The sequence below is a fragment of the Lepidochelys kempii genome, chromosome 1 (assembly GCF_965140265.1).
Source record: "Lepidochelys kempii isolate rLepKem1 chromosome 1, rLepKem1.hap2, whole genome shotgun sequence".
Classification (NCBI taxonomy): domain Eukaryota; kingdom Metazoa; phylum Chordata; order Testudines; family Cheloniidae; genus Lepidochelys; species Lepidochelys kempii.
This window is the reverse complement of record NC_133256.1, coordinates 348801734-348940039: the sequence shown is the minus strand read 5'-3', so window position 1 is coordinate 348940039 and position 138306 is coordinate 348801734. Positions and strand designations below refer to the sequence as shown.

Sequence of the window (138306 nt, the reverse complement as noted above, 5' to 3'; positions counted from 1 at the left end):
TTCCCACGGATCCCGGAAGTGCTGTGCCGGGTACATCCACAGTCTGGTTTCCCTGGTGGGTGGCTTTTAGCACAAACCAGGCAACAGCTAACACGAATTGTTACATCTTTTTTACAATCGGGCCACCCGGCTGCCTCAGTCAGTCCCTGCTAAGTGGCATCAGCACTTCAGTGGGCCCCCGATGGTACGTCACTCACCAGTCGCAACATTTCCTTTTGAAGAGGCCGAGGAGGAATTCAAAGCAGGCCGGGATGCTGCAGTAATTCGGACAGTGCGGGTGCTGAGAGCCATTGAACCCAACTGTCTAATGGAAACCACTTCAGGCCGGGGGTAGGGCAGCACCCCTAGTTCCAGCACCTATCAGAGCGGGCAAGCTCAATCATCCCCTTCGCAGAGCACCAAGGAGCGATTTGCCATTGAACTGGTTTAGCGCCCGGGGCATCGCTTTCTGGCTAAGAGCAGATCCCTGTGGAGCAGCGTCTTGGAATGTTATTAAAGCAAAGTGCTGGAGGGGGAACAGCGAGGACCGGATGAGCAGGGGCCAGGACCCGCACTGGCCACAGCTTCATCCCCCCTGCGCTGTTTTCTTGCTGGCTTCCCCATGTCCGGAGTGAGCTTTTACCTTACCCACAGGGTCCGCTGACTTGCCTCATTGATTTGTTGGTTCCCAGGCATAGGAAAAAAGGGCTCAATAACATCAAGGCTCGTGAGCTGCAGGCAAAATAAATTCATGCTCCGCCAAGCGAGACACTCATTGAGAGTCTGAACGTATCTGGACGGATCACACCTGCCGGCACTTGCCCTTTGTCCCAGAGTGGGAATGCCTCTGTTACAGCAGCCTGAGGGCCCTCTTTGGTGATAGGACGACCCATCAGCATATGCTGCCAGCCCCTCAGGGTGCAGCCCTGCAGAATTTAACTGATGTACTGCACATGGGAGAAAAGGTTAGGGCCCCTTTCCCAGGGCACTCGCGCGTGGAGAGACGCTGTAGCACCCTTGATTTTACCACACAAAGGACACTTGAAGGGATATGAACAGTGAACTGGTTTATTCGTCCCAACCCCACCTAAAACGTGTCGAGGCCATGAACCAGGCAGTTCGTCTTTTCAGCGCCATTCAGTATCCTGGATGCACGGCCAACAGGTTTTCTCTCTCATGACCGTCTTGAGTCCACGCAGCTGAAACGGCTGCGTCCCTGGTTCCTACAAACAATCCAAAAAGTTTTGTCTCGTCTGGGGTGCCAAAACCTGGTGCTTGTGTTAAAGCTGTATACGCTGCTGGGGGCGGGGACGTTCCTACTCAACCTTCTGCTGCAGAGACGTGCAGCAATTGCCTCGGCAGGGGTGAAACCCTGACAGAAGCTCGTCCCGCCCAGTGGTGAGCGCAGTGCTGGGTCTGAACCAGGGAGGGGCCGCTCCAAAATCACTTCACTCTTTTGTCTGTCTGCAGCTTGCTGGCTGGGTTGCAGGGGTAGTCCCAGGGCTTGCACACAGGGGTTCCAATACTTTTTGAGGGCTTTCCTGGTCAGCAGCGTGCACCAGAATATCACCCCCAGATTGGCCAACGTTTTCGTAACAGGTTTAACCGTAAGCCATTAGCCGGATTTGTTTTCAAGCTCGGGCTTTTCAGTCTATTATTCAGTTACTTCGTTTTAATACTATTACTCTTCTTCATTTACGCACCACCACCATGTAGGGTTTCACTCCCTAACAACATTTACTTTACAACAAAAGGAGGACTTGTGGCACCTTTCGAAAGCTTATGCTTAAATAAATTGGTTAGTCTCTAAGGTGCCACAAGTCCTCCTTTTCTTTTTGCGAATACCGACTAACACGGCTGTTACTCTGAAACCTTACTTTACAACACAATTCATCATAACTTTTGGAAAGATTTACACTGGTTAAGCACCATTTCTTAAATGCACGGATCTTTTTTTGGTGCGGGGTTGGTTTCTGCTTCCGAAGCACACAGCCTCCCGAAAAAGAAGATTTTAATTCAGTAGCATGCTTTGTTTACCTTTCTTTTACCCCTTTTACATATACATTGCACCGTCCAGGGGGAAGTGCACGTTCCTTCCAGAGTTTAACTCCCACTTTCTTTGCTATCACATTATATCAGCTACATCAATTTTCACATGAAGTGCAACTTTATTTTGAGCTTGCAGAGTTTCCACGGACCCTTATCAAAGTGGCTGTCTGATTGCTCAGGGCCACCTCAAGGCTCTGTGTTCCTGACATTACTTCTCTTGTATACCTTGCCCTGGCCCTTGCTCCAGAGGGGTGCTGTCTTTGGAGTTTTTCATTCCTCTTCTGCAGCTTTTTTAGCTGCTGTTTTACTACGGAAAGAGGATCCAGGGTCTCTCCCCACTCTCCTGGTCCTGGCTGACTCTGCCACAGCCACGATCACGTGCTCTTGTCCTTAGTTAAAAAGACGTTGAACTGTATAAAAGCAAAGGTTTACATGCTAAATAATAAACCCTTCGAACACTGGCTACCTGGGCTTGGCAAAAACTGTCTGTCAATTCTGCAGCTTTGAATGAAAGATTTGGATAGATTTTAGGGGATTTTTTTTTTAAAGTCAGTTTATTTCACACATACATTTTACCTTTTCTTTTTAAATAGCTGGGGGGTTCTAAAATTAAATCCTGAGGCTTCTTGCTGCGCTGTAAACAGTTTATTACAAGAAACCAAATAAATATTTTTAACTTGCTTGGCTTCGCCTGGCCAGCGGAGCCTCTGAACCTTCCTCTTTCCTAAAAATGGTTTGATGCTCCGGACTTTTCCCCTTTGTAAACTGCGAGTTAGGAGCTGAGGACGTACTGCAGTTGCTCACATTTCTAACCTGACATTTTATTTTGATATTTAAACTTCGAATAAGTTTTTCCACAGGCAGGAGAACTCTTCTGGCCTGGGCACTGGTAATTGCTATATCCTAGCAATGTTTTGTTTTACTGCCACTTTTCCTCCCTTCTCTGTCTCAGCTGTCTGAGACATCAGTGAGACGATTGCGGGCTCCAGTGCTGCAATGGGTTAGCGTACAGTACTTGCGTCAGCAGTGTGCCCTCGTTGCCAAGAAGGCCAACGGCAGATTGGGCTGTATTAGTAGGAGCGTTGCCAGCAGATCGAGGGAAGTGATTATTCCCCTCTGTTCAGCACTGGTGAGGCCACACCTGGAGTACTGTGTCCGGTTTTGGCCCCCCACTACAGAAGGAATGTGGACAACTACCTGAGAGGTGGTTCCAAAGAGGATGGATCTAGACTGTTCTCAGTGGTAGCAGATGACAGAACAAGGAGTAATGGTCTCAAGTTGCAGTGGGGGAGGTTTAGATTGGATATTAGGAAAAACTTTTTCCCTAGGAGGGTGGTGAAACACTGGAATGCGTTACCTAGGGAGGTGGTGGAATCTCCTTCCTTAGAAGTTTTTAAGGTCAGGCTTGACAAAGCCCTGGCTGGGATGCTTTAGTTGGGGATCGGTCCTGCTTTGAGCAGGGGGTTGGACTAGATGACCTCCTGAGGTCCCTTCCAACCCTGATATTCTATGATTCTATGATTCAAATTGGAGAGAGTCCAGCAGAAGGCAACGAAAATTATTAGGGCCTGGGGCACATGACTTCCGAGGAGAGGCTCAGGGAACTTGGTTTATTTAGTCTGCAGAAGAGAAGAGTAAAGGGGGGGATTTGATAGCAGCCTTCAACTACCTGAAGGGGGGGTTCCAAAGAGGATGGAGCTCGGCTGTTCTCAGTGGTGGCAGATGACAGAACAAGGTGCAATGGTCTCAAGTTGCAGTGAGGGAGGTCTAGGTTGGATATTAGGAAACACTATTTCACTAGGAGGGTGGTGAAGCACTGGAATGGGTTCCCTAGGCGAGTGGTGGAATCTCCATTTTTAGAGGTTTTTAAGGCCCGGCTTGACACAGCCCTGGCTGGGATGATTTAGTTGGGGATTGGTCCTGCTTTGAGCAGGGGGTTGGACGAGATGACCTCCTGAGGTCTCTTCCAACCCTAATCTTCTATGATTCTATGATTGTTACACTGAGATTTGTCTTGTTCTGACAGGCAGGATTTCTTTTGTAACTTACTAGATGGTTTCCCCTTTTTTCTTACAATCTGTTCTTTGAGCTGATCAACGCCCCTCGCATTGTTCTTAATAATTTGCCTCCACAACTGTACCCAGGTTACATCCCCACTGGTACATTGGGAAGCAGTCCAACCTCATAGAAATCCCTCTGTCCTTTTCAGTGATTTTGACTAAATCATCCATAGTCAAAGGAAATTGTCCCTCTGCCTGCAGCAGCCATTTACAATTGATTATTCACAGAGCATTTCTTAGGGCAAAGAGTCCATGCTCCTTCGGACTGGCTGTAAAGGCTCCTGGGGACAAAAGCAGAGTGGTGGTGATCTTGCCACCTAACCTCCTGTCTGCATGATGTGACGACCAGAGTTCCACCGAGCGTGACCGTCCTCGAGCTGTACTGCCATAACTGGGTTTCAATACTAAACCAAGCTTTTAACCCGTTAGCACCCTCATGATGACTTCTTCCAGTTTTTTAACACGTCTACAACCTCTGACTGGTTACTTCCCTCTGAACTCTGAGGTGTGAATTTGTGTGGAAGCTACTTTGAACTCGGTGTGCTCTTTCTTTAAAACACTTATCTCCCAAAGTGACACATTCATCCGCTGATCTCTCTCCGCGGCCCTGAGCTCAGTTTTGTGCTTTTTGCACTCATCCTTCAAGGTGGTGCCCTTTGCCTGCAAAGCTTTAGCCACCAAGTGCAGCCCCTGTAACACCGCTGCAGAAGGCTGGGCTTTCTTTGCCTGCATGGTTTAAGAAGGCAGTGTTCATATTTGTCTTCCTGGTCACCCACGGGTCTTATTCTTTAAAAGTTCAGTGGCGCTCAACAGCCCTCTGCCGAGCTTTGCCAAGAAGCTTTCCACACAGGTATCCAAAGTACCTTCCATCTCCCTTTTGCTATTGATTTTCTAGTTAGGAGAGAAATTATCGTAACTCTGGAGGGCAGGGCTCTACGGCAGACATGGGCAAACTACGGCCCGCAGGACCATCCTGCCCGGCCCCTGAGCTCCCGGTCCCTCCCCCGCTGGCCCCCCTCCCCCGCAGCTATGCTGCCATGCGGGCAGTGCTCTGGGCGGGGGGCTGCGTGCTCATGCAGGGCACCGCGGTAGCATGTCTGGCTCTGGCCGAGCGGCGGGGCTGCCAGACATGCTGCTCTGAGCGGCATGGTAAGGGAGTGCGGGGGTTGGATAAGGGGCAGGGAGTCCCAGGGGGCAGTCAGGGGACAGGGAGCAGAGGTCGGTCGGATGGGGTGGAGGTTCTGGTGCGGGGATGCGGTCAGGGGACGAGGAATGGGAGGGATGGATAAGCGTGGGAGTCCCAGGGGGCCTGTCAGGGGGCGGGGGTGTGGATAGGGGTTGGGGCAGTCAGGGGATGGGGGGTTGGATAGGGGGTGGGGTCCCGGGGGAGTGGTTAGGATTAGGGGATCTCGGGAGGGGGCAGTCAGGGGACAAGGAGTAGGGGGGGTTGGATGGGTCGGAGGTTCTGAGGGGGGCAGTTAGGGGGCGGGAAGTGGGAGGGTGTGGATAGGGGCGGGGCCAGGCTGTTTGGGGAGGCATAGCCTTCCCTACCCAGCCCTCCATACAGTTTTGCACCCCAATGTGGCCCTCAGGCCAAAAAGTTTGCCCACCCCTGCTCTACGCCTTCAGTCTGGGGGTTTAGAGCAACTGAAATTAATGCCAGTGGGCGTCCCTTCGTGGGTCCCCAGAACACTGGTATAATTTAGGCAGGGTACTACCACAATACTAATGTAACCAGAAAGTCCTTGATTAAACCCAAAGGCCAAATGGTATTTATACAATTGCTCCACACTCGTCTGACAGTCTAAGACTCAGCCATCACTACGCCCAGTACAGTAACAAAGTGTTCACAAGCAGTGTTCAGTATACTTACAAACAGGCCAGGCTTGGGGATGACCGTCTCATCCTGCCGTGCCCCGGCATCATCAGGTCGGGTCTGACAAAGCACCTTCACATTCACAGTTCTCTTTATACACCTCAGCTACCTTGCTAGCTTGAGCAAAATCCCAGTTTGAAGCAGTTCAGGCTTGCTCCTTCCCTTCTGCCAAGGCCTTCCTTTCTTATCTTCTCCCCCAACCCACTACCCTTACCAGGAGAACCATGGGAAGGTTTTCGCTTGTTTCTTTTAAGACAGTTTCCCTTTGTCTTATTACTGCAGCTTTTCACTTGAGCAGTTCCTTTTGACCCAAACTTCTTTCCCACACTATAAACAATATTACTTATTATTCTCATGACCTTATTTTATGTGTTGATTGGGGCTTTTCCCGTACTAGCCACAAACCATAAAGCAGATATTATTTTCTTAACCAAACTTAAGCTGACTTTAATTAACTGTCCCTACAGGCAGAGACCAGGAGAGGCTGAGATGTCAGCAATATCTGAGGCGTCTGCGATGGCAGGAACTGATTAGGTGAGACCTGCCCGGGTGATCCCCACAGGTGACCCATGCTGCAGAGGAACGTGAAAACCCCCAAAGTCCCTGCCATGCTGACTTGGGAGAAATTCCCTCCTGACCCCAAATCTGGGGCGAAGTTAGACTATCAGTATGTAAGCAAGACCCACCAGCCAGATATCTAAGACAGAGGATGCTCTGCACCACCTCACAACACTGGTCTATCCCCGCCAGTACCCCATCTCTCACTGTGGCCAACCTCTGATGCTTCACAGGAAGGCAACCTGCCACTCCCCACCCCACAATTACAACTGCATAATATCGAGGGGGCAATTCCTTCCTGACCACTGGAGGCAACCACCTGAAGCCTAAAGAATGAGATTTAGACATTGCCATCATACACAGCTGCGAGTGGTATGCGCACATTGAGGGCTAGGGGGGCCACCCACCTAATGGTTGGTAACTGGACCCCCCAGGCCCCGCCCCCTGCTCTACCTCTTCCCCCAAGGCTCCGCCCCCGGCTCTGCCCCTTCCTCCCCAGCTCAGGGCTTGTCAAATGGCACTGGGACGCACAAGCCGGAACCAGGACTGTCTGGGTGAACATCGGAAGGGTGGCAACCCTATTAGGAGGGCAATCCTGGCAACCCCATTCTCTCCATGGCCTGTGAGGGAAGGGGATGACCAGGGGGATTCACAGAGTCACAGATTCCCAGGCTGGACGGGACATCCGTGCCCATCCAGGCTTACCCACAACACGCACAAACAGCTGAATTTCTGCCAGAGGCTGGATTAAAGCCTATCTTTCCGGAAGGTCTCTAACCTCATTGTAAAGGCCACCACCACCCCAGTGAATGGTTCCAACATCTAACCGCTCCCACTGCCAAGAAACGGCTGCACCTTCCTGCACGGCTGAGTTGGTCTCATTCCGGCTTCCAGCCGTTGGATCTTGTTCCGTCTTTGTCAGCAAGACTGAAAATCTGCCCAGTTTCAGCTCTCCTGTCCGTGTGTCAGATGCAGCAATCAAGCCACCGCATGACACTTCTCTTTGATCAGCTGCATCTGTTGAGCGCCTTTTAACCTCACCTGGGGCAGCTTGTTTTCCAGCCCCAGGATCATTTGTGTGTCCTGCCCCCTTTGAATTCTCTGCAGTATTTCCTTGCAGTGGGGACCGTGGAACATTGAAACAGAGAAGGAAAATGTCCTTAGCCCTGGCTTTGGCATCCCCTCCCACCTGAATTCCACCTTTCCACAAGCATCATTTTGATCGCGCTGAATTTCACACCGCCACTTTAAACATTTATACAGAGAGAATGAATGGGTTGTTCAGCACTAAGGAAGCACAGGGCCAGATTCTTTCCTGATGTCACCCTGGGGGGGTTCGGGCTTGACACCAGGGCCCTGCACATTTGACTGGCTGGTTATCTGGCTGGTGTTTGTGTCTGCGATACCTGGTTCAGGTTGTTTGCAATCAACACCATGTTTCACAACTCACATTCCTGCTACCTGCTCTGTTCCCTTCTCAGCCAGCGCTGGACAGGGAGCTTGGACGGGGAGCAGGTCTGAACTGTGCACTGCAGAGGAGGGTTATCAGTTGTGGTGTGTGGTGCCCAGCTTCGTTTAGACAAAGGAATAGTTATGCAAGAGCCCAGGCAGGAGTCCTGGTAGGCGAGCAGAATCCAGCTTGGCCGGGGGAACTCTCATCCACAACGAAACACTGTCATTCCCAATGGGGAGAATGGAGCCCTGTCACCAAAGGGTTTGACTTTATAAAGGCAGAGGAAGTAAATCTCCCCTCCTCCTGGATAGACATGCATGACCCAGCACATACTGCTGTACCCCACATGTGATCTAGCACTGTGATCGAGGGCTTTTCCTGTCACGTTCGTAGGCTGGTAACACAAAACCCATAAATACCAGAGCCAGAGGATCCAGGTCGGGGAGGGGGACTAGCACCCCACCATGGAAATATTGTGGGGGATCCATCCCCACATAAACTCATGCACACGGCTCGGGGGGGGGGGGGGGAGCAGAGGTAAGAGCGGGACCTGGCAGGGCTGGGGTAGCGGCAGCTGCACCTGGGATCGGGCCGTGGACCCGGCAGGAAATACCAGGACCCCCCATTCCAGCCTGGGGCCACCCCCCCTTCCCCCACACTGCTCCCACTCCTATCCCTCCACCCCACCTCCCCCCTCACAGCAACCTTCCGCCTCCCAATAATCATCATCTCATTTGAGTCATGCCAGGCCCGCAGTGGCCTGCTTGAGGAAGAAGTTCGCTGCCTTCTCTGGCCCTGTAGCTTTGTACTTAGGTAGCTTATGACTGGGAGTGGTCTCCCTTGAGACAGCTGGAGAATGGGATCTTTCCCAGAGACACTAGCCAGCAGCACCCCGCTCTGAGTCTGCTTTGGCAATTCAGAGAGAACCCAGCCGGAACCATAGGGCAGGAGCCAGGCTAGTCTGGCCCTAAGCTTAGCCATAGGGTAAGGCAGCAGTATGCAGAAGGCTGCAGAGAGCTTCTTCCCCTCTGCCAGCTCAGAGCATCTCAGTTGTGGTGCCACGTTCCAGCATTTGTGCACAGCCAGGCCTCTTTTTCCTATAGTCCAGGCCGGCTCTGTGAATCCATGGGTCAGCTCTCAATTAGCCTCTGGGGATGAGCTAAACCCTTAATCCAGACTGGAGTGGTTGTTCTTTGTGAAAAGGCCACTCATTAACAGTAAAACAAAACACACGCCTCTCTTCATGCCAATTCCAGCCCTTCCTGGCTCCTCCGGCCTGCAGACATACTCGGAGACCTCCAGCTAATCTCACCTGCAGTCAGTGTTTATAGTGCCTGCCCACCGCCGTGGTGTTTTGAGCGCCTCACCGAAATGACAGGAAGGCAATAAACAGACTAAGATAGAGCTAAGAAGATACTGCAAAAAAGTATTTGCAAACATTTGCCTGAATTAAAACAACCCATCAGGTCCTGTGGTGTCTGTTGCCTGCTTCGATTCCCTATTTACACTTGAAAGGACTCTGTGGGTTTGGGAAACATCCAACCTCGGAGCAAAACCAATAACATGTGATCTAGCTGACCCATCACATAGTGTGAGATGTTACACTCATTTTGCAATAGCAAATAGTTTGGTGAAATACTTTTGCACTAACCGTTCACTGGGCAATTGCATATAACAAGCCCATCTGTTAGAACCAAAGTCTTCTCTGTAGATTATCCATGAGCAAAGTGCTACAATCATCTACTAAATTGTTCCCCATGAATAATCCAAACACAGCTGATGTTTGCCTTTCTCACTGTTTTCCACATGCACATCTATGTAATTGCATTGTAAATAGTAACGTGTTTGCTCATGAGGGGATCCTGTAGGCAACAACCCTAAGAAATTATTTCAGCTAGAGAAATAAGGCAGCAAACACTCTGAACGGTGTCAAGAGTGCTTAGCACTCCGTTTCTAAGAACTACACTGCAGCTAACCCCACAGCATTTCTCCAAGATCTAACTGCGGATACAATCATTGAGAAAGAACGTGTAACCCTATCGACTACAGCGCCACTTGGTGCCTCCCCATAATATGACAAGAATGTCTTGTCTCTCTTTTTGAATGTTCAGGTACAGCGACTCCCGGGGAAGGGATGTTTCTTCCTCGCTGTATGATGTGTACGTCATCAGTCAACCTCAGTGATTCCCCGGTGAGCTCCTCTGAGGCCAGCCCCTTTGCGAATTGTCAGCTGGGTGGTTCCCAAACTAACAGCGCCCAGGAGCGCCCATACGCTGTCACACCAGCAGCACAATATGGTTCTCCCCTCTCCGGGACTGAGTCGGGATGGATTCCTCCTGGGTCGCGGCAGTGAGCTCGCAGGCAGGCCCATGGGACGGAGACCATGTGCTGCATTGTGGTTTAGCAGATAAGAGCTCTGGCGGGATCGGAGCTGCACAGGATGCCCTGACCTGGGAGCCGCAGAAATAAACACACGGTTTACAAAGGGCCTTTCAGAGCCTGCCACTGTCTTGCTGGTAGTAGCATTAGTGGGCGGGCCTGGGTGGGCAGCCCCAGGGTTGGAGACCATAGGGGACTGACTGGGGAAACGAAGGTTATTCCCCTTTCTCCCCACACTGACCCTAGCCCCCCGAACAGGGTTGCTTCCTCCCCCTGTGGCTGCCTCACTCCCTTCCCACTCAGCACGGCTTTGCTATGCTCGGTGGCACCCTGGGCTCCTGCCGGATGCAGCGTGGAACTGCCCAAGTTCTTTCAGAGCCCGACAGCCAAGCAGAGCCCGAGCTTGGGGCCATCCAGCGCTAGCTGTGGTGTGCGGTGCATAGGGCAACCTGAACCGACCCAAAAGACCAGCAGGAGAGAGAGGGCCAGGGTAGAAGGAGGAGGGCAGAGCAAGAGAGGCAGCGCCCTGTCTATACTAGGCCCACGGTCTCTCGTTCCAGGACCCCAGTAACTCCTGCTGGCTCCTGGAGGGCGAGAGAGAGGGCTCAAGGGCTTTGAAACCTGCTTTGGGACCAGCTGAGGCTAATGCTGTTTAACCAGTGACTGGCGGCAGCCCGGGTGTGTGTGTGTAACACCAGGGAAAAAGTGGGCTTAGAAACAGATTCAAGCTGATTTGGATCAAGAGCCAGTGGTGGGTGGGGAAGAGACAGACGGGGGCCGGGGGGAGATTCCCCAGATTCGCTCCCAGCTTTCATCAACACAGAACTGTTTAAAAAAAAAAGAGAGACGTTGATTGAGAAGGGTGTGAGTGACTCGGGGAGGGAGGCTGGGTAGCAAAAGACAACACTGCAGGGGCTGCCGGGCTGGGGGCTGTAAATTAGAGCTTGTCCTGTGGTTAAACTCTCCCCCAGTTCCCATTTGGCGGCCCTTTCCCCTGAGGTCACAGTGCCCTCTGCTGACAAGTTCATTCCTTCCCACACGTTCCCTGTGCACATTCATGTTTCCTGTCTCTGGTCGCTGGCTGTTTCAACCCCTGTACAGAGCTGTATGTCTGCCCTGCACCATCCGCATGTACATTGACCCTCACCCCACCTCACCCACCAGCAGCGACTACATATTAGCTCAGTTTTACAAATGGGGAAACTGAGGCACAGATGCATTAAGTCAGTTGCTCAAGGCCACCATGTGTTGGTGTCCAAGCTGGAATTCAGGGCTCCCAGTCCTCTGCTCACACCACTAAACCTTGCTGCCTTCCTGTGCTAAGGCAATGCAAACTGGAAGTGCTGACAGCAGAAGTCCCTGTACTTGCCTTTACCTTGGTGAGTCTAGGTTCAAACCCTGCTAGGCCACAGGTAAAATACATGGCAGGGGCTCACCCAGGCATTCCAGGTGGGCACAAGCCCTCCACCCAGTTTGGCACATGTCAATGACTGGAACAGCAGAGGGCTGCGGGCTGGGATTGAGGAGTATTAGCAGAGCTGAGCATCTGGGAAGTAGCGGGGAGTTGAGGGGGAAGAGAGGGGCGGCTGCAGACAGAAGCCTTGACACAGCTCTGAGTGTGGAGAACCCAGAGCTGGACTAGCAGAAGTGGCTGCGGGTTAGGAATGTGGGGCACAAGCAGATCTGGGAGGGACGGGCCTGGAATAACAAGGGAGGCCAGAGATCAGGACTGAGGGGGCCGCAGCAGAGCTGGCAGGAGGGGGGATCTAGACTGGAATAATCAATGGGGCGACAGCTCAGGAGCTAAAACGTTGACAGAAGGGTTGGGGAAGTCCAGGGTAACGCTCGCCTGCACAGGGGACAGAGCTTCCGTGGGGGCCAGGCTGAGACTGGGGAGCAGACCCCACCGGACTGGAGGAAAGGCCAGTATTAAGCTGCCTGTGCAACCTTATTTCAGCCCCCTCGTGCGTCTCCATTTCAATGCAGTCGTTAATTACGTGATCTTATGGGGTGTTTGCCACAGGACCAGTCTCAGTCAGTTATTCGATATCCCTTTGTATCCTCCACTCAGCAGGAGCCCTAGGCCTTATTTAACCCACACCAGCCAAGCCCTACCCTGAACACCACATTATAGCGTATCTATGGGGCTCGCACCACAGTATCTCCACAAACGTGAATGTATTGATCTTCGCAACACCCCTGGGAGATGAGGGGCTAATTTAATCCTGGCATCGCCTAACTTTTGAGTGCCGGACTTTGCAACCTTAATCTTCGGTAACAGGGTGTTTGGACGCAAGTCCCTAAATTTTTTTTAAAAAGAGACCTTGAAACAGGAGAAATTCCATCATGTGGAACCATATTGACCCGCATCTTGGGTCACCGGCAGGGTGGAATAGTTAGCATAGGAGAGCAGTGTAACTAGTTGCAACAACCTTGCACCCCTCTGCATGTCCTCCTTCTCCTCTATGCCACCTGGGCCCAGCTGTAGGATCACTGAAGCACAGGAGAGACAGTCACCCTGCTCTCAGTTCTGGTACCTGGCCCCCCACAGTGCCCCTTGGCAATTGCAAGGGAAAGTTCTGCTCAGCCCCTGTAGCCCTGGGATGGTGCATGGTCAATTGCTCTGGGAGATGGCCCATGCGCCATCCAGCCACATGTAGGAGTTGTGCGGAGATGGACCAAGCTCCCTGGAGATGGAACCTTCAGAGTATTTAGCTACCAAACACGAACAAGTCTCTAATGAGCATGTGCTCATTGAAATTTACACCTCAGTGACACCAGAGCAATATACCTGGCAAACTTCAAGTCCCTGCTCCAAAGCATGGGAGGTGCTAAGGCTTCTCAACTAAACGGTTGTAAAAAAAAAAAATTAACATGGGCAAAACAATGTCTTTCCCTCTCACCCCAGTCTCAGAAATGGCTGAACTGATTCAGATGAAACTTTAACAAAAAATCCTTTATTACCTAAAATTACCTAGCGTGGGAAATTTCAGCACATTACAGTTTGGAGAAGTTACAAACAACTGAAAAGTGAGTGTTATAAAGGGAAATTGTCAGGCAACCTTATCTCGATAGGCATCACTGCCACCTCTGCATAGAATAGAATAGAGAATAGAATGGGATGGGATGGGATGGGATGGGATGGGAGTGCAGGTCAAAATTATGCTACTCTCAGGCCCAGACCCATAAAGCATTTTCTTGCATAAAGGAAAATATAAGAACGGCCAGACTGGGTCAGACCAAAGGTCCATCAAGCCCAGTATCCTGTCTACCAACAGTGGCCAATGGCAGGTGCCCCAGAGGGAATGAACAGAACAGGGAATCATAAAGTGATCCATTCCCTGTCACCCAATCCCAGCTTCTGTCAAACAATATATAACCAAAGTTAGAAATAACCATCAGAAAAAAACCCTGGGTCAGGAATGGAAGCTGGGCAGCTATGATCACCCACCTTCTCTGTGCAGGCCCCCCCTCTCGCTGGTCTAGACAGAGCTTCAGTTTCTCTCCTGGGCCTATCCATCAGCTTGGGGTTGTAGCTGTAACTGATTGGTTTTCTAGCCTCAGAAGCAGTCTGTGTTGGCTCCATATCGGTTTCATCCCTGCCCCACTGCCCTTTGTCTCAGCTGGGCTGGCTGCCATTTGGAAGGGAAAGTTTATAGTGTCAAACATCCCAAGCATGCCAGCTATCCCCCATCTGGGAAAGCAGGAAGCCTGGGACACAGAAACCCACCGGCAGCAGCTTGTGCTTCGAAAGGCATGTTTCCAATGCTGCATAAAGGCAGATCAACAACAGCAGCCTCGTCTCAAGCCCCATGAGCGCTGGTACCTGCTCACAGCCAGGCATCCCTTGTCCCTGGGCAAGGAACAAAATAACCTGCAGAATGAAAGTTCGGAACAAATAGTTTCCAGCCAGCTCCAGTTTCAGAAACAAAACAATGGTATTCCCTGCTCACGGATAACCAGCTGGGCAGGTAAAGGCATCAAACTCCCAGCAATACTCAGGGCCATGGGTGAACCAGGGGCTCGGGGAAGCTAGCCCCTGGCCCAGCCCACCCCATCCACCTGAGCCCCCCCTCCAAAGCTCAGAGTCGTTCCCCCCTCCCCCCGCAGCTGCCAGCCCCCCTGCAGCCCCGGATCACCCGAGTGCCTCCAGCCTCAGAGTGCCTGGTGGGAAGCACGTGCCTCCGCCCCCCAGCCCTGGAGCACTAGGCAGCATGGCCCCAGCCACCTCCAGTCCCAGCTGCCCCTTCCCCAGCAGGCTTCCCTTCCCGGAAGAGAAGCAGGCTGCCTGGGCTGGGGCTAGCTAGCAGCAGGAGGGGGCCTTGGGGCGCAGGGTGGGCAGGGCTCCATGGGGCTGTTTGGGGAGGCACAGCCTTCCCCGGCCTATGATACGCACTGTCCATGCACAGGGCTAGGCCATTAAAAACCCAGACACCATCCTCTATCCATCGAGTGCTGATAGTCAGATAGACAGATAGCTAGATGGGTGGCTAGGGGGAGAGAGCGGGGTGATTGGCTGGATGCAGAAGCAGAGGGAGGGGAGGGTAGATGGATTAGATAGAAGTTTTGTTTCATGTTGGGCTTTGGAAGGGGAGTTTACCCCAGACGCTTCTGCCCCTTAGCACAGGGCCAAAGATTCAGGGCTGAACTTAGTGCAGGATTGAAAGCCCTGGGGACTGACCCTTTACCCTACGACCACTTGTTCTCCTGAGCTGCCTCTTGAGAGGGCCCTTGTCCAAGGCTTTGTGACAGTCCATAGTCAGCCCGGTATTGTTATTGTTCATATTGTTGCCCCTTTCTGACCTGAGCGGCTAGTCAAAAAGTTTCGGGCCCCTGGGGATGTTCCAGGTGGCAGAGGATGGAATCGGGTATTTTCTTCTATGCGGTTTTGTTTGTTTCCAAAGAATGTACAAAGTGCTGTGGCCCTGAGTCCAGAAGGAAACAGAAAGCAGGAAACAGCTTCTTTTGCTCACAGCACCAAGAGCACTCGTCTCATTCCAGGTTTCTTCCAGCGTCAGCCACTGTGCTTGCAGCTGCTCCTTTACACTCTCTCTCTCTCTCTCTCTGTCTTTCCCAGTTGGATCCGTTCTGCCTTCCCACACGCAGCCCTACCCAGAACAATAAACAGCCAAAAGCTCCTGGGTGTGGTCACACACTCCTTTTCCCACAGCAACGTTCCAGCCAGCTCACGACAGTGCGATCGTAGCGCCCGGCAGGTTGAGCCCAGGACCGAGACCCCACTGCGCTAGGCGCTGTACGCACACAGGGCGAAACGATGGGCCGTGCCCCTATCTGCATGACACAGCCTCACCATCGTCATGTTTCGTGTGGGCATCATGGCAGAGGAGAGCTTTAAGGAGGGCTCTGAAGGTGGCTGCCGAGGTGGCTTTGTGGATGCTTCCAGGGAGCTCTTCCCACACATGAAGGGCAGCGTGGGAGAAAGGACCAAGGAGCTTGTTGGCAAAGTTGACAAGGGGCTGATGGAGGCTGATGCCAGGAGCCGATTGCAGGCAGGTGTCAGATAGTGAATGAGGCCTGAGGAGTTGCACTTGAAAGTCAGTCTGGTGGAACTATCCTGGCTAGGGGTGAATACTACACGTGTGGACACAGTTATACCAGTATAAAGGTGCCTTGTACGGGTACTTTATTACCCTTCCCAGGCAGGAATAGCTCTATTGGCATCAAGTACCCATCTAGTAAAATAAATGCTTCTCCACTAAGGGGCTCCTACTGGTTTAATTACACCAGGAGAGTTAAAGCGATACAACTGCCTCGTGCAGACAAGGCCTGAGAGATGATAAGGGGGATGAGGCTAGGCCACGAAGGGGCTCAAACGTGCAGAGAAGCCACGCAAGAGAAGGGGGAGCCGGGGGAGACATGGCCAAAAGGCAAATGGTCTTTGCAGCGGCATTGAGCCTGGCTGGGAGCAGGGCGGGATGGCATTTGTCAAGGCCAGAGACGGTGAGAGGTCTGGCTGGGTGGATGGCCGGGAAAGGCCGGATCTTAGAGCTATTAGGCAGAAAGCAATGGCAAGATTCAGAGGTCCCCGGCTGGGAGGACCCACAGAGAGGGTGGAGTGCAAGATGACCCCCAGGCTATGGGCTTGTGTGCCAGGCAGGCGGGTGGTGCTGTTTAGAGAATGAGAAAGGACGGAGGAAGGGCATGGGGTGAAAGATTAAGTGCTCTGGGTTAGCCAGGTGGAGCTTGAACTTCCTGAGCTTCCCCCGAAATGTCTGGGTATGTGACCAGGCCTCTAGCTCCGCAGGGCCCGCTCTGCTGGGATGGCCTCTCCCCTTCCCCAGTGCGACCCACTGCCCGGGGCACAGGACAGGCCACTGGTTTGTGCCTCTCAAGGACACAGATACGAGTTCTCTGGATCAGCAACAAGATCCTTCTCCCACCCCCGCCCCTCCTGCAGCTGTCATTCCTTAGCTGTCAAAGGCTCACACATTAATTGCTTTCCCAGAGGCTACTTCCAAGCAATGAGAGTTTGGCCCAGGGCTAGTTAACTGGTGACTCATTGCGCCCTGGGGTCAGCACTTCTTCAGGCAGGTTCTGGCCAGTCCTAGGCCCTCCTTGCATAACTCAGGGGGTTTTATAAACCCAGAGAGACGCCTGCCCTGGCCCCAGAGACTACAGAGCTCCCCTCCTCACACACTCTCCTCCTCCAGGGGCTGCCAGGGTGAGGAGCCGGGATGAAGGTCATACGCTTGGTGAGTAGGGAGAGGCAGACTGGCCTGGGATCTGAATCCTAGAGGCAGCAGAGGAAAAGCCGTGGGGTCACTCCCATCGTGCCCAGCCATCGGCCCCCCCGCCTCCCATCCTCCAGGTCCGGATTTGCCTAGCGTCTATTAGCCAGGGCTAGGCCCTGGCTAGTTTTCAGTGTCCCAAGAGACAAGGCTCCCACTCATTCCATTGGGGACATGACTCACCAGCCAGGCTGGCAGGAAGGTTTTCCTGTGGTTCCCCTGAGATTTTCCTTTGCTGGGTTTGGTCCTACGGCTCCCTCTGGCTCCTCTGTGTACACACCCCACTGTACCTCCCCACCCCCATGCAGAGCTTGCATCTTCCACTGGATCCCCCACATGCAGAGAGACCACTGGATCCTCTGTGTTCAGACCCCACTGGACCCTGCTGGATCCCACACACAGAGATCCTGCTGCTTCTCATCTGATCCCCTATGCACAGACCCTACTGTCTGTGCACAGACCCCGTCATACCCCATCAGGTATCCTGCACACACAGACCCTAAAGGTTCCCAGATGTGTGTGGATGCTCCTAGTCAATCCTATACATATAGATCCTGCCTTCCCCCACTGGCTCCCACATGTACAGATCTGCCAGATCTGCTGTGCTCAGATGCTAAGGAGACGCCCAGGGCTCAGGGTCCAGCCCCTTCTCCTTGATCTCATAGCAGTATCAGGCACACTTGCCCACCTCTCACCCTTACGCTCGGGCCCTACAAGAGTTTGCTAGGAGGATAGGGGGATTCTTGTCCCCACACTCCTCCCCGCCATAGGTCAGGGCAAAATTGAGCCCTAAATAAAACAGTGAGCCCTTTAACCATCAGTAAAAGATAGACACACAGGCCAACGGATTGTTAGGGACCATCAGGAAATGGATAGGTAATAAGACAGAAAATATCATAGCGTCACTAGATAAATCCATGGTCTGCCCACAAATTGAATCGTGCGTGCAAATGTGGTTGCCACATCTCAAAAACGACATCTTGAAATGGGAAAAGGTGCAGAGAAGGGAACAAGCTTCCGAATGAGGGGAGATTAAAAAGACCGGGACTGTTCATCTTGGAAAAGAGACGACACAGGGGGGATAGGATAAAGGGCTGTAAAATCACGACCGGTGTGTGAATAAGGAAGTGTTATTTACCTGTACACAAGAACCAGGGGTCACCTGATGAAATGAATAGGCAGCCAGTTTAAAACAAAAGGAAGCACTTCTTCTTAAAGCACACAGTTAACCTGTGGAACTCATTGACATGGGGTGTTGTGAAGGCTAAACATATAACTGGGTTCAAAAAAGAATTAGATCAATTCCTGGAGAACAGGCCCATTAATGGCTTTTAGCCAAGATGCTCAGGGACACAACCCCATGCTATGGGTGTCTCTAAACCTCTGAATGCCAGAACCTGGGACTGGACAACAGGGGATGGATCACTCAATAATTGCCCATTTCTGTTCATTCCTGCTGACGCATCTAGCACTGATTGCTGTTGGAAGACAGGATACTGGGATAGATGAACCATTGTTCTGATCCAGTATGGCTGTTCTTCTGTTCTTATGACATAAGTAGTGACATCTCTGTACCTTTCCTCAGCATATATTTTTGACAGGTTTCCAACTCCCCTTCCCCCATGATATTGTCTCAATTAGACTTCAGCATTAGACCCTCTTTTTGGTCCAGTGAGTTGGCTGTATGTTTCTGGAAGTCCTTCCTATCATGCCCTCCCTTTCCAGGGCCCCTAGGGTTCCTTTCGAGCCACGTGTGCATTTATGGTGCCATGGGCCCGGTTGGGAAAAAAACGAGATTTAAAAAAAATGTTAATTAATTCATTCTTCTGGAATCATTAAAAGGAAATGACTAAATACATATTTCATGCCTTTCACTCATTTTAGAAAAAATATGCTTTTTATGCCATTACTACAATTCTAAATAAAGCCAAGTAAATAATTGTATGAAAGTGCTAGCAAAATTCTCAATACATATGTGCAAAAGGTTTAACAAAGGAATAAAAGTATCTACCCCCAGACACCCTCTCTATCTATCTATCTATCCCCAGACACCCGCCACATCTATCTAATGCATTTTCCTTTATTTTAGAGAAAAATATGCATTTATATTATTAGTTCAATTCTAAACAGATTAAACACTGGCAAAAAGGGTTAGTAACAGAGGAACAAAGAAGTGTTTATATATAAATACATAATGCCTCATGCATTTTCCTCGTTTTTCGAGAAAATATTCTTTTAAGCAGTTAGTACAATTCTAAATAAATTAAACACCCGCACAGACACAAACACTCACACACCACACTCTCCTTTGTGGCTGCTATTTAAAAAATTAAAGCCGAACTGCAGAGCGCCCTGGTTTAAACTCTCCCAAACTCCTGAGAAAAGCACCATGAGGAAAAAGTTATTTTCTTTGAAATCTTCCTGGCCATTTTGTCATTGTGTTGCTAGATAACACAGGTATCTTAAGTGTGAAGACAGAGAACAGGTGTTAGTTGCTTTTTGAAGGCCAGTAACAAGGCTATGCAGGACCTGCAGGATTGCCCTTCCCCCTCCCAAATTCCTCTCTCTCCACACCAAGCTCTGAAAGGATAAAGACGGCAGTGCTGCCTTTGGCTAATGTTAATGTCTGAAATACCGACACTCTTCCATAGCACAGGTTTCAGAGGAGCAGCCGTGTTAGTCTGTATTCACAAAGAGAAAAGGAAAAGGAGGACATGTGGCACCTTCGAGACTAACAAAAGGCTTTACCAGTTTCGCCACCCTCCAACGTAACACTTTATGTAAGCAGGGGGAATGGGCCTGCTATTGTGGGGAACTTTCCTGGCTTATACGCTAGCCCGGTGAAGTGGGCTAGGGAAAGGATCTGAGTCCTCACTCCCACTTCCTTTACCCAGGGGCCCACCTGACCTCGAGGGCTCCCCTTCCACCCTCCTGTGTGACGGAGTCCTTGTAACCCCGACAAGACTGGGCCCAGGATTCCTGGGGGGGCTCGACCCTCAACTTTGTCGTGGTCACTCAAGGCAGGGGGTAGGGTGTCCCCACTCTGGGGGGCTCTCTCCGCACTGGACATTTCCCTGACCCACTGATCATTACATATAGTTCAAAGCAAATACAACTGATTAAACAGCAAGCAACTTTCAAAATAAGGAAACAGTGGGAAAGGTGAAAGGAAAACCCGTCACCCCGCTCTGTGGCCCGGGGACATCGCACCCAGCGTCTCTGGACTGTCAGGGCAGTTCAGTCTGCTCCTCACAAGTCCCAGGCCCCTGCCCGGGCCATAGCTGTGCTGCAGGGATGCTGCGGGTCGGATCCTTGCTCTGCCGGTTCCCACACGCCCTCGGGCTCTCGGTGGCAGGACCCTTCTTCCCAGCGTCAGGCCCCGTCGGGGTTCTGATCCCCACCTTGGCTGGGGGCGTCTCCCTGCGCTGGCCCCTCTGCCCAGGGTCCCCCACCCACCCTCCCCAGCTGCCCACTGCACCCGGCTCCGGACGGCTCCAGCCCCAGCCCCAGCCCCGGCCCCGGCTCCACTCTGCCTCAGCCTGGGTGCGGCTCTGCCTCCAGCTCCCTGGGCTGCTTCTCTGGCCCCTCTGGATCTGGCCCAGCTCTGCTCCCCAGCTTGCCGTGGGCCCCTGCTGTCTCCTTAGCTCAGCCCCAAGCTGCCTGCCCCAGGCAGTTCCAGCTCACAGCAGGATGGGACCCCCCCGACTCCCTGATTAGCCTGCCCGCCCTGTCAATCAGGCTGACCTAGAGCACTGGCCTCTCCCCATTGGTCCTGGGGACTGTCAGTCTCAGGGTCCTGATTCTCCATCGACCCTTCCCCTTTCTTTTGGTACTGGGAGCCAGCAACCAACCCCCCCCCCCCGCCCCCCAGTGTTAGTAAGGAGAGAACAGTGCCCTTGTATTTAGAAAACGATGCACTCTGGGCACATGTGGACAGCCAGTGCATGCATCACAAGTGCACGCAAATGGAAACTGGACATACGCAGAGGACCATGCGAAGCCCTGCTCAGCAACCGGTGTGTGCTGCCTGCACGTGGTCATATGGGGGTCGATAACAAGTTATTTCAGAGGAATCAAGAATAAAAACCAGGCAATCGCATGACACATGCGTGGAAGCCTGTAGACGTCCCCCTGGGTGCACACAGGCCATGCACAGACAATCCCCCGAAGTGTACACACTCAGACTTGTTTTTCAGCCCTAGTTTATACAACACACACAGAGCCCAACTTAAAGGAACTCCAACTGTGTAAAATTGGTCAATACACCCGGGCAGGAGACAAAATGCAGGCCTAGATGAAACTATTCCTACTCTATGTAAAAGAATTCATAACACTTTTTACTTTTCTGTCCACAGCTGCTGCCCGTTTTGTTAACCTGTAACTCGTTCAGTGTTTAAGGCGCCTGCCTGGAATGTATATTGATAAAACTTGGATTTAATAAATGAAAAAACAATAATGGAGTGTTCAGGAAACCCATATTTTAATATTTGGGAGGCGATGGATACAAACAAAATGTTCAACGCCTCTGAAACGGTTTAATAGTCAGTATTTTTACATTATTCACTTATTTGACCCATTGAGCAAAATACAAAAAAGAAATGAAAAATCCTGAAACGGCCACAAACACCTACATTTTATCTAACTTAGAGACAGGAATTTGGCAGTCAGATAAAACCCAGCTGCAAAATTATCACACTCTGCTCTCCCAGCACCCGGTTGAGCATCTGGTTTCGGGTCTGGCGAGCGCAGGCTGGGCCGAACCCAGTCGTGCCTTCAGAGACGGTAGTCTCCCGGTACTCCAAGGCCTCTGAGGAAACAGTGCTCAGCTGCTGAGGGATTTAAATACAAAACACAAGCCAGGTTTGATTTTAGTTTTTATGCCACACTTTAAAACCTTTACACTTTGTGTCAGGAGGCCTCTTGGGCCTTTACAAAAAATTCACCTCAGGCTGGTCTTGCTCCACAGACCTTTTGGCGGGTGTGGGGCAACCAACTGCTCTAGCAAGTTCAGCAACCATAGCCTGCTCTTCTCACCCCTACCGCGCCTTTTGTGCAGCGCCTTAAACATTCTTACATGCAGCTTCATAGATTCCAAGGCCAGAAGGGACCCTTGGGATCATCTCGTCTGATCTGTATAACACAGGCAAGAGAACATCCCAAAATAACTTACGTGTGCCTCGTCTCTTCCACCCCACTGTTTGAATGACTTGGGGTCTCCTGATTGAGTTTCAGAGCCTCAAACAACAGCGGGGCTGAGGAGCCATCTTCTGGTTCTCTTCCTCTGCCCCATCCTTGCGATTACTTTCATTGTCAGCTACCATGGTCTCATGGCTTGTCTGGCTTGGTGCTGGTGTGCCCTTCTCTGCACCTTTTCCAGTTCTAATATATCTTTTTTGAGATGGGGCAACCAGAACTGCAGGCATTATTCAAGGTGTGGGTGTATTATGGCTTTATATAGTGGCATAATGATATTTTCTGTTTTATTATCTATCCCTTTCCTAATAGTTCCTAACATTCTGTTAGGCTTTTTTACTTCTGCTGCACATTGAGTGGATGTTTTCAGAGAACTATCCATAGTGACTCTAAGATCTCTCTCTTGAGCGGTAACATCTAATTTAGACCCCATCATTTTGTATACATAGTTGGGATTATTTTTTCCAATATGCATTACTTTGCACTTATCAATATTGAATTTCATCTGCTCACTTTGCCTAAGAACATTTGGTGTGGGAACTTGTCAAAGGCTTTATGAAAGTCCAAGTACACTATATCCCCTGGATCCCTCTTGTCCACATGCCTGTTGGCCCCCTCAAAGAATTCTGTTAGATTGGTGAGGTATGATTTCCCTTTACAAAATCCCTGTTTACTCTTTCCCAGCATATTCTGTTCATCTGTGCTTCTGATAATTTTGTTTTTTACTATCATTTCAAGCTCACCAGCCTGTAATTGTGAGGATCACCTCCGGAGCCTTTTTTAAAAACAGGTGTTACATTAGCTATCCTCAAGTCATCTGGGATAGAGGCTGATTTAAGTGATAGGTTACATTTAACAAGTACCAGTTCTGCAATTTCATATTTGAGTTTCATATTTGGTGCAAAATACCTCTGAGCTTTCCGGTTTTCTTCCAATCCTCTCTTACATCATATCCTCTTTCACTTCAGCAAGGCCTTCAATCCCTCCCAAACCCCTCTGCGTTAGGGCTTTAGTCACCACAACGCCTCTGTTTTCAATGATTTCTCAGGTCTATCAGATGCTGTCTTGTGTATTTATCTCTATCAAGTATCTAGATCAGTGGTTCCCAAACTAGTTCCGGCGCTTGTGCAGGAAAAGCCCCTGCTGGGCCGGGCCGGTTTGTTTACCTGCTGCGTCCACAGGTTCGGCCGATCGCGGTTCCCAGTGGCCGTGGTTCGCTGCTCCAAGCCAATGGGGGCTGCGAGAAGTGGCAGCCAGTACGTCCCTCGGCCCACGCCGCTTCCAGCAGCTCCCATTGGCCTGGAGCAGCGAACCGCGGCCACTGGGAGCCCCGATCGGCCGAACCTGTGGACGCGGCAGGTAAACAAACCGGCCCACCAGGGACTTTCCCTGCACAAGTGGCAGGACAAGTTTGGGAACCGCTGCTTTAGGGTCACAGTTTGTGTACAATGTAACGTTTGATATAAGAGCGGGGGAATTATTTCTTGGGACCCCTTCAATGTGATGACAAATACGTAATTTTAAAAATTTAATTGTTCCTTTGCACATACTGATACAATATATCACTGAGCATTTTTCTTGCCAGTTAGAAACGACCAAGCACGGTGTTTTGGCCTGTTATATGTAAGCAGTGTCAGGATGAGCTCCACCCTGACATCTGGTGGTGAGGTGTGGCAAGTTGTGGAAAAGAACTTCAGGGGCCGATCTTATTTGCATAGGCACACCCACCACGCCTAAAATGAGACCATAGCTGCCCAAATGGTCACTTTGGCTGCTGTGGGATCTCCAGTGTTTCTGTTATTGGGGCAGGAAGAATAAATTGTTATTACCCTGATTATGGGAACTGTGCTTGGAACTGTACGTGGCCTTTTGTTATGATGGAGGGATTCACCATCAACTAAGTAGCACTCGCTAGGCAAGGGTCATGGGTTCCAAAACTGTGTGAATGGAGAGAGGCTGGGGACAAGTTTTAATACTTGGTAGCATGGGCTCCTTGGTGAGGGTCTTACATGCTAATTGCACTTCCTCCTCTCTCCACTGTGGAATATCAGAGCTAATTTTGATTTCATTAGAAGTCTAGTTACAGGCTGCTGAGCTCACTTTGGGCTGACAGTGCACCAGCACTGGGGCTTCCCTACTACAAGCTGAATTCACCTAAGCGCTGAAATCACTGAGTGTTGTGTTAAGTAGTGGGGGAGCCTGAAGCTATATTGTGGAGCAGTTTGCGGGATGGCTGGAGTGCCTTGCGGACTGGCTGGTGAAGCAGTTCGATGCGGAGCACTATGTGGATGGCAGGAGCTGCTTGTGGGCTGTGGAGCGGAGCGAAGGAGTTCGTGGGGCGGCTGGCGGAGCGGAGTGCAGCTGAGCGAAGGAGTTCGTGGGGCGGCTGGCGGAGCGGAGCGCAGCGCAGCGCAGCTGAGCAAAGGAGTTCGTGGGGCGGCTGGCGGAGCGGAGTGCCGCTATGGGGCGGTCAGCTTCAGATCATGTAAGGTGCCTCTTACCCCCGTCCCATTTCCACACAGGTTGGGAGGTAAAGCTCAGCAGATAAACTTTCGAACTCTGGGGCTGCCCTGACCAGGGACAGAGACTTTTGGGGCATTGGACTTTTGGGACTTTGGGTGATTTGGGGTTGCTGGACTCAAGAATCAAAGGGGAAAGGGCATGCCCAATTTGCTTGGGGTGGGTTTTTTTTTGCACATGGGTTGTGTTATGAATCCTGTTGGGGGTGTTTCCCCAACATAATGCCACATTGTTTCTCTCTGTTATTAAAAGGCTTTTGCTACACTCAGACTCTGTGCTTGCGAGAGGGGAAGTATCGCCTCTAGGAGGCGCCCAGCAGGGGTGGTATATATTTGTCCCAGGTCACTGGGTGGGGGCTCGAGCCGGTTTGCATTGTGTTATTGGAATGGATCCCCTAGATACTGAACCCGGCCCTTGTTGCTGCCAACTCTGACGGGCAGAAGGGTTACATATATATGCCCAATATGTCCGATGCCCTCGTTAATGTAATTTATTTATTTCTCACTGCTGATCCCCTTGGGAAAACGATTAGAAAGACTGGCAAAAGAAAGGTGGGGAGATAACACCTCAGGAGGCAGGGGAGAGCTTTTATATTACATAGTGCTCACCTGTGCTAAAGTATGCCGACTGACAAACAAAGCATATAACATTTGCTTTGCTTTGCTTTTGCTAAATAAAGGTTCCAGACAGTTGTCAAAGTTTCCCCTAAAAGCCAGGTCTGATGTCTTATCCTTGGCCCTATTTATGAATTATACTTTTTAAAGGTTGGGTTACTCTTTCTCTTGCTGTACGTAGCATGTAAGAAATACTTTCTAAACCATTAATTGGGGTGATTTTTTATTTCATTAGACCTTTGACTAAAAATAAGATGTTTAGTAGAAGGAGATGGAGAGGACACAATTTTAATTACCAGCTATTAGCTTGAGAAAAATAGGGAAGGTGAGGTTGGGGGCACATGTTTCTTCAGATAATCACAAAAAATTCAGAAAAATGGAAGGGTCAAGGGAAGGTGCCAAATGTGGAACCTTTATCTCTGTCCTTCAGGCAGTCGGAAAGCCATGACTTAAAATTAGGGCTGTCAAAGCAATTAAAAAAATTAATCGCGATTAAAAAAATTAATCGTGATTACTCGTGCTGTCAAACAATAATAAAATATCATTTATGTAATAATGATTATTAAATAATAATTTTGGATGTTTTCTACATTTTCAAATATATTGATTTTAATTACAACACAGAGTACAAAGTATACAGTGCTCACTTTATATTTCTTTTTGCTACAAATATTTGCCCTGTAAAAACAAAAGAAATAGTATTTTTCAATTTACCTCATACAAGTACTGTAATACAATCTCTTTATCATGAAAGTTAAACTTACAAATGTAGAATTATGTACAAAAATAACTGCATTCAAAAATAAAACAGTTTAAAACTTTAGAGCCTACGAGTCCACTCAGTCCTACTACTTGTTCAGCCAATCACTAAGACAAACAAGTTTATTTACATTTTCAGGAGATAATGCTGCCCGCTTCTTGTTTACAATGTCATCTGAAAGTGAGAACAGGCATTTTCATGGCACTGTTGTAGCCGGCATCACAAGATATTTATGTGCCAGATGTGCTAAAGATTCATACGTCCCTTCATGCTTCAACCACCATTCCAGAGGACATGCATCCATGCTGCTGATGGGTTCTGCTCAATAACAATTTAAAGCAGAGTGGACTGACGCATGTTCATTTTCATCATCTGAGTAAGCTGCCACCAGCAGAAGCTTGATTTTCTTTTTTTTGTGGTTTGGGTTCTGTAGTTTCCGCGTTGGAGTGTTGCTCTTTTAAGACTTCTGAAAGCATGCTCCACGCCTCATCCCTCTTAGATTTTTGGAAGGCACTTCAGATTCTTAAACCTTGGGTCGAGTGCTGTAGCTATCTTTAGAAATTTCACATTGGTACGTTCTTTGCGTTTTGTCAAATCTGCCGTGAAAATGTTCTTAAAATGAACAACATGTGCTGGGTCATCATCTGAGACTTTAACATGAAATATATGGCAGAATGCGAGTAAAACAGAACAGAGGACATACATTTCTCCCCCAAGGAGTTCAGTCACAAATTTAATTAACACATTATTTTTTTAACGAGCGTCATCAGCATGGAAGCATGTCTACTGGAATAGTGGCCGAAGCATGAAGGGGCATACAAATGTTTAGCATATCTGGCACATAAATACTTTGCAATGCTGGCTACAAAAGTGCCATTCCTGTTCTCCCTTTCAGGTGACATTGTCAATAAGAAGTGGGCAGCATTATCTCCCATAAATGTAAACAAACTTGTTTGTCTTAGCGATTGGCTGAACAAGGAGTAGGACTGAGTGGACTTGTAGGCTCTAAAGTTTTACATTGTTTTGTTTTTGAGGGCAGTTATGTAACAGAAAAAAAATCTATATTTGTAAATTGCACTTTCACGATAAAGAGATTGTATTACAGTACTTGTATGAGGCGAATTGAAAAACACTATTTCTTTTATCATTTCTAAAGTGCAAATATTTGCAAGAAAAATAATAATATAAAGTGAGCACTGTACACTCTGTATCATGTGTTGTAATTGAAATCTATATATTTGAAAATGTAGACAAATGTCCAAAAATATTTAATAAATTTCAATTGGTATTCTACTGTTTAACAGTGTGATTAAAACTGTGATTAATCCCTAAACCACATGGGGTAGCATCAAAGACTTACAGCCCATACTCGATGGGGACCCCATCCTGAAATAAATCTTTCCCGAATGCCCCTTCTGGCCTTCAAACAACCCCCCAACTTTGCCAAGTCATCATTAGAAACAAGCTCCCCACAGACTAGGACCCACCAATGCCAAGTGGCACCAGTCTCTGCCAGAACAACAAATGCAAAACGTGCAGGCAAATCTCCACTGTCATGATAATCAACATCCCCCATAACACACCTTTCAAAATCCATGGGTCCTGCACATGCCTATCACAACATGCAGGGTACTTCATCCAGGAGTGGCGGAAGCCCCTTAAAAATGGGGGGCCCACCATTGCCTGAACTGTGGTCCTGCCCTGCCCCTTCCCCCTGAGGCCCCGCCCCTTCCCCAGGGTTGGATTGAAGTCTTCATTCTGTGCAGTTCATGTAGGCAAAATTTTACTAAAATTATGAGGCCTCTTTACAGTGGAAGCCATTAGGGGCTGATTGCCATTTGGGAGAAGAGGATGATGCGTAAATGGAATAGGGAAATTTGGGGGGAAAGCCTGGTACAGTACCGTAAAAGGCTACGGGGGTCAAAAAAACCTTCTGACTGGTGCAGAAAAATGTGACGCACCCTAAAATTTTATGATGTGTGATTATGCAAAAGGCCGCGTGGTTAAAGACGACTTGCTAATTGGCTCAGGCAGGGGGGTGTGGTTTGTCGCCTGCTCCCAGAGCTGGGAGTTTTCGGTGGGGTAGATTCATAGGTTCATGGAGTTTAAGCTCAGAAGGGACCATTAGACAGGGCGGGCCTTAGGGAAATGGCACCCTGGGTGAACCTGTATTTTGATGCTCTGGCCTCCACTGCCTCCCTGAGCTCCCCACCCATCCCCCTAAGCCTCCATTGCCCCCCACTGATCCCCCCATTGCCCCTGGCCCCCACTGTCTCCCCAGGCTCCCCACCCATTCCCCCATCACCTATGTCCCCTACTGTCTCCTTGGGTTCCCCACTGCCTCCATATCCCTTGACCCCCGCTGCCTCCCCCACATTGCCTCGAGCTCCCTTCCACGGCCTTGCACCCCAGACCCAGCACGCTCCTTCCCTCTTGACCACAACATCCTGGGTGGTCACCCACATTGCCCACCCATAAGGCCGGCCCTGCCATTAGATCATCTAACCTGACCTCCTGCATTTCACAGCCCATTCAAATTCACGCAGTTCCCCCTGTATGGAGCCCAATAGCTTGTGGTTCACTACCGCATAACTTGTGGTGTAGCTAAAGTGGATCTTCCAGAAAGACAGCCAGTCTTGCTCTGAAGACCTCCAAGATGGACAAACCACCCCGCCCCCCCCTTGATAATTTGTGCCAATGCTTAATCCCCCTCACTCACTACGACAAAATGTGCCTTATTTCTAATTTGATTTGGTCTGTCTTCAGCTTCCAGCTGCTGGTTCTTGTTCTGCCTTTCTTAGCTAGAGTACAGACCCCTTTAGTGCCCAGTCGCTTCTCTCTACGAAAGTCCCTATACACTGGAACCAAGAGTCACCTGTCAGCAGCTTGTTGATGAGCTAAACAGATGGTGCTGCTCTTTATGTCTCTTGCTTCAAGGCATTTTCTCCCCCCGCTTTGAGTTGTTTTTGTGGCTCCTTTCTGCATCTTCTTCAGTTTTTCAACATCCTTTTTAAAGTGTGGACCCCAGAAATGAGGATTGTGGAATCAAACATTTTATGTCATGATCACTGGGCCTCTGCAACCACCAACTTCCAGTCCAGTGATTAATTCATCTTTGTCCATCATAATGAGGTCCAAAATATTCACTTTCTGTTGCGTAAATGGCTTTTCTCATCTTTCTCCCGACTCTCCCCATCCCTTTTAAAAACCTTCTTGGCCATCTCTGAAAGGCGGCTGTAGAACAACTAGATCCCGTGCACACGTCATTAATCCTAAAGTTATATTTACCCTTCCGATCAGGAATCCCTTGCAGCCTTTGTGCATGTGTGTAATGTAGTTAGAAATGTTCTAACTGCATACAAATATTTTTTTCTGAAAATTAGAAAAATGCATGATAGATATCATAGAATTATATATAAACATTTCTCCTTTATTCCTCTGTTATTAAGTCTTTTTTGCATATATTTAATTGATTTAGAATTGAGCTAACTGCATAAGAGAATACATACCTTTAAAAATGAGGAAAAGTTATGTATATATGTAACCCTTCTGCCCGTCAGAGTTGGCAGCAACAAGGGCCGGGTTCAGTATCTAGAGGTTCTGTTTCAATAACACAATGCAAAACTGGCTTGAGCCCCGACCCAGTGACCTGGGACAATTACACCCCCTCTTCCCCCCAATCGCCTCTAAGGGGCAATACTTCCCCTCTCGCAAGCACAGAGTCTGAGTGTAGCAAAAGCCTTTTAATAAAGGAGGGAAACAATGAGGCATAATGTTGGGGAAACACCACAAACAGGATTCATAACACCAACCATGAGCAAAAGACCCTCCCCCAAGTAAGTTTGGCAGTGTCCTTTTCCCCTCAGGGTCTTAAGTCCAGCAACCCAATAGTCACCCGCCCCCCAACCCCAGTTTCTGTCCTTGGTCAGTGCAGCCCCCCAGAGTTCAGAAGTTCATCTGCTGAGTTTACCTCCCAGCCCGGGTGGAAGTGGAGGGAGGTGGGGGGCATCTTATATGCTCCGCTGCTCCGGTCAATGGCCAAGTGCCATGCCTCTCCATAGGGCTCTGCTGCAGTCTTCACCACCAGCCGCACCTCTCCGCCAGCCACCCTGCTATCCACGCCACTCTCCACGCCTCTCCGCCAGCCGCCCTGCTATCCACGCCACTCTCCACGCCTCTCCGCCAGCCGCCCTGCTATCCACTCCGCTCTCCACGCCTCTCCGCCAGCCGCCCTGCTATCCACTCCGCTCTCCACGCCTCTCCGCCAGCCGCCCTGCTATCCACTCCGCTCTCCACGCCTCTCCGCCAGCCGCCCTGCTATCCACTCCGCTCTCCACGCCTCTCCGCCAGCCGCCCTGCTATCCACTCCGCTCTCCACGCCTCTCCGCCAGCCGCCCTGCTATCCGCTCTCTGAGCTAGCCAATTGCCACGTCAGCTATCCGCTCCACTCCGCTCTCCATTCTCCACACCTCTCCGCCAGCTGTCCTGCTGTCTATTCCTCTCCACCAGCCGCCCTGCTATCCACTCCACTCTCCCCGAGCTGTCCTGCTGTCCACTCCTCTCTGCCAGCCGCCCACACCGCTCTCACTGTCCTGCTGTCCACTCCTCTCTGCCAGCCGCCCACACCGCTCTCACTGTCCTGCTGTCCACTCCTCTCTGCCAGCCGCCCACACCGCTCTCACTGTCCTGCTGTCCACTCACCAAGTTGTCTTCAGCCCCCCCCCATTTAACACAGCTCTCAGCACCTTCAGCTCTCTGACTTTTAGCTGGTAATAGGGGGAGCCTCAGTGCTGGTGCACCACCAGCCTAAAGTAGGTCCAATGCTCACGCCCAGGTGTTAGTGATTTCAGCTCTGCAGGATAAAACAAGACTCCTAAGGGAGCCAAACGTAGTTCTGTTATTACACCATGGAAGAAGAGAAGGAATTAAAGTAGTGTTCAGAGCCTTCAAAAGGGCCCACACTCCCCAGTACATATACCTAACCCCAACCTGTCTCAATCCACTGGGTTTTGGAACCCATGTCCCTTGTCTAGCGAGTGCTCTTTAGTTGAGGGCAAGTCCCTCCGTCATAAAATGCCAAGTACAGTTCTACTGTCCTTGATTCACATAACCAGGATAACAACGCTTTATTACTCCTGCCCCAATAACAGAGAGACTGGGGATCCCACAGCAGCCAAAGTGACCGTTTGGGCAAGCAGTCCATCACACTAGGCAGGGTGGGTGTGCCCATGCAAACGAGATCAGCCCCTGAAGTCCTTTTCCACAGCTCACCACCAGATGTCAGGGTAAAGCTTATTCTGACTGCTTACATATATATATAACATAACACTTCTCTTTTATTCCTTTGTTATTAAGATTTTTTACATGTATTTATTCTATATAGACTTGTACAATTACGTAATTTGACTAAATTTAGAATTGTACTAACAGCAAAAGTGAGGATAATGCATGAGTACATATATTGATTTTTCTCATATATATATATACTATTACTCTGTTACTAAGCTTTGTTGCATGTATTTAATTTATTTAGACTTGTACTACTGTAGCGGTTGTGTACAATTATTTAATCAACTTGATTTAGATTTGTGCTAATTGCACACAAAGTACATTTTAAACGAAAAAGACGGAAGAAGGACGAGATTTATATTTATTGGTTTGTTTTGAATGATTCCAGTAAGGATACAGTAAAAAAAGTACCCCCCCAAAAAAATCTTGTTTTCCCCCCCAAAATGGCTGAATGGCGCTATAAGTGCACGTGACCAAACCTGCAACCTAGGGGGTCCTTGAAAAATAGACAGGACTTCCAGAGCCATATGGCCATCTCATTGGACAAGAAGGAGAGCACTGGAGTCTGATTGGTGGATTATAATAGCTGGGGGGGGCATGGAAACCTGTCAGACCTATAGGAGGAGGAAAGGTGTAGAGTATCACTACTGACACAGAGCTGGGCATTGGAGCTGGTTGGGAATTTGCCACTGGATCATGACTCCATCAGAAAATGCCGATTTGCTGAAGTCGAACTGTTCCATGGGAATGTGTCAATTGCAACAAAACTTTTGCAGGAAGCAGACGGGTCTGTTGCCTGTGGATGCACTTCCTGGCTCTGCGGAAGCCTGCCTGGTAGTCGGCTGGGGAGTCCGGGCTGCCGGGGTTCCCAGTGCCGGCCAGCCCGGCAGGTAGGCTGCTGCGGAACCAGGTCTCTGAGAGCTTTCAGGCTCACTGACAGGTTCTGTGGAACTGGGAGTCCACTGTGGAACACGGACAGACAGACACATGCACAAACAGAGTGACGGACTAACGGACAGTTGGACATACTGACCCAGCATACAGACAAACATACCACCTGGACATACAGTTTGATCTATTGAGGCAATAGCCCCTGGTAAGGACGACCTGGCCAGGGCCGGGTGGGAGGGGCTGGCAGGGAGGGGAGCAGGTGGGCGCTACCCTCGCTGGTCCCTCATGCCTTCCCTCGCCCCAGGACGCAGACCCCTCTGAAGTTTACCGGCCGGAGGCAGGGGCTGAGCATGGCAAGCTGAAAACAGACTACAGGAATTACACGGTGAGCTCCCGCCGCCCTGTCGTCTGCCACTGGATATCTGGGACCTACCTCATGGGCATGGGGTGTCAATCCCCCATGTCTAGGCAGAGACGGGTCCCGGTGCTAGGCGCTCAGGCTGGAGCCGATCTGCTCTGGCCAACAGGCTGGCGACCCGGTGACTGCAGGAACTGCACTCCCTGCTGGGGCTAGGAGGGGCCAAGGGGGAGGCCAGGGCTGGAATAGCCGGGAGTCCCCTATGGCCAGCGCTCCCGCCCCGCTCCCCACAGCGCCCTCTGCTGGGAGAGACCGGGACCGGAATAGCCGGGAGCGCCTCCCACAGCCAGTGCTCCCGTCCCGCTCCCCATAGCACCCCCTGCTGGGAGTGACCGGGACTGGAATAGCCAGGAGTCCCCTATGGCCAGCGCTCCTGTCCCGCTCCCCATAGCACCCCCTGCTGGGAGAGACCGGGACTGGAATAGCCGGGAGTCCCCTATGGCCAGCGCTCCCGCCCTGCTCCCCACAGCACCCCCTGCTGGGAGAGACCGGGACTGGAATAGCCGGGAGTCCCCTATGGCCAGCGCTCCCGCCCTGCTCCCCACAGCACCCCCTGCTGGGAGAGACCGGGACTGGAATAGCCGGGAGCTCCTCCCACAGCCAGCACTACTGTCCTGCTCCCCATGGCCAGAGATCCATAGCTACCTCCTGTGGAAGAGGCTGGGGCTGGAGTAGCAGGCCTGGGCTCTCATCTGAGTCACGGGTGTGTTGTTCCAGGCCGGGCCGCTGCTAGATCGCGTGTACAACACCTACCTGCTGATGCACACGCACCAGACCGTGGACTTTGTCCGGAAGAAGGTACGTCTCCTGGGGACTCACAGAACCCCACCTGTGCCCCTCCAGCACTGCTGATCCAGCCCCCCGAGATGCTGCAGACAGCCCCTTCCTGAGAGGGGACTATAAATCTCCAGCGGTTGTGTCTAGAAAAGGGTTAGCCACAGCCCGGCTCCCCAGGAGCCCCAGCCCATGGGAGCCCCCTCTGTTTCCCTCCCCAGCCCAACCCAGAGCCCCTTAGGGAACGCTGCTCCCCCGACAGTCCCTGGGAACCCCAGCCAAGGGAGTGAGGCTATTGCAGACATTTCCCCGCCCCATTTCTGGCCCCTAGAGCTGGCAGTGACCCCTGTGCTCACAGCTGGGCCTCACCAGCTCCCCTCTCCCCAGGGTGCAGAGTACGGGGCCTGTGCCCAGCGCCGAATGAGCATCATGGAGGCCTTGGATTTACTGGATAACGTGGTGGATGAATCAGACCCTGACGTGGACTTTCCCAACTCCTACCACGCGTACCAGACCGCCGAGGGCATCCGCCAGGCCCACCCAGACAAAGGTAGGGCCAGCCCCTCTGTGCGCTGGAACTGGGGCAGCTTGGGTGCGGGATCCCAGTTGGGGTCTCCACAGAGCTGGGTAGGTAGGAACCGACCCCCTTCCTTCTCTGGGACGAGAGGCTGCTGCATTAGCGGCTCCTCGTGGGTGCAGCCAAGAAACCAGCGTGGGTTTTTCTGCTGCCAAACAGCCCCGCGTGTGGGCTGCCCCCATCCCAGCCCCAGGCTGACCCCTCTCTGCTCTCTCTGTCACAGACTGGTTCCAGCTGGTCGGGCTGCTGCATGACATGGGCAAAATCCTGGCCCTGGCCGGGGAGCCTCAGGTGAACAGCCGTGGAGGCAGCGTGTGCTCCAGTCGAATGCACTCAGTATGACTGGTTACCCCCGTGTGACCCCTGGGGATCAGCCAGGGGAGGGGGAGTGAGGGGGGCAATGCCCTAAGGTGCTGGGTGCATGTGGGCCACCTGCCAGAGACACAGAGCCCTTTGCGACGGGAGCCAGTGGGGGCCATCCCCCATCCCTGGCCAGCTCCTCAACTGTGTGTTTCCAGAGGGATGGGCCAAGCACCCAGCAAGATTCAGAGGGAAGGGCCGCGTCCGTGGGTCCTATGGAGATCTGGAGCTATTACAGTTAATGCTCACAAATGCAAGGCGATGGGTGAGCTCAAGCTGATATCTGGCTACGAGAGCCCAGGATGGGGCTGGTGCAGGGCAGATTACCCTCCCCGCCAGCTACCCACTGAAGGGACCATGGTTGGAGCCAGGACACTGGGTTAGGTGGCCCTCAGCTCGGCCCTGGCTGGCGAGCCCTTTGTTCCCATGTTCTCTCTGCAGTGGGCTGTGGTGGGTGACACGTTCCCCGTGGGCTGCAGGGTCCAGGAGTCCGTCGTCTTCAGCGACTCCACCTTCCACGACAACCCCGACACAAAAAACCCCCTGTACAAGTGAGTCCCCTCCCGCCGCCAGAGCACCTGTGCCCTGGGGGTCCCTTCCACTAGGAAGTGACCCCTAGGCTCACCGCACCCTACAGGGCAGCCACCCACTGGGACAGCTCTGCCTGACCCCCCGGCCGCCCCTACACCCAGCAGCCTCCCAAGGTCTGCAGGCTGGAGCAGCAGAGCGCTGGGCCTGGGGTGGTGAGAGCAGCTGGGCACTGGGGCGGGTGAGGTGTAATCCCCCTCCAATGGCACAGCTGCAGTCCCGAGTCCCCACTGCGCCCCTCAGGGGCAGGTCTGGGTCCTGCCCCCTTCCCCCCCAATGGGGGGCACGAGGCTGAGTTTCCCCAACAATTAACACACCGAGTCGGCCGGTTGTTACTGCGGCTCATATTCCGCACCCGCCTGCAGGCACCTGGCCTGTGTCTCGGAGCCAGTGCTCGTGCCCTGTAGCCCTGTGGGGCGCTCCCCCAAGGAGAGGGGACGAGGCGGGAGGGCTGAGGCCCTGCCGGGAGCTCCGCTGACCCGCTCTCTCTCTTGCTCAGCTCGCAGTACGGGATCTACCAGCCTCACAGCGGCCTGGCCAACGTGCTTATGTCCTGGGGCCATGACGGTAAGGGCGTGCCTGGCGGGGGGCTCCTGGCTGCGGCCGAGGGCTGGGCCTGGCTCCGGAAGCCCCTTGGAGAACGGAGCTGGGGGTGGGGTGGGGATTTGCTTTCAGGGCCCCTTCAGGGTGAGGGTCAATGCACCAGTGGGAGCAGATCCCTGCTCCTGGAGCTCTCGGCTGCCCTCTCCTCCCGGCTCGCCCTCGTCTCGCTCCTTGGGGGTCCTCCCCTGCCCCTTGTGGTCAGTGTCCCACAGGGCTCCGTTCGCACTATCTCCCTCACCCCTGGGACCACAGCTGCACCCCCCCTTCCCACCTGCAGTTCCCAAACCCACCGCCCTCTCCTGCCCCACTGTCCCACTCCCCACCTCCTGCGCGTCGGGCCCTGCTTCCCTGGCCCTCTTCTCACCTTGCTGCACCCTTGGCCTGTGCAACCCCCGCACGCCAATAGCCACCACCAAAGAGCAGCTGGGTGGCAGAAAAACAAAACGGTGGGTGTGGGGGCGGCTCTCCAGACACATGATCCTCTCCTCTGCCCAGAGCAACCGGGATCTTCCCCCCAGCAGCCCTTCCCCATCCATAGGGGCTTAGGGCACTGTGATGGAATACCCTTGCAAAGCATCTCTCCTGTCGCCCGCTAGCGGCTGGGCCACAGAGGATAGCAGCCTACTGCTGCTGCCAGCTAACAGAGGTGCGCCAGTAGGTAGTGCGTGACTTGTGTATCCCCCATTCACAGCTGGGGAAACAAAGGCACAGACTTGCCCAAGGTCCCATTGCAAATCACTGTCAGAATCAGGAACAGAAGAACCCTGTTCTGCCTTCTCCCACCCCTGCATCCTTCGGGCTGCACCCCTGCACCACTTTGCAGTCTCTTTGGTACTGTCAGCTCCTGCGATGGGTGCTCCGTCCTGACTGATCTGCACAGCGCCTGGCACCGGGGCTAATATTGTCAGATGTGGGCAGTGATCAAGGGTGCCAGCAAGAAGCTCCCAGGGCCTGGTTTTCAGCTGGGGGCCTGGAGCTGTAGGGCTACATGAACTCCTTACAGTAGGTTCATTTCTGGCTGCCACAGCCCACAAGCTCCGAGAAGGGTAGCAGTGTCTTGTGAGCAGACAGGCTGGGACAGGGCACTGGAGCCAGTCTGGGTGCCTGGGCTCATGGGACTAACACTGCTCTTTCTCCCCAGAGTACATGTACAAAGTCATGAAATTCAACCACTTTGCTCTCCCCCAGGAGGTAAGTGGTTTGGGATTTTTGGAGGTTTTTTGGGGGGTGGGGGGCAAAATGGGGGTATGTGGCTGTGAGAACTGGCTCATGCCTGTCCCACAGCTGAGCCAACCCCCCAGGACTGTCTCCTGCTGCCCCCAGGGACAGCATGCTGGGCATTTGCCCCATCGGCTTTCCCCTGCTGTCCAGCTGGGTTATGCTACCCCCTGCAGCAGCAGGAGGTCTTCACAGTCCGGTTCCTCTGCCTCCACCTACTCCTTGATGCCCCATTGGCACAGGGCTGATACCCCCCCCCCCACCCACGCAGGCTCTCAGGATGAGGTACCAAAAGCCTTGGGGACACAAAGGGGAGATTTGGGGATTGGAGAAGGAGCAGCTGCCCCCTGGGCTGGGCTGCATCAGAGTTGGTGGGATGGCTGGGTCCGGGCTGATGCTGGCCCTCTCACCCTTTCTCCTCGTGCAGGCTTTCTACATGATCCGCTTCCACTCCTTCTACCCCTGGCACACGGGCGGGGATTACATGCACCTGTGCAGCAACGAGGACCTGCGCATGCTGGCCTGGGTCAAGGAATTCAAGTGCGTGCCCAGCCCTGGGGAGAGGGGAAGGGGCTGCTGAGCCAGGCCCTGAGGATGGGCATAGCAGCCATGCAATCAAAGGCAGCAAATCTGAAACCGATACTAGGAAATACTCCCCCCCCACACAACACAGAGTACCAGCGAGCTGTGGAACTCTCTGCCACATGAAGTCATCAAGGTCAAAAATTTAAGATTCACCCAGGCCTTGGACATTTTATGTGGCCAATAGGAACACACAGAGTTATTGATGCTAACATGTTTTTGCACCGATATTAAGCTTTTGGGCTTGAGCTGTGCTCCAATTATTAGAGAGCAGGAGGGGACCTAATGTGGGATCCTCCCCCCTCCTCACCTCCTATTACAGAGTGCTTGCACCTTTCTCTTGCACAACTGGTTCCATCCCCTGTTGGAGACAGGATCCAGGACTGGGGGGACCTCAGGGCTGATCCCATCTGGCAGTCACAGGGTTTGAGATCAGGGTGAACAGAGAGAGGCTGGAGTGAGCAGGGAATGGAGGCAGGGCTGTGGCTGGGGAAGGGGGCAGGCTCCCTGGCTGAGGCTGGTCTCTGAGGGTCAGTGTTTGGGGACTGGCTTTGGCTAGGAGGCATATATGGAACGAGTTGCTGCGCCCACAGGGAGCCCTGGAGAGAGCTAGCCCAGTTACAGACATGGGACAGAACTGATCACCTCCATGCTCCACGGGGTGGAGACAGAGAGCAGCATTGGGGTGGATTATCCTTGCCTTCCTGGGATGTTTGCCCTGTTGCTATGGGGCAGGGTGCAGCCAGGTTCCTGGGAGGTGAATGGGGCAGGGACAGCAGAAGGGGAACAGCCTAGTTCAGCCTTTGCTTTCTGCTCCCTGCAGCAAGTTTGATCTCTACACCAAGTGCAAGGATCTGCCCGACGTGATGCAGCTGAAGCCGTATTACCAGTCCCTGATTGACAAGTACTGCCCCGGCCAGCTGTACTGGTGACCCGCTGAGCAAGCACCCACCTGGCCCCGAGACAGCATCCCCACCCAGTCCCCTACCCTCACCCAGCTGGCTGAGCTCAATCCCTGAGCACAACAGGAGCCAGCCTTTAGGGAACAGCCGCCTTCAGGCCTGGCCCTGCATTCTCCCACCGATCAGCCTGCAAGGAGGTCCCCTAGAGCCGCTGGGCTGGGCTGCTGGGGGATCCAGGCACCCCGGGCCGGGGAAGGTACATGCGGGTGGAAGCGGTGAGAGGAGATGGCTCCATTTCTCATTCTGTTCCCCACTCCAGCTTGCGGAGGCCTGGGTACTTTACACAATGCCACATTGGCAAAGAGCAAGCTGCAGCCACCCACTCCCCCCGCCCTGGCCCACCCCCTGCTTAGAGACACCGCTTCCTCCACGAAGCACCCCTCCTTTGCCCCTCACTCTGCCCCTGCACAAACCCACACACTCATTATCAAGTGGCTGAAAGCCCCCGGCGCAGCTCAGTTTCTAGCCCCCTGCAGCCAGGGCGGGGTACGCAGGAGCAGCGCTGCTGTGTCTGATCTCCCCTTCAACCAGGGCGCCGCTGTGCTGGGGGTTGTTTTCAGAGCTCAATAAACAGGTTGTTAGCATACATGGTGCTGGACCTGTCCCATGCACGCTGCAGAGCCCTGCAGAGCTAGCATCACAGCAAAGGGGGTAGGGAGTTAGGGTACTGAGCTGATGCTGGCATGCTGGGGGCACCTGTAACTCATCGCCCCTGGCCTGGCTCTCCTGCTCCTCCTAGGGGGCAGCCGCCACCATTGCCTCAGCATCTCTGCAACCAACTGCCTGCCCCCACCCTTCCTCCTTCGCTACCAACACGCACCCTGGCCTGGCCCCCAAAGCTCCAACACAAACTCAGAGCACCAGGGCCCAGGCTGACCTGCTCCGAGCTGGCTAACAGGCCGCAGCACAGACCCTAGCCTCCTCCTGCCAGCTACTTTCTGCTGCTGCAGTAAAGAGCAGCAGCAGCTCTTCTTGCTGAACCCCTTTGCCTGGGCTTGACTCCTCTTCTCCCCCCGCTTCTGATGGCAGGGACCAGTGCCCTCTTGCCTTTACCATCTACTCAGACCCAGCCCCGCTGGGCTCAGCCCAAGGCCCTCGTGCAGCTTGCCTCAGCACCTGCTCTCCGGGCCTGCACACGCAGCATCTCCTCCTACACCAAGGCTCCTTTGTTCACCCCAGGGATGGTTCACATGGTGGAGAGCTTGGCTTTCTAAGGGGGCAGTGAAGGGCCCATGGCCCCAGGACACAAGCTGGGCCGCTTGAAGCCATGCAAGAGGCTAGAGCTGCAGAGAAAGGCAGCTGGCACTATCAGCAGCCTGCAGGAGATGGTACGGGGAGGATGTAGGCCTGAGAGAACAATAGAAACAGGTCCAAAGGCCAAAGAACACAGAGGCTCTGCGCTGAGTCCCTGACCAAGAAGGGGCAGGAGGGGAGGGTGGCTTTTCATAGCACAGTTGCTGTAGCAGCTGCCTCCCGTGTGGGCTCAGCCTTGGAGCCCAGCAGGGGAAAACATGAGCCGTCTCCAGCACCTCACACTGTTACGCTAGAGGTCAGGCGGCTCTATGGCGAGGATGGACAGGGGAGGGGGGGGGGGGCACGGTGGTGTCATGGAGACAGCTAGGGCAGAAATCCTGGTACCACAGCTTCAGGGGGCAGAGCACACAGGGGCTAGGCCAGATCAGCCTGAGCCAGGCAGCTGCCTTGCAGTTTCTGCAGCCACATTTCCAGGGCCCTGCTGGCCAAGGATCCGGGCCTCAACATTCAGAGGAGGAGGGAATGTGTGCACGCACCCACCACGTGGCCCCGGGGGATTAGTATTACAACCTGGGGCAGCCTGGCAGGAACTGTCAGCCCATGCCCTATGCACCCCAGCTCCTGTCTCAGGCTGGATGCACTGGCTCCTGGGTGAGGGGCTAACCATCCCCCACTCCTGGAAGGGAGGCAGGGCTGGAATGTCAAAGGCTTTATTTAGAAAGTTACAGGAAATGTCTCCGCTCCATTAACAGCTGCTGGGAAGCACGTGCCAGCCAGGCTCTGTGCCCAGGGAGGGGCCAGGGCAAGCGAGACAGGTGCTCATGCCCCTGAACACGATCATGGGATTGCCCAGCAACCCTGGGCAAGCACAGCAACCCCCACCCCCCCACAGCAGGCTGGTACAGGAGGGGGCAGCATTAAGGCAGTAGTGGAAGGGGAGAGGATGGCATGGTTTCTATTGGGCCTCCTGCCTGCCTGTATGAGCACAGTACTGCTGTCCCTGAGCACAAGGGGAAGGGCTGGGCGTAGCTGGAGCCTGCAGCTTATCCAAGCTGGGCCACGGCTCCTTGCCTAAAGGCATCTCTGGGATGAGATCCAGGATTCCCACCCTGCCCACTTTACAGTGCCCCTAGGAGCTGGAGATCTGCCAGGTTGGGGCAATTCAGCCCCCAAGAGCCACTGGCCATGGGGGAAAAGAGTATGTGGCTCCTTGCCCTGGGTCTGCTGTAGGGATCCCCGTTACCAAGTACCCAACCCCAGTTCTCTTCTCAGCTGTAAGGGCCAGCTCCATGGGCAAAATAAGGCCACTGTTCAGCAGCAATAACCGGGAGTGCCCATGGCACTCAGGGGCAGCAAACTCCCCAGCGGGGAGGGAAGGGACTGACCTCACCGGTGTCCAGAGACTGCAGTCCTAAGGGAAGGGGATGACAACTGTTGCTCCACAGAGCAGGGTGGGTGAGGGGTAGGTCAGGGCATGGCCTCTCCTTGGGCAGACAGGGATGTAAGTGACATTCTACACCTTTCCTGAGCTGGGGCAGAGCAGCCTCCCGGAGAGCAGGCAGCTCCACAGCTCAAATCCTCGGGGCTATGGGGGAAAAAGTCCAGGCCAACATGGAGCCACTAGGGGTGGAGGCTGATAACCAATGGGCCCCCACGGTAAGGCCTGTGGCCGGAGCAGACAAGATCCATTTGCCGTATGGTTATGGAGACAGGAGAGCTAGGAGGAGCCATCAGAGTGGAGCCAGGCAAGGCGAGAGCGGCAAGTCCAGAAACAGGAGTTTAGAGCAGAGGTGATATCAGTCATTGCCTGGAAGAAAGGGGTGGGGGTCTAGGGCTGGCACCTCCGGGGCTACTTCTTCTTCTTGGTGCTACGGAGGCTATCTGAAAGGGCATCTCCAGCCCCTCTGGCTCTGCCCTCGACCTTCTCCTCTGCCTCCTTCTTCTTCACCTGCCCATTCTTCTCACTGCCCGCATGGTCTCCGTCTCCCTCTGCCACATCAGGCCGCTTGGAGCCTTTGTGCCGGCTGATGGGGGCGCTGCCCAGTGTCCTGCTGCTCAGCACTCGCAGGATGCAGATGGTGGCAGCAGTGAGGTAGAGAGACCACACCACGGCAGGGCCTGTGTAGGGGCGGCTAAGCTCCCGGATGAGTTGCAGGGTCATGGGCAGGAAGGCATCCGTAGGGCGCTTCAGGGGCGTCTTGTCCTGCATGCAGAGGAAGAGACAGATGCAGATGCAGTCACAGAGCTGGGCTGTTGGAGCCCTGGCTGCCCCACCAAGCCTATGGGTGGTCCCTGCTTCGGGGCAGACAAGCCTCTCTGGAGCCACCCACCACTAGGGGCTCAATTCCTCCATCACCACTTCGCTGAGATGCAGTGCTGAGTACCTGGTCTTAACACAGGGCCATGACATGTCTGTCCCCACTGCTAGGGGGCATGTGGGGCTCTGCTGCTCAGAAGTGATTCCAAGGCAGACATACAAGGTGTGTGCACACAGGGGGACACATTGCAATCCAACCCCATGGCAGGCAGCCCTCCCTGCTCCAAGAACACTCCCCCTGGAAGTGCCCAGGAAGTGGCCCAGGCCTCGTATGGCTCACAGCCTAGATGTGGTGTTCTGCCAATCCTACCTTCAGCCCGTACTGATTGAGCATGGCCTCCAGATTGGGGTCTCCCAGGAACACAGTGGGGTAGAACTCCTCCACGTGCTGCCGCCGCCACCATTGGCGGGGGAAGCCCCTGCAGAGAAGGGAGAAGAGGCAGGAGTTGCTCAGATCAGCCACGCTGAGCGGCAGGTGCGGTCCCAACTCCCACTCCTGGAGAGTTTTCCTGACAGCACAGCCGGCCCTGCCCTGAACGGTTATTGCATAAGGACCAGAATATTCCCACTTGCAGAAGCCAGGCTGGGAGGCAGTGGCCTCCGAGTGGTTAGGCCCTCTGCAGCCAAGAGTCTCCCCACCGCGCACACAGGACAGATGCCAGTATTTGCCCAACTCTAGTTCCATTATTCACCATCCCATTCCTCACATCCTAACAGCTTCTGACTGCAGCTGCAGTGCGTAGACAGCTGTCACCCAGTTCCATCTCAGGGGCTGACAGTTCATTTAGAGCCTTTCCGGTTAAGTGATTAAATGTTTCCCTCCAGCATGCATTACTTCACATTTAACACTGAATTGCATTTGCTCGCCTCTTGCCCATTCCCCTGATTTGACTCGGTCTCTGGAGTTCCTCACAGTCCTCTCTGGTCCTGACTAACCTAAAGAACAGAATCCTCTGCAAGTTTTGCTTCCTTGTTGCCACCCCCTTCTCAGATCATTAACATGTTAAGCACCAGGGAATGCTGGCCATGGGAATAAGCAGCGCAGGGTGAGCCCTGGGGACAGTGGGCTGTGCCTGCTGCTCAAGCCAGCTCCTCATCCCCTCAGATGGAGGCTGATGGCGAAAGGTGCTGGCGTCACTCACCCGGCCTTAGTGCTCTCCGTGAACCAGTACTTGTAGAGCTGGGCTCGGACGTAGGCAGGCGGCCGTGAGCTGAATGGGTATTTAGTTTCATCAACCTGTACCAGGTGGATCACTGCCAGACACAGAGGAGTTAGCGCAAGGCCCCAGCACACCTTTACCCCAGGCTGCTCCTCCTGCCCAGCTGCATTAACACCAGGCATCAAGGCCATGCCGCGGGCCCCAGCCTGTGGAGCCTGGTGATCTCACCAGAGTCTCAGCTCTCACATTAGGGTTTCTAGCTCTCAGTGCTGCAGAGAGAAGCTTGATGGCCACGACTCCAGTGCAGCCAATGCAGAGGCCAAGCGCTCCAGCAGGAGTGAACTCCCACGATGATGCATGGGGCAGCTAACTCCCTGCCCTGTCACTGTGGGGACCCCAGCAGGAGGAAGAGCAGAGCATGCCTTACCACCGCACCCCAGCTGCTGGGCTCACACGGGGCGGCCCCTGCTGCCATCCCAGTTTGCGCAGCTTGCCAGGTTTGGGCAGGGCTAGGGCTGGGACCACCTTAGCACAGGCATGCTCTGGCTGCACTGCATGGCACTGGGGAGGCAGGGCAGGAAAGCAGCAAGGACTCAGAGCGCTGGCCAATTTGAGGCTAAGAGGCAAGCAGGGAGTGGTATGGAAGACACAGCTCTGTTCATGTCAATCCTGACCCAGAGTTCCCCCTGCTATCCCAGCCCTGGACTTCTCATGCACGCAGCTCTGCTGGTGCCCCCAGCCCCAACCCACTGAAGTGACTAGCTCCGTCGACAAAGCAGAGTAACACCCACTGCCCAGGGCACCACGTGAATTTACTGGGTGGGCAGGGTGAGGGGCTGATCACAGGGTGAGAGCGCCCACCCCGAGCTCAGCCTGGGACACAGAATGGCTGGGCATGCATGGCCCCCTCACCTTCTTTCTTGCCCTGCAGCAGGCGATAGACGAAGCTGGTGAACCAGGGGCTGTGAGCGTGATCCCCCAAGGCCGCAAACCACATCTGCCAGTCGAGGCGGGGCTGGTGCGGGGCCACCACAGGAGGCCCTGCGCTGATGTTCCCTGGCTTGTACATGAACTCAATCTCCTGCAGGGACAGAGGAGAATGGGGCAAAGGTGCCTCTGAACTGCTACCTCACCCCACATGCAATGGGGCTCGAACATTCTGGACCAACATGGTTGGAATGAGGATGCCACCGGCAACGCCCCAAAGCACTTTACAGCATCACTGCCCCATTCCTAAATGCAGCTGCCTATGGGGTGGAACACAGCAGCTGTTTAACAGCACACAGCACCAACACAGCAGTTCAGGGCAGGAACTGAAGGACGCCACATCTAGATGCATGGGGCCTTAGACCAGAAGGCCAAACTGCAAATGGGGCTGACAGCCAGCTCTTGCTGGGGGAAAGGGGGGCGGCGCTCATTGATGGCCACATGGCACAAGCAGCACCTCCAGAGCACGTCACTCCTGTTCAAGCCCCAGGGATGGTCACCTCCTCTTCAGGGAAACACGGCCACCTGGAGCCGCAAGGGGTCAATGGGGCTAACTAGTGTTTATTTCACTGCTGATGTCCAACAGAGGCTGGGTCTCGTGGTTAACCTAGACTCCCCCTCCCCACACATCCCAGACGTATCCCGCCCCCTCCCCCCCCTTAGGGAAAAGCTACAGCAGCGGCATGAGATCACTGGCAGGGCATAGCAGCGAGTTACCGTCCAGTTCTCCTTGTCATAGCTTCCTTCCACCACCACCTCTGGCCGGCCCCCGACCCCCGTCATCCTGCGGAAGAGCCCGTATGAGTTCACCAGCTGGTAGCGGTCAACAGCACTGAACATCCGGTGGATGCTGGGCCACAGCTTCCCATTCGACTCATACTCTAGGTAGGTGAAGGGCACCTGGGAGGCAGCAGCAGAGAAGAGGCCGGCTTAATCACCCTGTGCAATAGGCACCAGGGAGGGGCGATGCAGCAGAGTGGGCCAGTTCATCTGCTGGCCCTGCCCAACTCACGCCAGGAAGCAACCCTGGCTGGTGTCTGCAGCAGTCAATATCCAATGCTGTCCACCCAAGCCCTGAGGATAGTGCCAGCCAATGCCCAGAAGATGGAGCTTTACCTTGACCTCAGGGCATGACTAAATCACCCCTGCAGTTACCCAGCCAGAGTATCTAACTCCCTGTTACCCATGGTGGGGATTCTGTGGGCTGGTCACATACTATGCCACACAGCATTTCCCCAGACCCAGCCAACCCTCCAGCACCAGTGGCCCTTCCAAAATTTGAGGCTGCCTTAGAGACAAGCCTCACCAGCGGGGAGAGCTGCCAGGACGCAGCCTTGGCAGCGTTCACAGCTTTGCTCCCCAGCGCAGGTTGTTCTGCCCGGCTGCATCGCCAACGTGCTCCCCCTAGCAGATGGCACTGCCCTCTACTACGCCTCAGGGGATGGGCCTGGGTCCAGTAGTCCGAGCCTGCAACAAAGCTAGAGCTGCAAGAGCTAGGTAGCGTGATCCGATCACCCGGGGCTTTAACCATGCTCCTGTCCCTCCCGCATCCTGTATGTCTTCTGACCCAGAAGGCCCCAATGCCTTGAGGCAGAGCCTCACCCTGAATTGTAATGGATGGTGCTCAGTCTCCACCTGCCTTCTCTTTTCCTGAAGTGCCCACAGCACCCTGAACCCTGCCCGCCCTCTACCAGCCTGGGCTCCCTAGAGGGTGGCTGCAGGAACCAGGCACCACCCCATGCAGTGACCCTGCCTGGCCTGTACTAGGTATGGAAGGGGAGTGACTAGCCAACCGCCAATCCCCATATCACACAAGACATGATAGGCCGCTGCCCCACACCATCCCACCCACTCACCAGGCTGACAGCAAACATCCCTGCTGCTGCAGCAGCGAAGACAGCCCACTGGAGAGTAGCCCAGAGCTTCCAGGGAAAGCCCCGGACGCAGGCACACCTGTGTGGGAGGCATGAGAAGGACAGGTCAGCAGACAGGGCCAAAGTCCCCCATTAGCCACACGACTGGAAGTGAAGCACCACTGAACAGCAGAGCTGGGGGAGGGGCTGCAGACTTTGCCCCACTTCAAGAGGCCCAGGCTGCCAGACGACACCGCTGTACGAAGGGTTTGCCAGCCGCAGTCCTTAGCTGTGCTCTGGACTAGAGACTTTGCAGCAAAGACAACTGGAGTTTAACTTCAATCCCATCCCCAACCCCTTAACCCACAGAAGCGAGGCTTTTCATACGAGTTGCTGGCCCAGCAGGGGGTACAGGCTAAAATTCCAGTTAGTGCAACTCATCAGCTGCCAGCACAGCTGTTCTGCAGTGTACTGCAGGCTGCTCTCCTTGAGTGCAGGTAGCCCACCAGTGCCTCTCCCCTGACGCCCATGTGCCCAAGAGGGGCTGACAGGCTCCCCCACAATACCCTCAGAGCTAACTGCAGCACTAGGAACCCTGGGAAGTGCCCCAAAGAGCTGCACTCATGTGCTGCGCCACGCCAGTGTAGACAGCAGCGAGTGCTTTAAGCAGTGTGGCTGCTCTCACTCGAGCCAGGATAACTGGAGAGGGGTAAGGAGAGTGTAGACAACTCCAGCCAACTCTGCAGGGAAGTCTGACCCTGTGGGGCCCCTGAGGCTGTGGGTGAAGGGTTAAGCATAGCAGCGCCTCATCAGCCCATGAGCCAACCTGACAAGACTCTCCCAGGGCAGCCAGTGGCTACAGCATGAAACTCGATCTGAATGCAGTGTTCCTGCAGACCACGCCAACAACCAGGAGCTGTGGGGATCCTGGGATCCCCCAGGCAGACAGCCTGCCCCACTGATCTGAGGGGTGCCAATTCCCTCAGACCTGCTGTACTCTAGCTCCAAGTCAGGAGTAATCAGATCTGTGCATGGATTGGCTGCATTTTTCTACCACTCCAGACCCCATGGCTGCACCTCCGGGGCAGTTCCCCTCAGCTTTAGGAGGGGATGATACAGCAGAGAACTGATGCTTGCCACAAAACCCCTCCAGTTCAGAGGCACAGCAAGCAGCAGAGCCTGCCCCTGGAACAGTGACTCACCTGTACATGGCAGAGAGAATCTCCCAGGCCAGGGAGAGGAGGCCCAACCCCACTAAAGGGAAAGTCACTGTCTTCAACCACTGGATGAAGTCATGATAAGTGAAAGCTAGAGAGGAGGGGTAAAACCACAGGAGTCAGATAGTGTCTGGGCAGGGAAGGGGGGACGCACAAATCACCCCTTTCCTCCAGGAAGGAGTGCAGGTCATATGACACAGAGGCACCGAGGGGTGTCACTGTTAGCAACAAGGTGGCTCGTTTTGAGTCACTCAGCCAAAGTCAACAGGCTCACCAGGACATGGACCAACTTCACCATTGGGCGGAGTAAAAGGGTCGGGGAGCCAAGTTGCACCTGACCTGAGGGAGGCCTTGCCAGGATGCTGCCTGGATGGTAGCTGGGTCAGGAGCTGCTCAAGGTTGTGTCCTGCTAGTGTCACTCTTCTGGCTAAGCTGCAAGGCCCAGAGCGGATCACAGAAGAGATGGGATACCAGCCAGAGGGCACATCAGCACCCAGCTGTGGGCTGTGCATGCTGTCCCACCCTGCAGTGAAGGGAGGAAGCACCACACCTGTTTTGGATTCAATGAGCTGCTTTTCCCAGTTGAAATGCAGGCCGAAGTCCTGGATGCTCCAGTAGATGAGTAACCCATAGACAGTCAGCTCCAGCAGCGTGGAGAGGACAGACAGCAGGCTTGGAGGCCAGGCTGCAGGGTAGGGGAGGAAACAAGTGATGTTAAGGGACTGAGTGGAACTGATGCACAATGCTGTCTGCCAGAATCTGATCAGAGCCTGAAACAGCTCCAAGGGAAGCATAATTGTGCCATGGGGGCCTGCTCAACTATTAACTTTGAAACCCAACAATGGCAGTTTGAGAGGCACTGTTAATCATAGAATCCTAGAATATCAGGGTTGGAAGGGACCTCAAGAGGTCATCTCGTCCAACCCCCTGCTCAAAGCAGGACCAATCCCCAATTTTTGCCCTAGATCCCTAAATGGCCCCCTCAAGGATTGAACTCACAACCCTGGGTTTAGCAGGACAATGCTCAAACCACTGAGCTATGCTCCACATCCTTCAACAGCCACCTCTCCAGATCCAGCAGCTACCCCAGATATAGCAAGGAATCCGTTACTTACAGCCAGGCACCCAGGTACCACAGAACATGCTCCGAGGAGCAAGTCTGGGATGCACAACTTAACACACTTAAAACCGCCTTCACCAAGCAAGGCCTATCCACCAGAGAAGTATATTGCATCATGGAACAAGCGACACTAATAACCTGAGAGAACTTGCTTCAATCGAGAAAAACACCCACTGACCACACACCTCTAGTTGTCACCTACCACCCCACACTGGAACTTGTACTGGCACCTAATAATTACTACCCTGACTCGATTGGGACCCCATCCTAAAAGAAACCTTTTCCAACCCCTCTCTTCTAGCCTTCAAGCATGCACCCATCATCATCAGAAGCAAGTTCCCCATAATTGAGGGCACGCCAATTCAAAGCGGCACCAGACCCTGCCAGAACAGCTGCAAAACCTGCAGTCATATCTCCACTGCTACAATGATCAAGACCCTATGCAGGCCTATTGCAACACATGGTGTACCTCATCCAGTGCATCAAACTTCACAACAGCTATCACGACGTTCTTGGATGAGCTCATGCAGAAAAATGATAAGACAAAACCATCTTATCACCAGAAGTGAACATTTCTCACAAAGTGATCACTCCACACCTGAGCTCTCAGTCCTTGTCCTCAAAGCACCTTCCAAAGATGAGCCTGGGAGAACTCTGCTGAACACTAAAAATCATGAACTAAACAGACACACTAATTTTAAGTCTCATTACAACAATCTGTGACCTAACAAATCTTTTCTCTTATGACTGAAGGGTGTTAACGGCCCGCTGCACCTTGGTTTCTTACGTGTGTTAATTCCTTATGCTAACGTTTAGCTGAGACACTGCGCATGGCTACACTTCGGGTATGTCTACACATAAAACGCTGCTGCAGCTGAGCTGCTGTAGTAGCTTTAGTGTAGACACCACCTACGCCAACAGGAGGGCTTCTCCTGCCAGCATAGGTAACCCACCTCCTGGAGAGATGGTAGCTAGCTGAATGGAAGAATTTTTCAGTTGACCAAGCACTGTCTATCCTGAGGGTTAGGTCGACATTGCCATGTTTCTCAAAGTAGGATTTTTCTACACTCCTGAGAGATGTAGCTTTGCCAATTCAAGTTCCCGCTGTGGACCAGGCCTGAGTACCTTTTGAGACCTGAACAGCTGGGGAGGCTCAAAAGCTTATCTTGTATTGAACCAGCTCCTGCTGTTGACAGACATCATCTCACCCACCTTCTCTCTCACCATTCTTTTAGCAGATGCATGCAGCCAATGTGCTTCTCCCACAATTCCTGCCTACCCCACAGCACCCCTGATTGTCTCAGTGCAGCTGTGTTTATTAGACCTACAGCCCCCTAAAAGTTAATTATGGGACAGTTTAAAATAGCCCAGCTGAGTCTGCTGCAGGATCTCCTGTCTGCACCAGGGCGCTGCCCCCTTGCTACAGGGCTCAGAGCAAGCTCCTTGCACAGCACATGGGACTGATCACCGAGAATTCTGCCAAGGGCTCCCCCTCTGCCACTTCTGGATCAGCCCCAGGACCTGCCCACCCCCAGAGCAGGACCCACCTCACCCTGTGGAACAGCTTGAGCCCAGGTGAGCTGAGACCACAGCAGAGCCCTAACCCACACAGACTCACCGCTGGTGGGTCTCCTTTTGCTGCGCCCCAGCCCCAGGTGCTCGTCATCCAGCAGCGAGAAGCACAGGACAATGGTGAGCAGGTTGAAGAAGTTGTAGTTGCCTGTGATGATGATCAGCAGCTGGAGCAGGACCTGCGGAGGAGGGCAGGAACTCAGAGTCATGGCTTGGGTCCCATCACGGCATGAAGTGCAGGCCTGTCATCCCCAGCACCTCCCTTCCTGAGCCCAGGGACAAAGTGCCAAGAGAAACACCGAACATCCCTTCCCATGCACCCCCTCCCAGGCTCCCTGCCCAAGAGGCCTCCACTCTCAACATTCCCCCATGGAGGGGTCCTGCTCCCTGTAGGGGAGCTGCCCCACACTGGCACTGCCTGCCGCTCAGCCTAGGAGGCAGCTTGTAGACTCCAGAGGGTTAACAGAGATCCACACAGCAGCATGACCATCCTTCTGGCTGGCACCAGCAGCCAAAGGGCCAGGACCGTGGCACGAGAGGAAGGTATCCAGGGGAGAGGTGAGGGGGACCCTCCCTGTCTGGCCTTGCAAGGCAGGGGGAAATCCATCTTGCTTGTAAGCTGCACCCTTCAGTCTGAGGCTCTGCTGCCCTTTGCCTCCAGTGAGCAAGGCAGGAACACCTCCTTCTGGGCCCAGAACTTGAAGGGTCCAATGTCACTGGCATTTGACCATTGTGAGCCTGCAATGCATGATGGGAACAGACTGCTGGGATGCTCATTTCCATTGTATCCCCCTTGGTCTCCTGTCCCCTAAGTCTTATACCCGAAAGCGAGATCTGAACTAATGGCTCCCACTGGACAACACGTGGGACAAGCACAAGGCCCCCGAACTCTCTTTCCTGCTCCTATCCCCAGAGGCGCATCCGAAGTCTTCCGGCCCTCGCTGGCTGTGGACGTACCTGGCAGTAGAAGGCGAAGAGGCGGAGGCGGCGGATGGGGGAGAAGAACAGCAGGGGCACAGCGATCTCGATGACGTACGTGGCCACTACGCTGAACTTCTGGAACCACACAGGGAGCTGGTGGGCAAACCAGGCGGCCGGCGTAGGGATGCACTGGGTCTCGTAGTGATAGGTCAGGGCTGCGTGGGAGAGAGCAGGGTCAGGGCCATGAAGGGATGCATTAGACACAAGCAAGGAAGGAGGAGCCAGTGCAGGGTAATAACTGGATGTGCCTCAGAGAGCGGGAGAGCCAGGACCATATGGGGACAGAGGCCATGCAGGGATATGCAGAGATGCTGGAGCAAGCTGCACACAATATTAAGTGCTGCCCTGAACAAGTCACTTGGGCTGCACAGCAGTGCATTTGCCATGAGACTTGGTGCAGGAAACCCTGCCAGTGTCTGGAAATGGGAGCATGGCCTAGTGGGCTGAGCACAGGGCTCGGAGCCAGGAACCTCTCTCTCATCCAGGCTCTATGGCCCACCCAACCTGTAGGAAAGGGTCAGTGACACTAACTCACCCCCAGGGGTGCTGGGGAGGAGCGCTTGCATGGGTTGAGAGAGCAGCCACAGCGATGCCGCCCCCACACTGTGGCCATGCCAAGCCCCTCACCTGTGAGCCCCCACCACGTGGGGCAGCGGCTGGTCAGCTTCACCACCCCCGAGGCGAACATGAGGCGAAAGAGCAGCCAGCGCATCAGCCAGAAGGTGATGTTGTCATGTGGCCGCCAGGCTGTGGAGCGCCACTTCAGTAGGTGCAGGGGGGCCACCAGCACGGCCAGGAAGCCTGTCTCCAGCAGGAGGCTGTCCCTGCAGGGAGCACACCACACAAGGCATCAGAGAGAGGGGCCAGAGGCTCCCTGTTTGCTGGGGCCAACCTCCCCTCAACTGTCCTGGCCCCGCGGGTGCCTCATAGAAGCCCCCTCCACATGCCTCTTTGCCTGGCAGCCTCCAAGAGGCCAGGTCTGAAAGGTCACGGTCAGGCTGCTTCAGCTGGCTGCAAATCGTTTCTAGCCACCTGCATGCGGATAGCATGCATGGCTGCACAAGAGCGCTGACCACCCAGACTGCTCCTACAGAGTGCCCATGTCCAGGGGTGAGCAAGGCACTAGCAGGGCTGTACTGCGACCAAGCCCCCAGAGGCTGCAATGCCGGGCACAATACAGCTGAGCTGCAACCTCTGCCTACGTACAGCCACGGGGTCACCAGTGACTAACTGTCACCGCGATGAGGCACCAACCCCATTTGCCCACCACCTGTACACAACACCCTAGGCAACCCGGAGTTTGGGCCCTCCTGGAGGATGTAGCAGTGGCCATCGCTAGGGTAGACTCTCCAGGCTTAGCTGGTGATCCCTCTTCCCCAAAGGGGAGGCGAGCTTCCCCAGCTGATGGTCTCAGGTACCACTGCAGAGTCAGTGTCTTTCTCCTGCCTTTAGCATGTTACTGGAACCGTTTTTGAAAATAGGACAAACTGTGGCCCACTCCCCACAATGCCTGTTTAAATGGCCCCAGCGAGCATTCATAGGGAAACAGGAGTCCCACAAACCTAGACATACAGCAGCCATCTTGAAAGAGAACGGCCACCTCCCCCCACCCCAGGAGCACGTGGCAGGCGGTAACAGTCAGAACCAGTTCCTGGCACACCAGACCAAGCATGATTTACAAGTTGGATAGTTCCCAGGAATGCTCAGCACAAGAGGCCTGCCTGACTACACTGAGTTAGGACAGCAGTGTCCAGGCAGCACGGTGCAGGGATCTGTACTTCAGTGTTGCTTCTCTGAACTGATTCAGCACAGCACAAGACTTGCCACTCTGAACCCCTACAGAGCTACAGTGCAGCCACACAAGAGGTCATGTGAACACCTGCAGGATAGAGCTGGGGCTTCCACGGCCCACCCATCGGGGGCCCATCCTGCCGGGGAACCAAAGCTGTGCTTGGAAAGGGCTGAACGACCCAACAGGAGTGGCCACGTGTAAATCTGGGGAGACGGAGTCACTTACCATTGGAAGTACAGGAACACCTGCCCCACCTGTGGGGAGAGGGAGCACAAGGGTATCAACAGGTGACCCAGGGTGCATTACGGAGTGACAGGTACAAATAGGTTCTGATCACAGGATCGCCCCATTCCGGTCTTCTCTATCCCACCCAAACTAGAGCGGAGAAGAGTGCAAAGAATCATGGGAAGACAACGCCTTCTCCTGGGCACATTTCAGGTAGCAATGCCAGCTCCCTTGTGGCAACAGGCCCCGATCCAACCCCTGGGAATTGAGACCAGGCACTGTCACACAGCCAAGAGCTGTGGGGCCACGGTAAGGCCCCAGCAAAATGCCTGGGTGAGGGGAGGGGTGCAAAGACAGAGGGGGCGGGGAGCTGGGACACATCTACGTCACGTGCTCCAACAAGGCTGGATGATGCTGGGAGCTACTGCACCAGCCTCCTCTCCGGAGAGTCTGCTTCAGGCCTCGCTTGTTCCAGTGGGATGGGCTGTCTGGGTCAAGCCTGGCACCCAGATGATTATCCAAGGAAGACTCAAAGGACAAGGGACTGTGGGTTGGGATTGAGGGGTAGCAGCAGAACTGGGGGAGCCCAGGGCTGGGCTAGCGGGGGGCTGAGAGTCAGGATTGATGGGCATTTGCAGCTGAATCTTGCTTCATACCAGCCTGCACTATGGCTGCCTCTAGGCCTGGTGCTATCAGCGTCTCACTCCCACTAACGCTTTAAGCACGCTCAGAGATCAGGGCAGGACGATCAATACTGACAGTGTAACAGGCTGACTCCAGAGGCCAGCTCCTGACTCGCCCACAGCTGTGGACATGCCAACACTATACTAGAAACGCAGGGGATTGGATTACTGCCAGATTCTGAGTCAGTGCTGCTCCAGAGGGGAGGCGCCCTAGAGACTCCAATAAGAGGAATGATGTTTCTCTCCAGTGTCACCTTAAAAGGGAAGAGGCAGCAAGCAGAACATCCCTAAAGCCAGGAAGGTGCTAGCGGGCCTGCGTGAAAGGGAGGCAAGACTCCTGGCAGAGGCAGGGGATGGTCCTCCCAAGCCTCTTGTTAGGATATAGATATTCAGGCCTGTCTGTAAAGGCCTATACGCTAAGAATTTAGGTGTATTCTTATCACTTAGATAGTTCTAGAGGTATAAAACAGAGAATCAAAATCACTGTCTGCCAGTGTAAGGGCCTTCCCTTACTGTGACAGTCTGAGGCCCTGTTCTTAGGCTAAGGCCTTTGGCTAAGCAACAGAGGCAGCCCTAAGCTGGGAAGCAAACAGTCACCTCCTCACATTCCAAACTAGTCACATTGAAATAACATGCTATTGGGCTGTTAGGAATACAATCCTGTCCTGATAATGCCTGTCGCCTCCAGAGAAAGGGAAGTGCCTAGAAGATGTAAAAGGAAACTTAGTTTGATAGCATCCTGTCTGGCAAGAACTCACTTATCCATAGCTGGGATGTGAAATCCTCACTTCTGTATTGTTTTGTCATTATAGTTCCCACTTTGCTATTGTCTGTCTGTATAATCTCTGCCTGGTTCTGTGATTGTTCCTGTCTGCTGTATAATTAATTTTGCTGGGTGTAAACTAATTAAGGTGGTGGGATATAATTGATTACGTAATCATGTTACAATATTTTAGGATTGGTTAGTTAAATTTCAGGAAAATGATTGGTTAAGGTATAGCTAAGCAGAACTCAAGTTTTACTATATAGTCTGCAGTCAATCAGGAAGTGGGTGTGTGTGGGGGAAATGAGAACAGGGAATGGGGTGGGGAAATTGGAATCATGTTTTGCTAAGGGCAGGAATGGGAACAGGGACACAGATGTAAGGCTCTGTGGTGTCCAAGCTGGGAAGGGGGACACCAAGGAAGGAAACTGGAATCATGCTTGCTGGAAGTTCACTCCAATAAACATCAAAGTGTTTGTACCTTTTGACTTCGGGTATTGTTGCTCTCTGTTCATGCGAGAAGGACCAGGGAAGTAAGTGGGTGAAGGAATAAGCTCCCTAACACCTCGGCCCAGAGGTCACTGCCCTGGGGACAGAGAGGGCCTCTGAGATACTGCACCTAGCAGACCAAACTCCATCAGTTTGGAAGGTAGAGAGCACCTCCCCATGGCCCTGTTTCAGAGGCAGCTACCGTCCCAGCGAAGAGGACAGTCCAGTTACCTTTGCTTTTCCTGGCTACACAAAGCTGCAGCCAGGATACTTCACTCCCTCTGCACAGCTGGGGACAGCACTCATGGCCACAATAAAAGCTCCCCACCCTGTCCCCTTTCCACACCTACCACCGCAACAACTGACAGGGCTGCTACAAGCTGTGGGTGGTTTGGCAGAGGTGGCTGCTGGCATTAGAGTACTTTGGTCAGACTGAGCCGAACTGGAGTGGAGCTCTTTGGAGAGGCACAACCACCCAGCAGGCTCTCAATGGGGACCTGGCTGGCTGGCACGGGGCCAGAGCCCTATGTGGGGGTGAGTATAACATCAGCACAGTGTTAGTGCTGGAGCAGGCTGTCAGCACTCACTGCTTGGTGCACACAGGGATACCAGACAGGTGTACGGATTTGGGGAGAGCACCTAGGATGCAGCGATCCCAGATGGCTGGTCTCCTTAGTGTCCCAAACTGACCCAACTAGCTCCACTCTCCTTCACCGATCCCTGCAGGAATCACTTCTGATTGAGATCTGCCAGGAAACGACTCCCGTCTCAGCAACTGGGAGAAGCTCTGTTCTGATCAGAGAGATCAGAGCCAGCAATTAAATGCAACGCACTAGTATTAATGCAGTGTTAAGGCCAAAACATCAAACACTCAATAGCCAGGATATTCTGAAAGCTAAGGTAGCAATGACAGGGTTAACTCAACCACGCTGCCTACGCAAGGGAATTCAGGGTATACAATACAGCAAGTGCCACCTTTTGCATTTAATTCATCTGGTGTGAGAAGGAAGAGAAACCATGCTTACAAACTGCCAGGATACCTGACTCTCACCACAAGTTCCTCAATAGGGAGCTATGGGACCCAGGCAGCCTGCAAGCACCACCAGCAGATTAAGATCCCTTAAGTGTGCTAAAAGTATTAGGCACCACTATGCTTGTGTGCAATATCCTGTCCTCAGTGGTGGTGCACTTAGCGAAGTGATTCTTTGCAAACCTGGCTTGCTTTGGAGAGCTAAAAGATTTGGGGTTTTTGTTTTTTTGAAGAAAAGTATAGTGTGACGTTTCTAGCCCAAGGCATTAAGTGAGTAAAATTCCTGCTAAGAGCAGGTGAGAATGTGACATACCCACTTCCCAAGAGGCTACTCCAAAGCCCAATCAGTAGTCACAGACCAAATATGGAGAATTTTAACCCCAGAAGGAACTGGGGGGACATTATGGAACCACCAGGAACAGGGGCAGGGATGGAGACTTGAATTCAACCTGAGATGGCAAGACCAACACCTGCTATGGAGAGAAAAATCACCCACCCCATCGCCCTGGGCAGAGGTGAGGGAAGAGGACTGACAGGAGGAGAGCTGGGCTGCTTTAAAGAGTGAGAAGCTAAAGAAGAACAGCAGGGAAGAGGATCAGGTGAACAAACCCTGCCCCAAGCACGGATTCTGCTAACCCACTGCTCTATTAGGACCCATGCTACAGGTGGGTGCAGAGCAGCAAGGAGGGCACTCCCACCATGTACCTGTCACAGATGAGAAGTCTTCCCCTGCCCCCACACTCCAAGGGATTGCCTCTACCCCCAACCATGTACTGCTCCATCCACCCCCCAGTGCCCACATACCTGGTAGAGCGAGAGGTAGAACACCCAGAGCAGCAGGAAGACGAGGCTGTCCCGCAGGGGCTCAAGCACCAGGGCGCCGAAGGAGGTCAATATTCCCAGCAGACACAGCAGCTCCATGCCCTGTTCCGTGTCCAGCCCCAGGTGTGGGCCAAACCACAGCAGCGTTGGGGAGTCCCGCAGCTGCTCCCAGAAGCCCTTCCCGGAGACACGCAGCATCTTGCGGGCTGGCAGGATGCCATCTTTCCCATAGAGCCCTGGGGGGAGGGGGGGGGGAGAGGAGACAAGAAAGAAAGTTGTAACCCCCAGCAACCTCTCCCCCCAGGTAACTATCCATCCGCTAGAAACATGCGGTCCTCCCTTCCCAAGGGACACCCAGCCTTTCTGGTGAGCAAGTTTGCCCTGGGAGGAGGTCCCACTGAATACCACCTTCTCCAGGATCAGAGGAACAGAGCTAGGTCCAGAAGCCTACCAACAACATTCAACCCTCCATTGCTGCCACTGAGCCTGGGAGAGGGAATGAACATACCATGGGAAACATCCACCTGCAGCTCCTGGGGTGAACAGCTGCCTAACGATCCATGGCCATAGCCTGCAGGGCTGCCCACGTGGAATGGTTACAAGGACTCTGCTCACCAAGCAAACCAGGCCTCTGCCCAGCCGACTGGGGGAGCAGCTGCAGGAGAGCAGAGTGATGCACATTCCATCCTGGTGGGCCCAGCAGCATGCAGAGGTATAGCAGCTGGGACCACTCACACCTGTTGTAAGGGCCCAAGCACACTGTACTCAGCACAGCCTGGACCCATATGTGATCAAGGCTTTAAACAGACTTGAAGCCTTTTAGTTTTTGCCGAGCAAGGGCTCTCTCTCCTTCCCCAGCCTGCAGGGTACGCTCCCTTGCGGGACGTGACTGTTTCAAGGGCAGGGGCCCAAACTGTGCCACAGCCATCTTCTTTCACTCTCTAGAGCAGCTCTGGACTCATGGGGGTGGGGTGGGGAATTATCCTCTCCCTGTGGATTTTAGGGGCCACTCCAGATTTAGAGATGCCAACATCAGAAAGACCCCCCTGCTATGCTCCAGCACAGCCTCAAACTAGGGAGATTAAAAGCCCTGCTCGGAGTGGCTAAGCACTTGGCCGCTCGCCCGGCTCCCAGCCAGCAACTGGCAGGAAACAGAGAAAAGACTCTCAAATAAAGTGGTTAAACAGAGGCTGGAAGTACTGGGCAAAGGGAGGGACCAGCTGGGCAGAGCAGAAGCTACTTCCTCTTAGTCCCCAGGAAGAAGGCAGCAGCTGGAAGGCCTCGAGGAACTGCTTCCCAAGGTAGCGGCACAGAACTCTGCACCTGGGATCAAGCACAGCCTGTATTTGCAGGCACAGCTCGCAGGGAGAGACGCAGCAGCATGAATGGTGTGATAAGGAGTAGGGTAGTGCAACTGGGAGCAGGGTAGCGCAACTGGGAGCAGGGTAGCATTCTGTGGGCATGGGTAATGTATACAGAAGAGAAGGGTAACGGGAAAAGCTATCAGGAGGGGGGTACAAGGTAAAGAAGGCACTGGGAGGGCACTAGCCTACAACTCAGGGTATCCTGGTCAATTCTCAGCTCAGCCAGACTTCCTGTGCAATGCAGTCTGTGTCTTGGGAGGAGATAATATTGTCCTACTTCAGAGTTAGGATTAAATACTAGTGTTTGAGGGGTACTAGCATAGTAGGGCAATGGGGACTCTATGCACACCTAGACAGAACCCCCTCATCCTCCACCTGGTCTCACACACCTCAACCCACCACTTCCAGACACCAACCAGATCTGGTCCAGGTGGAACCAACTCCTATTGACTTCAGGGGAGCTACACCTGCTTACACTGGGGGACAGGGGGCAGGATTTAGTCCCCACAGAACACCAGATGGAGGCAAGTTACATACCTTGGCCACTTAGCCATCGTGGGTCACTGCTGAATGAGGCCCTTCAGCTGGGAACTGCTCTGCTCCCCCTCACCCCAAAACAGCAGGAATCAATGAAGTGTAACAGAGGTTTCCCCCTCCCCGACAAGGGCCTTCACTGCCCATCCTCATGCCTTGGTCCAGGAGCCTCACTGCACTGAGCCAATCCTCCCCCAAGGAGCTACTGACTTGTTCCCCTTGTTTCCGCATTACCCGCCTCCCTGGTGTTTGGAGTCTCAGGGTGGCATCTGACCCTGCTACAGGCAGGAGACCAACACATCCTGGGGCGGGGGGGGGGGGGGGCGGGGAATAGCTCAGTGGTTTGAGCATTGTCCTGCTAAACCCAAGGTTGTGAGCTCAATCCTTGAGGGGGCCATTTAGGGATCTGGGGCAAAAATTGGGGATTGGTCCTGCTTTGAGCAGGGGGTTGGACGAGATGACCTCCTGAGGTCCCTTCCAGCGCTGACAGTCTAGGATTCTACGTCCTACCGCTCCTAGTTCATCTTCGGCCTCTCTGTCTGCTGCTCCTCTTCCTCCTTCCCAACCCCACCTCCAGGGAGCAGCCCAGAGCACCAGCCTTGGCCCCGCCAACTCCTGCATCTTTCCTCCCCTTTGCCCCAACGGCATCAGGGCCTGACACAAGAACCAACAGGAGCCACCCAGGCCATTCGATGGGTTTCTCCGCAGGCGATGAGATGACTGAGGTACCACAGCCCGTTCCCAGGGAACTCCCCGCCCCCCGGTGTGGGGGGCTGGGACCCCTCGGGGTCTGTCATAACCGACACCGTGTCGCCGAACCAGCGAGCCCCTCCCCCCGAGGTACCCCGCCGGGCCGGGCCTGTGTCCCCCTGGGCTGTGCTCCTCCCCCAGCCCCTCCCCCTGCGGTACCCCCCCAGGTCCCCCCGGGGCTGCGGTCCCCCCTCAGCTCCTCCCCCCGTGGTACCCCCCCGGGGCTGCACTCCCCCCTCAGCCCCCCCCCACGCAGTACCCCCCCCGGGACTGCGCTCCCCCCTCCCCCTGCGGTACCCCCCGCGCAGTACCCCCCCCAGGGGCCCCCCCGGGACTGCCCTCCCCCCTCCCCCCATGGTACCGCCCACGCCCCCCGCGCAGTACCCCCCCAGGACTGCGCCCCCCAGCCCCTCCCCCCGCGGTACCCCCCCGGGGCTGCACTCCCCCCTCAGCCCCCCCCACGCAGTACCCCCCCCCCGGGACTTCGCTCCCCCCTCCCCCCGCGGTACCCCCCACACCCCCCCCCGCGCAGTACCCCCCCAGGGCCCCCCCCCGGGACTGCGCTCCCCCCTCCCCCTACAGTACCCCCCACACTCCCCCGCGCAGTACCCCCCCAGGGGCCCCCCCGGGACTGCGCTCCCCCCTCAGCCCCCGCGCAGTACCCCCCCAGGACTGCGCCCCCCCCGCGATACCCCCCCGGGGCTGCACTCCCCCCTCAGCCCCCGCGCAGTACCCCCCCAGGGCCCCCCCCGGGACTGCGCTCCCCCTCCCCCTGCAGTACTCCCCACACCCCCCCGCGCAGTACCCCCCCAGGGGCCCCCCCGGGACTGCGCTCCCCCCTCCCCCTGCGGTACCGCCCACGCCCCCCCGCGCAGTACCCCCCCAGGACTGCGCCCCCCCCGCGATACCCCCCCGGGGCTGCACTCCCCCCTCAGCCCCCGCGCAGTACCCCCCCAGGGCCCCCCCCGGGACTGCGCTCCCCCCTCCCCCTACAGTACCCCCCACACTCCCCCGCGCAGTACCCCCCCAGGGCCCTCCCCGGGACTGCGCTCCCCCCCTCCCCCCGCGGTACCCCCCCCCAGGGAGCTGCACTCCCCCCTCAGCCCCCGCGCAGTACCCCCCCAGGGCCCCCCCCGGGACTGCGCTCCCCCCTCCCCCTACAGTACCCCCCACACTCCCCCGCGCAGTACCCCCCCAGGGCCCTCCCCGGGACTGCGCTCCCCCCTCCCCCCGCGGTACCCCCCCCCCAGGGAGCTGCACTCCCCCCTCAGCCCCCGCGCAGTACCCCCCCAGGGCCCCCCCCGGGACTGCGCTCCCCCCTCCCCCTACAGTACCCCCCACACTCCCCCGCGCAGTACCCCCCCAGGGGCCCCCCCGGGACTGCGCTCCCCCCTCCCCCCGCGGTACCCCCCCCCAGGGAGCTGCGCTCCCCCCTCCGCCCCAGGCCTCGAGCTCGCGGCAGGCCCCCCCCCCGGGACCCGTTCCCCAGCCCCCCGGGACCGCCCCCGGCAGCCCCGCCCTGACGCCTGGGGACAGAGCCCCCCCGGGCCCCCGCCCCGCACCCGGTATCTGCAGGTAGAGCGAGGCGAAGGCGGCGACGTAGACGGCGGCCAGGCCGCCCAGCAGCAGCTGCCGGGCCAGGCGCGGCGGCTCCCCCATGGCGCGAGCGGCGGCGGCGGCGGCGGCGGGACCCGGCCTCCGCGCGCCCGACACGTCCCCGCGGCCCGCGCGCCGCCCCGCGCCAGGGGAGACCCGCCCCCGCCGCGACGTCACCGCGGCCCCCGCGCGCGCTGGCCGACGTCACCGCTCGTGAGCGGGAAAATCGAAAGGGCGGGCGGCCGGCCGGCCGCGGGGGCTGAGGCGGAGCGGAGCGATTCCCCCTGCGCCGCGGGGTGAGTGTGGCACGGTCCTGGTCTCCCCGACGCGACACCCCCCGCCCCGTGGTACGGTCCGGATACCCCAGTGCCTCCCCCACCCCTCCGGTACCGTATTGTCTGGATTCGCCCCGCCCCGGGGTGCGGGAACCGACTGGGGGCGGGGGTGTTCTGTTAGGTGCCGGTTTTGGGGGGACGCATTCCGGGAGGTACCGTCACGTGACACTCTTTGGAACGGGCGGGGGCCGGCGCTGGGGGCGGGGGGGCGCTGGGGGGGGGTGAGGGGCCGGGCGCCGTGGGAACAGGTGGGGGGCAGCGCTGGGCCGGACAGGGGCCAGAGCGGGGGGGGGCGCTGTGGGGATGAGGAGCAGAGCTGGGGGGGGTGGGAGGCAGCTGTGGGGCTGGGGCAGAGCTGGGGGGGTGCTGTGGGGATGGGGGGCAGAGCTGGGGGGATGCTGTGGGGCTGGGGAGTAGAGCTGGGGGGGTGCTGTGGGGATGGGGCAGAGATGGGGGTGCTGTGGGGATGGGGAGTAGAGCTGGGGGGATGCTGTGGGGATGGGGCAGAGATGGGGGGTGCTGTGGGGATGGGGAGTAGAGCTGGGGGGGTGCTGTGGGGATGGGGCAGAGCTGGGGGGGTGCTGTGGGGATGGGGCAGAGCTGGGGGGGTGCTGTGGGGATGGGGCAGAGCTGGGGGGGTGCTGTGGGGATGGGGCAGAGATGGGGGGTGCTGTGGGGATGGGGCAGAGCTGGGGGGGTGCTGTGGGGATGGGGAAGAGCTGGGGGGTGCTGTGGGGCTGGGGCAGAGCTGGGGGGGTGCTGTGGGGATGGGGAGTAGAGATGGGGGGGTGCTGTGGGGATGGGGCAGAGATGGGGGGGTGCTGTGGGGATGGGGAGTAGAGCTGGGGGGGTGCTGTGGGGATGGGGCAGAGCTGGGGGGTGCTGTGGGGATGGGGCAGAGCTGGGGGGTGCTGTGGGGATGGGGCAGAGATGGGGGGTGCTGTGGGGCTGGGGAGTAGAGCTGGGGGGGTGCTGTGGGGCTGGGGAGTAGAGCTGGGGGGGTGCTGTGGGGCTGGGGAGTAGAGCTGGGGGGGTGCTGTGGGGATGGGGAGTAGAGCTGGGGGGGTGCTGTGGGGATGGGGAGTAGAGCTGGGGGGTGCTGTGGGGCTGGGGGGATGCTGGGATGCTGTGGGGATGGGGCAGAGCTGGGGGGGTGCTGTGGGGATGGGGCAGAGCTGGGGGGGTGCTGTGGGGATGGGTGGCAGAGATGGGGGTGCTGTGGGGATGGGGAGTAGAGCTGGGGGGGTGCTGTGGGGATGGGTGGCAGAGATGGGGGTGCTGTGGGGATGGGGAGTAGAGCTGGGGGGGTGCTGTGGGGATGGGGAGCAGAGCTGGGGGGGTGCTGTGGGGATGGGGGGCAGAGCTGGGGGGGTGCTGTGGGGATGGGGAGTAGAGCTGGGGGGATGCTGTGGGGATGGGGCAGAGATGGGGGGTGCTGTGGGGATGGGGAAGAGCTGGGGGGATGCTGTGGGGATGGGGCAGAGATGGGGGTGCTGTGGGGATGGGGAGTAGAGCTGGGGGGATGCTGTGGGGATGGGGCAGAGATGGGGGGTGCTGTGGGGATGGGGAGTAGAGCTGGGGGGATGCTGTGGGGATGGGGCAGAGATGGGGGGTGCTGTGGGGATGGGGAGTAGAGCTGGGGGGATGCTGTGGGGATGGGGCAGAGATGGGGGGATGCTGTGGGGATGGGGTAGAGATGGGGGGTGCTGTGGGGATGGGGAGTAGAGCTGGGGGGATGCTGTGGGGATGAGGAGCCAGAGCTTGGAGAGGTGTTCGGGAGCCGGGGGGGGCCAGAGCCGGGGGGTGCTGTGGGAATGGGCGGGGACAGAGCTGGGGGGCCATTGTGGGAACAGGGGGACAGAGCTTGGGGGATGGGACAGCTGAGGGGGATGCTGTGGGAATGGGGGGCAGAGTTGGGGCAGCACTGGGGGGTGGGGGCTAGAGCTGTGGGGGCGCTGTGGGGATGGGGGGGTGGTGTGGGTCGGGGAGCAGAGGTGGGGATGGGGGGTGCTGTGGGTCGGGAGCAGAGCTGGGGAATGGGGGGGTGCTGTGGGACAGGGAACAGAGCTGGCGGGATGCTGTGGGGATGGGAGGCAGCTGTGAGGAATGGGGGGGTGGGGATCGGGGTAGAGCTGAGACGGTTGCTGTGGGGATGAGGAGCCAGAGCTTGGAGGGGTGTTCGGGAGACGGGGGGGGCCAGAGCCGGGGGGGGTGCTGTGGGAATGGGCGGGGACAGAGCTGGGGGGCCATTGTGGGAACAGGGGGACAGCTTGGGGGATGGGACAGCTGAGGGGGATGCTGTGGGAACGGGGGGCAGAGTTGGGGCAGCACTGGGGGGTGGGGGCTAGAGCTGTGGGGGCGCTGTGGGGATGGGGGGGTGATGTGGGTCGGGGAGCAGAGGTGGGGATGGGGGGTGCTGTGGGTCGGGAGCAGAGCTGGGGAATGGGGGGGTGCTGTGGGACAGGGAGCAGAGCTGGCGGGATGCTGTGGGGATGGGAGGCAGCTGTGGGGAATGGGGGGGTGGGGATCAGGGCAGAGCTGAGACGGTTGCTGTGGGGATGAGGGGCCAGAGCTTGGAGGGGCATTCGGGGGGCCAGAGTGGAGGGGGGTGCTGTGGGGAAAACCCCAATCTGGTATCAGGGTCTTCCCCAAGATACACTAACCATCCTGAGTCTGATGCATCCCTGGGGAGATCCTGGTTCCTTTAGCCTTGTCCCCTTTTGCGCCTGCGTACCATGATCGGACGTCCCCTGTGTCCTAGGGCAGTGGTTCTCCGGCTTTCCAGACTACTGTACCCCTTTCAGGAGTCTGATCTGCTTTGCACAGCCCAAGTTTTACCTCACTTAAAAACTTGAGACTAAAAATACAAAAGTGTCACAGCACACTATTACTGAAAAATTGCTGACTTTCTCATTTTTACCATATAATTATAAAAAAATCAATTGGAATATATGTATATTGTACTTACATTTCAATGTAGAGTATACAGAGCAGTATAAACAAGTTATTGTCTGTGTGAAATTTTTGTTGGTACTGACTTCGCTTGTGCTTTTTATGTAGCCTGTTGTAAAACTAGGCAAATATCTCGATGAGTTGATGTACTCCCTGGAAGACCACTGCGAACCCCCAGAGCTACACGTACCCCTGGATGAGAACCACTGCCCTAGGGTCTGACCCCTCCCTGAGTCTTTATTGCTCCAACTTTTCACACTCCCTGACCCTCCCCCACCCCATCCGCTCTCTTCGCTCCTGGGTCTGACCTCTCCATCCCTCTCTGACAGCCAAATACTGCAGTCAGCATGGTCCTGTATGAGGCACCAAGGCCCACTACCTGACACTGGCTAAAAAAGGGAGGGGAGGCGAGGCACCCTCCACAGCATGGGAGGGCAGGATGGGGAGCAGGAGAGGTACATGAGATGGGCTGGTTTTGAGGAGAACGCTCAGGTGTGCAATGAAAGGCAGCTCCTTCCTAAAGCGTAAGAAAATCCTATGTGTAAAGTGAAGGAGGACTTGTGGCACCTTAGAGACTAACCAATTTATTTGAGCATAAGCTTTCATAAGCTACAGCTCATGTGATGTCCATGTTCAGAGCAGTCTGGCCATGAGTGAGCCTGCACCTGTGTAAAAACAATGAGGAGTCCTTATGCCACCTTAGAGACTAACACATTTATTTGGGTATAAGCTTTCATGGGTTAGAACCCACTTCATCAGATGCATGGAGTGAAAAATACAGTAGGGAGGTATAAATACACAGCACATGAAAAGAGGGGAGTTGCCTTACCAAGTGCGGGGGTCAGTGCTAACCAGGCCAATTCAAACAGGATGGATGTGGCCCATTCCCTACAATTGACAAGAAGGTGTGAATATCAACAGAGGGAAAATTACTTTTTGTACCAGACTGGATCCTAAGACCCAGGAGTCAGGTCATGTGTGCTTAATTGTTTGCAGAATTGGAGCTCAGGTGTGCAGATTAACTATCATAGAATCATAGAGTATCAGGGTTGGAAGGGACCTCAGGAGATCATCTAGTCCAACCCCCTGCTCAAAGCAGGACCAAACCCCAACTAAATCATCCCAAACAGAGCTTTGTCAAGCCTGACCTTAAAAACCTCAAAGGAAGGAGAATCCACCACCTCCCTAGGTAACGCATTTCAGTCCTTCCTACTGAAAAAGTTTTTCCTAATATCCAACCTAATCTTTCCCCACTGCAACTTGAGACCATTACTCCTTGTTCTGTCATCTGCTACCACTGAGAACAGTCTAGATCCATCCTCTTTGGAACCCCCCTTCAGGTAGTTGAAAGCAGCTATCAAATCCCCCCATATTCTTCTCTTTCGCAGACTAAACAATCACAGTTCCCTCAGCCTCTCCTCATAAGTCATGTGTTCCAGTCCCCTAATCATTTTTGTTGCCCTCCGCTGGACGCTTTCCAATTTTTCCACATGCTTCTTGTAGTGTGGGGCCCAAAACTGGACACACCACTCCAGATGAGGCCTCACCAGTGTCGAATAGAGGAGAACGATCACGTCCCTCCATGTGCTGGCAATGCCCCTACTTATACAGCCCAAAATGCCATTGGCCTTCTTGGCAACAAGGGCACACTGTTGACTCATATCCAACTTCTCGTCCACTGTCACCCCTAGGTCCTTTTCTGCAGAACTGCTGCCTAGCCATTCGGTCCCTAGTCTGTAGCGGTGCATTGGGTTCTTCCGTCCTAAGTGCAGGACTCTGCACTTATCCTTGTTGAACCTCATCAGATTTCATTTGGCCCAATCCTCTAATTTGTCTAGGGCCCTCTGTATCCTATCCCTACCCTCCAGCATATCTACCTCTCCTCCCAGTTGAGTGTCCTCTGCAAACTTGCTGAGGGTGCAGTCCACACTATCCTCCAGATCATTAATGAAGATATTGAACAAAACCGGCCCGAGGACCGACCCTTGGGGCACTCCGCTTGATACAGGCTGCCAACTAGACATGGAGCCGTTGATCACTACCCGTTGAGCCCAACGATTTAGCCAGCTTTCTATCCACCATACTACTTTAACTTGCTGGCAAGAATACTGTGGGAGACCATGTCAAAAGCTTTGCGAAAGTCAAGGAACAACACGTCCACTGCTTTCCCTTCATCCACAGAGCTAGTTATCTCGTCATAGAAGACAATTAGATTAGTCAGGCATGACTTGCCCTTGGTGAATCCATGCTGACTGTTCCTGATCACTTTCCTCTCCTCTAAGTGCTTCAGAATTGATTTCTTGAGGACCTGCTCCAGGATTTTTCCAGGGACTGAGGTGAGGCTGACTGGCCTGTAGTTCCCCAGATCCTCCTCCTTCCCTTTTTTAAAGATGGGCACTACATTAGCCTTTTTCCAGTCGTCGGGGACCTCCCCCGATCACCATGCGTTTTCAAAGATAATGGCCAATGGCTCTGCAATCACATCCGCCAACTCCTTTAGCATTCTCGGATGCAGCGCATCCAGCCCCATGGACTTGTGCTCGTCCAGCTTTTCTAAATAGTCCCAAACCACTTCTTTCTCCACAAAGGGCTGGTCACCTCCTCCCCATGCTGTGCTGCCCAGTGCAGGAGTCTGGGACCTGACCTTGTTCGTAAAGACAGAGGCAAAAACTAGTCCAACAAGGCCATAATTCTGACCAGGTGCTGCTAATGTATAAATAATACAATCAGTCATTTATGAAACATGCTTTATTTTGTTTAGCTTGGCTTGGTCAGTTTCACTGGGATTTCTAGTCAGTTTCATGGTCAGGTTTGTTTATTTCCAGGCATTTGTGTAGGTCTAAAATCAGATAAATATTTTTTTATTTGTAGGTTCTCAGACACTAGCTTACTGTTACCCTGTGTTGTGACAACACAGGGGAATGTTTATGTCAAAACAAAGCCCTGTTTTTTTGTTTGAGTTAAAACATTTTTATTAGTTTTACAAAAGCTGACTTTTTATAAAAACAAAATTGGAGCCAGCTTTGAGCTGACTGCATCCCATTGAATGACTACAGGCCACATAGGACAGCATTGTCAGCAAACTGATGGACCTGTGTCCTTGCTGTGTCCCCTCCTGGCAATTCTAGGGATCTGTTACGATGGAGGATGTGGAGTCACGCTTCCTGCACCTTCTGCAGCCCATCCGGGATCTCACAAAGAACTGGGAGGTGGATGTGGCAGCCCAGCTGGGGGAGTATCTGGAGGAGGTAAAGCATCCTTTCCTTCCACAAAGAACAGGGTGGCGGGGAGGAATGTCAGTATCCAAGTGCCACAGTGTGGCCAGTGGCCATGCAGCTGGAATTCCTAGCATGTGGTGCTTGTTTCGATCCCTAATGTTCCTGTCCCTCAGGCCAGCCCTGACACGTTGTCACTGGCATTAAACTCTAAATATCAAGTCCTGGACCTCAGATCTGTTCCTTTTGCTCCCTGCCCTCCCTGTGAAGTGCTCCTGGATCCACAGTAGTTTTAGAAATGATGCTCAGCACAGACCTGTTCCTCGGAGAACCATTGCCACCTATGGAAGAGCTCTAGCCTCAAAGGTTATAAGAGAATGCGTTCTCCATTCACTCCTCTCATCTCGTCCCCCAGGTGCCACTGCAGGTTTGCTGTGGGGCCAGGGCTTTGTCCCCTCCAAAGTATCTCTTCCTGCTGTGTTGTCTCTCAAACCCAGTCTGTGAAATCAGCTTATGTCGTCCCATGTGTGTGTTCTGTAGCTGGACCAGATCTGCATTTCCTTCGATGGCGGCAAAACCACGATGAACTTCATAGAGGCAGCTCTGCTGATCCAGGGTTCTGCTTGCATCTACAGCAAGAAGGTGGGGAAGCCAAGGAGAACTGCTGTGACTCACTCCTGCTGCCCCTGCATGGCCAGGAGGAGAGCTTCTGGGGAGTTTGCCAGCTGGAGGCTTGTACAGTGGGTGTTTTGGGGAGTTTTGCTTGATTCTGAAAGTGTTAAGCCACCTGCACATGTGCTGATTTATTAAATGTAGCCCTGAAACAATAGACATCACTCAGCCCCCAATGTGGCTAGCCCCATCTCTATTTGTTTATGGACGTGCAGCCTGCAGATGCTACCAGTCTCACCACATAGTTCTTTGTCCCTCAAGCAAAATGCTCCCCTAAGCTGGAGTTAAGGCTGAAAGTGTCAAGACCTGGTGAGGACACTGAAGTTATCAAAAACAAACATTGGGGCCTTTTTAAGGACCATGTCCACACTATCCCCTAATAGAGGCAGCCTCCCTGAGATCCTTACATCCCACCCTCTAACCCTCTTGCCTTATTTTGGCAGGTGGAATATCTCTACTCTCTTGTTTACCAGGCCCTCGACTTCATCTCCAACAAAAAGTAAGTAAAGATTTTCCTTTTCCGGGAGGTTGCCTCTTGCAAAGTCTGTCTGGGCAGGGTCCCACCATGATAATGATAATGACTTCCACCAGCCCAGCTCAGCAGGCTAATGCATCTCTTTCTGACCTGTAGCTCCTGTCCTTTTTATCACGTTCACGTTTCTTTGCCCCTCCCTAGACCCTTCCAAGCAAGGGTCTTGTAGCACTTCACAATCACTAACTAATCCTTCCAACACCCCTTCCCTTAGATATAGGTAAATTATCCTCCTTTTGCAGGTGGGAAGCAAAGTGACTTGACCAAGTCTACAGAGGAAGTCCCCCGCAGAGCGGGGAATAGACCCATGAGTCCTGACTCCCTGCTCAGATCATAAGGCATGCTCGGTCTTTATCTGGTTTTAAACTGTTGTCATCCAGGACCATCTCTGTGGCTATTTTTTGCTGGTTTTAATGCTAGGCTCCTGTCCTGCAATAGGATCCTCCTGGAATAATGTTGAAGTCAGTGGGTCTCCGTGCAGGTTTGAGGGGTCTCTGGTGGGGATCCAGCTGTAGGACTGGAGCCTTAGCTGGTGTGATCATTTTATCCCAAAAGGCTTTACAAGCAGTCTCAGTGCACAACTTAATTACTGTAACAAAACACACAATGCAGCCCAGTGAGTGAGGTATTAAATAGAAGGAGGATCTAGGCAGGATGGCCGAATAGGCCTGGTATATGGGGGGTTTTCGGCACCTCGCTAGCAGACGGATCCCATGTAGTAGCAGTTTTCAAATGTAGCATGTCGTCTCTTTAGTAACTTTTCCTTCCCTGTATATCCCCATTCGAACTGGCCCATGCTCAGTACAGGTCTTCGGTTAAGAGAGGAGAGATCTGTTCAGGGTGGATGGCAGCAGCCGTTCTGAAACGGAAATCCCCCGGACAGGTGAAGCTCTGCTAATGGCTCTGACTTTGAACAGGCACTTGGCTCCAGCCACACGAACCCACCTCCGAAATGGAATTCACTTTGGGCTCCTCTGCTTCTCTCAGCCAGAGGCCTGGCACACCGGGGGCACTTGGTAGGGCCTTGCTGAGGCAGGAAGGGACAGAACCGACAGGGAAGGATGCTGCTGGGGAGCTGGAGCTGCTAGAAATGGAGTGTGTTAAACAGTTCTCTCCAAGCTGCCTCGAAGTGAAACATGCCTCCATTTCCCCTTCCCCATTCCCTGACGGAAAGGGAATCGACTCAACAAATAAGGGATTTGCTGGCCAGGCCTAAGCCCCTCCTCCCTACTGCAGCCAAATCCCATTTTGCCACTTGCACTCCTGCACAGGAGTGGTGGGCTCCAGGTCCGAGCCAGGCCTGCATATAGGAATCAAGTGCACTTTAGTTGGCTCTCATCAGAAGAATAATTTACCAATGTGGCTGTCTCCCTCCTGGGCTATTTAATGCTGGGCCCTTCGATAGCCCTTCACAAGGACAAAAGAGGCCCTGGGAGCTTCATCTGCTGCCCACTCCCGGGCTGGAGGAGACATGTTACATCCCTGTGTCTTTTGTCAGAGTAACTGTTGCCCCAGGGCACACCCAACCAATGACTCGGACATCCTGGGCTCTGCCCCTGGGAACTGCCCAGCTGATAATAATGGTTTTAAAAAACTCCAGTGCCCTCTTGTGTTTCTTCCCTCCCTGACCCAGGCGGGACAAACAGCCTACGTCGGTGGGGGAGGACGGCACCGACGCTGATGTGAGCGCTGGGCCCAGGACGGAGGAGGAAGAGGTAAGACAGCAGGTGTGGTGTGTATCCTTCCTGTGTGCCAGCAGTGGGAGTGCAGGCAGTATTTGGATGGTCCTCTGCCTGGAGTGTGCTAGGTGGGTTAAATGGTGGTGGGTGACCTTAGGCTGCAGCCTCGGGTGCCAAGTCTAACTGTGCCCGGCCTGATTGCTACGATCACTTGCCAGCAGGCCACTCCCAAACTGCTCTTCTCTGGCTATGGGGTATTTAGACTCGACCCTGCCCCCAAACACCCTGGGCCTGAGGGTTTGGTCTCTACTCACCACCATAAGTGCAGACATAGCTGTAGAGTGCAGACACACCTGTAGCTACACACCAGAGCGAAAGGCTCCTGCAGTGGGGAGGCAGTGGGACACTGCACTGCTGAAAGTAGCCGTGTAGCCGTGGGAGGCCCTGCTTGGGCATGTGTATACCCCAGGGGTCAGGCCTGTGGGGGACTGTATTCTACTTGCCTAAGATGTGTCTACACTGCTAGCTGGGCATGCAGTATCTGTTCTCTACACGCCACCGTAAGTGTAGCTTTGTAGCATTTCACCCCTTCACCTTGTGGGACAGAGCCCTCAGCCTCTGCAGCCCTCCAGCTCCACCCCAGAGACTAAACGCTGGACCTCCATGCCTCTCTCCGTCTCTTGGGACAGAGGGCTCTCAGCTGAAGGGTGTGTGAATGCTTGCCGGGCCACTCTGAGGGCTGGGAGAGCCTTTAGCAGGTGCACAATATAGCTGTAATGGCTAACCAGCAGCGCGGCTTGTGGAAGCCTGGCGTGCTGCCCTCGGGGGAGCAGTGGCTGCCCTGTGGTGTCTGTGGAGATAACAGGTTCCCAGCTCCAAGGCCCCTGGGAGCTAGGGATGTTTCTCAGGGCCTGTTGAGGCTCCCAGGCTCAACGCACTGTGTGTGTGTCACACTGCCTCTATACAGATAACAGTGTATCGGTGAATTCTGCTGCTATCCCCAAACTCACTGGCCACTGTGTTCTAAGGCATTTCTGCTAAGAGACCAGCTTGCTTTGGAAGGAGTTTGCCACCAAGCATCTGGGAGCCCATAGCCCCTATGCACCGGTTGGAGAGCTCCCACTGGCTCTCTGCCTCCTCTCCCCGGTCCTGGGTTCAGATGCGGATCTGCAGACCTGTTCTCGTTTGGGTCAGGATGGACTGAGCCCAGGGCAAGAAATCAGGAGTCACTCCATGACCTTGGGCATGTCACTTCCCTCCCCCGTGGCCCAGAGATCCCGACCTGCCTTCGGGGGTGCTGTGGGGATCAGCAGAGTGTGTCTGTATGGCATGTCAAAGAGACACAGCTCTCTGTGAAAAGTGCTCCATGTTACTGCTCTCTCCCTGCAGTTCCTCTCATTGGATGACATCAAGGACACCAACGTGGTGAGCGTGGACATGAAGAAAGATCACCAGCCTAATGTAAGTGACACGGTCCCCGTCCTTCATGCCCTCCCTGCCCCTCTCATATCCCTTCTGCCTCCTGATCAGGGGGTTTCCGAGACTAGAGTCTGCCGTGTCCTACGTGCCAGCTTGCCCCCCCCAGCACCCCATCTAACTGAGCAGTGCCGTTAGGGGAGACCTCTGCCAGCGAGGAGCATTTCCAGCCATTTCTGCAGACAGAACCCTCCTCAGCAGCAAGTGGTGCACACCGTGGGTACCAATGACTGTCATCTGGCTGGTGAGAGCTGGTGTTTGTACCCTGGCAGGACGGCATTGCCCAGCGCCCAGCCTGCCCTGATAGCCCTGAGAAGCAGATGAAAAAGCTCTCTGTATGTGTAAATGCTTATTCCCAGCTGCAAGGGCCCTGTCTGTGGAGTGCAGCTGGGCCCCTTTCTTCCCGCGATGGGCAGCTGGGATCATGCTGTCCTATCTTTGCAGACTGTGAACATTGTCCCCTTGACTCCGATGGCCCTGGTACCCCCAGAAGAGGCAGAAAAGAAGGACAACCCCTTGTTCAGGTAAAGGCTTCCCTTGTAATGCCTTTCAGTCACTCCTCTCTTGCCATCTGCTATCTCTCTCTCTTGGATTTTCTCACCATTGATGTTAGGGTCTGGCCCTACTCAACATCTTCATTAACGAGCTAGAGGAGGGAGAACAGCAGCAGGAGGGAAAGAATCCAGAGGGCTCCAGTGAGTTCAGAGATGTGGGCAGGACATCACATGAGATTCTTCATGGGAAACGCAACTGGGGGGAAGAACAATCATGGAGGCACAAGCCTGGAGAGCAGCCAGGGATGGAGGCGGGAGAGTGAGAAGCCAATCCGATTGAGATTGCCATGTGAGATGGGCCACCATGAGCCTGGGCTGAGAGAGGCCCTGTGTCCTGGAGCAGGGAGGGGATAGCCCCCCTCTGCCTGGCTCCAGGGAGATCCTAGCTGGGATTCTGCACTCAGCTCTGGCCCTATTGTATTGGCCCTATTGTATTGGAAAGAGGGGTTCCTCCAGTGGTGGGGGAAGTTCAGAGAGCAACAAAACATTTGGGGTGCAGAGGTTGAGATTTAGGAAGAGATGAGCGGAGCTAAACCTGCCCTGTCTGGCTAAACAACAGGGGGATGTGACACCAGTCAGTGCTGCTTAGAAGGGCATGGCCAGCCTGGAGACAAGGAGATCTTGGTCTCCCTTATGTAGGCCCCCTCACTGGGATCTGAGCCAACAGAAGTCCCATTCATTGCTGGCTTGGGGATGTGACTGGGCTCAATGGGACCCAGTGGGTCTCTCCCAGGTCTGGGTCTCTCTCCCTTCTTCCTAGCACCCCATGTGACCTTTTACGAACCCACGCTCTGGCTGCGCCCTGGAAATCAGCGATGGTGCTGGGTCAGAGCCGTTCTAATGCTGCTCCTTTTCCTCAGCCGGAAGGGGGAGATCCTGGCCAGCCGGAAGGATTTCCGCATGAACACGTGCACCCCTCACGCCAGCGGAGCTTTCATGCTGGAGCTGGCGGGCCTCTCACCTACACAGTGCTTCCAAGCCAGACACCAGGCTGGGGACCCCGGCAGTACCACAGGTGCAGGGCTGGGCTGGGGATCTCCCCTTACCTTCCCAGAGCCGCTCCAAAGACCTCCTGGGAGGGGATGTGGGAGCCGCAGAGCCCCCGTCCTGTTCGCTGCTCCCCCTCACATCTGTGGAGAGGCTCTTCATTCCTGCCCTGTCAGCATCCCTGTCCCCTTCCGTTCCCTGGGACGGGCCAGGTAGGCTGCTTAGCTCCTGCATGACTCCCGCGTAGGGCCTGGAGCACTCTCCATTGGCTGGACCTGCCTCCAGCGAGGATGCTGTGGGGACGATGACAGAGGCTTGCTGCAGCACGGCCTGGGCGGGAGAGACAAGGGGATTGGCTGAGGCAGCTTGCCCCAAAGGCAGCGATGCCTTCTGGGGGGGCTCTTGGGTTCTCCTGTGTTGTGGCTGTAGCCCTGTGCTAGGTGCTTCCCCTCCATCGGAGAGGCCGACCTGAGGGGTATGGGGGAAGCTGGCTATACAAGCCGGCCTCGTTTATGGCAGGCTGGAGTGAGCCTTGGTCACCAAACCAGCAGCTATTCAAGGGGGGTCCTCGGGGAGCCAAGGGATGAGATCCCAGCAGGGTAATGCTTGGGGGACATCATTAACAAGTCTCCCCCCTCCCCTGATTCTGCCTCATCCCTGCCAGGAGGGCAGAATGCCGCCCTGGGGTCTGGAAACGCGCCCATGGAGGTCAGTGCCTGTGAGACTCCTGTCCCAGTCTTGAACTTCTCTGAAAATGAAGGTGAGAGATGCTGCCAGTTTGCTGTGTGAGATCCGGGGTTTCAGAATTGAAGGAGAGGTTTCCTCTCGGGAGGGCGGAGGATGGATGGCTTCCAAGGCTGGTTGTGGCCCCATGGATGGAAAGGGACCCATCTCTTCAGGGACTGACTGTGCCCCTCTCTGGTAGGCGCTGTGGCACCAGAGGGTGGTGACGATGATGATGATGCAGGAGGAGGAGGTGATTTCTTGCCTGAAGCCCCAGAAGGGGGCGTGGAGACCAGTCCTGCGGCTGTCGAGCACATTCAGCCGCAGAAGGTAGGAGTAGGGCCGTCGTCGTGGGGGTGGCATGGGGAGGTGGGACTGCTGCACTCACTCCTGTCCAGCAGCCTGGGGTCCCCATAGGCCCAGCTGATCACTCTCGCCTCTGTACGATGCTTCAGGAAACTAACTGCCTTGTTCTCTGCCCGCTAGAGTGCGCCCGAGGGCAAGGGGTACATGCTGCGGGGAAGGGCCCCTGCCGTGGAGCCCAGCGCCCACGTAAAGGTGAGAGAGGTCTGTAGGGACCATCCAGAGGGGCAGCAGAGTCCCTTTGGGAATGAGAGCAGTTCCCAAATAGTAACTCAGGGGGAGGTTGGTGATCTCGGAACTTCCCCACTGCACTGTGTATGCCAGGGAGCAGCTGCCAATGGGCACAGGCCCTAGAGCTAATCGCTGTGAGTCCTGAACTGGCTGCCTAAGCCGTGCTTTGGTGACAACGGATGCTCCCTGCCTGCTCAGGGAGGGGGACTGCAGCGGGGAATTGAGTGGGAACTGACAGCCTGGCCATCAAGCTGTCCCATTCACTGTTCACTCATGTTCTGTGCCAGGAGATGCTGGATCTGTGGCGAAGCCTTGACCCCTTTGACGACTCTGAGGACAAGCCCTTTAAGAAAGGTAACGAGGGGCCAGCTGACCAGTGACTTGGCCTGGCTGCTCTCTGGGGTTTAGCAGCTGCTTGACCATAGCAGGGCCTGGGATGATATCCTAGCTTGGGTGTTTAGCTCCAGGAAGCAGGAACCACTGGAAGGGCTGCATGTGCTGTGAGCAGGGAAGCCCCCATCGTAGCACCTCCTGCTGTCCATGGAGCAAACTACCGTTCCCCCTAGATGGGCGTGGCTAGTGGAGTGAATGTGGCTGCCCCCGTCCTGAGCTGAGCCATTTGACAAGGAGCGAGTATGTGTCCCTGCCTGCCTGGACTGGAGCACCCAGCCTGCATTGCCTGCTGGGCCTGGGGGTCTCTCTGGGAAAGGCCCCTGCACTGACAGCGGGAGCGGCTGCAGTCCAGGCTGTCGAATATCATGGGCTGCACTTTGACACCCTGACGCTGGAAAGCAAAGGGAACTTCCTCCTTCCTGAGCAGTCCCAAACCTGCCTCCCAAGGCGCTTGCAGCACTGCTCTGTGCTGGGAAGAGGGGTGGTGTCAGGCCCCCGCAGCACGTCTTCCAGTGCAACAGAGCCACAACAAGTTTGGAGGTGCCTCTGAACTGAAAGGCAGATCATAGAATCATAGAGTATCAGGGTTGGAAGGGACCCCAGAAGGTCATCTAGTCCAACCCCCTGCTCAAAGCACGACCAATCCCCAATTAAATCATCCCAGCCAGGGCTTTGTCAAGCCTGACCTTAAAAACTTCTAAGGAAGGAGATTCTACCACCTCCCTAGGCAACGCATTCCAGTGTTTCACCACCCTCCTAGTGAAAAAGTTTTTCCTAATATCCAACTGAAACCTCCCCCTCTGCAACTTGAGACCATTACTCCTTGTCCTGTCCTCTTCCACCACTGAGAATAGTCTAGAACCATCCTCTCTAGAACCACCTCTCAGGTAGTTGAAAGCAGCTATCAAATCCCCCCTCATTCTTCTCTTCTGCAGGCTAAATAATCCCAGCTCCCTCAGCCTCTCCTCATAACTCATGTGTTCCAGACCCCTAATCATTTTTGTTGCCCCTCGCTGGACTCTCTCCAATTTATCCACATCCTTCTTGTAGTGTGGGGCCCAAAACTGGACACAGTACTCCAGATGAGGCCTCACCAGTGTCGAATAGAGGGGGACGATCACGTCCCTCGATCTGCTGGCAATGCCCCTACTTATACATCCCAAAATGCCATTGGCCCTCTTGGCAACAAGGGCACACTGCTGACTCATATCCAGCTTCTCGTCCACTGTCACCCCTAGGTCCTTTTCCACAGAACTGCTGCCTAGCCATTCGGTCCCTAGTCTGTAGCTGTGCATTGGGTTCTTCCGTCCTAAGTGCAGGACCCTGCACTTATCCTTATTGAACCTCATCAGATTTCTTTTGGCCCAATCCTCCAATTTGTCTAGGTCCCTCTGTATCCTATCCCTGCCCTCCAGCGTATCTACCACTCCTCCTAGTTTAGTATCATCCGCAAATTTGCTGAGAGTGCAAACCACACCATCCTCCAGATCATTTATGAAGATATTGAACAAAACTGGCCCCAGGACCGACCCCTGGGGCACTCCACTTGACACCGGCTGCCAACTAGACATGGAGCCATTGATCACTACCCGTAGATCTGGCAGGGACTATGTTCACGGGCGTTGTCCTGAGTCCCGAGGCATGTGACTGTATGACTGGGCGTCAGTGGCTCCTAACACCCACCCAGCTGCCCTGGGATCTCCCTGGTACCGGTACTGGTGGCTGCTGCTGCAGAGACTGGCAGAACCCCCTACTGCTTCCTTCCTTTCCCCACCCACTGTGACTGCAGCTCATTCCCTTCTCTGCACCCGGCTCCAGGCAGACCCTTCACGGTGCCGCGTGACCTGGACGATGTGCCCGGCAGCAAGCGGAAGAGGAGGGCACCCAGGAAGCTGCAGGACTTCATGCAGTGGTTTTCTGCAACCCGTGAGTATCTTCGCTCCAGGTCTGCTCCTGTCCCCTGCAGCCTGCTCCCTGGCAGGGCCCTTCTCTGCCGAGAGACATGGCCTCTCGATGCCCACAGCCTCAGCATCCTAGTCCTGTGGCGGCTGGTGGCTGGACTCTGTCCTGGGGACTCCCCTTGTCCTGCCGGTGTCACATGGGACTACAGCCCCACCCGTTCGGCGGCCCTTGTATTCAGCCTGTCGCCTGCCTGCCGTTTGGCGTGGATCACAGAACTGGCCCCAGGCTCCATCCAGCCCAGTGACGAGCACCAGCTGCATCAGGAAGGGACTGGAAACCCCAGAACAGAATATGCTGCTCACAGCAGGGCTCCGTGTGCTCCGCAGCAAGCTGGTCCTAAATTCTGCCATGCACCCTGGATTCTACTGTGCCCGGCGCAGCAGACTGGAATTCCCCAGCCGGGCAATGGAGGTTGAAAGGCAGAGTGGCCACGTCCACCTATTGTGATATCAAATTCCATTTAGTTCAGGCTGTCCCCCCACCTCAGGTCCACACGCACCAGAGACTCTTGCATTGCCCAGTGTAGAACTGTACTGTGGAGATTGTCAGGGGAGAAGGTGCGAGCCTGGGGAGGGGGTTAGAAATCATGGGATAGGCCATACTAGTTGGGCGTTCTTGCTGAAATGATCGGCAGTGAAATAATTAATGGTACTGACATTTAAAGTGTCATCATCACAATTCAGAGTCGGTCAAATGGAAAGAATGGTGCAGAGCTATTGGTTCAGACTGTCTGCAGACTCAGGCAGATATAGCTGCATCAGTTACGCGTGGGTCACATTGTCAAGGCTTTCTCTATAAAGCTGAGGGCCCACAAGCTTCCTAAAAATGAAAATTCATTCTCTGGAGCCCTGTTCCGCTGCCAGGGGCGCATTGCTCGTGGGCCCTGCCCGTAGGGGACGGTTCTTCCCAGCACCTCTCAATTAGTCTGGTTTCTATTCCTTATACGTTGTTCCCTGCCTAATAGAATTGTGGGTGTTCTCATCTACAGATTACAGATACTGAGTTCAGTAAGGTCACTACTACGAGAGGACTGAGCGCGGCACGTGGCGTTTCCTCTCATCAGTGGCTGCCCTTTGCCCGGGTATCATGAGAGCGCAGAGAGCTATGTCTGATGTGACCGTCCCTAACCCACTTGTTTGCATCCCTCTATCAGGTTCTCTTGCCGCTTCTTCCCCCCGTGGTGCAGGTCTCCTTAGGCTGCTCTGCCTCTCCAGAGAGGTTCTGGTAACCCTGTAACCGTCGTGTGGTAGCAGGGCTGGTAAAGGAGCTTTGCATGGCCCCAGGGCTCTTGGAGAGGAGGTAGCATCATCATCTGGCATCCATGTGTTTGTCCATCTTATCCGGGCCCTATTGCTGTAGTATCAGAGCCTTGCCACCTATAATATATTGCTCCTCCGCACCCCCCCTGAGGCCTGGCAGGGTATCCTCCCTTCTGGTCACCTGGGGACCGAGACCCAGAGACGATGTGACTCACCCCAGGAGGCAGAGGGAGTTTGGAAGAGCAGGGACTTGAACCCAGGTCACCCCAATCCTCGGCTGGTGCCTGAAGCACTGGGTCAGCCACACATCTGTCCTTAATCCCACTCCTGCCCCCAGTAATCCGCTGGCTGGTGTCTGACTGACAGGGCTATCCCCGCAGAACCCGGCTGTCTAGTGTTGCCCATTTCTGGTCTCTCCCCAGAGAACGACAGAGCTGACAGCAGAAGAACCAAGAGGAAAGGGCCCACGTTTGCTGGTGAGCGGGACGTGGCTGGTGATGTGCGTATGAGGCAACCTCCCTTCGCTGCCCACTCTGCTTGCGCTAAACGCCCCTCCCCTCCTACACCCAAACACCTCTGGAGCCTGCTTTTCCCGGAGCCTCGCAGAGCGAAACCAATGAGTGCATCAGCGCTGTCCCAGCCCCAGAGCATTCCTCCCAGCTTGTCTACACTGGAAAGCACACTGCAGTGTAGACATTAGCTATGCCGACGGGAGGGGTTCTCCCAACTGGCAGGCCAATCTGTCTCCTTGAAAGGTGGGAGCTAGGTCAACAGAAGAACTCGCCTACACGGGGTCTTAGGTCTGTGTCACTTCGGCATGTGGATTTTCACATCCCCAAGTGATGCAGCTCGGTCGACGTGCTTTTCTAGCATATACCAGCCCTCAGCTCCCACGTGGCGGGAGATCCAGCCGGTGAGGTGGAGGGTCGGGGAGAGAATGTGCCTCGAGCCCTCTCCCCACCTGGACACGCACGTCCCCACCCCAGGGAGCGCTGGGCCAAACTGCTTGGGGTGGGATGTCCAGCTAGCTGTCTCACTGAAGGGGGATGGGAACTGCATGCCCAGTTGGTTGGCAGCAGCTCCCGCCCCAGGGCTCTGGCTGCATGCGCCTGTCCTGGAGCTCTTTCTTCCCTCGGGGGTGGGGGTGGAGCCCAGCCAGTTTGTGACTACAGCCAAGCCAGGGCTGTGCCTAGAGCCTGCGGGCAGGAGCTGTGCCGGGCGTCCAAGCCATGCCGCCTGGCTCCGTCCGTCTCTGCCTGGCAGGGCAGTTCTCATGCTCCCACTGTGTCTTGGCAGATCTGGAGGTTCTGTACTGGAAGCAGCTGAAGGAGCGGCTGGCCGTGCAGAGGAAGCTGCAGAGGAGAACGGTGAGGCAGCAGCTACGTTGGGGCACGAGTGTGAATGTGGAGGTGCCCTTGGTCCGCCTGCAGAAAGGGGCAGGTTCCTGTGAGCACTCATGCTGCTATGGGGCTGGGTGGCACTTGGGCAGCCACAGAGATTGGCCAGTGGCTAGGGCACCTTTCCCTGGCGTGCTCCCCACAGGGCAGGGACCACGTGGGCAGCCCCACCCGGCACGTACTGCTCAGGGGCTGTGGGTGTCATGGCGAAGTAAATCCCGAGGACGGCCGCTGGCTGGTGGTAGGCAGGCACTCACATTGAGACCAGCGGTGACGGCTGGGCCTGTTACCTCTCCCAGGGCCTGCTGCTGGGGAAGCATCTGCGGGAGGAGGAGCTGTGGGAGGAGGCCGAGGAGGAGCTGAATGCCGTGGACGAGGAGCGAATGGACGACTACCTGGACCACGACGGGGGGGCAGGTACTCCCGAAAGCCTCAGAGCCTGGGGCAATCTGTGCACCATCACTGCCACCCTGGGCATGGGATCCTGGCCACTGTGCCTCACTCCTGCCCTGGAGGTCTGGGCCAGTTAGTGCCCATCAGAGGGGTGGCATTTGCTACGTTGGGCCCAAACCCGCTAGAAACTGGAGTGAGAATTCGTGCTGGGGCTGTTGCAGCTGTCGGACAGCGTCTGCTCTGACCTGGGCCATACCTGAGCTAGACAGGCAGGCTCTGTGCCCCGCTCTGCCCCTTGGAAGCCAGCGCAGGATTTCCTGGCCCAGGGCAGCTGCTGTGTGACGGCTTTGTCCTCTCTTGGGTGGGTCAAGGTCAGAGCAGGCTGCAGGGACTCCCCACAATCCTTGCTCCCCTTGGCTCAGCGGTTCCGCACTCAGCGCGTGAGAGCTAAACGGGGCTCGATGTCCGGGCAGGAACTTTCCCACGAACCTTTGACCAGAGTCCTCTCTCCTTCTGCAGATGACTTCTTGGAGCAAGAGGACATCCACCCAGAGGCCCTGGAGCAGCTGGCCGAGGGCAACCTGGGTAACATAGTCCCAGACTGGTGCAGCCTCATTTACCCCAAGGGGCCTGTGTGGCAACGTGCCCGAGCCTGGAGCTACAGCAAGGATGTGTAACACAGAGCGGGCATTACCATAGCTGGGCACCTGTGGACTACGTGTCCCAGCATGCAGTGCTCCGCCTTACATGGAGCACTGCATGCTGGGACCTGTAGGCTCCATGGGTTGCAGTTAAGTTAGAGATGCCTAGAGCCCTACCAAATTCACAGTCCATTTTAATCAATTTCATGGTCAGAGGGTTTAAAAATTGGTCAATTTCACATTTTCAGATGTTTACATCTGAAACTTCAGGGTGTTGTAACTGGGGGGTCCCAACCCAAAAAGGGGTCTTGGGGGAGGGGTGTCACAAAACTGTAGTAAGGGGGTCGTGGGATTGCCACTCTCACTTCTGCGCTGCCTTCAGAGATGGGTCTGATCTCTCTCAACGTCCCCGGCCCCGACCTCTCCCAGAGTGGCTGTGCAGGGGGAGTCCCATTCCTCCCCAGCCTGGGGGACCAGCAGCTGGAGCCCAGTGAAAGGTAGGAGTCCCGGGTGGGGGTGCCCCCAGCCCTGCCCCTCCAAAGCTAGATTTCACAGGGGAGGTCTGATTTCATGGCCCATGATGTGTTTTTCACGGCCTTGAATTTGGTAGTGCCCCAGAGATGTGGTTGGCTGCACCAGGCCCCATCTGGCCTCTGGGTTCATCAAAACCTGCCTATGTTAGGAGAGTGGTGTGTCTCCCCACCCCGAACACGTGCGTGTGCACATTTGCACATACCCAGCTGCTCAGGTAGCAAGCTCCATGCGCTTTCTGGGGACAGTGAGCCCCATGGCGCTGGGGAAGCGCGGTCCCTGTCAGTGGGTTGGCAGGGCGCCCGTGACAGCTTGCGCTGCTCTCAGCAACAGCTTCCCCTTTGCTTTCAGGCCCCTGCGCGATTCCTGACTCCCTGAGCTATGAGGAGCTGGTGAGGAGAAACGTGGTACGTACCCACCCCCTGGGGGCGGTTGGGGCAGAGCGCAGGGCCTCTCTGCCTCAGCCTGGCCCTGCAGTGCCACCTGCCCATCGGCCCTTCTTGCTGCCTGGGTAGCCGTGCCCTTCCTGATGGTGCAGCTAAGGGCCGTGGCTTTCCAGGGATGCCTGTAAATGTTCATTCCCTCCTAGCCCAGGAATAAGAGGGATGGTGGGGGGCAGGCTGGGCTTGTTAGCAGGTCAGAAAGCCTCGACCCAGCTGGGCCAGAGACAGCACTGGATTCTCTCAGCCTCTTAGCTGTCTGATTCCCCCATTTCTAGGCCGTGCAGTTAGAGGGCCAGGCCTGAGCTCTCCAGCAGAGATGGGGAGCTGCCCAGCTGCTCCTTGGGGTGAGCCCTCAGCGCTGAGAGGTGAGCACCACCACACCCATTGCAGCTGGGGGGCAGCCCCCCTGCCAGCGCCGCCTTAGGTGTGGGGAGCAGCCACGTCTGGCAATGCTGGCTCAAGTGACCCCTGCCCACGTCTCCGTGTCAATGTTCCCCTGAGCCAGTGGGGAGCTGGGAGTGAGGCACAGCCGGGGCGGATGCTGGAATCTTCCCCCCTCCTCCTTTTCCCTGATCCCCCATCTCTCTGTCCCCAGGAGCTGTTCATTGCCAACTCCCAGAAGTATGCCCGCGAGACGGTGCTGTCCCAGCGCATCCGTGACTGGGAGGACAAGATGGAACCCAAGCTGCAGGAGCAGGTGAGGCCAGAGCATGGGAACCTGTCCCCGGCTGTGGGGGAGCTGCTCCAGGTGGAGCACGGGCTGGGCTCTCTGCAGGGATGAGCCCCAGGGGTGGGTGGAGTGCGCAGCAGAGGGCTAGGAGCGAGGGTGGCTGGGCCCCTGGCAGTGGGGCATGCAGGGTGTTGCTGAAGTGAGGCTTGAGAGCACGTCCCCGTCCCCCCCAGCTCTGTGCAGATTTGGCCAGAGCTCTCAGCCTGGTACTCTGCTCCCTGCAGGGAAGCCCAGGCCTGGGTCCCAGTCCCTGGCGGGCACCTCCTCTCACCCTGTTGACCTAAAGGCCCTGCCACCCCACTGCACTACAGGCTGAGCGCGTCTCTGATTAGCTGCTGCCTGGGGAATGAACAGTGGCATAACCTAGAGCAGGAGCCCAGGCCTGGGGGGCTCCCAGCACTGTTGCTACCCCCTCTGCCAGCTGCCGGAGGCCCCCAATCCTGACCTACAGCCTGGGCTTTCCCCATAGCTCTGCCGGTGCCCCTCAAACCCAACCTGCTGTCCCGCCCTTGGCTCCCACCACAGCTCTTCTGGTGCCTCTCAGCCCTGGATAGAGACAGTTGTAATGTGGTTTAGGGCAGGGGGCTGCCTGGGTCATCCTCCCGCTCCCCCAGGAGTTGGCCAGCTTTTGCTAGTGGCCTTGGGTGAGTGGGGCTTGGCCTGGCCCCTCAGTGCTGGGCACAGCATCTAACTCCCCCTTTCCCATGCAGGAGGAGCGAGCCGCCTTCGACATCCACAGCTATGGGGACCAGCTGGCGGCGAGCTGTGGGCGGGTGGGCGAGTGGCACTCTTTCGCCAGCCTGGTGGCAGGGAAGCCGGCCTTCGAGGTGTGTCGCTCCATGCTGGCCTCGCTACAGCTGGTGAGTGTCTGGGCTAGGCGGAGTGCCCTGTTCCCCATGGACAGCAATCAGCCCCTCCACCCTGCTGTGGGTTGTGCGGGTGGCCGGCCTCCCCCCTGCGAGAGTTGCCTGCGGTTGGAACTCCCATGCAGGCTGCTGCCCATTACCCTTGGCTCTCAGCGCAACTCCCCAGGGCCACTCCATGCACCTGCATTGCTGCTCCCATGTGCCCCTCTGCAGGCCCTGACCTGTGCCCCCTCATCAGTGGTGTGCCCCAGCAACAGGCCCATGCCCCCACTCCTGGATCCCAGTCCTAGCCGGTCCCCTAACCCTGCTGTTGCCCCCTTACAGGCCAACGACTACACGGTGGAAATCAGCCAGCAGCCGGGCCTGGAGGAGGCGGTGGACACCATGAGGCTGCGACTCCTGACCCAAGAGCGAGCGCACGAGCGATTCCACACCTACATGGCCCCCTCTGTGTCAAACTGAGAGCGCCCGTGGGTTTCTGGGGTGCATGGCACCCCCAGGGCTGCTGCGTTCCTAGCGCCCTGCCTATTCCCTGTGTATATACTGAGCTCCGGCAGCATGCCCTGTACAGCCTGTCCCTTTCGCTGCCTCAGCTGTCTTCTGTGGGCCCAGCGCCTCCTCATGTGGGGTGGGCCCCTCTTCTTCTCCCTTTGCTCTGCCTCTTTCCATTGGCACAGCCTGTGCAGTAATAAACCATGGGTATGGTCTTGGGAAGTGCCTTCCCTGTGAATGGGGGGGATTGGGCCGCCAGGTGAGGAGCAGGGCAGGTTCAGGCTCCAGGGCGTATAAACAAGCTATGCCCTCCCCATTCCCAAGGTGGGCCCAGCTTTTGACCCCAAATGCTCACAGGCTGGGTGTGGAGGATCCTCTCATCCTTCCTATTCCCTCCCCCCAGTCCCCCAGCATGTAACTGTTAAAGAAAAACATGGCTCTGCCTGGAGTGATTCCTTCCTCAGCTGCCAGCATGGGCAGCCCCTGCTCCACGACCCTTGTGGCAGCCATAAGAATGGGATCAGACCCCCTGGCCAGCCGGCCCAACGTCCTGTCATCTTGACAGTGCCAGAGGCTTCTGAGGGGATGAACGGAACAGGGCCATTTATCGTGTGATCCAGACCCTGTCCTGTCCCAGCTTTTGACAGTCAGAGGTAAGGGCCACCCAGAGCATGGGGCTGTCCCTGACCAGCTTGGCTAATAACCACTGCTGAGCTGTCCTCCAGGAATTTACTTAATTCTTTGTGAAACTCAGTTCTATTTTCAGCCGTCACAGCATCCCCTGGCAATGCATTCCAAGGGGGCCTGGGCATTGTGTGAAGAAATACTTCCCTTTGTTTGTTTTAACCCTGCTGCCTGTTAATGTAATTAGGTGACCCCTGGACCATGTGCTGTGTGAAGGGGTAAACAACACTGCCTGGTTCACTTTCTCCACATCCTTCATGATTTTACAGGCCTCTATTCTATACCCCCTTAGTTGTCTCTTTTCCAAGTTGAGCAGTCCGTCTTTCTAATCTCCTCAGATGGAAGCTGTTCCAGCCCCCTAACCATTTGTGTTGCTCTGCTCTCTACCATTTCCCACTCTAAGAGCTTTGTTGAGATGGGGCAACCAATGTTCCAAGTAGGGGCAGGCGCAGCATGGACTGAGCGTGTGGCCCGTGCTGCTCTGCCTCTCTTCTCCCCGCCACGTGAGCGCACAGGCTCCATAAATGCAATGTGCTGCCTGAGCCTGCCTGCCTGGGGGTGGTGGGGGGAGCTGCTGGACACACCTAGCCTGGGACCTGCTGCAAACTGGCCTAGTGGAAGGAGCAAAGTCCTTTAAGGGGTGGCATTAGAGCTGCAGGGTGCGGATTTGACAGCAGGAGACCTGGCTCCCCAGGGTGGGCTGAGCCCCACAGACCAGCCAGCTCTTCCCAGGAGACTTGGTGGGAAATACACCCCCCCCTCCAATATCCATCCAGCATGGCTTTGAATAATCCTTAGGTTCAGTGCAGCTTCCACCTCCCTCCACCATCCCGCCTGCGGCTTCCGGCACACGGTGCTGCATCAAGCCAACACCTACAACATACAGGACAGCCGCCCTGCTGTTGCCAGCGCGCCATCGCCCACAACCGCTCGCGTGCCCCTCACGCCGTTCTCTTTTCTAGGAGGCTCAGGGATTTTGGCTGCTCTGCCTGTGCTAAGGATTAATGATAGCACCACAAGCAGGGCTGGGAGCTGCAAAACAGCAGCTGGGTCTGATGGTGACAGGCCTGGTCCAGCCAGTTTTGAGAACAGCACTCACTGTGCAGCTCCAGGGGGATCCTGCCCAGCTGGCCCAGGAGGAGAGGAGCTCCTGTGGCTGTAAGGGGAGGGGGTCCTGGGGCTGCAGGGGTGTGTGTGTCTGTCTGTGTCCTGCCCACCTGGCCCAGGAGGAGACAAGCCCCTGCGGCTGTAGGGGAAGGATCCTGGCCACCGGGCCCAGGAGGAACCGAGCCCCTACGGCTGTAGGGGGTCCTCCCCACCTGGCACAGGAGATGAGCCCCTGTGGCTGTAAGGGAAGGGGCCCTGGAGGAGCCGAGCCCCTGCAGTTGCAGAAGGCCCCTTCCCCGCTGCCTGTTTCACAACGCTCGGCATGGAGCAGCAGTGCTGGGCTACAGAAAGGAGATCAGGCCCCGTCATTCTGCCCTAGCTGCAAGCAGGGCGTTTATTGCTGTGTGGTGCTCAGCTGAAGAGCGTCTGGTAGGTCTCCATGTGCCCCTTGATGCTCTGGACGATCTGCGCCTCACTCTTGCTCCGGTTGTAGTAGTCCAGGAAGAGCCCGTCGGGGCTGAGCAGGTAGATGATCACCGTGTGGTCAACAATGTAGTCATCGTCCTCGTCCCTGGGCCCGGCGCTGTAGTACACACGATAGGCCCTGCCAGCCTCCCGCACGTGCTCCGGGTGGCCAGTCAGCCCCAGCAGGCGCGGGTGGAACTCCTTCACGTACTTGGCCACAGCGGCCACATTGTCCCGTTCGGGGTCCACCGTAATGAAGACCGGCTGCACCCGGGGCAGCTGTGGCTCCTGGTCCAGCAGCTGCACCACCTGGCTCATCTTCTCCAGCTCCTCGGGGCAGATGTCTGGACAGTGGGTGAAGCCGAAGTAGAGCAGCACCCACTGCCCCAAGAAATCGGCCTTGGAGCGGGGCTGCCCGGTGTGGTCCACCAGGTGGAAGTCCCCCTGGCCGATGGCCAGCTTCTTCAGCTCCTGGATGCGCTGCAGCTTCTGCTGCCGTTCCTTTTCGGAGCGGATGTAGAGCCACGCACCCAGGACTGCCCCCCCAAAGAGGCAGGTGATGAGCAGCCGAGTCCTCAGCTGTATCCGTGTGGCGGAGCCGCCGGTTGACGGGGGCCCCTGGGCGAACAGTCTCCTGGTGACCCTGTTCCAGGAGAGGGTCTGACCTGCCCACCTTTGCTGCTGAGTCCCTGCTGCTGCACCTGGGAACCACCTTGCAGGCTTGGTGTACCCGCTACTGCCAACTTCCCAGGCTTTTAAGCAGGGTGACGGCCAGACTGTTTTATTGGCTGTCGATTCAAACCACCTGGCGCAGCCGGCTGGAGGGCGTCTCTGGGCACGTTCCCGGAAAGCCCAGGATTTCCCCTGGAGGCTGAGCTGCTGGGCACCGCATGGGGCAAAGGGCCAGCGGCTCCGGAGCGGGAGGGTCTGAAACATCCTGGGCAAAGCTGAAAGGACGAAAAAGCCTCAAGTAACGAGTGTTTTGGGCTGGGCTCATCCGTAGCATTCTGCACTGCGGGAATTGTGGGCGGCCTGCGGGCCAGGCCCGGGGAGATCGTGGGAAGCCAGAACAGAGATGGGAGAAACAACCGACTTTAGACCCGCATGGCAGCAGAAGCCTGGTAACGCTGGAGCTCAGGCTAGAGGCTCCTGGACCATGGGGCGACCCTCACCTCCCTCAGCTCTGTGCGGATAGACCTGGCTCCAGCCTTCCAGCCACGCCCCTCCCACTGCAGCACTGGGCTCCCCCCAGCACTGCCGATGCCCCACAGCCCCCTGGTACGCCAGCCCCACACTCCCCCAGCTCTGCCGGTGCCTGCCCCCCACTCCCGAACCACAGCCCCCCCCCCCCGCTCTGCCGGTGCCCCCCACTCCCGACCCACAGCCCCCCGCTAGCCTAGCCCAGCCCAGCCCCCCCAGCTCTGCCGGTGCCCCCCACTCCCGACCCACAGCCCCCCCCTGCTCTGCCGGTGCCCCCCACTCCCGACCCACAGCCCCCCCCCCGCTCTGCCGGTGCCCCCCACTCCCGACCCACAGCCCCCCCCCCCGCTCCCGACCCACAGCCCCCCCCCCCGCTCTGCCGGTGCCCCCCACTCCCGACCCACAGCCCCCCCCCGCTCTGCCGGTGCCCCCCACTCCCGACCCGCAGCCCCCGGCCAGCCCAGCCCTGCCAGTGCCCCCCACTCCCGACCCACAGCCCCCCCCAGCTCTGCCGGTGCCCCCCACTCCCGACCCGCAGCCCCCGGCCAGCCCAGCCCAGCCAGTGCCCCCCACTCCCGAGCCGCAGCCCCCCGCTAGCCCAGCCCAGCCCCCCCAGCTCTGCCGGTGCCCCCCACTCCCGACCCGCAGCCCCCCGCTAGCCCAGCCCAGCCCCCCCAGCCCTGCCGGTGCCCCCCACTCCCGACCCGCAGCCCCCCGCCAGCCCAGCCAGTGCCCCCCACTCCCGACCCGCAGCCCCCCGCCAGCCCAGCCAGTGCCCCCCACTCCCGACCCGCAGCCCCCCGCCAGCCCTGCCGGTGCCCCCCACTCCCGACCCGCAGCCCCCCGCCAGCCCAGCCAGTGCCCCCCACTCCCGAGCCGCAGCCCCCCGCTAGCCCAGCCCAGCCCCCCCAGCTCTGCCGGTGCCCCCCACTCCCGACCCGCAGCCCGGCGCCGAGCTCCCCCCTCCCACCTGGCGGCAGCGCCGTGCTCTCTCTCCACCGGCAGATTCGCTCCGAGCGCGCGCCGGGGCGGGGCGCGCCCAAACCAGGAAGTGCCGTGGCGAATCCCCCAACGCCAACACGCGCACCCAGGGCCCCGCCCAACGCATGCGTGGTTGTACAGCCTCCTCTCCTCAGAGCGCGGGCACTTCTCAGAGGCGGGCTAACGCTGCGCCTGCGCTCTGGGCTCCGCGGCTCATGTGTAATACCCGCCTGCCGGCAGCAGGGGGCGCTGCCCGCACAGCGCTGGGCGCGCGCGGGGCTGCGAGGGCTCGACCCCTCCCCCGACAGAACCCTGTACTGGGGGTGTCCCCCTCCCCCCCCGGTGCTCCCCAATTCCCCCCTCCCCACACAGAACCCCCATCTAGGGGTGTCCCTCCCCCCGCAGAACCCGGATAGCTCAGTGCTTTGAGCAGTGGCCTGCTAAACCCAGGGTTGCGAGTTCAAACCTTGAGGGGGCCATTTAGGGATCTGGGGCAAAAACTGGGGATTGGTCCTGCTTCAAGCAGGGGGTTAGATTAGATGACCTCCTGAGGTCCCTTCCAACCCTGACCTTCTATGATTCTATGAACCCGCATCTGGGGGTGTCCCCTCCCTCCTGCAGAGCCCCCAGATTGGGGGTGCCCCCCTCCCCACAGAAAACCCCCATCTGGGGGTGTCCACCCTCCCCCCACAGAACCCCCCAATTGGTGCCCCCTTCCCGCACAGCACCCCCATCTGGGGGTGTCCCCCACACCCCCCTCCTGCAGAGCTCCCTGCTGGGCGTGTCTCCCATGCCCCTGCAGAGCCCCTCCCCAGCCAGGGGGCTTTGTTGGGCATGGGGGGCAATGCCCCCCCATGGCTCCCCCAAACTTGGGGGTGCCCGATCCAGCCCCAGCACGTGACCCCTAGTGGGAGGGCTGCATGCACGTCGAGAGACCTGGGGTGGGCCCTTGCCAGGAGTGGCCCGTTGAACACCCCAGTGCAGGCCGCCCGCGGTCGAGGAAGGTGTCGAATGGAGTCGCTTTGTCCCCACGGGGGGCGAGGGCAGAACAGCAGCTTGCGGCAGCCTGACGTGAGCGGCCTGCCTGAATCGTGGTGGCAAGGCAGACACCCGAGGGTGCCAGTGACAGGACGGGCGGGCTGGGTCGTTCTAGGCGGCAGCACCCCTAGAGCCAAGTGTCCGGCCCAGCCCAAACCATCTGGCTGCAGTGCAGCAGAGGGGGAGGGACAGGCTGTTACCACAAATGGCCCTTGGGGGTAGCAGAGCAAGACGCTTTATTGCCCAGTCGTTAATGGTGGCAGGGGCTGGCCGGGGGGGCTGAAGGGTGGTGGCGAGTTGCACTGTCCAGGAGTCAGAGGGTCCATGGGGGCAGCGGCTGGGGATCCCTCCCTTCAGGCGGAGCAGAGCAGTTCCTGGCTGCTCCCCAAGCCCTGCTCCTCTGACAGCTCCTCCAGTGTCCGGCTGCCCTGTGGCAGGACAACCTCTGCGACCTTGCAGCTGGGCAGGAAGGGCTCCGAGCCTGCCAGGACCAGCGCCCCCTGCAGGGTCTGTCTCTGATCGTTGCTGAGCTCCGGGGTGTCGTAGTGAATCCGGATCCAGGGTGAACCTACAGAGGTGGGGGGCAGGGGCTGAGACACTTGTCACCCCCTGCTGGGCGTGGGGAAGGACAGCACTGGGAGGGAGCGGGGCTCTTGGGGTGCATCTGCCGGGGCTGGGATGGGCAGCAAGGGCCTCGTTTCCTGGGCAGAGATGGGATCAAAACAGGACCCAAAGTAGAACCAACTGGTTCCTAACCCAAGGGAGGGGACGCAGGCGCGTCCCAGGTCTTCTTGGGGTCTCAGAAGTCATGGGCTGGTCGGGGCTCTCCAAGTGGGCACCCCTCCTCACGAGTCCCTACCACTCCCTCCACCTGCTCTAATCCCAGCCAGTTACCCCGTTTGCAGTTTGGTAGGGGGTAGTGCCAGGTGTCTCTCCCCTCCTCAAGCCAGTCTCCAGCCCAGGGGCCCTCAGTCCAGAAGTGCCACCTACTCCCAGGCAAAGGGAACCCAAGTGAGCCCCCAGGCTCTGGACTACTGAACTGGCATTGCCAGCTGCAGAATAACTGCCAGGCAAAGGGCACTTGGGCGCAGCTCGGGATGGGTGCCCCAGAGCAGGTCAGATACCATGGGAATGGGCAGCGGAATAAAACCCTAAGATAGACAGAAGTCCTGGCCGGACTCTGCCCCCTTGTCTGGCCCCAGCAGCAGACCCCAGGGCAGGGGGTGGTTGGAGAGCCCTGCATGCTGGCGCCCTGGGCGGGGCGCGCTTGGCTCTTACCTTTAGCCACGCGCTGCCCCACCGTCACCAGCAGCTCGGCCCCCACAAGGTGGTTGATGGGCTGCCCCTTCTGGGTGCGGCCGGCGCCCAGCTCATGCAGCACCAGGGCGATGGGCAGGGCCTCGACCCGCTGCACTGTGCCTGGGGAGAAGGGCGGAGACGGGCCAGCAGTTACTGAGGCACCAGACCAGCCTGCGAGCCGGGGTCACAGGGAGCACAGATGTGGGGATGGTGGCGGGAATCTGGGGACATGGAGGTGCTGCCTATCCCACTGGCCTGCCCTCCCCTCTTGCCCAAGGGTGTCCCTCTGGGCCCGGGCAGGGGGCACTAGCCTGGGCCCCTCTCCCCAGCACCGGCTCCCTTGGTTCCTATTGCGATGAGGGGCAGAGAGCAGCTCCCCCTGCAGGCTGGGGCTGCCCCACCCTCGTTGCCCGCCCCTGCTTACCGTCCTGGGCCGCGGGCAGCTCCTCCTGGGCCCGAGCCCGGCCGAGCACCTGGTAGCGCTGCTCCTCCGTTCCTGTGCACAGGGCCCGGGCCACGCCGGCCTCCACCCCCTGGGCCTGCAGCATGGCCTGGAACTTCCCCAGCGCCGAGCCATCCGCCAGCGTGGCTGCGATGCGGGCAGCGCCCTGCCCCACCGAGCCGGCCTCCCCGCACTGCCATAGCAGACTGCCCCCTGCGCAGGGAGAGAGGGGCTGGGGTCTCGCTCCTACCCACGGAGACCCCCCTCCCTCCCGCAGCCCCCTCCCGCCCCTCTGCCCCAAGGTGCTGCTCCTCGTCCCGTCGTCCCCGACACGCCCTGCCCCCAGGCTTGCCCACGGGCCCCGTTCCACCCAGCCACCTTGCTGTGACGGGGAGCCCAATGGCCATAGCCGCTCTCAGCTACTGGGCTCTGCCCCCCACTTCTCCTCACGGGTGCGGGGGGATATGACTGTAGCCTGGCCAGGGGCAGGAGGGGACAAAGGGCTGGCGCTAGGAGGTGGCCGCTTTGTGTGGAGGTTCACTCGAGCACCTCCACGTCGGCTCCTCACACGGCCCGCGCGTCTCACTGACCTGGCTCCGGCTGTGGGGGGGCCTCGGAGCCGCAGTCTGACCCAGATAAGAGCCGCACGGCCCTGGGTGTGGGGCATGGGGGGGGGGGGGCAGGGGCATGGGCCTGGGGCTGCTTGGGCCCCCCGCACTGCGGGCAGGTACAGGGTCTGCCAAGGCTCCCCACAATTGCCTGCCCGGCTCTTGTCATAGCTGGGCTGTGGCTCCAAGGGCCCCCCCCAGCTGGAGCCGGGTCGGGGAGAGCTGCGCTGGGGGAGAGCTGGGCAGGCAGCTGGGGGCAGGCAGGGGGCTGCTTTCACCCCCACCTTTTGGGAGGGCTCCGGCGTCCTTGCCCCGGCTGGGGTTGGGGTTAGTGGGGGCCAGCCTGCAGCCAGGGATTCTGGGTGGCTGGAGCCAGGGCTCGAGCTGCCCGCCCGCCTGGCCTTCGGGGGCTGGAGCTGCACTGCCTGCCGTGCTGGGGGACGCGCTCAGCTGCTTACCTGCCTGGGGATTCAGGGCTGAGGGGAGTGGGGAGTACTCGGGTGGCCCGGGGCTGGTGGGGGGGCTCTGGGCTCCGGTGGGGGAAGGAGGGTGGGAGGTATGGGGCCCCTGGGCAGATGGGGCGGTCCAGCTAAGAGCTAGCCTCCCAAAGCCCCCGGGTCACCTGCCGCCCATGTTCATGGCATTAACCCTCGGGCAGCTGTTGTCTCCCCCAGCACTGCAATTCCTGAGCTCCCCACACCTAGCGTGGTGACCAGCTGGTGCAGATCCGCCGGCCCCTGGCCCTCCAGGCATTGCAGGGCCTCCAGCACCTCCAGGGAGTGGCCCACGCGCTGCCCAAGAGGCCCATCCATCTTGCTGAGCATGGCCACCGTGCAGATCCCCAGCTGGCTGCCCACCGACACCTGCAGGGATGGGAGGGAGGGGCCGAGAGTGTTTGGGACAGCTGGGCCTGGGGACAGGAGCCTGGCATCTCCCCAGGGGACGGGGGGTAGCTCCCACCCTGCATCACCATCTCACGGGGGCTGCAGACCGTGTGGCTGGCTGATGGTGCCAGCATCCCCCCTTCCTGCCCTGCCCGGCCTGGCCTGGCCTCACCTTGCCGTCCTGCTGCACATGGCAGACTCGGCTCCCCGGGAAGAACAGACCTTTCTCTGGGGGTTGTCTTGGAGTGACGGACACGTCTCAGCTCCCTTTGTGCCAGAGCACAGGTCGCCCGCCCCTGTGGCACAGGCATGGGAACGGGGCACGGCTCCCGGTGTCAGGGACCTGCAGGAGGCCTCTAGCCCCATAGGGAGAGGGCCGGGGAGGCCAGTCAGCACAGGGATTGTGGGCGGACAGGAGGAGCCTGCAAGCAGAGTAGGGAGGAGGTCAGGCCACTCGGGGCTCCTGGGGTGGGTGGGGATGGCTGTGCCCCCTGTCCCAGGGTTGGCGGGTCTGGGTGTTCACCAGGCTCTGGGCCAGGGTCCGGGCGCTCTCCAGGCTGGTGTAGAGGGCAGCGCTGCCAAACTTCACGTCCAGCACCAGGGCCGAGACCTTCTCTGCTGCCTTCTTGCTCAGAATGGAAGCTGCAGAGTCAGGGGGAGCCGGTTCAGAGATGGGGAGGCCTGGGCACCTCCATTGCTGGGGCAGGGCGCTGCTGCCCCGGGGACTGCTGCCACGCCCTGCCTTGATTTCTGCTCTCTGGCTCCCACCGACCGTCTCCGCTCCTGCGAGTCCCCTGGCACCCTCCGCTGGCCGACCCGCTGCTGGGCAGTGACGCCATGCACGGCACAAGGGGTGAGCTCTTTGCTCTGAGCCAGCCCAAGGGGAAGGAGTTCACACCAGGGTTGGTGGGGGCTGGACTTTGGGGTGAGAGGTCAGCTCTCTTCTCTCTGAACGTGGGTCTCCCAGCCCAACGGGCAGCCTCCTGGGCCCCCCACAGTCCTCACCATTCCCAGTCCCCCCTGGATCTCAGACATCGCTGACTGGGTGAAGAGCGTTGGCTCCCACTGCGCCTTGCGGGCTCTGCCACCCCAAGGGGGCAGCCACAGTGTAGATTCCAGGGACGCCTGCCCCATCGGTGCCACCCCACTTTCCTCTGCCCCTTGCAAAGGCCCCGGGGGAGGCAGCCAGGCGTCAGGATGGGGGCAGTTGCTGTGGTACCTGTGATGAGGGGCAGGCTGTCGATGGTGGCCGTGACGTCCCGCAGGCCGTAGAGCACCTTGTCTGCTGGGACCAGATCCTCGCTTTGCCCCACAATGCAGCACCCCACACATTCCAGGATGCTCCTCATCTGCAGCAGTGGGGAGGGGCTGTCAGTGTGTGACCCCATGCACCCCCCAAAGCCAGGTGCGGCCAGTTACCCCAGCAGGGCCCTTTCTGGGCAACAGCCAAGTGCAAAGCAGCTGGCCTGTGCCAGGAGGTGGGCAGAGCCTGGATGCCCGCCCCTGGTGATGGGCAGAGGCACTGGGCGCAGGATGCCCAGCTGTCTGAGGGGCTCAGTGAGAAGCCTGGATGAGGGGAGCACCAAGGCACTGACTGGCTCTCCCCCGGCTCAGGTCTCCCCCTGCCTCCATCAGACACCCCTTTCATGGGCTGAGCCCCTATGGATGCTTGCTCTGTGCCCCCTCCCATTGTCCCAGAGGCACGGGGCACCGGATTGGGGGCAGCACAATACCAGGCAGGCCCTCGGGTCTCCCTCCCCTGGCACGGACTCAGCCCCTGCTGCGGCCCCTCACCTGCTCGGAGCTCTGAGAGATGTTGAACCCTGGCACGGACTCCAGCTTGTCCAGCGTGCCCCCGGTATGGCCCAGACCCCGGCCACTGATCATGGGCACCTGGCAGGGGAGGAAAAAGCCACAGGCCCTGGTGAGAGGCAGCCGGGCAGGAGAGATGGGGAGGGATGAGCCCCTTTCCTTGGTGCCAAAGGGAACGCACACCGGGCAGAGGCTCTGCCAGGGCACCCATCTCTGCTGGCAGTTGTACAATGGCAGACCCAGGCCAGCTGCAGGGCACCTGGGTGTACCCACTATCATGCTGCCAGCCCCACCTGCTGAGAGACACAGGCCTCTCCGGGTTCCCAGCACACCCATCTTCATCTCCACCCTTCTAGGCATGGCTATGGGGACCCGGGCAGGCGCGTGGGGTTGCCATGAACCCCTGGGCCCCACTCGGGCCTCTGCGCAGGGAGCAGAGGCTGCCGGGCCCTGGCACTCACCTTGCAGCCGCAGGCAGCCAGGGCCGGGGCCAGGGGCAGGCTGACCTTGTCTCCCACGCCCCCTGTGGAGTGTTTGTCAACCAGGAGCCTCTGCCAGCTGTCAGGCCACTCCAGGACCCTTCCCGACACCACCATCTCCCGGGTCAGAGTCAGCGTCTCGTCCGGATCCATGCCCCGCAGCCGGATGGCCATCAGCATGGCCCCTGGGGGACAGAGCCAGGGCTGAGTACCGGGGGTTGGAGGCAGAGCTCGGGGGGATGCACTGATGGGAACTGGGCAGGGTGTGATGGTCCAGGGTCGCACAGGTCTGGGAATGGGCAGGCTGGGGTGTGTTGTGGGGAGAGGAGGGGATGGGCGGGAGTCACAGCTCCTGGGGTGGGCTCTGCCGACCCTGTCCCCCCCCAGGGGAGCAATTAACTCCAGGCACTTTAGGGCCTCCTGTCCTGGGCAGAACCAGCCCATCGCTGCGTCGGGGCCAAAGCAGACGGGGCTCCCCTAGGATCCACGTCCAACTCAGTCTGGGAGCCCATTTCTCAGCTCAGAGCAGAGACCCCTGGTCCCCATCCTGCCAGGGACCTGCCTGCCCCCTGTGTCCCCTGTCCCCCCAAGACCTAATCCCCATCTCTCCAGGACCCACCTGCTCCCTGCATCCCCCACCCCCAGGACCTAACTCCTGTTCCCCATCCCTCCAAGGACCCGTGTGCCCCCTGGGTCCCCCATACCCTCAAGACCTTACCCCTGTCTCCCTCCCCTCTGGACTTGCCTGCCTGCTCTGTTCCTCATCCCCCCAGGACCTAATCCCCATCTCTCCAGAATCCACCTGCCCCCTGCATCCCCCACCCCCAGGACCTGCCTTCCCCCTGGGTCCTCCATCCCCCCAGGACCTAACTCCTGTTCCCCATCCCTCCAAGGACCCACGTGCCCCCTGGGTCCCCCATACCCTCAAGACCTTACCCCTGTCTCCCTCCCCTCTGGACTTGCCTGCCTGCTCTGTTCCTCATCCCCCCAGGACCTAATCCCCATCTCTCCAGGACCCACCTGCTCCCTGCATCCCCCACCCCCAGGACCTAACTCCTGTTCCCCATCCCTCCAAGGACCCGCGTGCCCCCTGGGTCCCCCATACCCTCAAGACCTTACCCCTGTCTCCCTCCCCTCTGGACTTGCCTGCCTGCTCTGTTCCTCATCCCCCCAGGACCTAATCCCCATCTCTCCAGAATCCACCTGCCCCCTGCATCCCCCACCCCCAGGACCTGCCTTCCCCCTGGGTCCTCCATCCCCCCAGGACCTAACCCCTGTTCCCCATCGCCCCCTGCCCCCCCTGCCCCCTGGGCTCCCCATCTCCCCAGGAAGTACCCCCCTGGGACCACCCCCCCGGGACCCTCGCGCCCGCCCCCGCCGAGGTCCCCGGGTCGGCTCTGGGGGTGCCCGGCCCATCTCACCCATCTGCCCCTCTTGGAGCCCCCCGCGGGTCACGGCCCGGACGAAGTGGCGAATCTCCTCATCCCGCAGCGTCTCCCCGTCCCGCTTCTTGCGGATCAGCGCCGGGAAGCTGCTGCCCGAGCCCGGGCCGGGCCGGTCCATGGGGCCGGGCGCTGCGGGGACAGGGCCGGGGCATGGGCGGCAGGCGGGGGCTGCGGAGGGCGCTGCCCGGTCCCGCGGGGCGCTCAGCGGAGAGACCCCAGGCGGGGACTCGGGTCCCGGCCGGGAGCCCGCTCGCTGGGACATGGGGCGAACACTGGCCCGGGGCCGGTCTCCAGGCGTCCCTGCCCCGGGGAAGCCGCTGGCTCTGCCCCGACCGCGCCCCTCTCCCGGGACCAATCCTGGCTGAAGGGCCCCGCTGCCCCGGGCCGTCCCGGGCCGGGAGAGGTGTGTTGGGAAACTCCCATGTGGCTCAGCCAATCGGGGCTTAGTTAGAGTCATCCCGGGGACACCCGGCCGGGGGGGAGTTGGACCTGCTGCTCCAGCCCCGAGATCAGCCGTCTGGGCGGGTTTAAGGTGACCCTAGCCCGGGGAACCCTCCCTGGGGTGAACCCCCAGGGCCCCCTGCAACCATGGTTCAAATCTCAGGGCACACAGAAGACCCAGGCCTCTCTCCCTCAGAGGAGCGGTTTGCCCTGATGCCCTGGGCCAGAGTTCCCCGGCAGCGCCAGGCACTGGGCCCTCTCCCCTCTCAGCTGGGGTGTGGGTGCTGTTCAGGGGGACAGGTGCCTGTGAAATCCCCCTTCATTAAATCCAGTTTCCTGGCTCTCTTCCCAGAGGATGCTGCCAAGCCAGGGAGCTGTCCTTGTTTGCGGGGCATGGGGACAGGTGGGCTGCCCAGTGTCTGAAGTCCAAGGGTATGTTAGAAGTAATTTTTTTCTCTCTCTCTGGGCTCCAGGCTGGTCAGGTGACCTAAATTGGCCTTGTGAGGCCCATTTGGGCAGCTCCTGCCCTCAATGGAGCCGAGGTATGCAAGGACAGTAATAGCTTAATGCCATCAGCCAGTGCGGACTGGGCCAGAAATCCACCCACCTAGGCTCTCTGTAATCAGCTGAGGACCTTCCATCTCTCTCCAGGTACTTATATGACCCAGCCATAGTTCTGAGCTCCTCACCCTTGTTACTGGATTTATGGCCCCAACTCTCCAGTGAGGGAGGGCAGTGCTGTGGTCCCCATGTTACAGAGGGGAACTGAGGCACTGGGAGACACAAGGGCATGGCCAGGGTCACACAAGGAGTCTGCGGGGACTCAGCTTAGATCTTCAGAGTCCCTGTTCAGTGCCTGCACAAGGAGACCACCCTTCCTGAGCTCTAGACACAGGGGCCCGTCGCACGGGGACGGGACCAGAGGGAGGACTCAGAGAAGACACAAATTGCGGGCTGGGGTTGCACAGAGTCGGCCAAGATTAAATCCAAGCCCAGCTCAGCGTGGCTTGTACTGGCTCGGCCGTGGGGAGGTGATGTGGGGAGGAAAGTAACAGTCTCAAGTTGCAGTGGGGGAGGTATAGGTTGGATATCAGGAAACACGATTTCACTAGGAGGGTGGTGAGGCACTGGAATGTGTTACCTAGGGAGGGGGTGGAATCTCCTTCCTTACAGGTGTTTAAGGTCAGGCTTGACCAAGCCCTGGCTGGGATGATTTAGTTGGGGATTGGTCCTGCTTTGAGCAGGGGGTTGGACTAGATGACCTCCTGAGGTCCCTTCCAACCCGGATACTCTATGATTTTATGACGTCCAGCTGAGCCGGGATCCTGTTGAGAGTGGCGGATGCTGTAACTTACCGCGAGTGTGGTTATTAGATGTGTGCATGTGGGTTTATTGTACCCAGCCATCAGGGCAGCATCTGCATGGTGGCTTTTGGGCTGGGCTGGCGTTGGCTTCGCTTTGCGTTTCCTTCAGTCACATTGCACACGCTCAGGGCCGGCCATCTGAGCAGCTGCTCTGCAGCAACCTGCAGTTGACCTCGGTGTCAAGCAGGAGTGAGCTCTGCCTGGGTGAGAGGGTGGAGCTGTCTCCATGGCAGCAACTGAAGCAAATCCTCTGTCTAGGCAAAGCCTTAGAGGTTGGCCAAGTGTCATGGGCTTCCTGTGGGCTTGGGTGGGTTGTCTGTTCGGCACCCATGGAGTCAGCCCGTTCGATTTCTGTGCTGTGCAGCTGCCAGTCAGGGATGTTCCACCCGGTCATCATCTCAGTTTGCCACCTGGAGCTCATTACGGCTCCTGGAGAACAAAGCGTTTGCTGCTCGGCGGGAGGGAGCTCCAGGGCCTGGAAGGGCTGGTCTGTGCGTTGCTGGGCAGCGGGACTCGGCCCAGTTCTGATTGGCAGCTGTTGTTGCTGGTGTTGATTGTCAAGGGGTGCTCCCCTTGCCGCTTGTCTGGCGCCCCCTCCTGGTCACTCTGGGGATTAGCTCTCAAGGTCGACGCCCCTTCCCGTGCTCGCATGCCGTCACACTGTCTCTCTCCCAGGTCTGCAGCAATTCTCTCATCTCAGGACCTGCAGCGTCCTCTTTGTGACTCCGCCCTCCATCCTGGTCATTCGCCAGTCCCCCCTTCTGGGGTGTATCAAAGTCTTTCCTTCAGCAGTCCTAGGTAGTCTTCCCATTCACTCCTCAGGTGCCACTCCCTCAGCAGCTGGCAGGGGAACCCGGGCTTGCCCTCTCTCCCGGTTTCAGTCCAGGGACCCTCAGGCCAGCAGTTCTGGGCTTCATTCTCCCAGCCCTCACTGCACCTCTCCTGGCCTGCTTCCTACAACTTCTGGTTTCCCTCCTTACTCTGGGTGAACTACTCCCAACCCTTCTCCCTCTTCACAGGGAGTGGCTGCCCTTTCCCAGCAGCTACCCCTGTTTGTTGCCAACTTCCTGGATTTATAGGCCCTGCCTAGTCCTGCCCAGCTGAACCTGCTTGCAATCCATTCCCACTCCCTGGCTCTTGCTCCAGGTGCAGCCAGTGAGGTTAATAGGCCTATCTGGCCACCTTACAAATTTCCAGTCCTGTGTGGTATGGACGCCCCATCACACTGACCCCTGAAGTGATCAGGGAGGATCTGTAGTTTTTGTAAAATATAATTCATCTGCCAAGCGTGCTTATAGAAATAATAATAGGAAGTAGGAGAATAGAAATAATTGGGTTGTAAGCTTTGCTATAGTAACCACGAAAGGGCAGGTACACTGCAAGTTGCACAAGTTAGAGGGAGTTTTGGTTTTTTTTGGAAGTTGGTAACTAACCAGTAAGACTGCAATAACGTATAGGAATTGTTAAGATGTTGGGGTAAGTTACCATAAATGCAGTATTGATAGCTGCAAGCATGCTATGGCTAAAATGTTGTAAAATATAACAGTATATATTGTTTGGGTATCTGTGTTCTAAATGTCAAATCTAATCTCAGCTAAGTAACATGGTGTTGGGATAAATATTAAATTGATCACCCTGACAGGAGGCGAGTGTTGACTCTGGACTGATCTTGAGAGAGCTGCCTTGGGTCAACCCATGATGGATAAGCTAATGTGCCCAGGCTTGTTGATTAGAGGTAGATTCAGCTCATGGTAATTAAAGCTGTGGCAAAAAACCTACGTTCTGCACCACGTATTCTGAAGTGATCGGAGCGGCTTGTGCACTGAAATTTTGAAGTGCACCCTGAGTTAATATTTGAATCATATTCTTTTTTGATTCTGCCTGGCTCTGCAATGCCCTGACATATTTTTCATTCTGTTATTTTTGAGATTTCACCTATTTAAATGGTTCACCCTCAAGTATGCTACTCTTATTTTATGTGGGCATTTTAGCCTTTTGCTGTAGTGAACTCCTTTATGTACACAAGATAAAAGGTCATTGTGAATGAATGCTTTGTATCTCCAAAACAACAGAGCTAATTTAGTAACCAGAAAGGGAGTGGGAATGCAAACAGGCTGTCACGTGTTTGTGAGCCAGCCTGTGACTCCCATGCACTTTCTTCAGTTCAGGGAAGTCAAAGGATTTAGTCCCTGATAAAAAGGCCTATAAAAGTTGTGGCACTCCCAACGGTGATGCAAGAGTGTGAGTACTAACCTCAGGGCAGATTGTTAAAAACCAGGGCACAAACCCTAAGTTGGTTGTTAATTTGAAACTGAGGGCATGGCTACACTTGCAGATGTAGAGCGCTTTGAGTTAAACCAGCCCTTGGAGAGCGCAGTAGGGAAAGCGCTGCAGTGTGTCCACACTGTCAGATTCAAGTGCACTGGTGTGGCCACATTAGCAGCTCTTGCAATGCCACAGAGCGCAGTGCATTGTGGTAGCTATCCCAGCATGCAAGTGGCTGCAACGTGCTTTTCAAATGGAGGTGGGGGGGGGAATGTGACAGGGAGTGTGTTGTGTGTATGTGGGGGGAGAGAGAGTGGGTTTTTGGGGGGCTGAGAGCATGTCAGCATGCTGTCTTGTAAGTTCAAACAGCAGCAGACCCCCCCTCCCACCCGACTTTCTCTCACACACTCACAGCAGCAACATATCACGCTAATGGTTGCTTTGTCCCGGAGCAGATAAGCAGCCGGCTGTCCGAAACGGAGCTTTGAAAGGGCATATCCCCATTCCTACAGCTGAGTTCAAAACAATGACAAGGGTGGCCACTTGACTTCAGGGGATTAGGGGACTTTTCCGGAGGCCAATCACAGTGCAGTAATGCAGCACCTTGTTCACACTGACGCCGGGGTGTTTCAGCTGAGGCGCACCCAGCATTATGCTTCTTGTGGAGGTGGATTACCAGGAGTGCTCTAGCAGCAGAGTCCCGATGCTCTAAGTGCCTTGCCAGTGTGAACGGGTAGTGAGTTAGGGTGCCTGGAGCTGCTTTAATGTGCTCTAACTTGCAAGTGTAGCCAAGCCCTGAGATTTTCACCAACCAACTGCTCCAAGTGCCAACTTTGCAGGCACTTTATCAGCTTTAACACAAAATCACAGACCGACCTCTTGGACACACTTGTCTGTCTTGTCACCCAGGTGAGTGAATCTCTGTGATCACCCCTTACATCAAGAACCGCAGCAATATTCCCGTTATTCCTAATCCCAAAGGACCAGGCAAAATAACCAGAGAGTTATTTACAAGGTTAAAGCGAGCAAGCATAGGCCAGGTCTACATTATAAACGTATATGGGTCTAACTACATCGCTCAGGGGAGTGAAATATCGAGATCCCTGAGCGATGCAGTTACACCGACCTAACCCACACTGTAGACAGCACTAGGCGATGGGAGAGCTTCTCCTGTTGGCATAGCTACTGCCTCTCAGGAAGGTGATTTAACTACGCCGATGGGAGAAGTGTAATACTATAACATCTTCACTAAAGCTGCAGGTCTATACATGAAGAGAAGCCCATAGACACATCAGTGAGTTACACCCATAGGTTTCCAAAGGTAATATAGGCTTCAATAATCAGCAAACTCTATTTGTCCTTTAGGGCTAACCCAGGCTAAGTAGCTGGGGACCTCTTGCTTATGCCTAGAAACACCTCCCCCCCCCAGCCCCCGAATCCAAGCAGCATAGAGATACCTAGTTCCTTTGGCTTGAGGTTTTTATCTCCCTCCTTCCCTGTGCTCTGAGCTGCAAACTCAGCTGCTGGGATGAGTCCCCTTGCCTGATTTATCTTCAGTGGGAGGAGAGCAGAACAATAAGAGTCTTTAGTCCTGTTTGATGCAGATGGTTTCTCAATCCAGGGGAGTTTCCAGTTGTAAAATCCAAACTGAGCCGGTCTTGTATCGATGGGTCTCCTCCTTCAGGAGGGGCGTAGCAATTTCTGTAGCTCTTCACAGTTCCCTTTCCTGAATGGTAATTCATACAGTCACAGAGGCTCACCCTCCACCCGCTCAGATATTACATTCGAATACGGAACACAGATTATAGAATCATAGAATCATAGAGTATCAGGGTAGGAAGGGACCTCAGGAGGTCATCTAGTCCAACCCCTGCTCAAAGCAGGACCCAATCCCCAACTAAATCATCCCAGCCAGGGCTTTGTCAAGCCTGACCTTAAAAACCTTTAAGGATGGAGATTCCACCACCTCCCTAGGGAACCCATTCCAGTGCTTCACCACCCTCCTAGTGAAATAGTGTTTCCTAATACCCAACCTAGACCTTCCCCACTGCAATTTGAGACCATTACTCCTTGTTCTGTTATCTGCCACCACTGAGAACAGCTGAGCTCCATCCTCTTTGGAACCCCCCTTCAGGTAGTTGATGGTTGCTGTCAATCCCCCCTCACTCTTCTCTTCTGCAGACTAAACAAGCCTAGTTCCCTCGGCCTCTCCTCGTAAGTCATGTGCCCCAGCCCCCTGATCATTTTTGTTGTCTTCCACTGGACTGTCTCCTGTTTGTCCACATCATTTCTGTAGTGGGCAGCGGGCCCAAAACTGGATGCAATACTCCAGATGTGGCCTCACCAATGCCGAATAGAGTGGAATAATCAGTTCCCTTGATCTGCTGGCAATGCTCCTACTAATGCAGCCCAATATGCCATTAGCCTTCTTGGCAACAAGGGCACACTGCTGACTCATATCCAGTTTCTCGTCCACTGTAATCCCCAGGTCCTTTTCTGCAGAACTGCTGCTTAGCTAGTCAGTCCCCAGCCTGTAGCAGTGCATGGGATTCTTCTGTCCTAAGTGCAGGACTCTGCACTTGTCCTTATTGAACCTCATCAGATTTCATTTGGCCCAATCTTCCAATTTGTCTAGGTCACTCTGGACCCTATCCCTACCTTCCAGTGTATCTACCTCTCCCCGCAGCTTAGTGTCATCTGCAAACTTGCTGAGGGTGCAACCCATCCCATCATCCAGATCATTTATGAAGATATTGAACAAAACCGGCCCCAAGACCAACCCCTGGGGCACTCCACTTGATACCGGCTGCCAACTAGACATTGAGCCGTTGATCATTACGGCCCGGCAATCTAGCCAGCTTTCTATCCACCTTATAGTCCATTCATCCAATCCATACTTTTTAAACTTGCTGGCAAGAATACCGTGGGAGACCATGTCGAAAGCTTTGCTAAAGTCAAGATATGTCACGTCCAGATATACGAGTTATTATAAGTTAGATTAATGCAGGCAGCGGCTCACAAGCATTCGATAGAGTCTAACTGCTAAACATTTTCTTATAATTGTAATACCTATTTTTTTAATATTAATCCACAGGTGAGTCAGATTGACTCCAGCTATGTATCTGCTAGTATCCAGGTGAGACATGGAGACCTTAGCATGCACTGGCCCTTGGCCTGCCAGCATCACAAAAGGAAAATAAAAATATTGGAAAAAACAATTTAGCAGTTAAAACTCTGAATGTTGGCGTTACCTTCACAATTTAGGGCTCCCAATCGCTACCCTCCCTGGGCCTACGGTTCAATGTCTCTCTATGGCTTGGTGCAGGGGTTCTCAAACTGGGGGTCGGGACCCCTCATGGGGTCACAAGATTATTACACGGGGGGTCGTGAGCTGTCAGCCTCCACCCCAAACCCCACTTTGCCTCCAGCATTTATAATGGTGTTAAATATATAAAAAAGTGATTTTAATGTATAAGGGGGGTCGCACTCAGAGGCTTGTTATGTGAAAGGGGTCACAAGTACAAAAGTCTGACAAGCCCTGGGTTGTGGGACCTTTTCCCAGTGAAAGACCCTTTACCCAATAATATCCTTAACTTGTATTTATTAACAATTAATCAACAAAGTTCACTAAGCACACAGTGCTTACCACTCCCGATACGGCAGACTAACTTCTCCTGATGGCCAGTCAGGATAGGATTGTCTGGGGTTCTGGCTTCTGCACAGAATGATGGTGCAGAGTATTGAGTTCTGGAAGGTTTGATCTTGGGCTGTGTCCAGTAGTAAGGTTCCAAAGAACTTCCTTTTGGACCTCAGTTTATATAGTTAAACGTAGGTCCTGCTTATCTGTACCTTAACCAATCATTTTTACTAAAGTATTATAATACAATATTTTAACCAATCCTAGCACACTGCGAAACAATTCTTTAACTAGTCCTAGCACATTACCCCTCTACGTACAAGAGTAAATTCAAATATTGTGAAGCCAGTTATGCAACAGACAGAAACAATTTAAGACCAGACAAAGTACAACAAAAGGGAACTATAGCTTTCCCAGCTTGAAACTGCTGATATGTGTTTCTGCCAGAGAGAGTGTTATCTTGCAAAGTTTTCCTTTAAACATCTTAATGTCTGTCTGTTGATCTGGCCACTGTTGGCGCTATACTTCCTTACAGCTGGAATGCTTTCTTAACAACCAGATATTCTATTGTTTTGTACAGTTTAGAAGGGACGTGACTCTCCACTTTTAGCTAATGGTTGTGTGATGGGGCAAGGCCAGATGGCTACAGAAAAGTAGTGGGAGATAGATATATTAGCTCCAGGCTAAACAAATCCCTGGTACCAGGTTAAGTGAAATGGAAGCTGCTCCAGGTCAATTAAGACACCTGGGGCCAATTAAGAACTTTCCAGAAGGCAGGGAGAAGGCTAGGTTGATTGGGACACCTGAAGCCAATCAGGGGCTGGCTGAAACCAGTTAAAAGCCTCTCAGCCAGTCAAGTGGGTGTGCGTGTCAGGAGCTCTGGAAGGAAGCTGCGCTGTTGGAGAGGCTGAGTAGTACACACCATGTCAGGCACAAGAAAGGAGGCCCTGAGGTGAGGGTGAAGTGGAGCTTGAGGAAGTGGGGGCTGCTGTGGGGGAAGTAGCCCAGGGAATTGTACGTGTCATGTTTCTAAAAGGTCATCTACCATAGCTGATACTATTAGGGTCCCTGGGCTGGAGCCCGGAGGAGAGGGTGGGCCCGGGCTCCCCCCGCACACACCTTTGCCCCCGGATTAATCACTGAGACTGGGAGACAACAGAGACTGTGCAAGGAAGGATAACTTCTCCTCACCTCTCCCTCTGGCTTATGATGAAAATGGCTCAGTAGACTGTGAGACAGAGACAGTAGACTGAGAGACAGAAGGGTTACGTGCAGGGTCACAGTGAGCCTCTGAGGCTAGTGAAATCTGCCAGGAAACACAGGACCCACGGAGGCAAGGACAGAGCTTTGTCACAGTTGCTACTACTGCTCCTCAATCCAAAAAGGCCTTGGACTACAGAGGTTCCCTCTGAAAAACATCAGGGACCAAATAACCCTCCAGTTGATTTTGCAGGATCACTGCTTCCTACACAAAAGAAAAACCAATATAATAAAAAATAAAATCAGAGCAAGAGACTCACATTACTGGTCAAGTATTCCAAGGTTATTGATGATTATTATAATTCTAACAGAGGGTCCCTTTCCCTTATCAGCCCCAGGTTTTGGGGACAATGCAAAGCACCAACCGAATTATGAAATTAAAAGATGGTTAAGCTGGTGCATTGGTATGTGTAGTAGAAAGAGAGCCTGAAACATAAGGCCTTGTATCAGAGGACTGGTGTGAGGCCTAAGCCCTTAACTAAAGGAGTGGTCAAGCTTTGCTGATATAAAGCAAAGAAGCAAAGTGCGCAGAAATCAGGCTCTGCCTGCGTGCAAGCTCACAGAATCTGACAAGACCAGGGCTGGTATTGCAGAAACACAGAATCCTAAGAGGTGCTAGGCACAGAGCACTCATACAAACACATTCCAGAAGGGTGGTACCAGAACATCTTGGGACCAGCACATTCCCTAAAGAGAACAGGAACACGCTGACTTATCCTAAAGATAAGATCAGAATAACAGTGCAATGGATAGAGATGAACAAGGTGATGGGTGATAAGTGGCTACATCAGAGGGTGTCAACTAACTACGTCAGAGGGGCAGTACATAACTTGTTTGTATTGATGTGTAAAATGGAGTCTCAGAGGGAATGTCTTTGGCTAACTGAGTGGGGAATGGAAAGTCCCGCCATTCACTGAGCTGCGTCCATTGTCATAGGCATACATGTCTTAGTATCCCCGTAGTCTTCCAGGTGCAATTACCGTGCTTTGTTGACAATAAACCTGGCTGGGCACCTTCGCACCTTAACGGATCTTGTGGTCATTGGGCGGTTTGCTGAAGGACTGCTGTGCTGTCTGTCTGTGCAGAGCTGGGACAGCACACAGAGAAAACACACACACACACAGCCAAACATCTACCAACAGTATGTTGCTGTCAAAAAGAGAAAAAGGAAAATAAAACACAAAAACCTTGGAGGTTGGTAGCCCTTCTCATATGATGTGTCAGAGCATGGCTGGTGCCACACGTGCTTAAAATCATATCACATTATTAACAAGCTTAGTTTAGTTGTATAATAAATTCAAATCACTGGTAACAAACAAAACGTAAATAGGTTTTGCCTTGCTAATTAATTAAAGCTGTACCAGGAGGAAGGTCTGTCCCCACAGAGAAGGGCCACAGATGAATCCCGAATCCTGGTGGGGCTGCTCGTCCTGCATCAGCAGTCTCCATGGTGCGCTCACCAACCAGGGCCTGGCTGAGTCATTTGCTTTGCACCTACAGCCAGGCAAAAATTCACATGCGACGTGCCACACGTAGAAAAAGAAGTTTTCACTGAAAGCAGCAATCAAGAGGTAACTTTTGGGACTGAGATTCAATTTCACATCAGTCAGAATCCAACCTTGTAACCTGTGACAGTCATAGCATTTGGGAACTGTTTATACATGTCATCCTAAGGAGCTTTAATAACCAAAATATGTTGCCTGTCCAGCTTGTATCAATGAAACTTTCGTACCAATGTATAATACTCCCACACATATGTCAGGTCTGTATGCAATAGGTATTCAGTTGGGTAACAAGAAACAAAACCAAATTGTGTTAAAGATGGTGGTTAAAGAAGGCTGATCAATGGAACACCCACATGTGAAGAGCCCTGCCTACCAGTATTCATGCAGGTGCAGTGTCTCTGAGGTGATCCCCTGTGTGTGGTCAGGAGGAGAAATAAAACGTGCAAGATGGGTCCAAAGGAGCAGCAGCTGGTATGTCATCATGTCTGGTGTAGTTGACAAGGTGGAAGATTCCATGCAAAGACTAACCTATACCCTGAATGCTCAGTATTGCCTAGTAACTCACTGAAAATGTTATAATTGTTGGGGGAACCAGCTGTGCTGTTATCACTCCAAAGCTTTGTTTTATATCATTGTTAAAAACTATTAGAGACCCACAGGCATTATTCTGGTTCCTGTTTTTGAGAACATCACCTGAAAAAGAAGATCAGGTCACTGCTAATTAGTGAAGTGTTGGGGCTACTGTCAAGATTATCACCCTAACAATGGGGGTCTGTTGACCCCTTACATGATGATGGAGAGCTATAGTTTTGGGTAAAATATAATTTATCGGCTAAGCATGCTTATAGAATTAACCATGAAAGTTATTGAAGCTGTAATAGGAAGTAGGAAAATATCAATAATTGGGTTATTGGGCTTTGTTATTGTTAAAGGCCTGTTATATTAATGTAAGGCCTTGTGTGACAGTCATGTTAGGGAGGGGTTTTTGGCTGAAATGATCAAGGCCTCAGGACATAACCTCAGGTCACAAGTTATGTCTTCTCATTGTGTGCAAGTAAACAAACAATCACAAAAGGACAGTTACACCATAAGTTGCACAAGTTAGATGCGGCTTTGGGGTTGGTTTGTTTTTTGCAATTTGGTAACTAGGCAGTTAGATCGCAATAATGTATAGGAATGATTAAAGAATGATTGACAGTTTACTAATATTAGTGATTAGAGGTAAGGTTATGAACACCTGGAATGCCACATGTGGGTAACAGGCAGGTATTAATCTTGTTATCCATGAAAATGGATCAAACATGGTTGTGTATCCGAAGAGTGACATAAAGAAGGGGTATGAAAAAATCCAATCTAGTTCCCTATTTTTGGGTTCTGCAGGTTCCTCAATTGTTGTCAACTAATTTGTGGCCTTCTGCAATATTTCACTGTCTATGTCCTCATCTCTTTATGTCTTCTGATTGTTGTAATTACTGTATGTTGTAAGTCTGTCATGCTTCCGGATGGGTTAAAAGCAGTGGCTCTGTGTGGGGCTTTCTGTTGTTTGGGTATACCAATGAGTAGAATCACATGGTTTTTAAGTAAGGGTTTAATTGAACAAATATATGTCACAGATCCCGCCAGACCCACGGTCCCTTCTGTGGAGCCCACCTTGGTAAAGAACTTTGATACCTGACAAATAGTGTACGTGGGGGATTATTAATAAACATCATAAGTGTGGAAAGTTTATAGTTTCATTGTTTGATTGGGCGAGACTGGAGTCCCCATCTGTGCACAAGGAGGCTGTTGAGAACGGCAGAGGCTGGGTTTTCACTGGGGTTGAATTGGTTGTTAAAGCTGAGCTTCTTTTGTTAGTTTTTGTGGAATAAATGGGCCCAGAGAGTCAAAGGTGTTACCAGGACCCTGTTGCTGTACAACACTAGACAGGAAAGCATACTTCAGGGTTTGGAGGATAGAGACCTCAGCCTGCTTAGTCACATGGCAAACACTCCACTAACACCCTTCACAACGTTTTATAAAAGACACAGAAAAAGAGAAGGAAAAACAGTGAAAGCATTTGGAAATGAAAGAGCTAAGGAAGATTTTCATTTGAGGACTCTCCCTTACTCCCTTTTCCTGGAGTTGTAGAGTTTTATAGCGAGAACCTGTCTGACGGGCTGGTATTAGGTGGTATTAGATAGTATTAAAGATGGTCCTAACTGTCCTGTCTGGGGAAAAGAGAACAAGTTAGTTGATACAGGCTGGAGCTGCTGCTGTTGTTAATATCAAATCTTGTTTCCTTAAAGACAAAACAAAACAAAACTCCTGCAAAAGGGCAGAGACAAGAACCTCGAAGCGAGAAAATGGAGCACCGGAAAACATCTCTGGTGCTGACTTTCTCTTGTAACCATGCTGCTGAAAAAACAGCAAAGAGTCTTGTCAGCTACCCTGAGACCTGGCTGACATGTACCCTCCAGGTCCAAAGCAAAAGCAATCCCCATTCTAATCCGCAGTTTGGGAGCATCTGGTTCCAGGAAAAAATTCTGCTATTAAAATAATACAGCCCTGTGCACACACACAACTGTAATGAGCCTGCAGTGCTTTGAAGTCCTTTGGTTTGAGGAAGCCTCTGATCATCGAGCATAATATCACTATGAAAGCTGGTTGATGTGGAGGTGAACAAGCACGCTGAGGTGAAGGTTACCCAGGGAGCAAGTGGCAGAGTCAGCAATAAAACCAGTCACAGTGATTACTCACCCCCTGCTCACCACTGCTCCTGAACTGCATTGGGCAGTTACTAGTCAAGGTTACTGATATATCCCAGTGCATAGGATGACCAGACGTCCTGATAAAGTCGGGACTGTCCTGATATTTGGTTGTTTGTTCCGTGTCCTGACCGACGTACGCTTGGGACACCATTTTGTCCCGATATTTTGGCTTGGGGCTGGAGGAGTACACTGGTGAGAGCTTACCTGGGGTCCCAGAGGTGCTTATTTGAGGTGGCTCCCAGGAAATGGTGGGCCGCAGGACGCTGCGGCCCCTGGGTACAGGGGCAGCTGGGGGGTTGGGGAGAGGGAGGGGAAGAGGTGTCCTTGCATGCTGCACCTACCATAAGTGCTGGCTACATCGCGGGCCAGACAATGGGAGCTGCGGGCACAGGCAAGGCGCAGACCGCGCCCCCCCCCCCCCGGCTGACCCTGACCCTGGGGTGCTGCATGCTACTCATGCCCCCAAATAAGTCCTGCCAGCTGGAGCCAGTGCTTGTGGCAAGCGCAGCACGTGGAGTGGAGACCCCGCCGGCCGCTGCTGACCCTAGGAGTCCGAGAAACCTGCTGTACGGGGAGATTTTGGCAAACCAGTAAAGTGTCTAAACCACTATTGCTTGTTGCTAACAGTAGCCAAGTCAGCAGGTCATAAATTGGTCATGCAGCAGCCTCAGCATACCAAGGCAAGAGGGGAAGGGGTTTTGGATGCCACAGACAGGGCAGCTTGACCCCACATCCTTCCTGCTAAGAACGTTGAAATTGCTGATCTACGTACTTTAGAAAAACAGGAAGTCTGTCTATATGTGCCCCCGGGAATGTCTGTCAGGCCCCCAAGGCATGGAGACTCTGGAAAAAAAACACAGCTGGTAAACTGATGATCATAAGAAAATCTCTTGCTTGATCTTTAAAACCTGCTTGCTTAGCAAGTTTTCTTTAAGGGATATGTCATTATGTTACTAATGTATAAATAAGGGGAAAAGTTTGAGGTAACTGGACTACTCAGAAGGGGCTCTTCAGGGACACTCCTCTGGACACATCTTGGGGTCCCCACCGGCAGACAGAAGTTTGGCCAGCAGAAGCCTGTTATGGTGCCACTCGAAAGCCACGCTTCGGTAATTATCGAGGGTTGGGGGTGTTTTACTAACCTGTTGCGGACGTTTGTAAGTGCTTGAGACTAAGTAAAGTTTAGTTTTAAGTGAAAGCACTCTTGTGTTGTCCTGTTTGTGCCAGCCATCGATCGGCCGGACAGTCGTGTCTCCCCTGATTTAATTCCCGATACCACCTTCGACAGAGTAAAAGTTACCGAGAGCTTTGGGTTGAAAGAACCCCGGGTAACAGAATTTGGAGGCCCCAGCGAGGATTGGTAGAGAGGAAGGAGACGGATGGCACAAACAGTTTGTAGTTTGTCCTTTGCAATAGGAGGTGAAAGAGGGCGAGGTGGGGTTGGTCCCTATAGTTCCCATGTCGCAGTTCATGAGTTAATCTATGGATACATTCCGTTAATGGGACTCAGAAAATGGACCCTGGAAGCCCGGGGCCTCCACTGGCCCCGGAGCCTTTCTGAAGCTCCACAAGTGCTGGGATATCCGGGTTAGTGCAGGAAGGTGGGGAGATCTGAATGTTTTGGCAAAGAAAAAGGCTGCTTTGCAGGGGTTGTGGGTGGTTGCAACAACACTGGATCAGGAGATAGATCGGTTAAAAGACCAGGGGCAGGAATTGGAAAGAATCAGAGCTGAAAGCAAGGGTCCAACCCGCAGCACAGCCAGGGTCCGGGAAGTAGGAACAGACTGTGAACTGCCCTTACACTCCAGAGACGGCTGTTTGTGGGGTGTCCCTCAGCCCACAGGGTGGAGTGACCTGTTCCTTTAACCTCTCCCATTTTTCCTTATTTATTTATGAGCTGCTGTTTAATAAATTGTTTTTGCTTTGAACTATATGCAATGATCAGTGGGTCAGGGAAGCATCTGGTGTGAAGAGAGCACCTTGGTGTCGGGACACCCTACCCCTGTCCTAAGTGTCCATAACAAGACTCGGGGCTGAACCCTCCAGGAATCCTGGGCCCAGACTTGTTGGGATTACAAGGACTCTGCCACACAGGAGAGTGGAAGGGGAGTCCTCGAGGTCAGGCAGCCTCTGGGTAAAGGGAGTGGGAGCAAGGACTAAGATTCTTTCTCTAGCCAATTCAAGTGGGGGAGTGTATAAGCCTGGAAAGTTCCCCACAATAGTGGGACCATCTTCAGCTCACATAGAGGTTACATCCTAACAAGGAAACCAGCATTATTAATACTATCCCAGCCATGTTCTGTGAGATATTTTTTTTAATGGACTGGAAATCCCAGGCATTAATGACAGAAATTTTATATATTGATACTTAGGGCTTGTCTAAGCTTAAGGCTAGATTGGCACTGCTGCGATCAATGCAGTGGTGTCGATTTAGCGGGTCTGATGAAGACCCACTAAATAAATGGCAGAGCGCTCTCCCGTTGACTCTTGTACTCCAGCTCCCCGAGGAGAGTCAGGTAAATCGGTGGGAGAGCGTCTTCTGTCGAAACAGTGTGGTGTAGACACCACTGTAAATCCATCTAAGTTACATCATAGAATCATAGACTATCAGGGTTGGAAGGGACCTCAGGAGGTCATCTAGTCCAACCCCCTGCTCAAAGCAGGACCAATCCCCAACTAAATCATCCCAGGCAGGGCTTGGTCAAGCCTGACCTTAAAAACCTCTAAGGAAGGAGATTCCACCACCTCCCTAGGGAACGCATTCCAGTGCTTCACCATCCTCCAAGTGAAAAAGTTTGTCCTAATATCCAACCTAAACCTCTCTCACTGCAACTTGAGACCACTGCTCCTTGTTCTGTCATCTGCTACCACTGAGAACAGTCTAGATCCATCCTCTTTGGAACCCTCTTTCAGATAGTTGAAAGCAGCTATCAAATCCCTCCTCATTCTTCTCTTCCACAGACTAAACAATCCCAGTTCCCTCAGCCTCTCTTCATAAGTCATGTGTTCCAGTCCCATAAGCATTTTTGTTGCCCTCTGCTGGACTCTTTCCAATTTTTCCACATGCTTCTTGTAGTGTGGGGCCCAAAACTGGACACAGTACTCCAGATGAGGCCTCACCAATGTCGAATCGAGAGGAACGATCATGTCCCTCGATCTGCTTATACATCCGAAAATGCCATTGGCCTTCTTGGCAACAAATGCACACTGTTGACTCATATCCAGCTTCTCATTCACTGTAACCCCTAGGTCCTTTTCTGCAGAACTGCTGCCTAGCCATTTGGTCCCTAGACTGTAGCAGTGCATGGGATTCTTCCGTCCTAAGTGCAAGACTCTGGACTTGTCCTTGTTGAACCTCATCAGATTTCTTTTGGCCCAATCCTCTAATTTGTCTAGGGCCCTCTGTATCCTATCCTGACCCTCCAGTGTATCTACCTCTCCTCCCAGTTTAGTGTCGTCTGCAAACTTGCGGAGTGTGCAATCCACGCCATCCTCCAGATCATTCATGAAGATATTGAACAAAATCGGCCCAAGGACCAACCCTTGGGGCACTCCACTTAATACCAGCTGCCAACTAGACATGGAGCCATTGATCACTACCCGTTGAGCCCGACAATCTAGCCAGCTTTCTATCCACCTTATAGTCCATTACTCCAGCCCATACTTCGTTAACTTGCTGGCAAGAATACTGTGGGAGACCATGTCCAAAGCTTTGCTAAAGTCAAGGAACAACATGTCCACTGCTTTCCCCTCATCCACAGAGCCAGTTATCTTGTCATAGAAAGCAATTAGATTAGTCAGGCATGATTTGCCCTTGGTGAATCCATGCTGACTGTACCTGATCACTTTCCTCTCCTCTAAGTGCTTCAGAATTGATTCCTTGAAGACCTGCTCCATGATTTTTCCAGGGACTGAGGTGAGGCTGACTGGCCTGTAGTTCCCAGGATCCTCCTTCTTCCCTTTTTAAAAGATGGGCACTACATTAGCCTTTTTTCACTCATCCGGGACCTCCCCCAATCCCCATGAGTTTTCAAAAATAATGGCCAATGGCTCTGCAATCACATCCGCCAACTCCTTTAGCACTCTCGGATGCATCGCATCCGGTCCCATGGACTTGTGCTCGTCCAGCTTTTCTAAATATTCCCGAACCAATTCTTTCTCCACCGAGGGCTGGTCACCTCCTCCCCATGCTGTGCTGCCCAGTGCAGCCATCTGGGAGCTGACCTTGTTCTTGAAGACAGAGGCAAAAAAAGCATTGTGTACATTCCCTTTTTCCACAGCCTCTGTCACTAGGTTGCCTCCCTCATTCAGTAAGGGGCCCACGCTTTCCTTGACTTTCTTCTTGTTGCTAATTGTTGCTATGATTCTATGATTCTAACATACCTGAAGAAACCCTTCTTGTTACTCTTAACATCTCTTGCTCGCTGTACCTCCAGGTGTGATTTGGCCTTCCTGATTTCACTCCTGCATGCCCGAGCAATATTTTTATACTCTGGTCATTTGCCCAATCTTCCACTTCTTGTAAGCTTCTTTTTTGTGTTTAAGATCAGCAAGGATTTCACTATTAAGCCAAGCTGGTCGCTTGCCATATTTACTATTCTTTCTACACATTGGGATGGTTTGTCCCTGAAACCTCAATAAGGATTCTTTAAAATACAGCCAGCTCCCCTGGACTCCTTTCCCTCTCCTGTTATTCTCCCAGGGGATCTTGCCCATCAGTTCCCTGAGGTTGTCAAAGTCTGCTTTTCTGAAGTCCAGGGTCCGTATTCTGCTGCTCTCCTTTCTTCCTTGTGTCAGGATCATGAACTCGACCATCTCATGGTCACTGCCTCCCAGGTTCTCATCCACTTTTGCTTCCCCTACTACTTCTTCCCGGTTTGTGAGCAGCAGGTCAAGAAGAGTTCTGCCCCTAGTTGGTTCCTCCAGCACTTGCACCAGGAAATTGTTCCCTACACTTTCCAAAAACTTCCTGGATTGTCTGTGCACCACTGTATTGCTCTGCCAGCAGATATCAGGGTGATTGAAGTCTCCCATGAGAACCAGGGCCTGCAATCTAGTAACTTCCATGAGTTGCTGGAAGAAAGCCTCGTCCACCTCATCCCCCTGATCCGGTGGTCTATAGCAGACTCCCACCACGACATCACTCTTGTTGCTCACGCTTCTAAGCTTAATCCAGAGACACTCAGGTTTTTCTGCAGTTTCATACCGGAGCTCTGAGCAGTCATACTGCTCCATTCCATACAATGCAATTCCCCCACCTTTTCTGCCCTTCCTGTCCTTCCTGAACAGTTTATATCCATCCATGACAGTACTCCAGTCATGTGAGTTATCCCACCAAGTCTCTGTTATTCCAATCACATCCTAATTCCTTGACTGTGCCCGGACTTCCAGTTCTCCCTGCTTGTTTCTCAGGCTTCTTGCATTTGTGTATAGGCACTTGAGATAACTTGCTGTTTGTCCTGCTTTCTTAGTATGAGGCAGGAGCCCTCCCCTTTTGCGCGCTCCTGCTCCTGCTTCCTCCTGGTATCCCACTTACATCAGGGCTTTGGTCTCCTTCCCCCGGTGAACCTAGTTTAAAGCCCTCCTCACTAGGTTAGCCAGCCTGCTTGCGAAGATGCTCTTCCCTCTCTTCGTTAGGTGGAGCCCGTCTCTGCCTAGCACTCCTCCTTCTTGGAACACCATCCCATGGTCAAAGAATCCAAAGCCTTCTCTCCGACACCACCTGCGTAGCCATTCGTTGACTTCCATGATTTGATGGTCTCTACCCAGGCCTTTTCGTACCACGGGCAGGATGGATGAGAAGACCACTTGCACCTCAAACTCCTTTATCTTTCTTCCCAGAGCCACGTAGTCCGCAGTGATCCGCTCAAGGTCATTCTTGGCAGTATCATTGGTGCCCACGTGGAGAAGCAGGAAGGGGTAGCGATCCGAGGGCTTAATGAGTCTCGGCAGTCTCTCCGTCAGATCGCGAATCCTAGCTCATGGCAAGCAGCAGACTTCTCGGTTTACCTGGTCGGGGCGGCATATAGATGACTCAGTCCCCCTGAGGAGCGGTGGTCGTGGAACCCCCATCCCTAGGACAGTGCATCCCATGCCTTCCAATCAGTGGAGTCTCCTTCTGTTCCCTTCCCTCAGACGTATCACCTAGTCCACTCTCCGCATTAGTACCTGCGGAGAGAACATGAAAACGGTTGCTTACCTGTATCTGCACTGCTGGTACATGGAAGCTCCCCTTTCTTCTTCTGGAGGTCACATGCTGCCAAATTTCTTCACTGTCCTCCTGTCCCTGCTGCGTGGCCTGCTCTGAAACTTCAGAACATTATGCCCGTAGAAGCATATCCTGACGTCTGTCCAGGAAATCTTCAGTTTCTCTTATGCAACGCAGGGTCGATACTTGTTTCTCCAGACCTTGAACTTTCTTTTCCAATATGGAGACCAGCTTGCACTTTGTACAGAGAAAGTCGCTTCTGTCCTGTGGAAGAAAGACAAACATGGCACATCCAGTGCAGGTCACAACAGCTGAACACTCCCCATCCATATTACCTTCCTTCTACGAGCTTCCTCAGGAGTTGTAGTAACTACTCAGAGAAGCTGGCAAGATGTAAGCCTCGGTGGGCTCTACCCGGGCAAACTCCCTCTGTTAGCCTCTCTGCTGTTCACGGCTCAGCTGATTCGCAGCTGACTGTCTTTTTATAAGAGTCAGGCCCACTCAAGGCTCACCTGGAACAAAGCACTCCCAATTCACACTTTTCAAACAAACAACCAATCAAGCACACGCTCAAACTGTCCCCACAACAGACACTCAGATACTTACCAACACAGCCTCCCTAATGCAGCCCTTAGCGTATCTCCTCTCAAACAGATCCCAGGCAAACTCCCTCTGTTAGCCTCTCTGCTGTTCGCTGCCTTCTTCAGTTACGTTACTTACATAACTTACAGCTGTAGTATAGACCAGCCCTCAGAGACAGGATATTTTTAGGTCAAAGAGAGTAACAAGGATTCAAAAGAGCTGATTAGGTCCCTCTTCCTTCCTTTATTTCTTTCTCTCTTTCTGTGTCTCTCTCTGTAGGTCTCTACATGAGCTCAGCTGCAATAAGAGATTATCATTAAAATTTTTATTCCACCAACCCATGTACCTTAAGTTTCCTGTCTTGCCAGCTGTGTGCTTCAGATTTATCTCCATGGCAGAAAGGCGCCTTGCGTCACAAATGTGTGAAGTGACATTCCACAAATCATGCGCGACAGCTGCAACAAGCCAGACGTAAGGCTGTGCCCTGACTCCACAGTGCTGATCCAACCACCACCGGCTTCATGACTTTCCCAGGAGCCATTCTCAGCTTCTTCCCTCAGGTGCAGCTGACATCAGAGGTGGGGATGGGGGCTCATGTGCTGATAAAGGCTTATAAAGTGATGGAGGATTATATTGTAACTGGAAGCAGGAAATGAATGGCAAGATACAGATCCAGGTCTGATCGCATAGGCCTGGCTTTGAGAAATGTTGAGTACACCGAACTCTGTGTGAAATAATGAGAGAGTTGCATGTCATCAGCACCTCTGCAAACATTCTTAATGTTTGCCATGTTACCCTTGATCATTTTCTTCTAATGCCTTCCTGGCTATGGGTTTCCTTTCTTATCAGCCCAGTAGGCCTGATTCTCAACTACACAATGGGTTTTACACCATTCTGTAAAGTGCAAATGGAGCAGGGGGCACAGTATGTATGTTAACTACATCTACATTGACTTGAATGCCTCTTTCCCATGCCACAGCAGTGTCGGACGGATTTAGTGTCAATGAGAATTAGGGCAGGTGATCTCCCATCCATGAATATGGAGCATTTCTTTCTTTCTAACAGCAGCTGCATAATGGAGAAGTTTTTTGAACTTCTGCTTTTATTGAGTTTTGCTTTAGTTGAGACTGACCAGGGTGAAAGAAGTAATTAAAAATGGTGGAAGAGAGACTTGAGTGTCAAACTCTACAGCTGCAATAAGGGAGTAAGAGAACTGTGTGAGAAATACACCACTTTGGAGCTGGGGATAGAATACAGCCCTTCATGGAAATATAGTCTTGTTACTCTGCTTTGTTTCTTTCTTCTTTATTTTGGCAATTTTCCACTCCTCTTTATTTCAAATTCAGATATATACCACAGCATACTATTGGTCTTTGGGTTTAATTGCTCTTCCATTTGCTATCATTTAATATCACCAAAGGCTTCCACATCTCTTGACCAAAAATGTCCTCCAGTTTGGGATACCCTCAGTTGGTGCACAAGGAAGGAAAACTTGTGGCCTCAAGAAATGTTGAGCATGAACAGCTCCCGTTAGCTTTAATGGGAGTTTTGAATACTCAGTACTTTAGAAAAATGGGCCCATAGCCTCTCTGATCAGGCATCTAAAATCAATGGCTCCTTTGGAAAGAGGTTGGCTAAGTTGCTAAGATCATTGGAATAGCTGCTGATTTAGCCCAGGCCCCAATCTGTTAAGTCGTCAGTCTTGCATGAAACGCTGTTACTTCAATTCAAAGGATCAGAGTTCCCAGGCCTTTCCATTTAAAAGAAAAGAAAAGGAAAGAAAAGAAAAAAGAACTAAGTAGATATTTTAGAGAGGCGTCTTGGCGATATTTGGGCATTTGTTCTCAATGAAGCTTGTGATCTGGTGGTGAAAGGCTCATTGCTTACTATCAAAAGGTTTATTCTTGGGCTGTTCAGGTCTTTAATGCTGCAGCTTTAAATTTGTTATTGATCCTGGTGTATCTCAAAGGGGCAGGAGGAATTGAGACCTGTCTGTTGGGGATGCAGACAGAATGGTGCTTGCAGCACCCTGGAGCAAATGGAGACTGAGATGGATTTACTGCATTTCTTCAAGTTTGGCAAGGGTATAAAGTCTTGTGCTTCAGGGTATCATCCAATCACAGAGACAGATCTGACTGACAGGGGATAGTATAAAAGTTCTTTTATGGGCAGGTGATCCCAGAAAAACTGTGTTCTGCTGGGCTTCTTGCACCTCTGAGTAAAGCATCTGGTACTGACAGATGTGGGAGAGAGGCTGGGTCTTCTGAAGCGATACCTATATTCTTCTGTTCCAAGGAGGCGTCCATGGATATGGTCCGATATTGAAGATTAGAGCTGAATTGCTTTTATACACAAAACCCATGGCCAAGACAGCTAAATCTCCCTACCTGAGTAGTGTATCATGTCCTTAAAGATGAAGAATGGTCTGGATAGGTATTTCTTTTTGTGTATTCAAATAAAAAAAATGATTAGTGGAAAATGTTCATCTTCTGGGAACTGAGAGCCACAAAAATGTTGAAGAAAAATGGAGTGGGAAATGTAATCTTTTTAATCTTCAGTTTTTGCAATATCAAGCCATGGTACATCCAGGGGATTTTATACAAGACTGGATATATGGTAGTGTAGTGAGTCACAGTTACCTCAAAAACCATGAGATTCTTGTATGGAATGAATGGTCTGGGCATGAATCTCTTCATATCACACATGAGATTCCTAACTCCTGCAGATGACATTGGCATAGTGTAATTTGTCTATATGGGCAGAACGGACTCAGTCAGGTGTGTTGGCAACATCATTGTGAAATCAACTTTTGTTCATGTCATTTGACCAAGGAGTGGACATGGCCGCTGACCAGCTGATAAACACATGAGGGCAAAGAAAAAGAAGATTAATTTAACTGAGTTTGATTGGGCCAATGAAATCCAAAATTTCAATATGAAGCTGAACTATTTCTGCCCCATTGCCCCAAATCTTCTCAGCTCATCTCCAGCATTGTGAAATTAATGCAAAGGTTGTGTCAAGCATAGACATGGACTTTTCTTTTTGCCAGTGGGTTCTTTTGAAGAGGTGTGTCTGCTTGGGGGTGTGTGTGTGGTAATTTTGGGGTAGACTATTTTCAGCATAATTATGCACTTTTTTCATATTCTAGTTATTGAATCTGTGTTGTGACAAAGCTCTGTCCTTTCCTCTGTGGGTCCTGCATTTCTTGGTGGATTTCACTAGCCTCAGAGGCTCACTATGACCCTGCACATAACCCTTCTCTCACTAGAGACAAGGGTCACAGTCTACTGAGCCATTTTCATCATAAGCCAGCGAGGGAGGTGAGGAGAAGTTATCCTTCCTTGCACAGTCTCTGTTGTCTCCCAGTCTCAGTGATTAATCAGGGGGCAAAGGTGTGTGCGGGGGGAGCCCGGGCCCACCCTCTACTCCAGGCTCCAGCCCAGGGACCCTAATAGTATCAGCTATGGTAGATGACCTTTTAGAAACATAACACGTACAATTCCCTGGGCTACTTCCCCCACAGCAGCCCTCACTTCCTAAAGCTCCACTTCACCCTTACCTCAGGGCCTCCTTCCTTGTGCCTGGTACGGTGTGTACTACTCAGCCTCTCCAACAGCACAGCTTCCTCCCACAGCTCCTGACATGCACACCCACCTGAGTAACTGGCAGGCTTTTAACTCGTTTCAGCCAGCCCCTGATTGGCTTCAGGTGTCCCAATCAACCTAGCCTTCTCCCTGCCTTCTGGAAAGTTCTTAATTGGCCCCAGGTGTCTTAATTGACCTGGAGCAGCTTCCATTTCACTTATCCTGGTACCAGGGATTTGTTTAGCCTGGAGCTAATATATCTATCTCCCACTACTTTTCTATAGCCATCTGGCCTTGCCCCACCACAGTGTCTATCATCGGTATCTTTACTATTTTAATAATGATTACATTGTTATGAACTGCACAATTACATTATCATGAATTGCAGTATATTAAAATCATTGCAATCACCTACAAGCTGTCTTCACTAACATCCCAGTTGAAAGACATTATGTCTCACTGTAGCTTTCTGGATGAAAGGGTCAGCAATCTTATTTACATCTAGTTCCCTGGTATGGTCTTGATGCACGTTAAGGACAGCGGCATTACTCAGTTGCGTCTGTCCCATTGGTGACTGGAGATCATTTGTAAGTTTTCTGAAGCTGGAGAATGAGCGTTCCCGCAGTTCAGGATGATACAGGCACAGTGAGAAGGACTGTAATAAATTTGCAGTACTTGGAAGCATAGTGCTTTCAGAGTACTCCACATGACTCCAAGATCTCTTTTTTGATGGGTAATAGTTAATTTAGATCCCATCATTTTGTATGTATAGTTGGGATTATATTTTGCCATGTGCATTACTTTGCATTGAAAATTGAATGTCATGTGCCATTTTGTTGCCAAGTCACCCAGTTTTGTGAGTCCTCTGCTGTCAGCTTTGGACTTAACTGTCTTGTGTAATTTGATATCATCTACAAATTATGCCACCTCACGGTTTATCCCTTTTTCTAGATCATTTATGAATATGTTGAACAATGCTGGTCCCAGTACAGGCCCCTGAGGGACACCACTATTTACTTCTCTCCGTTCTGAAAATGGGCCATTTCTTCCAACGTTTTGTTTCCTATCTTTTAACTGGATTGCCTGGCAATGCTCTCAGCGTCATCTAATTATCAATTTAAGTTAATGACAAGCCTTTTGTTATCTTAATCGTCCTTCCTCTATTTATAAAAAAAAATCCCTGCCCTAAGGGCAGAAGCTGGGAGCAACACAGAACTTATCACATTCCACACTCAGGCTTAGGAGAACCTGGGTTGCTGTCCTGCAAAGACTCGGGCAGTCTCTTACCGCGAACCATGTGAATGGCCTTCTTCAGTGGTTCTCAAACTAGGGACGCCGCATGTTCAGGGAAAGCCCCTGGTGGGCCAGGCTGGTTTGTTTACCTGTCGTGTCCACAGGTTCGGCCAATCCTGGCTCCCACTGGCCACAGTTCACCGCTCAAGGCCAATGGGGGCTGCAGGAAGTGGTGCGGGCTGAGGGATATGCTGGCTGCCCTTCCCGCAGCCCCCATTGGCCTGGAGCAGTGAACCGTGGCCAGGGGGAGCTGCGATCAGCCGAACCTGCAGATGCAGCAGGTAAACAAACTGGCCTGGCCCACCAGGAGCTTTCCCTGAACAAGCGGTGCCCCTAATTTGAGAACCACTGGCCTTCTTGAAATCCAAAGAAAAAAACTTATGTTCTTAAAGTGAAAAATGTATCTAAGTCTTTGCAGGAAAAGACTCTTTGCTAAAACAGGTAATGCAAGGAGGAACTCCACCCTGGTACTCAGGGCCTGCAGAATGCTTTCAAGCACTCCCAGGGCCAGATTCCCCTACCACTCCAGAGCTTTGAAAATTGCAATTTGAGAAGTTCGGTTGTACTGGCTGCACAGGAAGAAATTTTGTCCTACGCAATTTTTAAGAGAGGAGGGAGGAACAAGGAGAACCAGAGACCGATATTATGATGCAGCAGAGTTTTTAATGTAAATGAAATTGGCAGTACACAGTTACAGGAAGAAATACTACAGAGCAGAAAGAATGTATTTCCAGAGTTTCAAGAAGGCCTGCGACCAATCACACGCCTCAGTAGGGTGCATTTCAGATAGCATGTTATTTTGCTTTCTTGCAGCTGTAGAGGTTGACAAAGAAGTCCCTTTTGTAACCATTTTAAGTTCTTTGTTTTACCCCAGTTGGTGGGAAATGAGACAAAGCAAAATAGAAGCAGAGGACTACACAGCTTCTCCATTATACATCGGTCGCAGCAAAGGTCAAGGTGAGATGTTAAAGGTATATATTGATGGAAAGGATAGAACATATAGGGCCCAATTCTCCTTGACAGCAAGGTCTCTTTTTCCCCTTGCAAAGGGACTTAAAGTGATAATGAATATACATGATGCCTATCTTAAGGCCCCTGTTTCCTTCACCCTGCGGGGTCAGCGTAGACAGCCTGTGTGTTATTCAGAATGAGTCCACATGTGAATAAGAGAATCAACACATGGCTGGAAAAGCACTAGCAGAAAGAGTCCTAAAGCGTAACGTTAGAAATGCAGCAGGGCTATCAGACCAAGGTGCTGAGCACACACAGCTCCCACTGAGCTCAACTGGAGCCATGTTTGCACAGCACTTCTGAAAGCCATGCCCAAAAGGTCAGCGGTGAATCTGGATCTTCCTGTTCATTTCCTGGTTCTTCCTTCCTCCACGGATGTTCGTGCTGGGTTTAACATGGTCCACAATATCCACCAAGATACCTACGGCCATATCCCCCATATCCCCATAATCCCCCATAACCATAAAGGCCCGGGTAACCACAGTATCCCCCATGGCCCAATAATCCCCTGTAACCGTAAAGGCCGGGGTAACCGCAGTATCCCCCATGGCCCAATAATCCCCCGTAACCATAAAGGCCCGGGTAACCGCAGTATCCCCCATGGCCCAATAATCCCCCATAACCGTAAAGGCCCCCGTAACTACCATATCTCCCTAAACCATACAACCCTCCATAATGGCCTCCGTAGCCGTACAGTCCCCCCAAACCGAATGAGCCTCCCAAACCAGCTCCGACCACAGGTGCTCCTGTGGCTGCCACTTCGCTCTGCTGAGGGAAATTGCTGAGAATTGGTCCCGGGAGGGTCACAACAACCGGGGAGGGTCTGATCACCACTTCGGAGTCAGGGCACTGCCTAACGCAGGGCTCGTTGCAGCTGCCAGTGACTGGACTGGGTCGGGCCACCCCGCATTCTGGATAGCAGAGGCTGGAGAAAGACATCTTTCTGGGATGGAGGTAAACCTGGAACACAAAACAGGGACTAGAGTAAAGAGAAGGTACAAGTGCCGGTGGAAGAAAGGTTTCAAAGCTCGGTTACTATTGCAGCAAGGTCTGCATGGGGCCCGAGAGAGAGAGGAGAAGTGGCCTGAATCTCTTTTTGTGTGGTCATGTATTTGTTCCTATTTTCTCTTTCTATGCCTCTTGTCCACTCGCACTAAACTTCCCTCCCAGCAAGACCCTTTGATCCTCTCAAAAAGACTTTGTCTGAAAAATCTAAATTGCTAGCCTGGATCACACCTCTTGTCATCTTAATCCATTCTCTTGTCCTCAGGAGAGAGGGGTCACAGCTGCTTAATACAGTAGAAAACCACTGAATTGGCCCTTTCTGGACTAACCTGAGAATTTCTTCCTAATCCAGCAAAGAAAAAATGGCTAAATGACTTTCATAAATTACTGAAAAGATTTCAATGCTCTAATTCTTCTTCCAGTTAATAGGAAATATGTTTCTGAATTGCATGTGTTGCTCTTAAAGTCTCTCCTTTAGCTTCAGATCATCAATCTACGAGCGCCTGCAACTGAATCACGACTCAAGATAGTTATGGAAGAACCCCCTGATCCCTGACAAAAATCACAGTGAGCAGATGTAAGATTCCGTCTTCAGTGAAAAGAGGCCCTATTGTGATACCTCTGTGGTTAGAAAGAGATTGAGAGGAATTGGACTTACCCAGTTCACTGAGGGGATGAAGTCTGGAGAAGTGTGTAGAAGAAATCTGAATCGTGAGTGCCTTTATACCGTTCCTAGGACTGCCTGGAGGATCTGAGATGCTGTTTGTGGAGGAGGTCCTAATCAGTTACCAAACAAACTTGATTTCCTTCGCAAGTCCTCCTTTGGATGGAGCTATTTTCCTCAGCGTTGGTGATTATTGGGCTAATCTGAGCCTCAGAGGGTGTGACATGCACTTTGCACTCTTCAGCTGTCTTTCATCTTAGAATGGTATGGGCCAACTGCATTTCTCATATCATTCCAGAGATTTTATAGGTGCTGCCATTATAATGAAGGTCAAGGTGATGATTCTGAGCGGCATCAGTAGCACAAGCGGGTGTCATGAAAGGAATCCATGAAAGGAAAGTTTGGTCCTTGCAATTCATGCTGGTCATGATTAGGGGCATGGGGCAGTTCATTCTAAACATGCTAGGAAGGTGGGACCCATTTTTCTCCATTCTCACCACCTCCTTTCCCAGCAGGTCAGATCCAATTTCCTTTCAAATCAATGGGAATCATTCAATTGCCTGCAGTATGTTTTATGTGAGGACTTTAAGTCTGAAATTCACCCTCTGGCAGGGGGATAGTACGATGCCTACAGACAACTTGAGTCCAATTATAAAATTTCAAACTTGGTGTTAACAGGGTCTTAAGTGGAGCATGGGCCTTTGTGATGGCCATCTGCCAAGGGGTGACTCTTACCCTATGGTGATTAAAACTTGACCTAACATTGGACCTCCACTTGGGTCACCAATGCCGTCTGAAAGGGCTGCCTGGAGCCGATTTGCTCATGGGTCAAGAGGAGGGATGGCAGAGAGAGAAAGTAAGCAGTGCTCTTTTACAGAAAGGTTTTGAGTTAAGTCTTGGAACCTGTACTGTACCAGAAACCATCTCTCCGTCCATGAGCAGCCAAGGAATTGAAGTCTAGTTCGACAAGGCAGCTGAGTGAACCCAGCAGGAAGCTCTGGAGAGATTAAAATGACACATTCATGGTGAAGGAGGAGATGGCTGTGGGATGGGATTTGACATAGTATCTGACAAGACCTAGGGCATGTTGCAGAAAACATTCCTTCCTGAACCAGCCTGTTCAAAGTGTAAATGATTTCCCCAAGGCTGGGTTCCATATCCAGGGAAGAGGGCAGAAGTGTCTTGCTTTGGTTGGTAATTTACCCCAAGAGAGCACCTTCATTTTCCAATAAAATAATCCCTCCAAATGTAATAGCGCCTCCGAAACCGGCGTTGACACCAGGGGCTCCTATGGTCCCACTTGGCTCTGCTGAGGGAAATTGCTGAGAATTGGTCCTGGGAGGGTCACCACTCCCAGTGAGGGTCTGATCACCACTTCGGAGTCAGGGCACTGCCTAACGCACATGTTGTTGAAGCCACTGGACTGGGCTGTTCTACCCCGTATGTTTTTTTAAAAATGCCAAAATCAAAACTATATTTGAAAGAAAATGAAATAGCCCCAAATTGTGTGGCTTAAATCATGACCTGATTAAGGTAATGACAAGAGAGACCTTGGCCTCCATTTTGTTTCTAGTGACTGTGCAGAGGTGTCTAATCCCAACAACGATTTATTAATATTCTAAGACTGGAACCCTTTGCGTGTGTGAAACACCACCGAGTGTTTGTGAGGGGCTTTGAACTCTGGAGTCCTGAGGATGCTTAAGAACTTCCAGTCTTACCACCCTGACTCTCTGAATTTGATAGGCCTAGAAACAGAGGCACGTTGAGGTGAAGGTCACAGGGGGAAAGCTGCAGAAACAGAAATATAACTCAATACTTCTGACTCCTCCTACCACAGGCTGAGGTCTAGGTTGATCCCTGTTATACTGTGTAACAAGATAATGTTAGTATCATGTCTGGTTACAAAATGTTTGCATAGGGATCAGGATATACAGGTTAGTGTTTGGCATGAGTAGTCCCAACTACTGGGGTTTATTTCTGACTCTGCCAATCACACCCTGTCTGACCTTCACCTGAATCTACCTCCCTTTACTTTGGTGGCAAATAGGTATAATTGTAACTTTCAGGGTGGATTGTCTGAGTCTTCCTGTGATCTCAGGATTTCAAAGCACTTCACAAACACTCATTAAATTGTATACAGCCAAAGAGATTAATTACTAAAGAAGTAATAACTTTTTACTGGGATTAGATGTTCCAACACTGAAGATTACATTCACTTTAAAAATATATGTCAAGGTCTCAGATGTCACTTCAGTGGTCAGTTTGTGATTCCTAACCTTTGAAATTGGGGCTTTTGGACTTTCGTTCAATGTACCTTTGCATTTCCCTTTTATACATATTTTAAAGTTTCAGGGTTGATACTGAGCCAGTGTAAAAGGGAAAAGTTCCATCAAAGCTGGATGAGCACATGTCCATGGGGCTGGATGCGATGCATCTGAGAGTGCTAAAGGAGTTGGCGGCTGTGATTGCAGAGCCATTGGCCATTATCTTTGAAAACTCATGGTGATCCGGGGAGGTCCCGGATGACTGGAAAAAGGCAAATGTAGTGCCCATCTTTAAAAAAGAGAAGAAGGAGGATCCTGGGAACTACAGGCCAGTCAGCCTCACCTCAGTCCCTGGAAAAATCATGGAGCAGATCCTCAAGGAATCAATTCTGAAGCACTTAGAGGAGAAGAAAGTGATCAGGAAAAGTCAGCATGGATTCACCAAGGGCAAGTCATGCCTGACTAATCTAATTGCCTTCTATGACAAGATAAATGGCTCTGTGGATGAGGGGAAAGCAGTGGACATGTTATTCCTTGACTTTAGCAAAGCTTTTGACACAGTCTCCCACAGTATTCTTGCCAGCAAGTTAAAGAAGAATGGGCTGGTGTAATGGACTATAAGGTGGATAGAAAGTTGGCTAGATCGTTGGGCTCAACGGCTAGTGATCAACAGCTCCATGTCTAGTTGGCAGCCGGTATCAAGTGGAGTGCCCCAAGAGTCGTTCCTTGGGCCGGTTTTGTTCAAAATCTTCATCAATGATCTGGAGGATGGTGTGGATTGCACCCTCAGCAAGTTTGCAGAAGACACTAAACTGGGAGGAGAGGTAGATACACTGGAGGGTAGGGATAGGATACAGAGGGACCTCGAGAAATTAGAAGATTGGGCCGAAAGAAATCTGATGAGGTTCAACAAGGACAAGTGCAGAGTCCTGCACTTAGGATGGAAGAATCCCATGCACCGCTACAGACTGGGGACCGAATGGCTAGGCAGCAGTTCTGCAGAAAAGGACCTAGGGGTTACAGTGGACGAGAAGCTGGGTATGAGTCAACAGTGTGCCATTGTTGCCAAGAAGGCCAAATGCATTTTGAGCTGTATAAGTAGGGGCATTGCCAGCAGATCGAGGGACGTGATCGTTCCCCTCTATTCGACACTGGTGAGGCCTCATCTGGAGTATTGTGTTCAGTTTTGGGCCCCAGACTACAAGAAGCATGTGGAAAAATTGGAAAACGTCCAGCGGAGAACAACAAAAATGATTAGGGGACTGGAACACATGACTTATGAGGAGAGGCTGAGGGAACTGGGATTGTTTAGTCTGCGGAAGAGAAGGATGAGGAGGGATTTGATAGCTGCTTTCAACTACCTGAAAGGGGGTTCCAAAGAGGATGGCTCTAGACTATTCTCAGTGATAGCAGATGACAGTACGAGGAGCAATGGTCTCAAGTTGCAGTGGAGGAGATTTAGGTTGGATATTAGGAAAAACTTTTTCACTAGGAGAGTGGTGAAGCACTGGAATGCATTACCTAGGGTGGTGGTGGAATCTCCTTCCTTAGAAGTTTTTAAGGTCAGGCTTGACCAAGCCCTGGCTGGGATGATTTAGTTGGGGATTAGTCCTGCTTTGAGCAGGTGGTTGGACTAGATGACCTCCTGAGGTCCCTTCCAACTCTGATATTCTATGATTCTTTGAATGCACTTTAACTAGCCCAGGATAGAGAAACCTTGTACGGGGTGTATCTCTGTGTGCATACTCATGGTGTTGGTTACAATTCTGACCTACCTAGGGCATTCTGCAAGACCTGTCTCAAGTCCTCTGGTGGTGTAGAAAACTGTCTAAAAATACTCATGAGTCAGGGGTCTTCTAACCACTTTAACTTATTCTCCTCTGTGAACTAGAGAATCCTATTCAAGTCATTCTCTCCATAAGTGTTCAGATGAGGTGCCAGTGATCCTTTTAATTTAGGACTGAATCTTGCACAGACACTCTGTGATTCCGAACAGTGGGAAGAGTTTGGGGGTTTTTCAATTGTTTTCTATTATCGAGTTGCAGGCGTTGGTTTCTTCATGGTTTAGAAGTCAAGGTCTGGATTTTCAGAGCAAGACATGAATTTTAGACACAAGATCCTGTTGATTTTAGTTGGAACTTGGACATTCAAATTCCTTAGGGAGCTCTGAATAATCTCACCCCCAATTTTATTTTAGGGTTGTGGTAAATGAATGGCAGTGGGGGAGCTCCCTTTTATGGACACCCAGCCAGTTAGCTATAAAATCCCTCTGAGGAGCTGTTCTCTATTTGCTTTACCTGTAAATGGTTAGAAAGTCTATCGGTAGAAGGAAGGGAGAGGGCACCTGACCAAAAGAGCCAATGGGAAGGCTAGAACTTTTTAAAATTTGGAAAAAAACTTCCCCTTTGTTTGTCTGTGTTGTTCTCCCGGAGAGCAGAGACGGGGCTGGAACTATGCTGTAAGAGCTTGGGCCAGGTATGAAAAATCATCAGATCATACCTAGAAACTACTCATTTGGAACCCAGGTATGTAAGTAGATCAGGAAATGTCTTGGGAGACGCGATGAGGTTTATCTCTTTTATTTCTTTGTCTTGTGGACTCCTCTGTGGTAACCCCAGGTGCTTTTGTTTTGCTTGTAATCTTTAAGCGGGACCTCAAGAAAGATATTCTTGCTTCTTAATTTTAGTATTTGCCCTTTTTAAATCTAGCAGTAGCCTGAGTTTTTAGAGTTTTTTTTTTTAAAATAAAGTTCACCTCTTTTAAGACCAGGATTGCAGTTTTGTGTCTTCAAAGATTTGTGCACGTTGTTTAATTAGCTGGTGGCAACAGCTGATTTCCTTTGTTTTCTTACTTACCTCTTCCCCTGGTGTGTGTGTGTGTGTGTGTGTGTGAAATGGCTGGAGGGTACCCCAGAGGAAGGAATTCCCAAGTGTGCCTTCCTGGACTCTCAAAAGGGTTTTTGCATTTGGGAGGTGGCAGCATCTACCCACCCAAGGTCAGCGATAAACTGTAACCTTGGAATTTGAATACAAGCCTGGAGTGGCCAGTATTATTTTTTAGAATGCTCGAGGGCCCGCATCTTCTGCACTCGAAGTGCCAGAGTGGGGAATCAGTCTTGACAAGGTTTATGAAGAAACTCCCCAAGTTTTCTCCAAAAAGGACTAATTCATTGTTCTTCCGCTCTCTCCTGAAGCAGCTGGTGAGTGACACTCACTGAGACAGGATACGGTCTTAGATGGGCCACTCGTCTCTTCCAGCCTGGCAGTTGCTCTCTTCTCATGTGGAGGAGTAATTCTAGGTGCAGATCCCCGTCTGGTCTATCTTAGTGTAGCTGCAGTGAGGCCAGTGAAACTGAGCCGATTTACACCAGGGGAGGAGGTGGGGGTTTGTGTTTTGTTTGGACTAAAAAACCCCATTTTTGTTTATTCATCCGCAAGTGTTGGTGACTCGCAGAGGTTTCCAAGCCAAAGCACCACCTTGTGATGCTGGACTGAACTTGTTTGTCAGCAGATGTCAGGGGACTGTTGGCCCCTTACTAAAACTTAGTGGGTTTTTTTCATGGCCCTCTCTCAGGACCAAAAGAAAGGGGAAGGGCCAATGAGAAAACAGGATCCTGAGAGTGAGAGTCTCTAAGGCGAATGGGGAAAGGCCAATGCTGCAGGTCAGCCTGATTGACAAGGCGGGCAGGCCAATGAAGGAGTCAGGATCCCGGGGTCCCGTCCTCCGTGTGAGCGGGAGCTGCCTGAGCGGGAGGCCGAGCTAAGGCGAGAGCAGCAGCCAGAGCTGAGCTGAGCAGAGCCTCAGCAGCCTGACGGGCCAGAGCAGCAGCCCAGAGAGCAGAGCTGAGCTGGAGGCAGAGCCGCACCCAGGCTGAGGCAGAGTGGAGCCGGGGCCTGGGCGAGAGCCGTCCGGAGCTGGGTGCAGTGAGCAGCTGGGGACAGTGCCGGGGGGGCGGGGCAAGGGTCCGACCCGCAGCATCCCTGCAGCACAGCCAGGGCCCGGGCAGGAGGCCTGGCGCAGGGTGAGGAACAGACTGTGAACTGCCCTTACGCTCCAGAGACGGCTGTTTGTGGTGTCCCTCTGCCCACAGGGTGGGGTGACTTGTTCTTTTAACCTTCCCCATTTTCCCTTATTTATTTATTAGTTGCTGTTTAATAAATTGGTTTTGCTTTGCACTGTATGTAATGATCAGTGGGTGTCCGGGAAGCGTCTGGTGTGAAGAGAGCACCCCGTTGTGGGGGACACCCTACCCCTGTCCTAAGTGACCACGAGCAGACTGCAGGTCGAGCCCCTCAGGAATCCTGGGCCCGGTGTTGTCGGGGTTACAAGGTCCCTGCCACAGAGGAGAGTGGAAAGGGAGACCTTGGGGTCAGGCATCCTGTGGATAAAGGGGGTGGGAGCGAGGACTCAGGTTCTTTCTCTAGCCAATTCCACTGGGGGAGTGGATAAGCTAGGAAGGTTCCTGGCTATTGTGGGACCATCTCCCACTCATATAGTGGTTACAGCCTAACAAGGAAAGTAGCATTATGAATGCTATTCCAGCCATTTTCTGTGGGATATTTTTTAATAGACTGGAAATCCCAGGCATTAATGATAGACATTTTATTTATGTATGCTTCTTAGAGACAGGATATTTTTAGGACAAAGAGAGTAACAAGGATTCAAAAGAGCTTCTTTCTTTCTTTCTTTCTTTCTTTCTTTCTTTCTTTCTTTCTTTCTTTCTTTCTTTCTTTCTTTCTTTCTTTCTTTCTTTCTTTCTTTCTTTCTTTCTTTCACAGATTCTGAATGAGCTATTTCCTGACATCTAGTGGTGAGCTGTGGAAAAGGATTTCAGGAGGTACTCAGCACGGTGGGATTGATTGCCCAAATGATCACTTGTGACTACTGCTAAATCCCCAGGCTCCTTGTTATTGGGGCAGGAGTAATAAAGTATTGCTATTCCTGTTGTCTGACTAGAGGGCAGCAGAACTGTACCCAGGCCCTCGCAGCTTTTGAGGCCCCTAGCCATAATAAAAACGAAGAAGGATGAAACATGAAAACAAAATAAGGCACCAAAGAAAGGGTGAGACATAATTTGAATATTTTTTTATATAGCAAATGCTTTTCTAGCCTTTTTCTGTGCAAATGCACTAATTGTTGAGGAAAAATCTTGCTTTTGTGCAATGTCACAGTTGATATTAAGCATGGTGAGCCCATTCAAACGCTCTTGTCCGAAAGTTGAATGATGATAGTTCTTTACCTGCTTCAAGACGTTGAAGGCGTGTTCACCTGAAGCCACTGATGGAGGCAAACTGATAAAAATACACAATGCAACTGTGATATTAGGAAATACCCCATTGAGTCCAAGTTTGAATATTTCTTGAAGCAATTCCTTTGGCTTGCAATCCAATTGAAAGTTTGTGGAATATATTTGTTTGAGGAAGATGAGCTCATCACTGAGATCTTTTGAGATTTCTGTGTTGTACTGTTGCTGAAATTGTTCAGCTACAGAAAGTATCGACATGTAAGACCTGATTGAAGAGAGTGAATGATGACAAGGAAGACATTGACCCTATAGTGCTGCTCGGTATTGGATTCAGTCAGTAAATTGCGATTGGTGGAGAACTCAGATTGTGGGGGAGGGATAGCTCCGTGGTTTGAGCATTGGCCTAGTAAACCCAGGTTCTGAGTTCAATCCTTGAAGGGGCCATTTAGGGATCTGGGGCAAAAATTGGGGATTGGTCCTGCTTTGAGCAGGGGGTTGGACTAGATGACCTCCTGAGGTCCCTTCCAACCCTGATATTTTATGATTCTATGATTGAAGTGAAATGCCAATATTCTGTGCTACTAATTTGGACTCAGTCAGGATCACATCGCATTGTTCAGAAATCTGTTGAATATCATTGATAAGACTTTCAGTGATATCCCTCTCAACATCAAGTGTAGCATGGCATGGTTCAATTACAGATTAGTTCGGTGGATCATTGTAAGTAGCTTCATGAAGTATGGGCTGTATGAATGCACTATAAGGTGGGTAGAAAGCTGGCTAAATTGTCGGGCTCAACGGGTAGTGATCAATGGCTCCATGTCTAGTTGGCAGCCGGTATCAAGTGGAGTGCCCCAGGGGTCGGTCCTGGGGCCGGTTTTATTCAATATCTTCATAAATGATCTGGAGGATGGTGTGGATTGCACTCTCAGCAAATTTGCGGATGATACTAAACTGGGAGGAGTGGTAGATACGCTGGAGGGGAGGGATAGGATACAGAAGGACCTAGACCAATTGGAAGATTGGGCCAAAAGGAATCTGATGAGGTTCAATAAGGATAAGTGCAGGGTCCTGCACTTAGGACGGAAGAACCCAATGCACAGCTACAGACTAGGGACCGAATGGCTAGGCAGCAGTTCTGCAGAAAAGGACCTAGGGGTGACAGTGGACGAGAAGCTGGATATGAGTCAGCAGTGTGCCCTTGTTGCCAAGAAGGCCAATGGCATTTTGGGATGTATAAGTAGGGGCATAGCGAGCAGATCGAGGGACGTGATCGTTCCCCTCTATTCGACATTGGTGAGGCCTCATCTGGAGTATTGTGTCCAGTTTTGGGCCCCACACTTCAAGAAGGATGTGGATAAATTGGAGAGAGTCCAGCGAAGGGCAACAAAAATGATTAGGGGACTGGAACACATGAGTTATGAGGAGAGGCTGAGGGAGCTGGGATTGTTTAGCCTGCAGAAGAGAAGAATGAGGGGGGATTTGATAGCTGCTTTCAACTACCTGAAAGGGGGTTCCAAAGAGGATGGCTCTAGACTGTTCTCAATGGTAGCAGATGACAGAACGAGGAGTAATGGTCTCAAGTTGCAGTGGGGGAGGTTTAGATTGGATATTAGGAAAAACTTTTTCACTAAGAGGGTGGTGAAACACTGGAATGCGTTACCTAGGGAGGTGGTAGAATCTCCTTCCTTAGAGGTTTTTAAGGTCAGGCTTGACAAAGCCCTGGCTGGGATGATTTAACTGGGAATTGGTCCTGCTTTGAGCAGGGGGTTGGACTAGATGACCTTCTGGGGTCCCTTCCAACCCTGATATTCTATGATTCTATGATTCTATGATTCTATGATTCATCCACAAAGATGACATCAGAATGCATTCAAATGTGGACATGTGAATGAAGCAGCGTGAACAGTACAGAGATTGTTTTTCCGTATTCCAGCATAACCAGTCTCTTGTATAGGTCTCACCATTTGGAAGAGTTTTTGTGAGCAGACGAGTAGGGAAAGCATGATTCTCAGCATCTCGTGGAATGTTACTTGGAATTTCAAAACAACTAATTTGAAGAAAAGATTGCATTTGGGCAGCATTGCTCTTGTCAATAATTCCAATGTCAGTCACAGTCAAAGCTGTACTCATAAATTGCTCTTGCTGCGTAAGATCTACATCTTCCTGTTGGTATTGAGTTTCTTGATCGTCCACAGGATCTTCTGCTACCTCTGTTACTATTGACACATCTCCTTCTTGACTACTGTCGTCATGTTCGGGTATTGGCATTGAAATATCACCTGTTGCAGTTGCAGAGTTTTCATTATCTGTAGCGTTGTTTGTTGGGTAAGGTGCGTTTTCCAATGGTTTGAGAAATGAAGTTATTGGCTTTGAGCTCTTAGCTGCTGCTTCACTCAATTGGGTTTTCGCTGTCTTTTGCTTGCACCACTTTCAAATCTCCTCTTCATCGTGATCTATCTGGTCAATATGTAGCCGATCCACACTTGAAATATTCTGCTGTCAATAAGTAGCTTTTACTGTAAACATGTACACAAATGGTACACAAATGCTGAAAAGGCTGAAAACAAAGGAATACTAATTAAGAACACAAAATAAAACAGTCAGACATGTTGTTATCCTTTTCACTGAATCAAAACTCAAGCATGCAAGGTACAATATAACAGGCTGAGCTGAAGACAAAGGGATGACATATATATATATATATATATATATATATATATATATATATATATATATATACTCACTCTACAAGATTGTCCTCACAACTTTTCACCTTGAATCTCGGCGTACGGACTACAAAAGACTATGATGATGGCCAAGCTACCAAGCTAGGGCTCAACCAACCAACCAACCAACCAGTCACCTCTCTTAGCTACCATATGAAGATAATAATGAGGAATTCTCACACATAAACAGTTCCTTAGGCAAGTAGACGTAAAACTATAAAGAAACTAAAATGTAACAATTCTCTACTTTTCCAGATGCACTTGGTCCAGCACGAGCCACTAGTTGTGGTTTGTTTATATAATCAGCTGATCTGAGAGGACACGTTCATCACGGTCTAATCTTGTGCCATCAGAACCAGTGTATTTTTATTAATATTTATGAACATTTTAAACTGTTTAATATGACAAAATCTATATCAGTTAACAAAAAAATTATGTCTTTTACCAAATCACATCTCTTATTTGCTTAAATTTGCAGCTGTAAGCTGAGAGAGTGTGTTCGACAGGGATGCACATAAAAACAAGTTGCAAAACTTATAAAATGGGAAAAAATTTATAAGTGTCTAAATTTGAGGCCCCCTTTGAGCTTGAGGGCCAGGCCAAATGGCCCTCCTGCACCCCTCCCCCACTGATTGACCTTCCCAGGAGCCATTCTCAGCTCTTTCCCTCAGGAAAGCAGAGCGGTCTCCTCGGGTGCAGCTGACATCAGAGGTGGTGATGGGAGCACATGTGCTGATAGAGGCTTATAAAGTGATGGAGGATTATATTGTAACCGGTGTCCCAGTGGTTATGGGAGATTATACAGTGTGATGGGGCAAGGCCAGATGGCTATAGAAAAGTAGTGGGAGATAGATATATTAGCTCCAGGCTAAACAAATCCGTGGTACCAGGATAAGTGAAATGGAAGCTGCTCCAGGTCGGGCTCAATGGGTAGTGATCAATGGCTCTATGTCTAGTTGGCAGCCGGTGTCAAGTGGAGTGCCCCAGGGGTCGGTCCTGGGGCCGGTTTTGTTCAATATCTTCATAAATGATCTGGAGGATGGTGTGGATTGCACTCTCAGCAAATTTGCGGATGATACTAAACTGGGAGGAGTGGTTGATACGCTGGAGGGCAGGGATAGGATACAGAGGGACCTAGACAAATTGGAGGATTGGGCCAAAAGAAATCTGATGAGGTTCAATAAGGATAAGTGCAGGGTCCTGCACTTAGGACGGAAGAACCCAATGCACAGCTACAGACTAGGGACTGAATGGCTAGGCAGCAGTTCTGCAGAAAAGGACCTAGGGGTGACAGTGGACGAGAAGCTGGATATGAGTCAGCAGTGTGCCCTTGTTGCCAAGAAGGCCAATGGCATTTTGGGATGTATAAGTAGGGGCATAGCAAGCAGATCAAGGGACATGATCGTTCCCCTCTATTCGACATTGGTGAGGCCTCATCTGGAGTACTGTGTCCAGTTTTGGGCCCCACACTACAAGAAGGATGTGGATAAATTGGAGAGAGTCCAGCGAAGGGCAACAAAAATGATGAGGGGTCTGGAACACATGACTTATGAGGAGAGGCTGAGGGAAGTGGGATTGTTTAGTCTGCAGAAGAGAAGAATGAGAGGGGTTTTGATAGCTGTTTTCAACTACCTGAGAGGTGGTTCCAGAGAGGATGGTTCTAGACTATTCTCAGTGGTAGAAGAGGACAGGACAAGGAGTAATGGTCTCAAGTTGCAGTGGGGGAGGTTTAGGTTGGATATTAGGAAAAACTTTTTCACTCGGAGGGTGGTGAAACACTGGAATGCATTACCTAGGGAGATGATAGAATCTCCTTCCTTAGAAGTTTTTAAGGTCAGGCTTGACAAAGCCCTGGCTGGGATGATTTAATTGGGGATTGATCCTGCTTTGAGCAGGGGGTTGGACTAGATGACCTGCTGAGGTCCCTTCCAACCCTGATATTCTATGATTCTATGATTCTATGAATTAAGACACTTGGGGCCAATTAAGAACTTTCCAGAAGAAGGGAGAAGGCTAGGTTGATTGGGACACCTGTAGTCAATCAGGGCCTGGCTGAAACTAGTTAAAAGCCTCCCAGTCAGTCAGGTGGGTGTGCCTGTCAGGAGCTGTGGGAGGAAGTTGTGCTGTTGGAGAGACTGAGTAGTACACACCATATCAGGCACAAGGAAGGACGCCCTGAGGGAAGGGTAAAGTGGAGCTTGAGGAAGTGAGGGCTGCTGTGTGGGGGAAGTATCCCAGGGAATTGTACATGTCATGTTTGTAAAAGGTCAGCTTCCATAGTTGATACTAATAGGGTCCCTGGGCTGGAGCCCGGAGTAGAGGGTGGGCCCGGGCTCCCCCCGACCTTTGCCCCCTGATTAATCACTGAGACTGGGAGACAACACAGACTGTGCAAGGAAGGATAACTTCTCCTCACCTCCCTCACTGCCTTATAACATGGCCCATATGGTTGTTGGGGAAAAGAGGGTTGGGGGGATCGTGATGGGGTCATTGGTAACTTAATGGAAACTGTGGGCCATGTTAAACCCAGCCGGCATATCCAAGGGAAAAGGCAGAACCAGGAAATGAATGGCACAATACAGGTTGATATCTGAGTGCCTAGGTGTGACTTTGAGAAGTGTTGAGTTCACCAAACTCAGTGTGAAATAATGAGAGAGCTGCATTTCATCAGCACCTCTGCAAACAGTCCTAATGTTTGCCATGTTACTCTTGATCGGTTTTGTCTAATTTCTTCCTGGCTGTGGGCTTCCCCTGTTATCAACCTAGTGGGCCTGATTCTCAACTACACAATGGGTTTTACACCAGATTGTAACCTGCAAATGAAGCAGGGGCCATAAGGTGTTTTGCTGGGTGTCTTGCACCTCCCTGTGAAGCATCTGGTACTGACCACTGTGGGAGAGAGGCCTGATCTTCTGTAGAAATGCCTATGCTCTTTCGTTCCAAGGAGGGGTCCATGGGTAAAGTCTGATATTGAAGACTAGAGCTATATTGCTCTTACACAAAACCCTTGGCTAGATGGCTAAATCTCTCCTCCTCACCTGAGTATTGTATGATGTCCTTAAACAGGCAAGAAGGTCTGGATAAATTTTTACTTTTGTGTTGTCAAATCAAAAATTTGATTCGTGGAAAATGTTCATCTCCTGGGAAGTGAGAGCCACAAAAATGTTGACGAACAATGTAGTGGGAAGTGTAATCTTTTGATGTGCAGTTCCTGCAATATCAAGCCATGGTACATCCAGGGGATTTTATACAAGACCGATAATATGGAGTGCAGTGAGTCACAGTTACCTCAAAACCCATGTGATTCTTGTGTGGAATGAATGGTCTGGAAATGAGTCTCTTGATATCACACAGGAGATTCCCGACTTCTGCAGATGACGTTTGTGACGTTGCACCCCATAATGCTTTATAGAAATATGTTTATGAGTGTAAATATGACATATCTGGAATATGTTTTATGCTAGACATGCCATGTAACATATCTTTGCAAACATTATGTTCTGCTGAATGTATTCCTCCTATTCATAATCATGTATAATTTTTATATCTGAAGTTATGAGCATTGGCTCTGTGCTTGTATTTAAAGTGTTTGCTCTAGGAAGCACATAAGGCAGATTTGGTCAACATAGCGTGAAGGAGTTAGTTAAGTAATTGGGAGTACTTCATTAACAATGGAGTAACTACGGGGGGTGAGTGATTGTTGGAGCCAGAGTAGGAGGAAGTCTAGTCTGTAAAAGAAGCTTATTGGAACACCTCTGAGGGCGAGATTTACCTGCATTTAGTTTCCTACTTTATTAGACTTAGACTTGCATGTTTTATTCTATTTTGCTTGGTACCTTACTTTTTTCTGTCTGTTCTTACTTGGAACCACTTAAATCCTACTTTTTATATTTAATAAAATCACTTTTTACTTATTAATTAACCCAGAGCAAGTATTTAATACCCGGGGGAGCAAACAGCTGTGCATATCTCTCTATCAGTGTTATAGATGGCGAACAATTTATGAGTTTACCCTGTATAAGCTTTCTATAGAGTAAAATGGATTTATTTGGGCTTTGTATCTCGCTGAGAACTGGGTATCTGGGTGCTGGAGACAGGAGCACTTAGGGTGAGCAGATGTCCTGATTTTATAGGGACAGTCCTGATTTTTGGGGCTTTTTCTTTTTAGGCACCTATGACACCCCACCCCCGTCCTGATTTTTCACACTTGCTATCTGGTCACTCTAGGAGCACTTCTTAAGCTGTTTTCAGTTAAGCCTGAAGCTTTTGGG

The 138306-nt window shown here is 53.5% G+C and overlaps 5 protein-coding genes and 1 long non-coding RNA gene across 10 annotated transcripts; 3 read left to right on the top strand and 3 right to left on the bottom strand.

Annotated features, from left to right (window-relative positions):
- Positions 1–16959: 16959 nt before the first annotated feature.
- MIOX (myo-inositol oxygenase) lies at positions 16960–42850 on the top strand. The gene is made up of 10 exons (XM_073328994.1): positions 16960–17067; positions 32675–32755; positions 33506–33586; positions 33950–34112; positions 34363–34430; positions 34941–35050; positions 35587–35654; positions 36832–36881; positions 37336–37448; positions 38314–42850. The coding sequence occupies exons 1-10, from the start codon at positions 17050–17052 to the stop codon at positions 38420–38422; spliced, it is 861 nt and encodes a 286-aa protein (XP_073185095.1). The 5' UTR covers positions 16960–17049; the 3' UTR covers positions 38423–42850.
- On the bottom strand, positions 40401–61085 carry LMF2 (lipase maturation factor 2). Of its 4 annotated transcripts, none has more exons than XM_073328990.1 (14): positions 60928–61085; positions 56700–56953; positions 52931–52959; positions 51541–51737; positions 50890–51068; positions 49979–50111; positions 47791–47925; positions 47226–47331; positions 46027–46123; positions 44888–45070; positions 44096–44264; positions 43166–43277; positions 42334–42442; positions 40401–41909 (listed from the first exon to the last, which is right to left on the bottom strand). In XM_073328990.1, exons 1-14 carry the CDS (start codon positions 61022–61024, stop codon positions 41556–41558), a joined length of 2154 nt encoding a protein of 717 aa, XP_073185091.1. In that variant the 5' UTR covers positions 61025–61085; the 3' UTR covers positions 40401–41555. The 4 variants fall into 4 exon arrangements, with proteins under 4 accessions (XP_073185091.1, XP_073185092.1, XP_073185093.1 ...); XM_073328991.1 differs by lacking the exon at positions 60928–61085 and adding an exon at positions 58619–59462; XM_073328992.1 differs by lacking the exon at positions 60928–61085 and adding an exon at positions 59078–59462.
- On the top strand, positions 44888–54864 carry LOC140905525 (uncharacterized). Its single transcript, XR_012156877.1, has 2 exons — positions 44888–45055; positions 48662–54864. It is a non-coding gene; the product is annotated as an uncharacterized lncRNA (long non-coding RNA).
- An 89-nt stretch (positions 61086–61174) lies between the features above and the next one.
- Positions 61175–84461, top strand: NCAPH2 (non-SMC condensin II complex subunit H2). 2 transcript variants are annotated; one of them, XM_073328986.1, is made up of 21 exons: positions 61175–61257; positions 67377–67496; positions 68004–68105; positions 68579–68634; positions 70301–70382; positions 71736–71807; positions 72267–72346; positions 73237–73391; positions 74028–74123; positions 74289–74416; positions 74573–74644; positions 74968–75034; positions 76892–76999; positions 78717–78770; positions 79591–79661; positions 79991–80108; positions 80604–80669; positions 81608–81663; positions 82295–82396; positions 83140–83289; positions 83620–84461. In XM_073328986.1, the coding sequence occupies exons 2-21, from the start codon at positions 67389–67391 to the stop codon at positions 83755–83757; spliced, it is 1881 nt and encodes a 626-aa protein (XP_073185087.1). In that variant the 5' UTR covers positions 61175–61257; positions 67377–67388; the 3' UTR covers positions 83758–84461. The 2 variants fall into 2 exon arrangements, with proteins under 2 accessions (XP_073185087.1, XP_073185088.1); XM_073328987.1 differs by lacking the exon at positions 67377–67496 and having other exon boundaries at positions 61202–61257.
- Positions 84462–85942: 1481 nt separating this feature from the next.
- On the bottom strand, positions 85943–88353 carry SCO2 (synthesis of cytochrome C oxidase 2). The gene is made up of 2 exons (XM_073328988.1): positions 88214–88353; positions 85943–86990 (listed from the first exon to the last, which is right to left on the bottom strand). Exon 2 carries the CDS (start codon positions 86977–86979, stop codon positions 85990–85992), a length of 990 nt encoding a protein of 329 aa, XP_073185089.1. The 5' UTR covers positions 86980–86990; positions 88214–88353; the 3' UTR covers positions 85943–85989.
- A 1127-nt stretch (positions 88354–89480) lies between these two features.
- TYMP (thymidine phosphorylase) lies at positions 89481–96629 on the bottom strand. Its single transcript, XM_073328985.1, has 9 exons — positions 96208–96629; positions 94769–94971; positions 94290–94388; positions 93715–93844; positions 93019–93137; positions 92312–92474; positions 90986–91216; positions 90541–90681; positions 89481–89830 (listed from the first exon to the last, which is right to left on the bottom strand). The coding sequence occupies exons 1-9, from the start codon at positions 96491–96493 to the stop codon at positions 89616–89618; spliced, it is 1587 nt and encodes a 528-aa protein (XP_073185086.1). The 5' UTR covers positions 96494–96629; the 3' UTR covers positions 89481–89615.
- Positions 96630–138306: the final 41677 nt, after the last annotated feature.

Bases quoted from the DNA above. Each gene is read 5' to 3' on its own strand.
- MIOX (XM_073328994.1), top strand. The intron at 32,756-33,505 runs GTGAGCTCCCGC...GTGTTGTTCCAG, and splicing joins CAGACTACAGGAATTACACG to GCCGGGCCGCTGCTAGATCG. The intron at 34,113-34,362 runs GTAGGGCCAGCC...TCTCTGTCACAG, and splicing joins CCAGGCCCACCCAGACAAAG to ACTGGTTCCAGCTGGTCGGG.
- LMF2 (XM_073328990.1), bottom strand. From the start codon at position 61,024: ATGGGGGAGCCGCCGCGCCTGGCCCGGCAGCTGCTGCTGGGCGGCCTG. The intron at 43,278-44,095 runs GTGAGGGGGCCA...TGTGTCTGGCAG, and splicing joins GCTGCAGGGCAAGAAAGAAG to TGATCCACCTGGTACAGGTT. The intron at 41,910-42,333 runs GTAGGATTGGCA...CTCTGCATGCAG, and splicing joins TCAATCAGTACGGGCTGAAG to GACAAGACGCCCCTGAAGCG.
- NCAPH2 (XM_073328986.1), top strand. From the start codon at position 67,389: ATGGAGGATGTGGAGTCACGCTTCCTGCACCTTCTGCAGCCCATCCGG. The intron at 72,347-73,236 runs GTAAAGGCTTCC...CCTTTTCCTCAG, and splicing joins AAGGACAACCCCTTGTTCAG to CCGGAAGGGGGAGATCCTGG. The intron at 77,000-78,716 runs GTGAGTATCTTC...GTCTCTCCCCAG, and splicing joins GCAGTGGTTTTCTGCAACCC to AGAACGACAGAGCTGACAGC.
- SCO2 (XM_073328988.1), bottom strand. From the start codon at position 86,979: ATGTTTCAGACCCTCCCGCTCCGGAGCCGCTGGCCCTTTGCCCCATGC.
- TYMP (XM_073328985.1), bottom strand. From the start codon at position 96,493: ATGTCCCAGCGAGCGGGCTCCCGGCCGGGACCCGAGTCCCCGCCTGGG. The intron at 93,138-93,714 runs GTACCACAGCAA...CTGACTCTGCAG, and splicing joins CAGCCTGCCCCTCATCACAG to CTTCCATTCTGAGCAAGAAG. The intron at 91,217-92,311 runs GTGTGGGGAGCT...CTCCCTGCGCAG, and splicing joins CCAGCTGGTCACCACGCTAG to GGGGCAGTCTGCTATGGCAG.